Here is a 144,179-nt window from a genome sequence, read left to right as displayed (position 1 = left end):
TCAGTCAGTCAGTCAGAAAACAATCGTTGGACTTTCAGGTTGATCACTTCCATCGGGGAGTGGCTAGAGAGAAAGCATGGGGAGATCAATTATAATCTCACCAAGTTTCTCACCGGCCATGGAGGATACCGTCAATACCTGTACAGGTTTAAATTGGACACCTCACCTAATTGTCTATCACCGAAAAATTTTGTCCGGAGATCCATGATCGCCGGAATCCAGGATAAACTGCGAAAAGCAGAAGAAGTGAGGGAGCCGCGGCTACGAACCCTGCGAGTAGACGGAAGGAGACCTAGCTAAAGTAAGCTAACTCCACCCCATGATATAATACATAAAGGTGGTTCCACGAGGTAGGCGGTAGTTGGGGGTGGTTTCAATGGGTAAAATTCCCACACCCTGGCGTGCCCAGGGCAGAGTCTTTGGAAGATTTCCACCTCCTTAAAAAAAAACAAAGACAGACAGACAGACAGTAAACCGATTTTAATAAGGTTTTGTTTTGTATAAAGTATAAACAGCCAACCTGAAAAATTTGGTGGAAATCCGACAATTGTTAATAAATTTCCAGTCTTGTTGTTCATAGTGTTCTTATTTTTCGCTTTGTTTGATTTCATCTGGTAAACCTTTGTGCATTGCCTCTAAGAATTCTGAGTGAAATGCGAAGTGAAAAATGGTTGTGTTATTACCCCTTATATTTTTTGGTTGGTCCAAAATGGGTATAATAATGTACAAAACCATGCCTGGCAAGAAAGTCGCATTCCTTTCCGATTGTTGAAATTGTCTGTAGATTCTAGTTGAACAATCTACAAGTACCATGTGCATTTATTGATATCTTCAGAGGTTGTCGGAAAGAAAGGAAGCTGAAAAATTAAGGATGTTTGCCTGGCAGATAACAATTATCTCTTGGCATATAATAATTTGGGAATTGAAAGAATGACAAAAAGCATTTAAATAAAATAAATAAATATTAATCAGTGCGTTCATACTTAGGAATGAGTGTCTTCTGGGGCGAGGAATTCAATGACAACTGGCTTTTCCAAATTTTGAGTTACTGCGGAAGGTTCAAATCATCTAAATTGAATGTAGGCTTGAGAGTAATCAAGGGAGCTGTTTTTCTGGTAACTGTTAACAAAAACTGTACTTGCAGGAATGTATAGTTGGAGACCCGAAGATAGATAGTTATCTAACAGATATAGCTGAGGGTCTAAAGTTTTTGGAATTAGACTACATTAGGACATGTCTCACGAGAGTTTGCTGGGTTTCATTGTTTTGGAGCAAACCTTTCCCTCCTAGTTCCTAGAAATGTGATAAGGGATTCGAACAGTAAAACTAATATCTTTTACGTCATGAAATTGTATTTATTGCCATAATCAGTTAGTTCGCCAGTCCATTTCAACCTAATATTTAAGCAGCCTTCTTCTTTTTCCACAAGTCGAATCCGTAAGCTGGGGCAACGTAGGCGGCATGGTATGGGAGGGCACTGTATGAGCTAACAATTGGAGCGCTGTAGGCACTGACAACTGGAGCGCTGTAAACGCTAGCAGCATATGGGTAGGCACCGTAGGCTGAATAGCCGAGTGGAGAAACGTATACTGCTGAAGCAGCTCCGATGAGGGCAAGCAACAAAGCGAAGAATTTCTAGGAAAATGAGAAAAATAGGGATTAAATATTTGACCACAAAATCCCTAAAAATTTGTAAATATCTTTTTACCATTTTGATTTTTGTTTTTAGACTTCTGGATTGGTGGATCCTGAATGATGCTGATCTGTTGAAATCGAACAGTATTTATAGTAGCAAAACGGTGGATTGTGGCCACTGAAGCGACGCATCGTGAACCGGTTGTTCTATATACAATATTACAATTCCAGTATTTTCATTAATAGATATGAATGGTATCGGCATCTCTAGAATTGTGCATATTTTCTATGGACCACATCAAATCTCGCAAAACCAGATAACCTTGATATTGAATATTTTGCATGCAAAGAAAAGAAAAATGGGCTGCGTCTATGAATTTGGAAATATGTTTGGGTGTGAAGACAAGTTCAAGGTAAGAAATTCTTTTTTGACGCGGTCATGTGTATCTATTGAACGTGCAAACGAAAGAAGATTCATCAAAATATATTATACAATTAGCACCGTTAGGCTTTTGGATACGCATGAGTGCATCCAGACAGGAACCTTGATTTCATGGATAGTTAATGCATTTTTGTTAAGGTATTGTCAGACGAGGATAAATTATCGTCTGCATGAGGATCAGATGTTTTATTTTAGATTCAAATCCGCGTATTGACTTTGGTACATTCTTCTCATGCGCCGAGCAGGCAGCCTTTTCTAGAAATAGTATGGGATTTGTAAACAGGATTATTTGAAACTAGGATTATAGTACTTGGTTTAAAGCGAATTATTATTATATATATTGGGGTGGGTCTGCCTAGGTCACCTGTATATAACCTCTTTTATGTAGCATAGGACATGTACCCAATCTTTCTTTTTTTCTCATTGCATTATTTTCGACATTTTATTTCCAACGATATCGTGCTTTAGTTTCACTGTTGTCAAACTTTGTCCTCTGCGGTCATAAACTTGTAGCAGCAGAACAAGCACAAACACAACCTGAAACATCTATGATGCAACCGAGGTCTGACCTAACGGCATAAGATCAACAGGGTGACGCACCACCAGTTCAGTCCTCGTATCATTGGAATGCTCTGAAGTTCGGGTGTTTTGTCGCTTCATGAAGGATCGCAATAATATCCTTACTAAAAGGGATGGTCTCACCGTTTAAATTTTTTTAAATGTATATATACACCTAACATTCTTTCAAAAGGTTTGAAAGTAGTGAGAAGTCCCGCATTCATTTTTGGTTGAACTTTGGTCCTGGGTCGGTGAATATTGATAACATCGCCTGGGGCTAGAGACTTCAACCCTAGCTAGTAAAATCTCGTTTGATAGCGTCATTCCATTCCTCAATTGAAATATTTAAAATCACAAATCTATGGAATGCTAATCTAATTTTAGGCAGTTCTTGTGAAATCAGTAATCTATAGAATATCAATTGGGTTCGCTTGAATCCGGTTCCTACTATACGGATGTGGCGTATTTTGAGAATATTAGAAAGTAAAATGATACCGTAGATACCTAAGATGACATGAAAATATTTTCTGGATTTTTGTTTAAATGATATTTTTTGCTAGTTAATTTTTATTTTTCTGTACACATACGAGTACATATATTATAGAAAATATTTCATAATTTTTCCGAATTCGTGAAGCTCTGAGGGTTGGAAAAATGAACCAGCTACTACCGCAATTTTTCCGAAAATTTTGGGAGCCTTATTCGCCTAAAACCGATTAGCCCGTGTGGGTGCTGATATTGAAACATATTTATTTGTGTTGTTTTGCAATCTTGTCATTTATTTTTTTTACAATTCATGATTCAAAATGGTAGTATTGACGTCTGAAAACTGGACGTTGGGATTTTAAAAGAGTTTGTAATGCTTGGAAAGAAAATAAGGAATGAAAACCATCTTAAATATTATTTATGAAATAGGCATCCTAGATGCATGCAAGCGATACTTATATGGAACCACTAGACCTACAGCGCTAGCGCGGGAAACTTACAATGCGTAGTATCCGTGGTCTTATGACATGTGAATCACTTTTGTTTCTCTGTTGCCTTGAGTCGAACTGGCAAAGAAATTCATTTGACTGTTCACCGAACTTCCTTTTCCCACTATATTGTATTTTCGATCATTTTCGTCACCCAACCCGAAAATATTAAAAATTGACATCCTCTATATCTTTATTTTTAGAAAATCATGTTAACTCCACTCCAAAAATTGAACTAAAATTCATTAACCTTAAAATTTCCCCCAACCTTAAATAATAATACAATTGTAGACATTTGAAAGTAAAAATTACCATCCATTTAGTATTTCATTGCTACGCACATGCCCTGTCTAGGACGCAATTAAATGAATTTTGCCTCAACGGGTCGGCCCAGTCAATTTAAACATATTCATGCGGGTAATGTTGCAGAATTGCCGCATCGTAGGATATTTTGTTGTTGTGCGCGGAAGGTAACATTTTTAATCGACTGTCCCAGAGAAAGAACGGGTTTTTATTTTTTACCCCGGATGACCGATCAATCACTGGATCGATGGAAGAGAGTGTGAGGACAGTTCGAAGTGAAGCTGACGAGGAAAAGAAATCTTTATTTCACTTAGAAAATAAATATGAAATAATTTTTAAATTCAGTGATATTTGTGAAAATTGAAATCGTGCTGGAGGGTATCGCAGTCAAGATAGTTTTTGTGTTTCGAGTTCGCGAAAAGGAACGCTGATCGTATATAGAGGAGATGCTGGGTGTCATTTGACTACCTTTTTGGGAGATTTTTTAATAAAACCTAAACATTTGAAAACCTCGATTATGATGTGAGTACGTTGCGAGGATTGATAGTGAAGATTTTGTGAGGACGCATTCGTATTGTTGTGATTTTTTTGGCACGAAGTAACAGGATTGCTAAATTTAATACATTGTATCGGCAAGTTTATGTCCAATTATATGAATCTAACGATGACTTCTCTCATTTGCATATTTCTTTCGCTCCCACGTCCTCATGCGCGGTGAATTTTATATCCATTGCAGGAGCCTCCCCATAAGCAATGGTCAGTAAAAAGGGCGACCCCAAAAGCTGAATTTCATTTATAACTGAGGCTGCACTTGCTAGTCAAGTTTTCTTTGACCGGATGGTTATTTTGATGATCTCCAACTCTTACGTTCGTTATAGATATTAGCATTCCAATTTCCAAAAGTAGTGAGGAAAAAAGGTTTTATGCCTTCATAAATTTTTCCACCCCCTCCAATATGTTTCAGAGCCCAGGATGTATTTCACGATTTTCTCGAGTGAGTGCCCGTCAGTAACAATGTCCGCCTGCGCCCTAAACCTGGAAGCAGTTAAAAACACCATGCTCCATATTTTCCGCAATCATATCGCATGTCAGGCAATATGGGCAGCGGTCACACGGTTAAGATATTCGCGATGCACTCTGCTTGGAATTGGGTTAGGTCATAGCTAACACCTCCATGGCTTCGTTTAATCCGCTTCGAGACATCTGGGATAATTCTGTAAGTCTAGCGCCGTTTAGGTGAATCGTTCTATCTCTTCTACCACTTTAGTATTGCTTCAGTTCATGTCAATTGTCGACGGTAGGTACTGGGCTTCCCAATTGCATAGTTATAGAGGCGTCAACCTCGTTTGCGTAGATATCGATGGGGACCATGCTTGCTGTCACACATGGTATTTTGTTTGGGGTTGTACGGTAAGCGCACAATGTTCGCAACGTGCTCAATCGGTATTAGGCTGAGATTTTTTTGTTATTTGCTTTTTGCTTCAAAGTTGATGCCCAGACAATCCAACTGCCTAAAGCGAGCTGATAAGTCTCAAAATAAGGAGCCAACGGCTGTGTTTTGGCAAACCTACATTTGGTTACATTTTTGCTAAAAACTGCGAAAGCCTTTGTCACTAAACTCTAAAGATGTCTCTTGAAGTTTAGTTTTTGGTCAATCATGACTGCTTGGTAGGTATTCAAGCTTTCGTTGGGAATCTGAGGTGTATTCGCCAATCCTAAACTATCGTGGTTTTATGGTCTGTGGGTGCCAGTCTTTTAGGCAAGATCTGATTTTTCGAATTGCTTTGTTTGTGGGGGTCCCGAACTCCTTAACATCTTGTGCCGCGATAGTCACTCCAATATTATCTGGGAAGCCAAGAATCGTCACCCCTTTGGGAAGCTGTAAATTCATAATTTCTTTCTACGTTATTATCCAAGAGGATCGAGGTTCGATTCTTGTGGAACTCCTCAGGTTGTTCGATGTATTTTAGGTCTTGCGTCCAAAACTCATTCCTTCTTCCGGAGGCATTCTATGATTATCTTCACCACGAATTTGAGAACGCCTAATTTGGTTCAAACTTAATTTTTTTTTTCTACCTCACAGAATTGAAGGCATTTATCAAATCGAGAGCAACTGTCGCTGCAATTGTCTTTCCTGCATTGATCGTATTGACAGTAGATCTTGCTTTTCGGAAATTAAACTGCCTATTTGAGTTGCACCCTCTCTTTATATGTTTTGCACAAGGCATACAGGCCTATAAAACGAGTCTTATTTGGTTTTGGAATCTTTATTTAGGATGCCGTCTAACCCTGAGGCTTTATTTTCGGTAACATTCTTTGCCGTATCCAGGACTTCTTTTGTGGTTACCTTAGGAATTTTATTATGATCTAGCTGAACAGTGGTTAGATTCGATTCACTTCTTTTTATTTTGCTTCAGTCTTTGTCCCGTTCATAAGCGCGGTCGCCTCGTCGTGATTAGTTGCACCATTTTGTTTTACCAAGAGTCTGATTCACTTTGAACAGAAAATTAAATTTTGGGATCGGCGGAAGGTGTTTACCCTTAATTAACGACGGGATTGCTTTGTATGCACCTCCCCGTAGTTTGGAGACCACTTCTTTGCCGAATTTCGTGTAGTATTCAGTTTTACTCCTCGAAATGACTGCTTGCAGCTCTTTCCTTGCCTTTCTATATCGGTTGTGCTACTCTTCAAATTAAGTCAGCTCCTGCTACGTTGACTGAGTCTCCTGGCTTTAAAGCAGATTTTGCGGCATTCATCAATTTCTGAATTCGACCAGAAGTTGGGTATTTGTTTTTAAATGGAAGCGTCACATGCTTTCTGTAGCAATCTGGGACATCTTCTCTTCTGAATTTTGTGTCCAAGTATTAAAATCGGCTTATTATGGCGTTGTGGCGTGTTGCATTGGCAACAAGTCTTTCTATCATTGATGTAGTGTTGCCACTTTTATCTGATATCGAAACACTACTATGGAGATCTCTATGTTGTTTACTTATGATGACAACATCAATTTTACTTTACTTTACTTTACTGGTTTACGAATCCCTTTACATGCTTGGAGTAGCATAATTTTGTGTTAAATTTAAGGCGCTTCCCAAACATCTCCCCGTACAGGTGGGTGCATTCTTTTTTAACAGAATGTGGTCATGTGGGGTATTGAATGAATTGGCTGAATTTTCAGAATTAGCCTAACTTTCATTATCCGGTGGGAAGTATGGGATTTACGGTCGAAAATGTATGTTCCATAGAGTGTAACAGGGCTCGTTGTCCCCTAAACTATTGCATATAGTCATACATATATATTTAGAAGTACAGTAGTTAGTTATATCAGTGTCACCTCAAAGTGAGCCGCCTTGGGTTTTGAGAGCTCCTATAGATTGTGACGGGTGCGGTGGTCGAGGTAGTTGCATGCCACTTTTTCAATCTGATTACGCGAGTTCGAATCCCGGTCGTCTTACAAATTTGTGTTCGTATACGTGCTTCAGATTTCCTGACTTATTTGTTTAGTGAATTCTTATTTAAACGGCCAATGAATACCCATAATCGCCTCTAAAAACAGTAAAGCTTAAACTTTCTATCATATATGAAGGCATTTCTACCACCTTCTCTGCAAGATTGCGGTACTGCTTGAAGTTTCCGTAAAGATTTCCTTATGACATGCTTTGGAGTTCTTCAGAGTGCTTATGGGCTTACCATATTGTATTTCATTGTAGAGAATCGCATAATGATCGTTAAATAAAAAGGCTTTGTGTGATGGGCCAGGATAAACTATATGCCAGAGTATTATTAGGCGCACTAGTTAACTTGCTTTCTCCTCTCGAAAGGCTTTCGCGGCTTACCAGATTGAGCACCAGCAGACATTCATTCTTCAACTTCAAGAGGAGTTACGAATCATCAGGGAAGAGAAGGATCAACATTAGAGCATAAGCAATCAGAGCAACATCAACATCAGCAGTAAAGGTAAGTGGCTGAACGGCATAACAAGCACCCATTCTTTATTAAGAACACAGTTTTTAATAAACCGAGGCCTCCACCGGGAAGCAGACTCAGCCCACTTTATGTCGGATATCGTAGTTGAATACACTCAACATATTTTAAGCAAACCTTGTGATCAAAAGGGATAAAGCTCTCTACTTAAAGAATCCTACTCTCTCGATTAAATTGGAATCGGGGCTGTTCGCGGCCACCTTCGAATCCACCGAAGAGCTCATTGGAGTTATAAAAATTATGTACATTCTGACTTTTGAAAAGGTAAAGCCAATAGAACAAGTACAGTGCTTTAACTGCCTGAAGTTTGGGCACAAGGGCCTAAATTGTACGATTGTACACAGATGCGTGAAGTGTACTAAACTGTACTACATCCACGCTAGTTATCGCAGGTGTTCATCTACAAAGAGTTGATAGTCATTAGGGAGGTTGCCAAAAATCGAAAAATAACCAACGTCTTCCATATGCAGCAAGCGGTGGCATAACTATCACAAAGCTTGACAGGTCCAGGAGTCTCTTAAGTTCAAGCCGCCCGTAAGATTCTCCCAAAAGCGGTTATTCAACCAGTTCTCAATCCACCAACCAATACTTTTCTCTAATCCGTTGAAGCGTTTACTTCGGCCCCCATCAATGAGCAGAGTCAATCCGATGCTATCAAACTAATTCTCAACCTATGGAAATAAACATGGTAACTTTCAAATCTGTGTCCTTGATCTCACAAGTTCAACGTGTCATTGCCCAAGTGTTGATTGACACTTTGAAAGCAGACATCTGCGTTCCGGAAATCCATCTTAAGTGGAGGAACTATGTTTAATTTACCGGATGTTTGATTGTACAGTATAACGACCACACTGACGCTGTCCTTTTAGTCAGAAAAGGCTATCATTTTGAGGAAGTCATCATCGAGAAGCTGCTCGCCTTTTCCGCTGCAGCGGCAACAGTGAAAACGGCAGATATTAGGCAGATTCTGGTCATCTCCGTCTATATTTCATGCAGCTTCCAAACTGAACAACTGGGCAAAGACATGAAAGTCTTGGGAAATTGTAATGATAATAGTGGGAATAGGGGATCAGGCCGATCATCCTGAGTGGCCGATAACGACCTAGAGGGCAGAGCTATCCCAAAAATCTAAACAAATTGGCAAAATTGACCGTGAAGGTCCGCCCACAAAGATTGAAGCTCTATCAAAGTGCTCGGTCGACACGTTCTTGCACGCCTCTGTGCTAGCCAGGCTCGGGAATATGGTGGGGTCCTTTGAGCGCTTTGATCCCTCACGCTTCATTACTTAAAACAACGTGCCTTTTCCGATGCGTGGGTCCGCACCGGATTTTAAATTCGATTTTACAAGGAATTTCGCGACGGCCTATCGATGGACAAACAGAACGCGAGCTAAATTGGAAAATAGAAGAAAAAAAAAAACCGGCTCGACCGCGCGCGTGGAGCCGTAAGTCTCCGGACCCGAGTGCCGCGATCAAGGAGGGGAAGATCCACGACGGATCACCGTCTCAATTGCCGTCTCTTCCGCCTCAGATCTTGTACGAGGCGCGGCCTCTGAGGTTCCCGCTCTTCCTCGACATCCTCCGGCCAGTTATTCGTTTAGAGGATGTCCCTTCAATAGGAATTCTGCGGGAGTAAGGAGGAACTAAGGGGAGGAAGTCCTCAAACCACCATCACTCTATTCACATTTCATTGTTTATCAAATTCTATAACATTAATCATAACAAACAAAAATGAAAATAAAAATAAACAATTGGTCAAATTCAAAGAAGAAAATAATAAAAAAATGAAAAATAAATAAAAATAAAAAGAAAATAAAAAAAAGAAAATCAAAACAATGACTCACCCAGGTCGTCACGCCGAGCTCGGTTGGCGGCTGGTGTACCAAGTTCTAAAAAACCAAAATTTTATCAGGAATATGATTAAACTATTTATATGCATATATCAATAACACCTAGTGCAAGTTATGCAAGTAGCAGCTTTGGCCGTTGTGCATGCTCTGTGTCCTTTGACGTTACTAGTGATAATATACACGAAATATTTAATGCATAAAAATCTGATCGCTATTTATGTCACAGGACATCATCAATATCTAACGCCCTAATTTTTACTCTTGTGTAATGTGCTTGTGTAATTTTAGATTTATTCTAATTTATATTTCAAATATTTTCCGTTAGAGCACTAACGAAAGAGTAAAATCCACTTAAATATTAATTCTATTAGTTTTCTACTTCCACCTTAATGCAACTTCAAATTAAGCATAAACCTAGGTTTCTTTCACTCACTTTCTTATTTTCTGTTTCTGTTTATAATTTAATTAATTTTTAATATATTATATTTTTTATCGAAACAAAGCACTCCACTTTTCGTGTTCAAAACTTCATTTCCTTTGTCGCTTCGTCTCCTACACTCCAAAAGAAAAGACTCCCTTCTTGCTCTTCCTCCGTTGCTCCTCCAATCTTTCCACTTCCTCTATTTCTTTTCCCCAACTTCTCCAAGTCTTTCACCTTCTTGCTCCTTCAACCTGTCCACCTACTCTCTTTCTTTTCTCCAATCTCTCCAAGTCTTTCCTCTTCTTGCTCCTTCAACCTGTCCACCTCCTCCAACGCCAAATCGAAAAACTCCTAGTTATTTTTCCGCGCACCGTTTCCCTCACCAAGCAACACTCTCCTCGTTCTTTCTTCGTGCACCGCTTCTATTCCGCTACATAGCCTTTCTCACTCGCTAGGCAATGTTGCGGCAACATGCGCATGCGCCTGCGGATGCGGCAAATCATTCGCCTCTTGTCAAGATCAATTCGCTCGAATGCATTCAATAATGTGCAATCTGCGGCGAACATTAAGGCAATTGCACACTATTAAATGCATTCTTTAAGCAAATTAATTAAGAAAGAGCCGAATGAGATTCCGCTCCTGTCGCGCAGCCGCGGTCACTACAAAATCTTAAGTTAAATACTATATTTTTGGTGGTGACTTCAACTCGAGGCACACTTTCTGGGGTGATACGGTAGTGAATAGAAATGGGACAATCCTACTGAAATCGATTCATGACTCTTTGACACCAACCGACCTTGAGATAGTCTTATTGTATTAAGCAACAAAACCTTCTAGTCAATCCTTCCTTGACTACTTTCTTCTTTCCTGTAAAACTCTGCCAGGTATGTGCAACCACTATGCAGTGGAACTTAAACTTTTCTCAACCTTTGCACTACAAAAGCTAGGTATGGCAACTGTCGAATCTTTCGCCCAGAAGAACTTTGATAAACTCAAGTCAGATTTAGCACCAAGGCTGAATTTGAAGAAGCTCGCCACTCGCATCAACTTGCCGGATAAAGAAATCAATGAAGCAATCATTTTGACGCTTACCTGGATCAACAACCTCAGTACTTTAATCCTGGAAATGGCGAATTTCGGTAGTACAGAGCTAATCCGTAAATTAGCAGATATCAAGCCAGGGCCAAATATGTTCCAAGACGTAAATATTCTAATCGGGAAGCACGAATCCCGAAGAGCAGGGAACCTATCAGTAGCGAATCTTTTGAGCGAGAGCTGAGTGTATTTCCGCCACGAGAAGGTCCAACCATCATTGCACTGTTCAATCAATAGTCTAAGAATTCATCTTGAGAAATTTCTAAAAGCTTTCTGAGTTTACCAGAGCCCACCGTCCTAGTGAAAAATCGAACTTTTAACAAGTCAGCTAGGTTATTCTCATCTACCTGAAAATTAGCCAAGATTGTTGTCATTAGGGTGGGTGGCGAACCAGATAATTATAGGCACATTTCCTTACTATCTGACTTGGGAAAATTTTTTGGGAGACTATGGACAACTGAGTTGGACCAGCATTGTGATCTCAATAACATAATTCCTAACCACCAGTTTGGATTCCAGCTCAAATACTCTACCCAGCACGCTCTAAGCTGCGTTAACGATACCGTGGGTATCCGACTAAAAGTCAATAACAACCTTGTGCTGTTGCCCTAGAAAATACCTTTGACTCCATGTGAGTAAACGGACCCATTTATAAATTAATTGAAAATCAGCCTTTTTGAAGTCATTTTAGCGTTGTAAATGAAATTTCCAATCTCTTGCCGATAACAACTGGAGTGCCGCAAAAATCCATCTATGACCCAACCCTCTGTAACATTTTCACGGCATCAATGGCTTCTGACTGAGACGTCAAGTAATCAGAACAATGATGGGTTTCGTCAGGGGGGACGACAGATAATGAAGCAGAAGCTACTGATCATATCCAAATTTGGAACTTTGAACCAAAGTGGATGGGAAACTTTGTTAACCAAGGAATCCAGCCGATCCGGTGAGAAAAATGAAGGCCAAGATTTCAGGAAGGCTAGGATTTACTTCGGATGGTTGCGCCATAGAAGAAGAAGGTTGGTGGGAATCTCACAAGTTTCGGGAGATTTGAGATCAAAGACTTGCTACTGATCGTGACCAAATAAATTTAGCACCGGTCATATCTAAATTCAATTAGTTTCCGAATTGATATTGATTAAAAAAAGTGTTTATTGAACTTTTCTCCATCTAAACCAATTCAATTAACACTCGCAAATTGCACATTTCTTTTCATATTTTGTTATTTATCGTGGCCTTCATGGGCAGGAGTGTCAAATTTCAGTTTATTAACCTGCTAAGTTTCAATAAAATTTTACTCTTGAATAGCTTCTTGTTCACGTTTAAGCCATTATATTTCTAACCAAAATGTTATTATAAAAACAAACAAACTTAGATCTCCATAAATTATGAAAATTAGGAGCTTCGTGAATCTATAAAATCAAAATAAAAATTGAAAGAAGAGCAAACTATGCAAATTGGATATATCATGTTAACGCAACTGTAACATTCGCTCAAAATTAATTCGCAAATATGTAAAATGGTCACAACTAAAGAATTTAAATTCTAAAGGGAATATCTGAATATATTATACATATTTATACATAGATAAGATGTTTTGAGCTTTATAAGGTAGATCATAGTTCGGAAAGCTCGAAGCATTTAATATGAAAAGTTTTAGCGAACGAAGGGGTCAAAAAGATACTAACAGTTTTGCGTTATCCACTATCACGAATGCCTCTTGCCAAGATGGACCAAGCGTTTTTCTCATTCGTAAATGTTTTATGATGGATAATTTCCTCGCTCATTGTCGCAGCAATGAATGTCACATTGCTGCCCCGTACTTTCGGCAGTACTACTCGAGCTCGAGTGTTATTTTTTTAACCAAGCCTGACAGAGCCAATGGTGTAAGTGAAAGCCACATTTATCAATGGAAATCATTTTCTGTCGCATTTGCCAACAACTTCTCGACAACTCGATTCCCTTTTCTATGCTCGATAGTGAGCGCAGCGTTAACCCTATCTAACTCGAAGTGCACAAGCTTGTGGGTGATGCGAAGTTTTGCCCATTCATTGTTGATCATTAACATACTTTTACAACACTCAACCCTTTTAGAGAAAGTTGACCTCTAATTTCCTTGATGGAAATTGATGGCTTTATTTCCACGCACAGTTGAGCTAACACTTCATCAGTTTTACCTGGCGGCAACGACCCCATGTCTCTTCCGCCTGCCTCATATTTGATGTTCCCAGAAGCTGCTGCTTCCTTTATACTCATTTCGTCTTCATACAATTTTATCAGGAAGTCGTTTTTCTGCTTGCTATACGAAATACGTCCTGTTCGAATATTAGGTGAAGACCCGGGTGGACATTGTTGAACATCAATATCTGACGAATTTGAGCTTTGCTGAGGCACTGGACTGTACTATCATATTATTACCAGACAGGCAGACAGACACTGAGTCGATTTTAATAAGGTTACAATCCATGCAAAAAAACGCCAAAATAGGACCGCTTTTCTCCGCTCCCTTTTGTGCCCTTTTTAACCCTCGTTTCATTTGCGTGTTGTTGGCCTTTGTGGGTTGTTTCGCCTCTGCTCAGCTGTCTACCGATGGAATAGAGGCAAGTCCATCAGTAACTGCCGCATACGTACGGATGTCGCCATATTAACCCGGTAGCATATTCCGTCAGCTCGAGGTTCAATTCGCTTCGGCCGGCGTCATAATGGACGCCACTCGCTTCATTCATGCCCTGGTCGGGCTAGTTAAGGAGACAATTGTGCTTGTCCCGAAGTACTCGAAAACTGTTCCTATAAAAGACTAGAGGAGGCTTGTAAAATGTCGACAAAGAGATGCTGCAGTCTTTGTACCTGCATAGGCTTCTGAAAAACACAGAGGCCATCCTGATATGTGACGATTTGGGGTCTCTGGACACTATCACTGTCGAAATTCCCTCGAAGTTGCGAAATGTTTGGTGACACATTAAGCCAGGTGGCTCCGCTGCACCAGACGGTGGAAGTGTTAACAGGCATCATTTCTAAGTAGGTAGAGGCAGTCGGAAAGTGGGATTTGATCACACTCTAGCTCCGCTTCTCAAAATGAGCGACCGGGTAGTTGTTTTCAGGAACTTCGGCAATTACCGAGGCATGTTAATACCGTTGCAGGTTCTCCGAAAAGGCCGTGAAATATATCAATCCCTGCACTTTCTTATAAATGTATCAACCTCTCAACTTTCCCGGAATCATAATTCAACATCGTTGAAACTCGTAGTAGCAAAGCCCTTGCCAATCCGTACGTATCGCCAAAGTCTTAGTTCTTCCCATATTCCGATCAACTCTGTAATCGTCGAAACTTGTTCAGCAAATAACTCGAGGTTTTCGACGAGGATTTTCTTTGCGCTTTGTTACCGCAGACATCAGCATTGCTAGTGGATCTACATAACAGGCATCATTGACGCCATAACTTTCCTTAGGCCATCAGTATGAATCTCATATAGCTTATCTAGTACTCTCTCTATCATTTTTGATGATATTGATATCGGTAGCGATATTTTTCAAACATACCGAAATATCGGTACAACTACTCTCTACTACTCAGACCGCTAAGCATTATATTCAGCACTATAGCAACACTATAGATTTCCCTATATTTTCTAAGGTGCGTAGTTACCCACGCAGAAACTTGCAGTTGCGCTGATAGACCTTCAGACAGTTAATAATCTTCACGACTCTACATGGTCTCCAAATCCAATGGCGACTAGAACCTTGCGGCGACTACAGACATCTAAATGCCTTGATGATTCCATTTCACGAATACCCCATTCAACTATCTATGATTTTGGGCACTCTATTGCAAACCTCTACTTCTATTTCGTTTACTTGGATGATGTTCAGGAGGACGCTCTAGATCGCCATAATAGCCCAAGAGGACCCATCTTGGTCACAGGTCCTGCCAGTCGTTCTTCAGTTCTGTCATTCGTTCAATTTGGCCTTCGGACAGTCAATCGCGAAGAATTTGGTGTAAGTCTCCCGAAGCTGGTACACGGGGAGAGCCTGACACTCCCCAGCGACCCTGTATCCGTGCAACTCAACACCATCGGCTTGTTGCTTCTGCTCAAGGACACCATCACCATCCGCCAGCCACGTGAAAAATGTTGCCAACGTGCCCAGATATTTTGACTTCTGCACGCACATCCTAATTAGGGCGGACGTCCCCCGATGGCCGCTGCAACCACTTTACGAGGGCATATTCAAAGTCCTTGAGCGAGGTCCGCACCATCTTTGAGTTCACCTGGGAGGGACTCTTGCTGGTTCGGCTAAAGACTTCCTTCCAGGAAGAAATCGTACCCAGGGAGAGAGACGTGCGAAGCGTCCACTTTGACTTGCGGTAGGTGAATGAAGGAAGCTGTGTTTTTGGTTCATCACTGAAACGTCCTTGGGTTTCAGCTGGGAGTAGAGTGTTGGAGCTGAGTAAGAAACTTGCGTGCCCAATGCAAGCAACTGCGGATTGCATCAGTCACGTAAGTGAGGCTGGAAGAAAAGTTAAGAAGAGGAAGAGAAAAAAATCCATGGAAATCCTATAAATACTATAAATGTCAATTCCGAGGCAACAGACAATTTCGATCTGAATGTCCTTCTGAATCTCTATGGCCTGAAGTGATTCCCAACTATAATATGAGACTCCGGAAGTTGAGCAGCTAAGACCTATGGGCATAATAACATCCTATATGTAATACCACAATAACTCTGTGTATTTTTGACGGATTATGGCCGCCCTTCAAGAAAATTTTGTTAGGCTTTCTAACCGCGACATGTTGCAGGATTATGACACAGTATTGTTCACATACGGATTGAAAATAGTATGTGAAGTCACTGCGGAAATTTGCCAGTGCATATACTTGTGATACTGGAAACTTATGCCCTGTGAGATGAGGCTTAGGAATCCACTCAAATACCTCCCTGCCTATCGCAAAAGGCAACTAAAAGGGATAGAAATTTGTGAGCTAACAACCTGTAAATTTTGAGACTCTACTGTTACCGAAACGTCAACGTTTGGATAGGGACTGACCTCACGGCAACGACTTTTGGCTATCGAAAACGGATCATGATCGGTTTCTGGGATATGCGCACGTTCCTCAACAATGGTAGCCAGGGTCTTCAGAATGCCCGCTTTCTCCAATTTGAGCGGGCATCCTTGCGGGATTGTCTGGACCTAAGCGAACAAAGACGGTGAGACACTGGAGAGTACTTCTCTGCCTCTGGCCACACTGATGGCAATGGGCTTTTGTACTCTGGAAAGCAGAGTAGTAGCAGACGTGAATCCGGGGTCGGGTTGCTTTTGACGTTTACAGCAAGGCGCTATTTTGACCTGGGAGCTGGATGATGATAGACTTCTAACTGCAAGATTTCGGTCCAGGTTAAGGAGCAAGACAAGTGTACAATGCTACCACCAACGGATAATGTAGTGGAGAGGGATGCTTTCTACGAGCACCTAAAGCCAATTCAAAGGAGGTTTCTTAAAGGTGACATTGTGATCATGACGGGTGATATGATTGCCGAGGTGGGATCTAACAGCACCTTACCCGGACATATGTGGAGAAACACGGTCTTGACGACCGCAACGGTAATCACGGAAGTTTTTTGGATTTCTGGAACATCCACCTCCTCGTCATTAGTGGCACATTGTGCGAGCACAGAGCCTGCCATAAGGTTAGTTGGTTTTCAACTACTGACCCCGTACGAACAATCGAAATGACCACTTTGCGATCAACAGTAAATTTAGGAGTTGTATTTTGGATGTGCGTAACAAAAAAGGCGCTGACATCGGTCTCGAAAAGGATCAACATCTGATGGTCGATTATGTTCCCTTGCATGCTGCGTTCGCCACTTCACGCAGGTTTGGGGAGCTGCAACCCCCTAAGTTAAACATCGACTGCTTGTATGACCCAGCTGTCGCTTGACAGTAGGTGAGCTATCTTGCTGATCAAGCGGCAGATTTTTTCAGTAAAGCGCCAGAGAATATTGATGAGCATTGGGCCGCCATCAAAAATGCGTTAGAAGATCTGGCTGATTGCGGAGTCGTGGAAGCGGAATGATGAACGGAAGAGGTTGAACGCTCCACTGACCCCTAGTGATGGCGGGCGTGACGCGCTCGAACTCTGATAATGAGCGAAATCTCAAGAAGTTTACTGTAGTGTACACCGTGATAAAAGGGAATTTGTTTTTGCGCTGGTCAGGTTATTGGAAGATGCCACAGATCGCAATGATTACAGAACTATATACTGGATCATGGAAGAGCTTGAATGTGGTGGGAAATCCCTCGATGGTCTTGTGAAGGACGTTAAGAGTCGACTTCTCATTCACCACGATGAACAACTGAAAAGGTGGAAGCAACACTTCACCAGGGTCCTTAACTGTACTACATCCGGTGAGTTTCTGCCTCTTGTGGATGAGATCACCGTAACATGCGGATACAGATTGTTTCTTCAAGCAGAAGATAGTTATTTCGGCCATCAATGCAGTCAAACGAAGTAAAGTCGCTGGGCTTGACGGTCTCCCCGCAGAATTAGTTATCGCTGCACTTGCTTTTTCCATTCGTAACCCGTTTTGAGTGGGACAATTGGAGGGATATCTGCGTGCTCCCTGCCGTCGCAAAGATAATAGCTGAAATAATCCTGGAACGCCCCAAAGAACATCTCGAAAGCTCGATCTAGAGGGAGTGGCCTGGGTGCCGTTCCGGATCCTCCTATATCGACCATATCAACATTCCACAGATCATTTTAGAACAGTGCGTGCGTACTGTTCGGACGACGTGGAGGAATTCAATGAACGATGACATCTTTCCTCAAACACCTTGACTGCGCTTATGACATCTATTTGCTCTCTCACCAGGTCATAAACCTTGGTAGCCCACAAATGGAAATCAATACTTCAGCTTGAAGAAGGGAAGACTGTGTTTGTGAGTTTGACAGAAAAGCTTCGGTCATAGGACGTCCCATAAAAATATAACGTTTGTCTAGTCAGTTTGACCACCTGTGTGACTATACAATGAATCAAGGATTCACAGAATCACGAATTCAGATATTACTGCGCTTAATGACCTTCTGCATTACTTCTCTGTGGAACTCCACATTAAATACGCTGCAGCCTGCAGTGCTTTCTAACTACGTGAGTATGAATTCTGAACAGTGAATCCCTATGGCTACAATAACATCCTAGACATAGTACCTCGGGAGTTTTGGGTATTTCCAACGGATTGTGCCACACACAAGCCGACCTTCAAGAGCAACTTTGCTGTGGGCTTGCTAACCAGGGCAGAGTATAAACCCACGACATGTTGCAAGGTTTGGTGAAGAATACTCCGTCTTTAAGGGAGGGTCAAAAATGATCTGTGGAGTCGGTGCGGGAATTTCATCGGATACGTCGTTTGACCGTATGTTCCAAGTGGAGGTACTACCGATACTGGAAGCTTGTCAAGAACAAGAAGATAACAGAGATAATAATGACGTATCAGAAATATATTGGACCGCCTCCATTCAGAACACATTCAGGCACTATTCACTTTTATAGATAGAGTCGTGTCCAGAACTGTACCATTAACTACAAGATTTAATTGAACTTTTGCTAACATTTGACATTTTAGCTTCTTGAAACTAGAGATTTTAAATGCCTAAAAGATGTTTATTTCAAACTTCGCTTAAACAAAGCAATTTCGGGTGCAAAAAAATTGTGATTAACTTATGACCACCCGCATCCATACAATTTTGGTGATAATAATGAAGATAACTATCACCGCTAACTTTTGTGAAAATCAATAATACATGTTTGATATGCCAGTCTGGCGGAATAAATTTAGTCAGTATACAGAATATCTAAAATTTTACCATAACAATAGAGGCTTTTTCTAAAATAGGCTTGCACAAATGCCAAAATCTAGTTTTTTTTTGGGCGCACTCATATCTTTAGCTAGAACTCTCGTTTGAAGGTCAAATGGGAACTTTGCCTTTATCAATTTTCGTTGCTCATTAGCATGCATGCAAATGAGGATGCTCGCGTAGGCTTAAAAACTTGTAAAAGGAGGCATGGCAGTTTATGCTCTAAATTTTTTTGCTAATTAAATCACGATTTGGTTAGAATTTACATTGCGAGCCACAAAACCACTTTCTTTATGCTGATCCGTTTCACCGATTATGGCTTTCAAAAGTCTGCTTTTTCACTAAAAATGGAATTTAGATGCCTATTCGACCTTGAAAGACTACTGAAACTTGATTTGTTGTAATTATCAAAAAAACTAGATTACAATATCCATTTTCCAATGGTATAAATACTATGTTGGTTCTGGTAAGAGCATCATTCAGGATTCGCTTGTCCAGAAGAACATTTAAAAAAACTCACAATGGTAAACTATTATTTGCAAATCAGCCCTAAGGAGACAAATAACATAATGTTGACAATTCACAGAAATTCGTTATCTTGGCCCTCGCTTTGATCGGAGCTGCCTCAGCTGGATTCATCGCTCCATTGACCACTGGTTACTCCTCCCTCTGGAACGCTGATCTTGCTCTTGGTTACGGATATGGTGCTGGATATTACGGACTTGGTGCCGCCGCTTATGCTGCCCCAGCTTTAACTACCTATGCTGCCCCCGCTTACACTACTGCCTACCATGCTCCAGTCTACACCACCGGACTTACTGGATACGTTGCCCCATCCTACGGTCTTGATATCTGGAAGAAGAAGAAGGCCGCTTAAATTGTGAACTCAGAAAATAGGAAAATGAAATAAATTATTGAATCTTAGAAAATATATTTTTTCTTTCTTAAAAAATGTCAAATTGATGAAACCATTTTCGGACGAAAAAAAACGTGCTCATATTTAGCTAATCAGGATATAAGCCGGTTATCTTCGCATTTGCCGATTAGATTTCAGGTGGGCTCAGGTGGGTTTCAGGTTATAACAGGATACAAAAGTAGTTGGTATTTAATTAGAAGTCGGGGGTGGTAAATTAGGTCCGTTGCGTAGATAGGCTGCGGGTGAAAAAAGAACTGGCAAAAAGATACCGGCTTTCCAAGCTATGGTTCTATGCATCAATAAGCTTTGTTTAAATTAAAGATAAGCAGTATGGTAGGTAGGTAGGTATCAGTAGCCGCACCGAGGAGTCCAATTAGCGCTTTGGTATGCCGTTTTGATGCCACAAATTCATAAGACCGTGACTGTTGTTATGGAAGCAAGGAGGCAGAGTTCAACCGGCTTGGACCTTCAGAGCCAGCCCGTAGGATTTACGAACGAAAGCAGCTATTCCACCCTGCAGCAAGAAATCTCTCTGAGGTCCCCAACGAATGGTTTGCCCAGTGTCCGCAGCCTGACTCTAGTCAGAGCTGGGCAATCGCAGAGAAAATGCATGACTGTTTCCCTTCCTTCTCCGCAGCTTCGGCAATGCGAATTGTAGGGTATGCCAAGTCTAGCGGCATGGTCTCCTATGGGCCAGTGCTACGTGCAGACCGCCGTAATCTTGAATGCATTTGCACGGGTTTGGCACAGAACCTCTCGTGATCAGGCTATGTAATAAGCGGGCCAAATTCGCCTTGACTTGGCACAGCTTGTAAGCCTTAGCCATCTCAGGGCCGCGGCTGCTAGGTAGTGCGAATAGATCCGGCCCCCGAGAGCCGCCAGCGGAACATCGACTGTATTCGCCGAAGGACTGCCAAGAGCAGAGCCTTGCCTGGCCCTCAGCCCGCTCATTGCCCTCTATGTTCTTATGCCTGCAAACCCAGAGGAGAGTGACCTTGAGCGTGCCTCCCAGACGGATCAGCGGGTCTATGCACTGCCCCACCAGCCTGAAAGATGTCGTCACTGAGTACAAGGCCTTGATGGCCGCTTGGCTGTCGGTTAGAATGGCTATGTTACGCTTGGGATTCGAATCTCGCTCCATCCATCGACTGATTTCCAATATCGACAGTACTTCCGCATGGAATACACTGATGAAACCTGGGACCGCGCCGACTTCACGGGCCATCTTTGGTCCGTCCGTAAAGAATAGCAGTATATACGTCTCTTCCTCATTCTTTTTCGGAACTTCCAAGGGGTTCTTCCTCTTACTTTATACCTACTTCATTTTTAAAAAGTTTGTGTTTCAGTTTCATTATAAACATACCTAATACTTTTAGGATTAATGAGACCTAAAGCTTTGTTTTTCTGTCCAATAACTTTCTGGTATTTTTAGTTTTCGTTTCTTCTCAGTTTTCGTTCCTGGGGCCATATCTTTCGTATGCTGTCACTTCCTTGTTTGCTTGTAAGTTTTGAGTTCTTATTTCAAAATTTCCTACATGTAATGTGCTCTGAAGAAGGTAGGTGAGGCTGAAGTTGGCGAAAAATACTGGCTTACCCTTCCTTTCCCCGTGAGGGATAATTCGTTACAGCATATCGTGCCTCTTTTGAAAAACAATTCCAGTTATTAGCTTGAATAATAATGAAAATAAAGGAATTCTGGCGTAGCCGGTCTCTAGCCAAGGAATGGATGCAGATGCAGATTACTTATGCGCATTTATCAAATGAGAAGCAAGAAGAATTTAAGGACCCGCACGAATAACCTGTGGGGGTCATACGCCTTTGTGACTGGGTCGGTTTCCCGTAACAGATATTACGAAACTGACAACTCCTCCCCTCCCTTCCGGTTGGTGAATGGGATTCCCTGACTTGAAGGCTCTCAAAGCCGGGAAAACGAAAGGGCTAACCCGAAGTAATATGTCAAACGGTCCCAGGCTAGTTCTCTGATGGCAGGGAGATGTTTAGTTGGTAGTCTGACAGTGTGCTGTTGCGGGAGTCGTAAACGCATTCACCTACCCTACTCAAAAAAAAAAAAAATCAAAATCACGGCATCGAAACCACTAATTGTGGGGTGATCCGACTCTGAGTACGGCGGAAAGTATGAACATGTCTTCACCCCCTGAAGCTGTTTCGCTACAATCTACGGCAGCACGTTCGGGCAAACAGCGGAAGAAATGGGTTGAGCGAATGACCCTCTTTATTATCAACTGCTACCGCAAAAATAACTACTGCAGGGGCGAGTACAATATACCGTCCGTCCCTATACGAAAAATTCGTCGAACCTTTCTTGAAACACGTGCATGTAAGGTTTTAGCTGGTTTTAGACCGGTAATACTTTATTACTCCCAGCGACTGAACCCCGCTTGCCATTAGAGAGCCTGTGCGACTTGAGATAATCGCAGAAGCTTGTGGCAAAGAGTTGAAGGGGGTAGATCAGCGGTATGAACAGTATATTGCTAACCTGCTGGCGAGAGTTTCAGTATTCTCCGAACCATTCACAGTCTCCACTGGGGTTCAGAATGGATTCCAAAAAGTATGTGTTGAATTTTTGGAAATATATACCTTGCATTGATCGGATATTCCCACATGCAATTTCAACAACTTCGAAAATCACAAACCAATGAAGTTACGGCTGTGTGTATTGTATGCTGATATATGAGGATATTAGCTTACACGACCAGAATATTCACTTTGAAGTTATTGATTTCATCGGTGTGACTCATCATGGAAGAACGTTGTTAGCTGTACTGAATTCGGCACTAGTAATACCAGTATGTTGGTGAGAAGTCAAGTATCTTGGGTTTACTGACACTAAATTATTTCCAGTTGACAGTCTGAACACATGCAAGCAGGAATTCTCTGTCAGAGAATGTATGATAGTCTCCTGTGAAGGTCGCAAAGGAGTATTAGGGTGGATTTGGTGGATAGCTTTCTCGCTTAGGGCTCTCGCCACACTATTTCCCGGGCATAAGTTTTGCAGATATTACCAAAAATTCGATTCGAGAACCCATAATCATACAAAGAACTGGAGAGGTCACCAGTATACACGGTGGATTGTCGTATCATGCCATATCAACTCAAGAATCTGTTGTAGGAATTTCCACCATTCCTCATAGCGGGGATTACTTACCTTGTCTCTCAAAAGTACAGTATGTCGCAAGCAGAGGATCGATCAACTGCCTGTCAACTCGCCACAAATTTACAGCATCCATTTTATTACTGGAAAGATCAATGCGCACTTCCCCACCAACAGCATTTTGTCCAACGAACAGAAGAATTTCCGAATAGCATCAAGGGAAAGAGTAACCCCTTATCGACTGGGTGGTTCAGGACAGGTATTTAAAGGGCAACTGACTCTGCTTATTTTCTATACAGAGTTAGTCGATGTCCTAAGTTTGTATCGTATTGATCCGAAACTAACAAAGTTTTTGACGGTAGTCCTTGATCGCGCAACAACCGCCATGCGGTTCGCCTTAGTAAGGAACTCTTTACACCTCGGCTAATGACTCGATATCCCTAACAGCTGCTTGGCGTTTTAGCTTGCCCCATCGCCCAATTTCATAAATATTGCTCTTACAGATTTTCTAGACTGGATTATCTCCTCCCATACGGATTAAGTAACCTGTCCATCCCAAACTGTTAAGCCGGATTTGATCGATAACCAGGCGGTTAAATTTCGATGAACAAACCTTTTAAGGAAGATTTTTCTCTGGAAGGCGGCTAAAAGTCTGAAATTATTCTTGCTAAGAACCTAAGTTTCCAAGAAATGCATGCGGCCTGACAAGTTCATTGTTTATCTCTTAGACCCTATGGTGAGGCGTTTCAAGTGCAACAGTTTTTGTAAGCTGAAAGCTGAAATTTGGTCGTCATCGTCAGTTGGGTTGAGGAAGAATAATGTCTCTCACAGTTAAATTTTGGTTTGTTGTTGATTTGTCTGGACCAATGCCTCTATGGTATAGGAAGATGATTTTCTGGACACATCGGGCCTAGCGAGATAACGTAGAATATGTTATAGATGGTACTTTGCAAAGTGATACTTCTTCAATTGCTTCACTGCGCATTATCTTCCTTTTTGCCTTTTTGCGTATGGGATTGATAATGCCTCATTGGCAGCCACTTCTCGATTCGCTTTCACATACCTTCAGTTTTACCTGATGAAATACATAGTGAAGTTTGTCGCTTTCTTGGCTTCTAGCGATATACTGATTGCCGAGCAGTTCGTCAAACTGCTCACCTCATCCAGAAATATGTGCATATGATCGGAAATCCGATTTCGCTCTTTGTTTCAGTAGGATGAGTTTCGAGTTGTATGAAGCTTCATTCTGTTGAATTGCCGGTGAAACTCCACCTAATGCGGTTGCTCCATGTACTTCTCGAGTTGGCAAACCTGTTGTCTCTCCCAAGCTTCCTTTTTCCGTCTGTGAAGTCGCTTCTCCCCTCGACAGAGTTGATGATAGGTCGCGTTCTTTGTAATTGCAGCATTCTTGGATATGCAAGATTCCTCCGTTTCGTTGTTAGCTTATATTAACGTCGAACCAGTCATTTCGACTTTTTTTGTGACTGAGCACAAGTATGTTTGTGGCCGTACCAATGATAACATTCTTCAAGTGGTTGTGAAGCTTATTTATCGATGCTCCATTTCCGGGAGCTCTCTTAACTGGGGTTACTGGGGCATCCATTTCCCCCTTAGAGGAGTTAGCAAGGACTTTGTTATGGACGGTGCTTTCCATGAGGAGATGCGCAAATCGTTCGTTCGTTTTCCTTGCTGAAACATCGTTGTCTGATACTCCTTTCCTAATTCTGAGTTCCCATCTGCCAACGAAGAAGTGCTAAGTGTGAGCTGACACACTTGATATACTTTCTGACACTGATGACTACCTTAGATGTCTTTTGCAATTAATAAACATCGTTAGTTGTAATATTTAGGTGGAATTTGGCTTACACAAGTGTCGATTCTAGTATTGGTGACCTTTTCATTCAAATCGAGACAGACTTTTATAAATACCTAGGAATTCTACAAAGAACCCATGCCCCATAGTGATTTAAAGGGTTTTCCGCTTTGCGACGTATGAAGCATAAGCCTTCAGAATGTTGTCGTGGACGGAGATACATCTGGAAAACATTCAGCGATTGATACGGACTATTATGTCCGAATTCCAAATGGCAACAGGTGTAGATAACACATCAAACTGTTCTCGGCGTTTTGCAATTACATTTATTTTTCCACAGAGCATGCAACATTTGGAATTTTACTTGCGAAGATGAAAGCAAGTCCGCTCCGTTTGGCGATCAGAAACTGAAGTGCACTGCGCCAGCCTCTTCCTATATGAATTAGTGGAGGTGTTTACACTGCCGGTGCTGCAGTCGGCAGTTCACGTCACGGCTGCGCCGCCACTTCACTCCGCCCTCAGCGGAAACTGCCGGAGTATATCCCGAGGTTCCTCGGGGTGTCGACTTCCGGCGTCATGTGTCGGGGAGTTGGAGTTGGCCGCAGTCTCGAAACTTCACCCTTGAGCAGACGCAGCATGTCGAAGTCGCTTAACCGTGTTTTGTATCTAACACAGGGTCGGCGAGGAACCACAGATTTTCCCCGTACACCATATCCGCGTGGCTGGCATGAACTTCTCTCGGTGGGCTGTGCGAAGAACGAAGAGGACGACGGCCTTTAGCGTCCGGTACCAACATTCTAGTATCAAATGTGGATGGTGTGCAGTGGTCCTACGGCGTTTGAAACCTAGGAGCTTACCAAACTTTGAGAAAAGAGTAGACTGAAACTGCATTTCCTGGTCCGTGATTATTATGGCTGGTACACGAAAGCGCGGGATTCTCGACCGAGGGCTTCGGCACATGATTGCGCTGTAATGTCTGTCAGAGGTATTGTTGTCGATGATTGTGAGGCAATACTGAGTCGAAAATAGGAAACTCCTTGAACATGTATTTGGAGTTTGTCCTCCTCTGCTCTGAAACTCTGCGTCGTCCTTCTGCGCCCTGCGATTGCCGTATAATCGACCGTAGTGGGGACTGTGACTTCCGAGATTCTTGACAAAGCGTCCGTAACGACTTTGTATTTTCGAACCACGTGTTGGATGTCGGAAGTAAACTGGTTGATGAAGCTCAGTTGCCGAAGTTGGCTTTTGTTTAAGCACGAAAGTAAGAGGCTTGTGGTCCGTGAACACAGTGAACAACCTGCCCTCAAGGGAGAAACGGAAATATTTAATAGAGAGGTACACAGCGAGTAGCTGGGCGCCATTGTTACATTGAGCTGGGTTGAGTTATTTCGAAAAGAAGCTCAATGGTTTCCAGGTTTGGTTCACCCGTTGTTGAGGAGTGGCGTCTACCGCTGTGTCTGACGCATCGATGAGTACGTCTAAAAGTGCATTTGTTCGAGAAAATACCAGTCGTATAGAATCACTGAGCTATTTTTTGGTAGTTTCAAATGCCTGAGTGACCACAGTAGACCACGCAACCTTACAGGAGTTTCAGACAGGGACGCCTTGTGGATCGCTTGGTGATGAACAGTCTTGGACACCGTGGTTAGCAAAGGAAGTTTTTGATCACTTCAGCTTTGTTAGTCGGATTCCGTCAGTGGTAATCATGTGGCCGAGAAATTTCACCTGCTTCTGTAGGAGTTTGCATTTTTCACCGTTTAGGACTAGCCAGACCTCAAGAAGATGTTTAAAAATACACTGGTCAGGCGACCAAAACATCATCCATGTAGAAACAGAAATTTAAGTTTCGTAAGACAGAGTAGATGAATCTCTGAAATGTCTGCGCAGCGTTGCATAAGCCAAAAAAGTCCGGAAGGTGTGCAGATAGTTGTTTTCGGTATCTCTTCGGGCGCTACAAGGATTTGGTGATACGCCTTGGCCAGATCTACGGTTGTGAAAATACGGCAGTTCAAAAGGTTGTGTATTCAAACCACGTCGGGGTCACTAAATGTAGGTAAGACTCCAAACTGTTCTCCGCCTTTTGTAATTACATTTATTTTTTCACAGAGCGTGTTGCATTCGAAATTTATAATTTGCAATTACTGTACTGGATCACCTACGAGGACTGGAGCAGGTCCGTTCTGAAGGAAACTGAATGTGCCGGCATTAGTTAAATGCATTGGCGGAGGCTTTTACACTACCGGCGATGCAGTCTGTGGTTCATGTCTCCACTGTGCCGCCACAAGGTGCAGGCAGGTCCATATGGCTTGTGGCTTTGTGGACTGACTCCACATGTTTGATGTATAGATCTTTTAGTCTTTTGAGGGGGATTCAGTAGGATTAGGAATGGAACGAATCTGTTGATTTTTATCTGGCAGCTGGGCAGTGTGATCAATACCCGGATTCCGTGGAATTACGTACAGTATCGTACAGCACGACTTTCAGTTTCTTGGCTTCCCATTTTGATTTAGTTATAAAAGTTACATTATTTTGACCTATTGTGATATAGATTCTTGGCAGAGCTACCTCGTTTTGGAAAGTGATCAATGCTGGCATGCAGACATATTCCCATAAATAATCCAGATTATTAGTAGACAAAATATATGAGGATATGACCTCTTTCCACGAAATTATCTTTTTGGCATATTTTCAGTAACTCCTATGCAACTTGCACCTCCTCCCAGTTGTCTTAAATTAAGTCTCCGATTAAGGGATAAAAAGCTATCGTCCTTTAAATGAACAATATGTCTGCACATTTTTCACACAGTGGCGTTCAAGTAGGCCTTTTGTACCGGCTACCAATATTGTTTGGTTAAGAAGCAATTTTTGAAGCTTCTGAAAAACTTGATAACAAAGTCTTCACGTGATACACGGGACGTCGTATGTTTGATAGATACTCGTACATTTTTTTAATTTCACAGGTGAACTGCCTCAGATCTTAGTTTTAACTCCCAAAAGTTTACTCATCTCTGGCTATGTGATTACATGACTCGCAGCGACCTAATTGCTCGCTTTTCGTTATGCGAAACAACCATGCTTCGCAGACTTACACATAACAAAATTTCTCCATTATCTGCGCGGCTCATTAGGTACAAATGCATTAATGCTGCATAACCGGCGAATTTTATATGCATTTTCTTGCTCCTTTGGGTTTTGCATCCGTCGGCTTGCTACCTCATACGATTTTAAAGTATCTTGGTTTATCAGCTGGCATTTCCCTCCTCCCCTTTGTCGGCTCCTTGCGATTTCTAAACTACTTGAGAGATCTCCTTTTATTATTTGGTCATGCGTTGCGTTTGCTTTTATCTTGATTGTTTTAACCTAATATTTTCTACATTTCTTTGCTTCTTTTATTTCCTGCCTACTAGCTGGCTTTTTAATGGATTCCCTTGTTCTTTTGTCACAAGCTCGCTTGTTAGCATAGCCGGCTTTCATTTTACCATATTGGAATTTCTCGCGGTGCATTCCGGACCAACCCCATTAGATGATTTGCGCGTTTGTTTTTCTTTCTTAATTTTTCTTAATTTTCGCATTTCCATGCTAATTTGATTTGGATTTTATCAATTGCACCCGGAGCTATTTCACCAAAGTCAATGACTCGGGAAGAGAACAAACCAATAGATCTGCGCAGTTACTTGTTAGAGTAAATGTATCATAGCTTTAAAACTCCTTCATATCTTCCAGACAAGGCGAAATAAGATACGTCTCCAATTAGAAAACAAGTCGGGAAACCGGAAGCTAGACGCTTCAGGTATGAAAGGTTTTGTGTATTTCGTTTATAAGGAGATTTGGACGTGCATTTGTCCTATTAGCATGTAGCACGTAAAATATTCATATATTATGTATGTGAAAAAAGCCACTTTCAAGTGATATTGACATTCATAGTCTTGAATTTGCAGAGGAGCGCAGATTTGACCTAGTATAACTTTGTTAGTAATAGTGCGATTTTCACCAAATTTGGCAGGATCATGATCCATACTGTAGCCTACATTGCTGCAAAATTTTGTGATTCTAGGGTGAACTTAAGGGGGGTTTTCCTGTCAATTACTAAAAATTATAGTAATATACTATTATTAACTTTATTTGAACAGGTATCGATATGGAGGGTATTTCGGAGCCTAGGCACCATATAGTGGCAGCCCCCTGATTTTTTCCAGATTTTTCGGTTTGGTAGTTCCTGAGAATGGGTTCGTTAAAAAAATGATCACTTTCAACCCCCCGCACTCCCCACCTTTTCAGCAAAAGTCAAAACTAATACCGGCTTCGAAAAGTACTAACCGAGACCTTTAATTTGATACCCTACATGACTATATTTGATGAAAAAAAAATTTACACCCCCCTTTTGCATGTATGGGGACCCCCCCTTAAATTCATTGTAAGAGGATGTAACTTACTATATGCGTGAGCGTTCACAGTTCCCATCTTTCTACCAAATTTGGTGTCAATCGCTATAACCGTCTCCGAGAAAAAGGCGTGTGACGGACAGACAGACAGACAGACAGACAGACAGAAAGACAGACGGACAGACAGACAGACAGTAAACCGATTTTAATAAGGTTTTGTTTTACAAACAAAACCTTAAAAACCAGCAAAATCTGTAACTAAAGCATCCCGAAAAACTCGATCAGCAATTAAGCTTTGACCATATTAATAGCAGATAGCGAAAACGTGCAACTCTGACGCAAATAAATATATTTTCAAATTAGGAGTTCTATTCAGATACGTCTGTTGATCATTTAAGTATCGAACAGAAGTATGCTATTTTGGATGTGAAATAGGATTACATAACTGGTTGTTTGCAAATAATTGGCTAAGAGAATCAATCTAATTTTGTGTAAGCTTGACGCTTAAAACAGATGTGCCATTAAATGTGGCTGAGTAGGCATACAATAAACACAGCGTGTCCAAATACTTCAGCTGTGGTAAGGAATTATAGATACGCGTGTCATATTAGCTTCAATGATATTAGCTGATATAGAAGAATAACAAACATGCATATTGTCAGAAGATTAACAGAAAATCCTATAATGTGCAACAAGCGGAGAAATAATTCCAGTTTATCCTCAACTTAATCAGCTAGAATACAAGTTTGCATGCCTCTCAAGTGATAATTTATAATGAATTTTGCTTTTCTTACCAATTAGTCAAAAATATTTGATACCAGAACAAAAGATTTAAGCCAGAAACCCGATTTTAGTAGTGATAATATGGTTGTTTTAGCACGAATTCCAGTATTTAAATACCTATGTGAATGATATCTATGAAAGAAGACTATATTAAATTTGAAATTAACTTTTGATTTCTTTTCTTCATCATTAAGCGCTTTGCTGGCTATTTTGTGGCTGTAATCGCATATTGACTACAGTTCTAATGCCTTGGTTGGTTTTGCTTGTTTTCACCTGTGAGTTCCAAATTGGGGGCGTTTTCTAAATAATATTTATCAACTTCTTTGATATAAAATCTGGAGTATTTGCACAAAACCAATATAGTGAGAAAATCATTCTCTGAAATCCGGTTAAATCTGAATAAAGTTACATTTTAAATTTACTTTTTTCAAGAAACGATTATTGTGGTTATTAGCTATACTACTATATTCTGATGTTGTTCATTCTTCACTGAATCAAACCCGGCTTTCATTTTTTGAAGATTTAACGAATAATTCCATTCCGTCATTCGTTGCTTAATTTTCTTTGAATTTTTATTGAACTTTTAACCAACTAAAAGGGCGTGGCAAGCAAATAGGGATTCGAAGGCAACCCATGTTGAAGATGAGAATATTTTTTCAAGGTATGCCCAAATGAATTTGCAAAAAATTAATTGACATTATAATATGTATTCATCATAATTTCATCATTGATCTCTTTAGCTAATGAGATGTTTATTTCAGCTATTTACCATCAACATTGGAGGAAAGTCGAGAACGAATCATTACAAAGAATATGTAGTTATTATTATTCAATTTGACTCCTTGCATGCTTGTTATTTGAGCATGTGTAGTCAATGTCGCTACTGAATTAAATATAATAAGTTGATTATGCGAAAGTATTTCCAGAAGACCAAACCCCAACAACTAAGTGGCCCGCAAATTGTTGCATGCATAGTGCTGCATTAAGGACTATCACAAATTCGCAGGATCCTCTTACAAGATTCCAGTTGATTTTCATTCAGTTAAATAAAATACATGTTTTGAAGTTTACCAAAATTTTATAAATAAATCTTACGCTTCCTGCCAATAACTTTTAAACATTAATTACGAGAACGAAAGATTTGAGCCAGAAACCTGGTTTTGAAAGTTGTGATGTGGGTATTCCAACTCGAATTCCAATATTTAAATATTGATGCGAGGTGTATGCATAAAGCAGACTATGTTAAGTTTGGTCTTAGCTTTCGATTTAATTTTTTTTGGCTGTTAAGCGTGTTTTGCTCTTTGTTGCATTGTGGGTGTGATCGTATATTGGGTACAGTTTGAGCCTGCGGATTAGTTTTGATTGAGTGAGTCCGGATTAGCGTTGATTTTTCTTTGACAAATTAACTAAGTTTGGAATTTTATTTAAGTATATTTATTTTAATTTAAGTCCGAAGTATTTCGACCAAGTCAATAAAGTTCTGGAATTCAGTTAAATACGAATAAAAGAAATATTATGAATTCTTTTTAACCTTTAGCAAATTTGCTTTAAAACGTTTCAGTACTAACTAACTCGTTGCCGTACTATAGTCAACTGCGAGCAGGGTTTCCAAATTGTTTTCAATTTTGACAGTCATTCAAATCCTCCTTCTATCTCAATTATTATTGACGCACCACTTTTAAAACGAAAACAGATGGATTATTATTATTAGAATTGTTACCATGGGAAACGGCTATCAAATTGAATTTTGCTTAAACTTCCAATAGAACCGGAATGCTGCCTGACAACTTGCATACAAATCATGACACATGACCTTTCATAACTAAAGACTCCTCCGAATCTCTAGCCATTCCTCTCCTTACGCCTTCCTTGGTTGAGTTCCTCATTGGTAACCTTGACCCCAATGTCGGACCTGGCCCCGATGGGCTTCCTAATCTTTTCCTCCTTAACTGTAGAAAACACATTTCCTTCCCTCTGTATATAATCTACAACAAAAGTCTAGATGAATGCTACTTTCCCCGTCTCCGGAAAGAGGCCCTTATCATTCCTATCCTCAAAAGCGGAGACCCTTCCATTGTTGTGAACTACCGCCCCATTTCTCTTCTCTGCTCTTGCTCCAAAATCCTAGAAAGACATGTCAACGACTGGTTGACCGCGCACTTCGGTCACCTCATTGTCAAAGAGTAGCATGGTTTCGTGAAATACAGATCAATGGCTTCAAATTTTCTGGTCTTTACCAACTTTGTTGCTAAACGCTTGATTTCACGCCAGGACGTACACGCTATTTATACCGATTTCTCCAAAGCCTTTGACACGGTTGACCGTCACATTCTCCTCTTTAAACTTTCATTGCTAGACTTCCCTCTCTCAGTCATCTCCTGGCTTTCCTCCTATCTCTCATACCGTTCCTGCAAAGTTTCTTTTCATGGTCACTCGTCTGGTTCCTTCTCTCCTTCCTCTGGTGTTCCCCAAGGCTCTACACTTGGCTCCCTACTCTTCCTGTTTTTTATCAATTACCTCGCCTCCATCCTCACCTGTCCGTATTTACTTTACGCAGACGACCTTAAATTGTTTGCCTCTGTTTCGTCTCCGTTGGACTGTGCTCTCTTACAATCCAACCTTGATAATTTAGCCCGTTGGTGTTGAGTCAACAAGCTGACACTGAATGTCAACAAATGCCACTGGATGTGTTATTCCCTTAAACCCTCCCCATCATCACCTCCTTCAAAGACTTGGGTGTAATATTCGACAATAAACTTCGTTTCAATTCCCAATTCATTGAGATCATCAATAGAGCTTCTAAAATATCTGGTTTTATCCTACGTTCCTCCTCCGACTTTATCTCAATCCAGCCCACCTTCACACTCTTCAATTCCCTTGTCAGAAACACCCTTGAATATTGCTGTGTAGTTTGGTCCCCCTACCGCATCCGTGACGGCCGCGCTCTTGAAGCTGTACAACGCAAATTCACCCGGCCCCTCTTTTACAAAAAGAACCTTCCACGGGTTGATTATCCGTCACGACTCCGCACCCTCAATCTCCCCTCCCTACAGCAACGCCGTATCTTCCTTGATATATGTACTCTTTTCGAACTCTGCAATGGTCTGATGGACTGCTCCGCCAACTCGGATATTACTTTCCGTATCGCCTCGTCTCATAACACACGTAATGCGGACATTTTTTATGTACCCTTCGCCGAGCTGGAGATTTACTTTCACTCTCCGATTCCGAGGTTTTGCCGGTCCTACAATGCCCTACAGCTTGGGTCCTTTGACTTTATGTCCCTCTCTAGCTTTAAGCGTAAAATATGCTCCTCCCTCTGAGGACAATATGTAATAAGAAATTTGCTTTCTGTGTGTTGTCCTCATTAAATAAATAAATAAATAAATAAATGACACATTTGGGATAAGTAACAAATAACTATCTGTTTCTGGAGATGTTTCCGAAATTTTAGATATTTTCCGTTGAATCGGGAAGCTTACATGTGTGAATATGACCTTCCGGGCATCCAACCATTCAAGAAAAGGGAAGGTGTATCACTGAACTGGATATATTTGATCATTATTATCTCGCCCTTTTTCGCTGTTTTGAGTGTTCATCCATCGCAGCGTAGAATCTTAACGCTTGTCATGTCCTTGAGGTCCTTGCTTAGCAGCACTCTAATTGCAAAATGCAAATTATGTATTAATGTATAAAGTGAATCATTATTGTAGTAAAAACTTACTTTTTAGTCAGAACTGGCAAACCTAAACACTTGCTGCCATTCTTCTTTGTCACTGAACAGTTTTTATTTTAGATAAACCTATAAAATATTAACATATGTGTTCAAAGGGTAGTATAGGTCCCAGGGCGAAACGTGGATTGGTACGAACGATGGAGCATAAAACCTGGGAAACGCCTACTGAATCAACACCAACAGCTCTACTACCAAACCCTATCTCCACCTCCACGTGGTAACCGCTGCAGACTGAGGAGTATGAAGGCGAGTCTCCCGCGCCTAAAAACGGGAAAAATTGTACTAACTGGTCCTCTAGGTTCATGGATGGGAAGGGGTGACAACTCTACACGGAAAACCGAAGTTATGAAGCCACAACAGGAGCTTCGGACTAGACGGATAACACAACGACTCCCTGCACAGAGATGAAGCTGCCAAGCAGCTAGCGAATACCCTGTACCAATATAGGGAGTGGAGTGGAGTAGGATTCTTAGTAACCCAAGAAATGAAACCTACTGTTATCGGCTTTGAAAACATAAGCGAACGGCTATGCACTCTGCGCTTGTGAGACAAATTCAGAAATATAAGCCTCATTAATGTTTATTCCCCTACAGAGGAGACTGCAGAGTCGGAGAAGGATACCTTCTACGAGGCAATAGAACGAATCTGTAATGCCATTAAATGGGTGGAATGATCAGAGCGATCATCCTAAGTGGCCGACAACGACCTAGAGGGCAGGGCTATCCCAGAAACCTAAAAAAAAAATGGCTAAGTTGACCGTGAAGGTCCGCCCGCAAAGATTGAAGCTCCACCAAAGTGCTCGCTCGACACGTTCTTGCACGTCTCTGTGCTAGCCAGGCTCGGGAATGTGGAGGGGGGGAATGTGAGCACTTTGATCCCCCACGCTTCATTACTACAAAATCAACGTGTCTTTTCCAATGCGTGGGTCCGCACCGGATTCCAAAATGGACAATACTAGGGAATTCGCGACGGCTTATCGAATAGTAACCAACACGCGAACTAAAATAGAAAAATAAAAAAAAAGGCTCGACCGCACGCGTGGAGTCGTAAGTCTCCGGACCTGAGTGCCGCGATTAAGGATGGGAAGATCCACGACGGATCACAGTCCCGATTATTGCCTCTTCCGCCTCAGATCTTGAATGAGGCGCTGCCTCTGACGCTCCCACTCTTCCTTGACACCCTCAGGCTATTTTATCTTTATTTTTGAGGATGTCCCTTGTACAGGTTCTGCGGGAGCAAGGAGGAAAAGAAAGGGAGGAAGTCCTCAAACTACGCAAGAATTACACACAATTCATATTGTATTACGTATTCAAAAAAAACAACAAATAAATAAATATATAATAAAAAAAATGAAAAAATAAAATTAAATTAAAGAAAGGAAAAAAGAAAAAAAAACTAAAAACTAAAAAAAATTTACGCAGGTCGTCATTCCGAACTCGAAGGATGATTCTGTGGTACAAAGAAAGTTCCTAACATTACATTATGAAAATTCTAAAATATAATTTATAGTTGATTAGTTCATTTGTTGCTTTTCTTCCGTTCTTATTTTTCTTTTGCTCAACTAAAAAAAAGAAAACCTTATCGTGTTCGTTGGCTTTTGCATATGCTGTGAAAACAACTCTACCAAATCCGCCCGCAGCGACACCTTCACGCTGCGGGTAAGCCTCCCCGAAAATTTCACATCCACTGGAGCCGCCTCTTCGCCTTTCTTCTGCTGTTTTCTGATGTAGCACTTTATTTCCACGAATGTTAAAATTTTCTATAGTTAATATTAATTTAAACCGCGTCACAGAGACGATAAAGGGTTCGTGCCGTTCACGTCCCTTCAAAATTTCCCCTTAATTCCTCCACTAAACCGTTTCCCCGTCGCGAATTCAATTTCTTTTCTTTTATTTTTTTTTTCTTTCATCTTCAACAATTCCTCAATCACCTGGGGAAAAGAAAAGTCACGTACAACTGTTCATTTCACTGTTTTCACTTTCTTCTCAATCTCCCGCCAAAAAAAAACGGTCCTCCCAATTCACCCGCCAACAGTTCAAAACAGACCCCACATCCCTCTCGTCTTTTTTCCCAGCACCGCTTCGCCTGCCGCTACGTTGCCTTGAACTCTCTCAGTTCATGTTTCGGCAACATGCGCATGCGCCGGCGGATGCGGCAAATCGTTCGCCTCTGTCAAGATTAATTCGCCTGAATGCATTCAATAATGTGCATTCTGCGGCGAACATTAGGGTAATTGCATATTATTAAATGCATTATTTAAGCAAACTAATTAAGAAAGAACCGAATGAGATTCCTCTCGTGTAGCGCAGCCGCGGTCATTACATAGGTTACGGCCACCGTAACACTTAATTCGAATGGATGATGATGATCCCACCCGGAAAATCTATAAGAGCAATATCTGTGGTAGAAAAAGAAGACGAGGCAGACCCTGCCTAAGATGGAGCGATGGTGTAGGTTCGGACGCCAGACAGCTTTGAGGGATATCGAATTGGTAGATCTCGACGCAAAACCGGGATGGCTGAAGTTCCTCATTTAGGCAGGCCTAGACCGGATACCGGGTGTTGCGCCGTTGATGATGATGATGACTGGAGTTTCACCCCAACCATTCACCCTCAATCGAAAATTTTTCTAAAAAATTAATTATTACTATTCAATTTCACTCATTGCTCACTTACTTGCTATTTAAGAATGTATACTTGGAGACCCTTCCTTTCTTCATTTCTCAAAGCAATGCATGCGTAGTACTCCCTCAAGAATTATCACAAATTCGTAGAGTACTCTCAACAGATTTTACAAGATTCCATACAGGTTTTGAAGCTTCTCAAGCTATTATAAATAAATTTTTTGTTCCCTACCAATAATTTTAAAACATTGATTACGAGAACGAAAGATTTAAGCCAGAAACCTGATTTTAAGATAGCGATATGGGTGTTTCAACACAAATTCCAATATTTAAATATTGGTGTGAAGTGTATGTATATATGCAGACTATGTTAAATATAGAACTGACTTTGCTTGTTTTCTTTTTTTTTTAGTGATTAAGCACGTTTTACTGATTGCTGTATTGTGGGTGTGATCGTATATTGACTACAATTTGAGTGTCCGGATTAACTACGATTGGGTGAGTCGCCGGATTAGCTTTAACTTTTTTCGTCCATAATTTCTGATCTTGCTTCCTTTAAAAACCATGTCAATACTGAAATCCACTTATATCTGAATAAAACAAATATATTGAATTTAATTTTTCTTAAACTTTACTAAATTTACTTTAAAACTAAACTAAAGAAATAACTAACTGACTGGGTGACGTGCTATAGTCAGCTGCGAGCAGAGTTATCAAACAGTACTGAATTTTGAGGTCATGTCACCTGAATTCATTTAATTTCTCCTTTTTTCTCAGTAGTTATTGAGGCACCACTTTTTAAACAACAAACAGATTGGACTAAATTACGCAATAACGGAGAAAAAACCTTTCGTGAAAGTTCTTATCGCTAGACCAACCTGTGATAACGCAGGTTTGCATGCGTTCGACAGGGAGTAGATGCGACCTTACAGAAAGTAGCGGATAAAAAATAAAATAAATAATGGAGGACCTTTTCCGTGCCCTAACCATAAACCACTTTTAAATTCAGCCACAATACGTTTTCAACTACAGAAAATTAATAAGGGCAACAGTTGCCGATTTTATTTCTGCTTAATTTTCCGATAGAAGCAGAGACCCGCAAAAAAATTATTTTTTAGTTGGAACTAGCAAAACCTAAACACTTGCCATTAGCAACTTCATTCTCGTCGTGCAGACTTTATTAAAAAACATCGGAAAAATTAACACCTAGTAATATTGATATTTGGGGAACATATTAAATGTTGACTATATGATAGCTGATCGGCCCTTTTGGAATAATAATAATAATGGTCCAGTTATGGATACTAATATCCGCACTTGAAAACTATTCCATTGCGATAGACTTATCATTTGCACAGCATAAGGTGTGACTATCGTGATACTAAAATATTGAACCTTATTTAAAAAGAAGGGATTCTTATTTACCCGTTGGTTGGATAGAGTGCGTCAAGTGCATCTACGTGCTATCGTTTGTGGTAACTTGAAATCCGTTTCAGCTCAGACTTCTTTTTGGAGGATTAGTCCATCATCATCATCAACGGCGCAACAACCGGTATCCGGTCTAGGCCTGCCTAAATAAGGAACTTCAGCCATCCCGGTTTTGCGCCGAGGTCCATCAATTCGATATCCCTAAAATCTGTCTGGCGTCCTGACCTATATATAAACTTTTCGAGTGGGATCATCCTCATACATACGGATTAAGTGACCCGCCCACCATAACCTATTGAACTGGATTTTATCCACAACCAGACGGTCATGGTATCGCTAATAGATTTCGTCGTTATGTAGGCTACGGAATCGTCGACCCTCATGTAGGGGCCAAAAATTCTTCGGAGGATTCTTCTGCCGAATCCGGCCAAGAGTTCGCAATTCTTCTTGCTAGGAACCCAAGTCTCCGAGGAATCCATGAGGACTGGCAAAATCATTGTCTTGTACAGTAAGAGCTTTGACCTTATGGTGAGACTTTTCGAGCGGAACAGTTTTTGTAAACTTAAATAGGTTCTGTTCGCTGCCAACAACAACGCGCGGATCTCATCATCGCAGCTGCTATAAGTTATGATTTTTGATCATAGGTTCGAAATTATCAATAGTCTCAAAGTTCGCACATTGGTCAGGGTCAACCTAGTAGACTTATCAATTTCGTTGAGATACCGAATTCTCTCATGAATATGTACAGTTTTACCTAGGCTATGCTGTCGCAGGCGACTTTAAAGTCGGTGAAAAAATGATGCAACTGATGTCCATATTCCAACAGTTTTTCCATCGCTTGCCGCAGTGGGAAAATCTGATCTGTTGCTGATTTGCCTGGAGTAAAGCCTCTTTGGTATGGATCAATTATGTTCTGGGCGTATAGGGCTATCCGGCATAGTAAGATAGCGGAGAATGTCTTATAGATGGTGTTCTGCTACGTGATACCTCTATAATTACTGCACTGTGTGATATCTCCCTCTTTATGCATGGGACAGATAACGCCCCGATGCCAGTCGTCAGGCAATGAGTCGCTGTCCCATACTTTGAGCATCAGTTGATGAACCGCTTTAGTATAATTGATCGCCTCCATATTTAAACAATTCGGCTGTAATTCTATCGGCTCCTGTTGACTTTTGGCTTTTAAGCCGGCAAATTGCACGAAATGTCTCTCTATGCTTGTTATTGACAGAATTCGTCCGTCGTCTTTAGAGGGCGGCACTTACAACTGGCCGATATTTTGGTTGTTGAGGAGTTGATCAAAATACTCAACCCATCGCTCCAATACGACCATTCAGATTTCCCTCTTTGTATCGGCAAGTTGAACATCGAGGTGTGTAGGGCTTCATCCTGCTGACTTGTTAGTAAAACTTCCGCGCCTGGTGCGGTTGCTGCCTGTACTTTTCCGACTCACAGATCGCTGTGAAATCGCTTCTTCGCTCGACGGAGATCGTGGTAAGTTTTCGTGCGTGCCCGCGTTCTTTGAAAATGCAACATTACTCGGTATGCAGCATTCTTCTATCCGTTGCTAGCTCACATTCATCGGTGAACCAGTCACTCCGACTTTTTCTGTAGCTGGGCCAAATATATTTGTGGCCGTATCGTTCTTCAGGTAATTGTGATGATCATTTGTTAATGCATCATCTCCAGGACATCTGTAACTGCGGTTATTGCGCATTCATTTCCCACTTGACATATAGGTATTACGGAGGGCTGTGTTGTGTATGGCTTCAGCATTTACCCTCATATGATTTTCAGAGGGGATTGTAGGTGGTGTTATAAATCGATCTCGGAGCACTATACCAACGAGGTAGTGATCCGAGCCTATATTGGCCCCCTTATATATTCTTACATTTATCAAGACAGAGAGGTGGCGGCGTTCAATCAGCACGTGGTCAATTTGGTTGAAAGTGGTCCCGTCTGTAGAGGCCCACGTATTTTTGTGGAGCGCTTTCCGCCAAAACCAGGTACTTCCAACAACCATTTCGTGTGATACTGCTAACTGAATAATCCGCAATCCGTTATCGTTGATATTCCTATGTGAGTTATTTGAGTCGACGTAGTGCCTGAATACGGGCTCCGTCCCTACTTGACTGTTGAAATCTTCAAGTATGATTTTGGTATCATACTTGGGAGAGGCTCTGGGGGTCTGCTCAACTGTCTCGTAGAATGTATTCTTCTTCAACCTAGGGCGTGAACATTAATGAAGCTTATATTTCTAAATTTGCCTCGTAAACGCAGAGTGCATAGCCTCTCGCTTATATTATCAAAGCCGATAACAACAGGTTTTATTTTTTGGCTGACTAAGAAACTCCGAGCACATGGTTTGCTGGATGGCCAATGTAATATATGGTGTAGTCACTCTACGCCAGGAAACCGGTCCCTGTCCAGCGCATCACTTGCAATGCTGTTACATCAGTCTTATATTGGGAGAGGGTATTGGCTAGGTGCTCAGCAGCATTTGGTCTGTACAGGAAGCGCACGTTCCATGAAAAAATGCCCAAATCGTTATTCCGTTGACGTTGCCGGGTTCCTCGTTTTAAAATCCATTCTGTTCGAAGCTCCTTCCGTGGCTTCGTAACATCGGTTTTCCGTGTCAGCCCAATCCCACCCTCTAACCTGGAAGACCAGTTGGTACAATTTGTCCCGTTTTTAGTCGCGGGAGACTCGCCTCCATCCTTCTCCGTCTGTAGTTTTTCATGAAGAATGAACACCCAGCGATCAACACGTGGAGGTGGAGATAGGGTTTGGTAATAGAGCTGTTTGTATTGGTTGAGAAGGCGTTTTCCAGGTTTTATGCCCCATCGTGAGTACCAATCCACGTTTCTTCCTGGGACCTATATTACCCTTTGACCACCAATTATGTGATCAGAGTGAGATATGATGGCGCAAGATATCACGCGCTGGAACGAGGTAAAATCTCAGAGGATTTTGAGGTCCAAAAGCGGAGTCCGCCGGGGTTGCATCCTGTCACGGATATTATTTCTTCTTGTTATCGGTGACGTTCTTTATGTTTCCCTGTGCGGAAGACGTGGAGGAATTCAATGGACAATGACATCGTTCCTCGAACGCCTCGACTACCCTGATGACATTTATTTACTCTCTCACCAGGTCATGGACCTTGATCAAATATGCAGGATTTGGAAAGAGAGGTAAGTAGAGTCGGATGGAAGATAAACACCAACCAAGCCAAGGTTCTCAGTCTGACGGGTCTTAATGGGCAGGGCATAGATCAATTTATATATTTGGGAAGAGTGGTTGCTCCCGACGGTGGCACCGAACTAGATGTTGCCCGATGCATTAGCAGTGCTAGATACGCTTTTTCTGCCCCGTCTTAAATCTGAAAACTTGAGATTGTTCTGTGCCTGCGTTCTTTCTGTGTTGCTACATGGGAGTAGCACATGGAAAATGAACTGCACTATTACTCAAAAGCTCCAAGCTATCGTCAATACCGGTTTGTGTCATATCATCGGAGTAGGTTGGGCTGACACTATCTCAAACGAACAACTTGGTCCGTGCACAAGTTTGGCACTCATATGCTATGTGATAGGAAAACGGAAGTGTCAGTGAACCGGTCACACATTAAGAAAGGGCAACAATTGTATTGCGGGCTACGATATACTGTGGAATCCATTCTCCCAAGATGGCCGACGAGTGCGTCGCCTCCATGGCACTTGGCGCAGAATAGTAAAGGAGGAGTACAAGGGTCTCGGAAAGTCGTGAGGGGAGCTAAAGTGCATTTCAGGTAACCGCGAGCAATGGTGCGTTGGTAAAGGAAGAGGTTATGAGCATTCCCAAAGGACTGACGGCAGAGTTACCTCAAGCTTGCATTTGTTTAACCCATTACCCTTCTACTTTGCAATCAGTGACAAATATGAGACTTGTTTTATAAAATGCTGGCCTTTCGTTTGAAATTTCTCACAGTTAAATTTGAGGAAAAACTATTTTATACCCCCTCCTTGTTTTATACTGGAAAGCCTCCCTCTCCTTAAATTGTCTTATCATTTTCTACAGTAATCATGAAATAGTAGTTACTCCCCACTTCAACTTTCAAGGGATACTTAGTAAGAGTGTCAATATCTCAGTCATATGTTTTCCATTTTCCATTTCATTAGAATTTTTTAATTTTCTAAGGTATTAAAACTTTAATTTAAATATTACGTATGTGTCAAGTCGGAACTGGAGAAACTTATCATACATAATATTAAACTTAGTGCTGATACTGATAACTACCTCAGAAACTTTCTGAATACAACCTTAGGGTTTAGCTCTGACATTCGTATTGGTTTTGGTTTTAGGGGCTTAGAATTGAAGCTACTCGGAAACCATGGATCGCATGCTAGGAATACCATTGATTACGAGTGAAAAGATCAAAAGCAATTTCCAAAGTAGATTTGCAAATGCTCGGTAAGCCGAATGCAAGTAAAGATTGAAGTCTGCAGTGAACTCGTAGCTTTTGGAGGCGAATCATCATCATCAACGGCGCAACAACCGGTATCCGGTCTAGGTCTGCCTTAATAAGAAACTCCAGACATTCCGGTTTTGCGCGGAGATCCACCAATTCGATATCCCTAAAAGCTGTCTAGCACCCTGGCCCACGCCATCGCTCCATTTCAGGCAGGGTCTGCCTCGCCTTCTTTTTCTACCATAGATATTGCCCTTATAGACTTTCCGGGTGGGATCATCATCATCCATACGGATTAAGTGACTCGTCCACCGCAACCAGACGGTCATGGTATCGCTCATAGATTTCGTCGATATGTAGGCTACGGAATCGTCCATCCTCATGTAGGGGGCCAAAATTCTCCGAGGAATACATGAGGACTGGCAAGATCATTGTCTTGTACAGTAACAGTTTTGACCGTATGGTAAGACCTTTCGAGCGGAACAGTTTTTGTAAACTGAAATAGGCTCTGTTGGCTGACATTGTGATTTTCGACCCTAGATAGGAGAAATTGTCAACGGTCTCAAAGTTGTATGAATCTACTATCCTTATTCATGCTATTTGACCAGTGCGGTTTGATGTTGTTGGTTGGTTGGTTTTTGGTATTGACGTTGCCACCATATAGTTTGTCTTGCCTTAATTTATGTGCAGCCCAAGATCTCGCGCCTATGGCCGCCTGCTCGATCTGGATGAAGGCGGTTTGTACGTCTCGGGTCGTTTGGAGGGGGAATAAGTCGATGTATTCGTCTTTCCCTTATTGACAAATAAATAATGTTAATTCTGAATGAAAATATACGGTCAATAAGATGAATAATGAACCACTAAAATTGATAGACCATTAGGTTCCTCCAAACTTTTCGGAAACAAAAGGTGTTCATAAGATCATCAGTGGCAGCGCACATAGTCGAAGAAGCCCATCCAATTCATGACCTCCTGCGTCATATAAACCGAACGACAACCTTGAACCTTTGGGAAACTCTAGAAATTTGACAGAAGACGTGATGTGCTTATTAAACACAGATTCAGGTAATTGCTCTTCAAAATTAATAAGACTGGCGACGGTTATTAACAGGTAATTAGGGTAATATTAAAAAAAAAATTTCAAGTAATTTGCGTAATTACTAATTAACTATAAAAGAACCGTATAATCGCAATTGTTTTTAGTAGCTTTGTACTGATGAAGGGGTAAGTTGCCCCGGAAATATATATATCTACACTGACAAATAAAAATTGTAGTTTGGAGGCAGTCGGTTCCAATTTTAGGCTAGACTACAAACAGCAGACAATCTCTAATGCACCACTAGCTTAAAATATGAATTAACATATCAAACTTACTTCTTGGCATTCTAGATAGTTCAAGTGATACATAGAAATGAACATGTGCGATGCGTTGATGAATTTTCTTTCTAAACTGTCATTGACGATATTATTCAACTTTGTTCATTTAATTGACGTCGTCCCAACCTGAAATAATTGCAAAGAAAATATGAAAGCAGGAACAGGATTATATAAATATTAACAATACCGATGTGACTACTACCACTTATCCCCAAAGGATTTAATAGATTAGACATTCCGTATTCAAGCTTACTAAAACTTACACTCAATCAATTTAAGTTTTCGTTTTAGCTTATAAGGACATCTTTGTTTCCTTGTTTTTAGGATTCCACAGATATTTCCATATACTTTAGTTTTTGAATCACACGATTTTCTTTTTTATGACTTTCTTCGTATCATTTTATGTTAACATTAGTCTGGAAGTATAAAAATACGTTATAAATCTTTAATTCACTTCAATTTCTTTATAAGTACCACTTTTTATCCACTTTGAATTTTCCAAATTTTCTAGAAAGATTCAATTTAGTACTAAACTCCGGCAACTGGACCGAAAAAATAATGGGAGGTTAACGCGCTTTTTGCAACCCCTCAAATGAGAAAAATATTGAAAATATAATTTTACTAAACAACTGAAATCAAATTACACCTCGAACCAACCAAAATCAACATCCAATATCTCACGAATTCAAACTTTCTTCACCATGTATCTTTTAACTGTGTTTAATTTAAAACAATTAGGTCAACATGTAATAGCATAAAAGTACCTCGTATGTGATGCTTGCCCGCGAAGAAATTTCATCATAAAATTTCTAGTGGTTTTGGAAAAGCTTGCGAAGTACAAGGCAGTGGGATATCGGTTATGTGAAATGATGCATCGTTCCTATAATTTTCACTTTAATATTTCCAAAATAGCAATAAAAATTAAATTTTTGAGTGATTTCGATTCAACATAGCTTCTCCGGCTCCTTAAAGTGCTTACAATGAAATCCTTCGTAAAGTGCGTGCGAATTAGAAGAATCGCGGAAGTGTGGGTGGTTTCAGTGAAGCTTTAATGCGTTTGGGGAAGTGAAGTGCTTCGTAAGTGGAGTTTCAGGAGTGATTTTGTGATTAGTTTGAATTTGTGCCTCTGTCATTACCCTCTTCTCCGAAGCAGTGAAAAAGGACTCTCTTCCTTTTGTTGTATTACCGAAAATAATAAAATCAAAGAAGGGCAATGTCCTCTGTTGAGATTGAAGATGTAAATTTGTATCTGATTGCATCAGCCAAATTTGGGGTCCCTGAATTTGAATGATGAGCTTTCCAGTCGGATTTTGGTAAGTATTTGGATCAAGCTTTTGAAAATTAAAGTTTTATAGCTTTTGAAAAATTTATGAAAATCTTTTATAAAAGCTTTGTCGAATTAATAAATATTTGCCACAGTTTTCAATAGATTTGCGTAAAGATATATTTAAAAATTAAATTTGATATACTTTTCTATTCAAACATAAAACAAAAATTAGTTTAAGCTATTTCTTTTTGATTCCACTTTGATATTTGCTTTCCTTTTTATTTTTATTCAACAAACGGTTTATGTGATATTTAATTTTTAATATTTAAATCAACTAAAGTCGTTTATTGACAGTACTCAAAGTCGGTAAAGCTTTAGAAAATATTTCTTGAAAGTATCGTTTTCAAGTTCTGTTATCTAAAGTATTTGTGTAGTATCGGAAAATTCTGCTAGAGGGAATATATTCATTCAAACTAACAATAAAGATTGCTAACTGTTCAGTACACAAAAGCACTTGTCAGTTTCTAGTCTAACAGGAAAAAATTAAAACCAATTAAGCATAATCTAAATAAATAAGATATAAGATTTCTGCCGTTTGGTGTATCAAAATGCCCCTATGCTTCAAGAACACATTTTCTTTCCTTACACATATTTCGAAAGTTGTTTCCTTTTCTTTTTGTCAATTTTCTTTTTATCCATTCTTTCCTGTAGGGATCGAATGTCACTATTCGGGTTTCTCATGTATAAATGAATGCAATTATTAATGCTAACATTAAATCCCAGCAAAAAATTATATTTATGAAAGAAAATTTAAACTTGGAGTCATTTTAGGCTAAATGCAAATTTCCACAAACAATAGCTGATTTTACGAAAAAAAGAAATTAAATTTGGGCTCTGTCCATTAAAATCTTTACTAGGGGTGAATTTGGGGGTCGTAAAGTGTTATTCAATTATTTAAGGATTTGGTTGAACAAATCTATAGAGATAATGGAATGGGGTATTGTAAGCGTTACCACAAAACCCCTTACTTCATACAGGTCAAATCAGTCCTTGGCCTCCAGGATAAACTTCCTCCAGCCATCTCGATCCTTCGATCGCGTCTTCTAGTAGGAAAATTTCAACAGCTTTTTACTGGCCTCGTCCAATGAGTCCTCCCACCAAGCGGCGTCCTTCAGGAGACCCTTTGAATACCCTGTTAGGTACACTGCAATTTTCGTAATTCTATCACCACCGATGTTGCTGGGTCGTCATTGAGCTGGTGCAACTCATGGTTGTATCTAATTCGCCAGTCTTACTTCTTCTTCAAATCGGCCGTCTGCCTACACGATAGACTTCTTTCAGCCATCTCAATCCTTCCAGTTGGAAGATTTCAGCAGCTTTTCACTGGTCTCATCCTCTGAGTCCTTTCCTTTTCTTTCCTTTGCGTGGCTTTTCCACTGGGCGGCGTCCTTCAGGTGTGCCTTTGAATACCCTGGTAGGTATTCGCTTGTCATTCATTTGTTCTACGTGACCAGCTCACATTGCAATTTTCTTAGTTTTATCACCACTGATGCCGCTAGGTTGTCATAGAGCTGGTACAACATATGGTTTATATCTAATTCGCCAATTATTTTCATCTTCCACCGGTCCAGAATTCCTCGCAGAACTTTACGTTCGAATATGTCGATGGACTTCTCTTACCCTTGCGTTAGAGTCCACGCTTCACAGTCATGCAGTAGTACAGGTCTTGCAAATTCTGAGCTTATTTTTCCTATCCACCCTTTTACTTTTCATTATCCGTATGACTAGTAATATGATTTGTTGGCCATCATTATTCGTCGCTGAACTTCGTCCTTTTCATTACCATCCTTCGATATGTTTACTCCTAGGTACACAAAGTTGTCCATGCTTTCAAGTCGCCTATTGACAGGTTTTGTCGTATTGGCGCCTGCTTTCCTGATTCGGTCATTAGTTTTGTTTTCTTTTCATTAATTCTTAGGCCACTCCTTCATTTAGTTGTAGAAATACTTCCTTGACGTCTGCAATTGAACGTGCCATAATGTTTATATCGCCATCGAATTCCACTATTTGAGAAGATTTGTAGAGATATGTTGTCATGGTACCTAACTCCAGTTTCTTGGTAAAATATTCGAGGGCTAGGTTGAAAAGCATGGGACTTGTCCATCTCCTTGTTTTAATCGGCAGTTCCTTTCAAGGCATTTCGTTAGCTCACCAAGCATCTTTACATGGGGTTCAGTTTTAGCCATCATCAGCTCGGTCATTCATACTAGTTTTTCTGGTAGGGGAAACCCGCGCATGATACGATGTATTGGTGCTCGTTTGATGCTTTCATATGCTTGAGGGAAGTCGACGAAGGGCTGATGCACATCGATATTGAACTCATAGCACTTTTCCAATAATTGTGACCGTGAAAATTTGGTTCATCGTGGATCGCCCTTTTCAAAAGCCACATTGGTATTCACCAATTAATTGGTCCGTATATGGCTCTCATCTAGCTGGGATGATTTTCTTCAGGATCTTGTAGGACGTGCACAATTAAATGTCTCTGTAGTGGTTACAGATAGGTTTGTCTTCTCCTTTGTGTAGGACAAATTACGCTCTTGTAGTAGTCGTCAAATCATTTTTCATTGGTCCAAATTTTTAAAATAGGTTTATGGAGTAAATTTTACTGGCAATTTCCTCCTCTTTGTAATAGTTTAGTTGGAATACCATCGAATCCCGGGGTCTTGTTTAGTTTTTGGTTACACAGGGTTGCTTTCGACTGGTGTGTTGTTTCCAGGTTCGTCAAAGTCGATGGCGCTTCCACTGGGTTGAGCAGATTCATAAAGTATTACATAAATTTTTTCTTAATGTCGGCGTGGATGTTTCCTTGGTCATCCTTACAGAGAATTGTTTGCGTGCTACAGCCTCGTATGAAGTCGTTCACTGGTTCGCAAATTTTTAAGGTTTTGTGTAAAAGAAAACCTTATTAGAATCGGTTTACTGTCTGTCTGTTTTTCTGAGGGTTACAGCGATTTACACCAAATTTGGTGGAAAGGTGGGAACTTTGAACACTACCTGCATACAGTGAGCTACATCATTCTACGTCGAATTTAAGAGGGGACCCCCATATGTGCAAAAGGATGGTGTACATTTTTCCCCCAAATATAGTCATGTGGGGCATCAACGGGAAGGTCTCGGTTAGTACTTTCCGAAGCCTGTCATAGTTTTGACATTTGTTGGAGAGGTGGGTAGTGCGGGGGGTTGAAGGTGGTCATTACTTTCTCAAACCCATTCTCAGAAACTACCCAGATGGAAAATCGGGGAAAAAGAAGCGGCTGCCACTATATGGTATCTAGGCTCTGAAGTACCCTCGTTGTCGATATCTGTTCCAATAAATATTATTAGTAATTGACTGTAACCCCCCCCCCCCCCCCTCCCTCCACCCCTCCCTTAAGTTCTTCCTAGAATCTCGAAATTACAGCAATAGAGCATGATTTTGCCAAGTTTGGTGAAAATCCCGCCATTACTAACAAAGTTATAATAGGTCAAAATTGCCGTTTCTGTTCAAATTCAAGACTTTGAATGTCAGTATCACGCGAAGTGGATATTCTCACACAATATATGCATTTATTACGTGCTAGGTACTACATGTCGTTGTCAAATTTTAATATTGTGTGATTGTTGTATTTTCACAGTTTTTTCAGCACGTCCAGTTTGCTATTCGCTTAAGCTCGTCATAAGTTTCTTGTCTTCCACTTGTGGGTCGTTCTACGTCGGAGTTCTTATCCCATTGCCGATTTCCTATATCCAAACCCGACGCCACAGGTGTAAAAGTTAACTTTAATGCTGGCTTCTTTTCTGTTATAAATGTAGTATCGCAATGCTCTATATATGCTCTACTAGCATGCAATAAAATGCATTTCGGTAAAGAAGTTCAACCCAGGCAATAGAAGGATTTTCCCAGATCAGGAGTTTGAGAAAACCAAATGGCGCGAAAGATCACGACGAGCCGCTTGTAAACGGTACAAAGGCTGAAGAAAAGGTAGAGGGACTTTTATAAATGGAAGCTGTGAAACTGCTGAATGCGCTCTACAGATCAAGTCAAGCGCTAATTGTTGGCTTTTTATGGGATTAGAGTTGTAAGGTCAGTTTCGTATAGGGAAAACTGGGTGGTTGAAAGGGCTGAATCTTGGAGACTGTGTCTTGTTGACATACGGATGGGGCTGAAAGGTGTTGTTGGACGTTGATTTGGAATTTGTGTTCATCTGGGAACCTAAGAATAAGCTTACATGGATGAGACATATTTAGGAAGCTTGAAAGCGAGTCTAGTATTTCCATACCCAGTCGAAAGCTATTCTGAGGTCTGGGAAGAATAATACCGAGGAGAATGTCCGTTTTAAAGACAATCAGCGCCAACTCAATCAAGGGACTAGAACGTTTGCCGCGATGGAAGTCGAAAAGTTTACAACTGGAGTCGAAATGCGTGTTGGACCGTACGGCGCCGATCAAAGTTTTTGCGAATTAAGAAAGGACTGAGATTGCTTTGAAGCTATGTGGATTAAGACGGTCTTCTTTTTTGTATGGGAGTAATAGTGAGGAAATGGGCGTTGAGGAAGTGGAAAATCGAGGAAAAGATGGTGGAAATGCTGGGACCACAGTATTTTGGGACTATGCATGCAATTTCGTTAGAATCTATCAATTTCTTGCTTTTAGACGCCAAGATCGACGATGTTTGGTTCGGCAAAATGGATTGGGTGGGGCAGAAAAGTGTGATTGATTAAAGTTGAGAAATTGACTTGCGGATTTCGATTTTGAAAAGTTAGTCGCGGGTGTGTAGGGTGCATTGCTATGGTTGGAAAAAGTATTTTGCCCAGATATTCATTTTTTCGAGCAGGGAGGTGGTTTGAGGTAGAACTGGGGTTTGTTGGATCGTTCTCCCTAGGCTGAGGCAAGTTTTTCTAATTTCCCTGAACGGCCTAGGTCCAGCTTGACGTGGGAGAGGCATATGGTGTTAAAGATTATTGGCAGATTGATCTGCGAAGTTTGCGGATTCCTTCAATTAGGTGCGAGAGTATCTTTTTCTAAATAGGAGAATATCTTTTTCTAAATAGTCTTCGCTAGAGAGTCTTTTTACATTTGATGTCGTTGGGGATACAATTGGGGAGGGGATTTCGATCGTTAAGTAGTTGCATACATGGGAAATACCTTTAGTGTGCTGGCAAACTCTTCTCTTCCATGGTGTCGTTGGATACATGGCTATTAGATGGGAGGAGGAGTAGATCAAGTTTGACTTTAAGGATTTCGAAAGAGTGCTGCGTTTGCGGAGTGATAATGATATTGTTATTAAGGCTAACTAATTCAGCTAATTCGAATTTTAATATGAAATGAATTATGATGTAATAATGCATATTGGATCGATCACTATCATCAATGCAACAATATTACGTTATAGAAAATATATTGATTGAGCGTTGGTTTACGTGTATGGGTGAGGAGTTGTATAAATAACTCACGGGGTCAAGTTGGCGTTTCCAGAATTTTCCACGATTACAACAAGATAGAAACCTCATTGAGTATTTCATTTCTTTGATGTGTTTTCAACGCGCCGAATTAAGTACACTTGATAATGATACGCGACGGACTAAAGTGTCAAAGAGCACTCCTCAGATGGATCGCAAATGAGATTCAATAGCAAATTCCACCTGTTATATGACTAACCAGAGGTCACCATCCTTCCATAGACAAAATTTAACGTTTAATATAGTATGGTTTCACGTAATTTAGTTTTGGAACTCAAGCTACTAATTTTTATCTAATTAATAACGCAAGGAGTTAATAGAGTTATAATTTCTTGCCAAATGGTTTCACCTAAGGAATTACATATTTGTTTTTATGTGAGCTCTTAAAATGTCTTTGATGTTCCCTCTTAAGTTCCCGAACTCCCCAGTCACGGTTTGGGATATTTTAAAAAGTTATCTACCTCCCCCAAATACACTCTTTGAAAAGTCTCCACAACCAGGTAATTGGAACTGCAACTGAGCTTGAGACACTTATCTACTGTCAAAAGGGTCCCAGAAAACACTGGTATTTTTATATATTCGTCAGAGACCTAGTTAAGTTTCGGTTTCTACCCTTATATTGGAGGCCTTACAGCTTCATCTTCGATTATGTTGTATAGCTCGAGCTCCGAAAACCAATAGCCACGAGTGGTTTTAAGAAATGGTTTCATATTATGCTGCGTTAAGTCTATGTTACCCCGAATATCAAGTGGTAAATATTTTGAAATATTGACCGCTGTACATACAAAAGAGGGGAGTCCATTTTTGTCACGGTCGAGCTAGGTACAAATGGGACAAATTTTCCATATCAGTAAAATCAATCTGAATCTACTTACCATAATGGAGTATTAAAAAATTATCTGAAGTAGGAGAGGATGAGAAGCACGATTAGAAGCTTTGGGTTGATTTTCTAGAAAGACTTTATTTTTAGGATATTTTGTTCCTTGTTCCTTTTCACAATCAAATATTCGATTGAGGCTTAAGTGCTCCAGTTCTTTTAAAATTAAATTTCTAGTGAAACACATTCAATGCTTAGGCTCTCTTTCTTTAGAAAAGCAAGACCATTTTGGTCAATATGCGGTGGTATCGTTAATGCCTTATGTATTTGTAGTGCGTGTAATTTTTCCTTACTCATTTTATGGCATAAATAAACCAAACAGTTCTTATCGATTATCACAGGTTGTTAAATGGGTAACATCACAACCCAATTGTTTTGCCAAAAAAAAACGAATTCCACCAGTGATATAACAATCCATGTTCACATCCATGAGAGGGTTAAAATCAAGGAAAAAGATAATGACGAGTAAATGATCCAATTAATGAACTCATCAATCAAGCTGTGTATCTAGAAATCTTTAAATGTCCGCACTTATTTACCAGAAACAAACTGCTATATTTGCTATTTCCACTTTTTGATCGATTTCCAATGGTGTCTGATACTTGGCCATGTTCGAAATCTATTGATTATTCAATGCTGAATTAGATTCACCAAGGCCAATAGCTTTAAAGATATTCGATTGAGATGAACATTTTATTATTCACTTGGATTATTATGGATTTTGACAACGTGAATTGATTCCTAGGAATTAGTTTAATTTTCTTAAGTGAAATGTAAAAGAAATGAAAAATGCTCCAGATGGATATTCAAGTATCTTATCTGGATATTATAATTTATTATTAAATATTATTATTTTTTGAAATTAAGTCAGCCTTTTGAATGTTATTTTGGGTGTCTTTATCAAATTTTCTGCAATTTTGTTTCAGTTACATGACCCTGATTGTGTTTATCTTTTTCCAGCCCTGGCATTTGTATTTTTATTATAAATAACTGTATGGAATATTTTCAGGACTTTCTGACAAGGCTATTTCTCCTTAAATTAATCTACACAACAACACGGTGACTTTCATTATACAGTTAGCAACTGAAACTTCTTTTCTTGATGTGTCCTACCTAGAGTCATTTTCTAGTTTGATATTGTCATATAGTAGAATTCTTGACTAGTCTTGATCTTTAATATATAGTAGTGATCCCCAATCTTGAAGATGTTTGATATAAAACAATCGTAACAATTGTGAGGTGGACAAGAACATACTTTTTCAGGGTGCTCGAGTCTTAAAACTTAACGAGGCACTAAGTTGGGCATACGCAAAATAAGCGGAATACGGGGGAATATTAGATAATAATATATGGTGGACTGTTACCTAAGGCTAGCTAATCTCCAGGTGAGCTATCCTTTCATTGACCCATATGCTTTCTAGATACTATGGGAAATATTCTGGAGCAGGTAATCAATAATAGATTGCTTCCGCATATTGAGGGCCAAGGAGGCTTTTCAGATTGGCAGTATGGACTCCGTAAAGCTAGATTAACCATTGATGCCATCTAATTGGTTAATGGTTTCGCAGAAACTACAATTCATGGAAAGGCTAGTACCGGTAATTTAAGTGGTAGTGACCCTGGATTTGAAAAATGCATTCAATTCGGTTTTATGTAGAAGCCCTTGGCAACGATTGGCATTCCCACCCATTTGGTTGCAATTGTGGATAACTACTTGCGAGAACGAAATTTCCAGTATAACACCGATGATGGACGTCAGGAGTACGTTGTCTCTACGGCTGTCCCCTTAGCACTTCTTACTGGACCCACCACTTTGGAATATTATGTACAATGATGTTCTTAATCGTTCGGTTTCGGAGGAGACTGCGATAGTGGGCTACGCCGCAACATTGTACTGGTTGTGGTTGCAAAGCATCTGGAAGATGCCGAGTTGTTGTACACATACATCACTTGGGAATGATGATATGTGCAAAGCTCGGTTTCATGCAGCATGTGGAATAGATTTGCGAAAAGGCATCCACGCCATTATGGCTCTGAAAAAAATGATGCCGAATCTAGGAGATCTTGCGGAAGAGATGATGAATATTTATAACATCAAGCCCATCTCTCCTGTATCGGGAGCGAAAAAGGCCAAAAGGGTGAGATCTATAATTCTATAGATGGCAACAATGATGGGACCACTCAAACAAAGGTCATTTGACACACAGGTTGATCCCTAAGATCAGGGAGTGGCTGGAGACAAAACATGGGGGAGGGGAGGGGGAATTATAATTTCATCCAGTTTCTCACCAGCCATGGTGGATACCGTTAACATCTGCATAGGTTTAGATTGGACTTGATTGTCCAAACTGTGATGGGGTCTTAGAGGACCCAGCGCACTTACCTTCCAATGTCCGAGGTTCATGCAAGAAAGCAGGAACCTAGATGAAACTCTAGGTGAAATATGTATTATCACCAGAAAATTTAGTCCAGAGAATGGTAGTTTGCCAGGAGGATTTTGATGAGATCAACTTCATGATGGCAACGATCTGAGGTAAGCTGCGAGAAGCGGAGGAGGTGAGGAGGAGGGTTAAATAAAGTAAGCTGATTTCGCGCCCTGGGTGAGACCTAACGGTGATTCCATGGGGACGGAGAGGGTGTGCTTTTAGTCTATAAAAATCCCACACACTAGCGTGACCAGGCTAGCATCTTTTGAAGATTTTCACCTTCTTAAAAAAGAGAAACAGACAGAAAAACAGACATTTCGTTTTAATGTTGTCTAGTCTGTGCGGAAGGAAGTCTGCGAGAACCAACAGGTCTGTGAACTCGAAAAAATAGCATGAAGCCTTATACACCACGATGCTTATCCTGCCGAGACAAAGAAGGAAGTTTCATTTCCGACTGAATGGCCATCTTGGAGCGATGGGTTGAGCATTTCGCTCAACAACCAAAATATCAACTAATTGGAGGCCCGCCAAGTGAAGACGATTGACAAATGCCACCACCACCAAGTATGGAAGAAACAGTTCGAGCAGTCCATCGGCTTAAAAACCATAGGTCATCAGGCCTCCTCCCTAAATACGGAGGCGACCAACTACATCAAGCGTTTCATTAACTGATGCTCAAGGTGCGCGACAGAGAATCAATGCCTGGAAACTGGCAACGAGGCATTATCGATCCCATATATAGAAAGGAAGACTCACACAGCGCCGCAATTATAGAGGTATTACGTTGCTGGGTACCATTTATAAGATATTCTCGGCTATCTTGCTAGGCCAGGTGGCCCCATACGCCCAGAACATCATTGACCCTACCAAAGACGCTTTACTCCAAGTAAATCACGATTCAAAAACTGTTGGAATATGGCAGCATCTTTTCATCGAATTTCGAGGCCAGATATGATAGCATAGCTAGGGTGAAACTATACACAGCCATAGGAGAATTCGGTATTCCAACGAAATTGATAACTAGGCTGACCCTGATCAATGTGCGAGGTCAGACAAAAGCAGCAGGATGACTCTCGAGACCATTCAACATCAACAACCGTCTAAGACAAGCGGATGCCCTATCATGCATCCTCTTTAACTTGACCTTCGAGAAAGTGATCCGCGATGCAGAAGTAAATGCGAGACGCACCATCCTCTTCAAGTCCCCCTAACTACTGACCTACGATGACGTCTACCTTCATCCAAATCGAACAGGCCGAGGGAGATCTCGGCCTGCACATTAATGAAGGCAAGAAGAAGTACATGTAGCAACGTCAAGAATGACGAACACCGTATCGCAAGATAGTAAACAAAGATAGTAGACTACAACTTTGAGATCGTTGAAAATTTTTCCTATCTAGGGCGATACAACCGATAACAATTATGACGATGAAATCTGCGCACGGTTGTTGGCGGCTAATAGAGCGTACTTCAGCTTACAAAAACTGTTTCGCTCGAAACGTCTCACCATATGATCAAAGCTCTTACTATACTAGACTATGATCTTGCCACTCTCCCTGTCTTCCTTGGGTTCTGAGCAAGAAAACAGCGAACTCTTGGTCACATTCGAGAGAAGAATCCCTCGAAAAAGTGTTATCCCTCTACATGAGGATGGACGATTCTATAGCCAACGTAACGACGAAATCTATGAGGGATACCACCCCGTCTGGTTATGGATAAAATCTGACTCAACAGGTTGCGGTGGGCGGGTCACTTAATCCATATGGATGAGAATGATCCAGCCCGGAAAGTCTATAAGGGCAATATCCATGGTAGAAATAGAAGACGAGGAAGATCCTGCCTGAGATGGAAAGATGGCGTAGGTGAAGACGCCAGACAGCTTTTAGGGATATCTAATTGGTGGACCTTGGCCCAAAACCGGGGTGTGTGTAGTTCCTTACTAAGGCACGCCTAGACCGGATACCGGTTGTTGCGCCGTTGATGATGATGATGGTGAGTGTTGTTATTACACTGATGTCTGTCTCTACAGCGATACATTTTCGAAGCGTAGTGTAAGCCTGAACACATGCACTGAGTTATTCTTTGAGTTCGAATTTGCCCCTGAGTGCGGGCGTCCAATATTTTTTTTTTAATTAGGTCGTGATGTATTTGGTTGAAAATACAGCCTCCTCCTTCGATTGTGTCTCGAGGTGTCGAACTTATAACCAAATTGTTACTGTTGGCAAAGTCGATCAACTGCTGGTAATTGTCATTATTTGTTTCTCTGCATTATCCTTGCCTCCAACTTCCACTTTAAAATCCTTTTAGTAATTATTTAAGCCATTAAAGGACATCGCATCATATTCCCGATCTAGGGTGCAATAAACTAGGTTCTTGGTACTCAGTTGGCGCATGACAATCACGAAGAATATTGCAGAATTTCATCTTTTGATGAATCGCACGTAGTCTGCCGATGATAGACTTGAAGTTTTTAATGAAATCCTTGAAATAGCCGTGGAGAGTGAGCGTTACCTTCAATTTTTAAAATCTCCGCATAATCGCGTGCCATTTACCGCGCATCCAAACAATTTTGTTTCTCGCATTGCTAGGATCTTGATGTTATCTCCCCTCCCCCTCTCTTAACGCATTTGTTCTGTAGAGTATTCAACAGAATAGCGACTATTCTTCGTCGATATTGTTGCCGTTGTTCTGGTCCTATCCGAGGCTTTTCTTATGGTTTGGTAATTCAAAAGTTTCGTACTGGACAGGCAGCTAGCCCCTGCCCTGCCCCTGGCTTCATTATCATAAATATCATGCTGCCAGCTTTGGACCTTATAATTTAAGGGGGTGAAGCTTTCAGCATCTGCATTTTATATGAGTGTCATGCGAGCACCTGCGGAATTGAGGCACAGAAATATTATCTATGAAATCGCAAATCCAAGTCTAAAAATAGACAGATATTTTACAATCCTAAAGATCTGTCGGGATAGACTGAAATTTCCGGAGAGCTGACCATCTTTGAAGATACTGTGGTGTATGGATGGGCCAAAATATGGGCTAGGGAGGTATTGAGTGATTCTTGAACATCCCATTTAGGTACTCCCAGATTGATGTATTTTCGTATTTTAACTAGCAGCGTATGCGATAAACCTGTGAGTCAGAGATTTTCTCTCTCTCTCTCTCTTCAAAGGAAGCGCACATAAAGTCCATATTCTCAAAAAAAAAATGGCTGACGATTTCGTCCAGGGCAGAGTCCATATTCTCTCTGGCAATCAGGGACTCTTCAAAAAATGGCATTATTTTGAAACTTACAGCAGTTGGCAGAAGTATAAGGGACTGGGAAACTGACTAGACAACTTTTCTAACGATAGTAAACATTGATGAGTTATAGGCATACCAAATCCATGCTACAGGATGGACTGCGGATGAGAATTAGAATTCTGGAGAAGAATAAAATCCAAATGGGGGCAGTAATTGGTTTCATATCTGGTTGCTCACCTCTAAGGAGGTATACACACATGATAGGTGTCTACACTGGAGGCCTAACGAGCAGATTTTGCAATAACGAGGATGAAATAATTTCACACTGCTCCTATTCAGATGATGCAGGTATACTTCCTGAGAATTAAGAAACCCGGAAAGATGCTACTCGAATGTTTTCTAACCCTAGCGAATAGGATACGACTGTCCATTTAAATGAATTTCTGTAGGACGCATGATTGGAGGCTCGAGAAAGAGGGCCATAAAAATCGTCCCTACTTATCAGGACTTTCAAGTGAAGCAGGGCGAGTTGGGATGATTTTTAAAAGTAATATTTTCCTATTATTGCCATCAAAAGAGAAGTTGTTTATTAGAATGGCCCAATTCATGGGCATTTCGTCATTGAATCTTCAGCAACTGTACTCTAAAGGTCATTTGGAAAAATATGACGGGAAGGGGGGTGGAACGAGACCTTTCTAGAGCAGCATTTGTCCGCCGTCTTTAGTTGGTGGGACCTCCAACTCGCTGATATTCTTGCTGTTGAATAATTCATCAAAGGGAGACAAATTTTAAGCTCAGTATTGATCCCGGACCAGCATATATGCTATTATTCTATGCTGCCCGATTAAAAATAAATGATTTTAAAATAATTCGATTTTATTAAATAAACTTAGTATCTAATATCAACTAAGTCATATCTATTTCTACGTTATAACACGTTATGTAAGATATATCTTTGTTTCGAGAATGTAAGTTCTCATTTATCCTATGGAATATCTCCTAACTTACCTATTAATATTGACTTTTTTAGATCAAATCTTCAAGTATTAATAAGATCAGGTACAAGGACCTTCTTTTTGTAAATTGCTCTATAATTTTAATAGGAATAATATTTCATTATTATATGTATCACACCGGATTTCCTACTTCACTGTCTACTGTTTTCTTCTTTCTTGGAAATTTCCGGGAAAGGTATATTGACTCCGGGTAGCTGTTATCCATATCCCATTGTGAGTAGAGTCTTCCAATTGTTCCAGCGCTAGATGTAAGTTGACCTCCCAGTGGTAATGGGTAACTATTTACGAAGGAGTTTGGATTATAGGCTCCAGTCTGAGCAGTGGTAGTTGGACTGGGAACGTAGAGTTCATTCAGATTTATTGCTGGTGAGCGATATGGAGCTGACAAGTATGAATTAATTAGACCCGAAGGCGCATAGGACGAGGTGAGGGGAGCGGGAGTCGCACTCAACAATGAAGAATATTGTGACAGTGCTGAGGTCGAATATTGCGGTAATAGCGAAGAACCTGCCAGCTGGGCCGATTGAATGTTTGAGTAACTCGGAACTGTTGGATTTACTGCTGCGGAATATCCTGGCAAAGGTACGCCGGTTGTAAATCCAGTGGGACTTAATGTCGGAGCAGGCAGTAGAGTATTTACTGTGGGGTTAGCGGGAACATAGTTTGCGATATTGGAAACTAGATTATAATCCGCTGAAGCACTACGAGATATAGGAGTAGTTGCGACTGCCGGTAACGGAGCGTTCGTTGGGGGTTCTGTTGGGAAAGTTACAGGGCCCCGGTTAAGTTGACGCGGAGTAGGTGTTATCTGAACGACAGTTTCAGGGGTAGCAGCTGATATAGGACTGCTTGTTGACGTATCGAAGCCTAGATATGTGGCTATGTCAGCACTAGCATCACGTTTAGCATCAGCTTCCACGACGGTATTCAAATCAAGCGCTGCATTGGATGTAACCAGTGCAGCTGCATCATATAAAGCTCTTATCTCCTTTAGGCTAACTGGTCGATCGCCATATCCAAAGTAGCCTGCTTCGAACGGGGATACAGGCTGGGCGGATACAATTCCAATGCAAGTTACGACGAGTAAAAGCACTCGCTGAAACGGGAAGTTCTTGTTAATATACTGAAAAAGAAAGCTTCATATTTTTTTCATCCAAGGAGTACTCACCATTTTACTACATGAAAGTCACTAGTATACGTTCTTATGAGTTGCGCTTTTCCAGTGTTTCCACTTATATACCTGTATCCCAACACAAAGACGGAATTGTGTCAGCAATCAGCCAACTAGTTGCATCAGCGACCAGCGATGCCGTCAAGGTTTCTGCGACTTCCACTTTCAATCTATTTTATTTCCCTACCTGAAAAAATACTTAGGAAGCAACCCGCATAACTTGAATGTGAAAATGTTCGCAGTTTTCAATGAGATGTACAGTTTCGTACGCTAATAATATCAACGAACAAGTTATTTATTTTTTAATATATTTCGAAGCAAAAGCTGCATATTAGTCGCTCATTGTCTATGATTTGCTAGGAGAAGTGGCGGACTCCAGCAAGCCTTAAAATTAATATGAATTTCATCATTTACAATTCAAATTCAAGTTGTCTGATAGCCTTTTCGCGTGTAATAAAGTGCGTAGTTCGTAAAATGTCTGCAAGGACTAGGTTTTCATCTGGTCCTCAAACTGGACCAACGTTTACCAAGCCCCAAGATAATCGGCAGTTGGTTATCTTGATCTACCCGCTTGTTGGACCTACAATTTAAAACAAAAAAAAAAAAAGAAAATTAAAGAGCAGCCTATAATTTATCAGACGTTAACAAAAGATCTCTTGATTTTATCGTCATCTCCTAAATTAACAATTTATACTCGTTACCATCAAATCAGCATACCTACGTCCACTTCAGCCAGTTTTCTAGCGTCAGAGAAACTTGAATTTTGAATTAATTTAATTTGTCCGGGAATGTTGCATCGATCAGCACTTGATCAACATAAACATTTCATTTGAGATCAGTCGCGAAATCAATTTAATCGTATCTAAAGATGCTAGTGCTCGAAATTATGCCTTTTATGGAAAGCTCGAAAAAAAGCCATGGTAGTCTGACATTTGAGATTTACGGGGTTGAAAAAAGTTGATCAAGAAACAATCAATGAAGAGGATCTGGCTTTGCAAAAATCACTTCCGGATATGGAGACTGGCAGAAAACTAGAGTTCAAAATTGGCTTATTTTTGGCAGGAACTTGATCGCCCAAATCGTATTTTTCGCTGCGGTCATTGGAAGATTAATGGTAAATAGATTACTCCAATTTAACTACTTACTTGTCTGTCCGTTTAATTTTTGGAATCTCCAAAAGAGGCGGACTGCCTTCGGACGAGTAACGATCAGTACTGTTGGCCAGCTCTTTTCGTATGTTTTTTTATTCAAAATTATTTATTTGAATTAAATATGCGCTAGGGTAGGGTTCATAAGGTTCGAAAACTTGAAGATTGCAGCTTTTGATTTGTAGTATCTTTTCGCCGCTAAAACAGATAAATTGGTTTCTACCGGTTGTGATTAGATTCGTGCATAGTTATCAACATATTTAGGAAGCTCTCCTAAGTTTTGAAATTTTGATATTTTTGAAAACTTCTTCATATTGAGCAGTTTGGTGAGAATTAGCATTAAAACAGTATAAAAATACTGAAAATGGAAGATGTAATTCAGTTGTTTTCTGATTTTTAGTTCATGGAACTTATAAAACATTTATTCGCGGCTCGTGTAGTTCGCCAAGCGAAATGCAGACAATCTGTTGAATTTACAAGCTAGTGGTGGCAACATTTCCTGATACTATCGTGCATACAATTTTTAATTTGGACCTCAATTAACATTTTTCATTGCCAAATTGGAGATGATAATTTTGAGTTTCAATATCTTATCAATGAGTTACATTGAAATTTGCATACTCTTCCTATGAATGGATTGAAAATTGATAATCGATGAAGATGTAAACCTTTTCTTCGGACTATACCCCTAAAAGCATCTGAATCAATGAAATATCTTCTTTGGGTGAAAGTTAAATCTACCTTAACTTTCAAGGAATTCTGATTGCCGTTTGGCCCTAGTAATGATTGAAGCTTACTAGACGGACAATCGCTAAATGTAAACTACGACAATTCTTAATCTTGTATCTATGTATAATGTGAACGGAAACCAAAGAAGAAATGAATTTAGGGGCCGTCAACTGCCAATTCGACAAGAGTGCTATCAAATTCACTAGTCAATATATAGATTTAAAGAAGCTAGTGACATCGAAAAACAATTTTTGACAGCGAAAATTGTTTTTCAGTGTGGTTTGGAGACAGAACGAGCAAGAGGAAAAAAGAACTGCTCTTCTTCTTCTTTTTCTTCAGCCTTTGTCCCGTTCACAAGCGGGGTCGGCTCGTCGTGATCGGCTTCGCCATTTGGCTCTATCAAATGCCTGATCTGGGTGCAATCTCGAGGCTTTCAAATCCCCATCCAGCGTATCAAGCCACCGTTGCTTAGGTCTGCCTTTTGGTCGTTTACCATCGACTTCGATGTTCAGACCAATCTTTGCAAGTGAATTCTCGTTTGCACGAATTGCGTGACCATACCATCGAAGACGCCTCTCTCGCAACTTTTCCACGATCGGTGCAACCCCATAACGATCGCGGATATCCTCATTTCGGATGTGATCTAAACGTGTGACGCCACTAGTCCAACGTAGCATCTTCGTCTCCATTACCGCAAGACGCCGTTCATTGTCTTTTATGGTCGGCCAACACTCAGAACCATAGAGAGCGACTGGACGGACAACATTGCGGTAAATTTTAGATTTGAGACGTTCGTTGATACGTCGATCACAAAGGACACCAGTTGTGGAACGCCACTTCATCCAGGTTGCGTTAATGCGTGAAGCAATTTCATAACGCAGCTCTCCATTGGCTGATAGCGTTGACCCGAGGTATTTAAATCGCTCAGATCTGGGCAGATCACTGCCGCTGACAGTGATTGTGCCTGTTTCATGGGGATCGGTCGTCAAAAATTCAGTTTTGTTTAAATTCAATCTGAGACCGTGTTGCATGAGGCGATCATTCCATTTTTGAACAAGTTGCTCGAGATCATTTTTGCTATCAGATGCTAGGAAAACATCATCTGCATAAAGCAGTGTGTAGGGCGCTGGACGTTGGATATCCCGTGTGACGGTGTCCATAACAAGGACAAAGAGGAGTGGTGAGAGGGCACTTCCTTGATGAACTCCAACAGAGACACGAAGCGGTTTTGATACACCCGCCATACTTCGAACTGCTCGAAACTAATTATTAATTAATTAATTTATTTATTAATAATAAAATACTTTATATATAATAATTTAAGTAATAAATTCCAATTATACCTACAAATTCGTCTCCCGAAATGGCCGATGGATTAGTAGTTCGTTGGGTGGATATGCATAACAGGTCCCTCATTGGCAACACAACTTTCCTGAGGTCGTCAAGAAAAATCTCATTCTGCTCACCCTGTGCACCCTTTCTACCGTTTCAAGACGTTGCCAATGTGAAGATGTTGCCAACGCACGTATTCGGGCACTTTTTCAAAAATATCGCAAGTCATTCAGAGTCTGTTAAGCATGATGTTCAGCACCACATCAACATTACTGGCTGCTCATTTTTCTCTAAGGTGCGTCCATTGCAACCGTAGAAGTTTGCAGTTGCGCAGAAAGAGTTCCAAGAACTTCGTAAGCAGTTGTTGGTCTTCGCCATTTCACACGGCCCCTAAACCCAATGGTGAATGGAGACCTTGTGGCGACCTCAGACATCTAAATGGTCAGACCATTCCAGACCGATACCCCATCGCACTGAACCATGATTTTGCGCACACTATCGCAAACTGCCGTGTTTTCTCTACCTTGGACTTAGTTAAAGCATACCATCAGGTCCCTATAGGTTCCAAAGACATTCCGAAAACGCCAATTCGGACATTTCGAGTTTACTAGGATGACTTTTGGACTGTGAAATGCGGCGTAAGCCTTTCACAAGATTCATACACTCTTCCCTGCGAAACCGCAACTTCTGTTTCATATATTTTGATAATGTTCTGGTCGCGGCTTCCTCTGAATCCGTGCATTTAGAGCACTTCGAGTGAATTTTTGAACTTCTCATTGAGGCTGGTCTGTGCTTAACGTTGAAAAGTGCAAATTTCAATAATCGCAGGTGATTCTCCCTCTACCTCATTACTCCTGAAGGCATTCACTCGGAATCAGTCAAAGTGCAATCGATTTCGAGCTTCCCAATTTCTAAAACTACTATGGATCTGAAAAGGTTCTTGGACATGTCAAACTTCTATCGCCGTTTTTTGCTCAAGGCTGCCCAAAATCAATCGATCCTTAATGCCTTCTTGTCTGGGACGAAAACTAATGACTCCCTTTTGATTGTGTTGTTCGCAGAGGCTGCCCAAATGTTTATGACCACTAAAAAACAGTTGGTGGATGCTACATTTCTGATATTCACTCAACAAGATGCATCCCTAGTCGTGTTCGTGGATGTCTCAGACATTGCCGCAGGTGCTGTTCTTTACCAAAAAGTGAATCAAATCTGACAGCCGATGAGCTTCTTTTCCCAACTGCTTAATCCCGCTTAAAGGAACTGCAAAACCTTACATTCGTAAGTCGCTCGCCACCTATTTCGCAATTAAATACTTCCGGCATTTCCTTCAAGGCAAGCCGTTCACATTGCTCACGGACTATACGCCACTCACTTTTGCTTTGAAAGAAAAGCTTCACAAAGCCAACTTCGGCACTTGAGTTTTATCAGCCAGTTCACTTCCGGCATTCAACACTTGTCTGGAAAAGATAACGTCGTTGCTGAAGCTTTGTCACATGTTGCAGAAGTCAAAGTCCCCGCCTCCGTCAATTTTCGATAGACGGAAGACGCTGTTCTTCAGGGCTGCAGGACTAACTCGAAATTCACTTTTAGGGAGTTGCCTATCTTCAGCTCAACAGCAAATGTATACTGCGAGACCTCACACAAAGGACGAGACCCTATATTTCGGTTGATATTCGAAAGGAGGTATTTCACGCCGTTCACGATCTGGTGTACCCAGGCATTCGAACAAAGATTCGGTTAGTCACCACGAAGCATTTCTGGCCGACTATGAACAAGGACATTAAATCTTGGGCGAGACAGTGCGTCATATGTCAGAACTACAAAACTACAAGGCATATGAGGAAAGAGGTAGGTGTGTTTTCTCGTCCCACTAAGCATTTCCAAACAGTCCACTTCGATGACTTCACAATCATCGGTGGGTTTACGCGGTGGTCTGAGGCGATACCAATGAAAGACATTACTCCAAAATCTTGTAAAGAGGCCCTCTGTCGAGAATTAATTCTACGCGTTAGTATGCCGGCCATTATAATCTCCGGCTAGGAATACGGTTTAAGCCCTCTTTTTTCTTAGAATTGGACAAACAACTCGGCTTTAAACGCCACCGGACAATCGCGTACCACCCGCAGTCGAAGGACGCTGAAGGCCGATATAATGATCCAGGACGACCCTTCCTGGTTGCACTTGTCACTCGTTCCACTTGGCCACCGAACAACCAATCGAGAAGAATTTGCTGCAAGTTCCGCAGAGCTGGTATATGGGGCAAACCTGAGACTGTGACCCTAGTCACCCTATTCTCGACATTAGATCGAGACTCAACGATACCGGTCTGTAGAGTTAGCTTAAGGAGGCAATACCAGAGCTGAAGCCGCAACCACCTGTCAACCATGTGAAAATCGTGGCTAAAGTGCCCAGCAATCTCGGATCCTGTACGCACGTCTTAATTAGGACGAATCTATGGCAGCCATCTTATTAGGCCCCTTTAATGTCCTCGAGAGAGGCCGGCACCATTATAGCGGGTCCCCTTGGCTCGACTAAAGCTCTTCCTCCAGAAGGAAAACGTAACCAGGGCGATAGGCGTACGACGCGTCTATTTTGACTTGCGACTGCCGAGTTGAGGAGTCGTCCGTTTGGTTCCTCGCTCAAACCCTCGTTTGGTTTCAGCTGGGAGTGAAGTGCTGTGGGGGAACGAGCACCTTGCGTGTCGGACATACGCAGGTGGCAATCGTGGCGGTCATGATATCGAAAAACAATATTGCGCGGCGAAAATTGTTGAATGGAAATACCAAACTAAGTTTAGACCGGAAAAAGCCATTTGAAGGAATGACTGATGTCACTGAATCATAACAAAGATTTCACAACACATTTCTGTATAAAATTTACCAGTTGCTTTCGCCTTTCGTCGGTGCAAAAACTCTTCGTAGAACGTCACGCTTGATAACGAAGTTAGACTCATTCCACGTTTACTTCAAAGTTCACGCTTTGTAGCCATTTAGTAACACAGGTGTCATTCAAGTTTCCCATATTCGGAGCTTACTTTTGCGGTGGACCTTTTTCATCATCACCAACGGCGCAATTACCGTTATCTGGTTTAGGCCAGCATTAGTAGGAAACTTCGGACATCCCAGTTTTGCAATTAGATCCTGGAACTGGATTTGATCCTTTATCAGAGGGTCGTGATATCGCTATTATATTTCGTCAGGCATTAGGCAATGGTCATTATCTGGTAGGAGACAACAAATTTTTCGATGGGTTTTTCATTCGAACGCGGCTAGAGTTTTGCAATTTTTCTTACCAAGAATCTAAGTTTCCGGGGAATAAATGAGGCCTGGCAAGATCATTGCCATGTCCAGTAAGTGCTTTGACTCAGTGGTGAGACGTTGTACCATTTTTGTGGTCGTTGTCGCTGTTATCGGTTGTGATTTTCGATCTAACATAAGAGAAGTTATTAATAATAATAATAATAATCGTTGGCGCAACAATCCATGTTGGATCAGGGCCTTGAAGTGTGTTAGAGCACTTCATTCAAGACCGTAATGGTACACTAGGAGGCAATGTGGTCAGCATTGCGCTCGCCCGAGATTATTACCCTGATTTGACTCAGGTACTCATTCACAGCTGAGTCGACTGGTGTCCGACGTCAAATCACGATACAAATCCCACTGCCACCAGCGAGATTTGAACCCCGACCTTCCGTACGACAGCCTTGCGCTCTAACCACTCTGCTATCCGGACAAGTTATTAGTGATCTCAAAGTTGCTGTCACCTATCTTTATTGTTTTCATTTGACAATGCTGCTGCTGTTGCTTATGTACTTTGTCTTACATTCATTATTGCGAAACTCAAGAACTCGCGCCGCGATGACGATACATTTTATACCTAAGGTCGTTCTTTCCATAATGTCGACATCATCAGCATAGGGTAGTGGTTGGATGGATTTGAAGAGAATGGAGTTTTCCGCCCCCCAAAATGTAGGGATTGCAAAGGGGATATTTAAATAAAGAAAACTTCCTTGGAAACTTTCAGTCACGTTGCTCCCAGAGCAGAGGTGAGGTAGCGTCTGATGAGTTGCCTCTGCCTTGGACGAAACCATGAGTCAACTTTTTTGGAAAATTTGAGTATTTAACCCGAAAGTCCTTCGAGCGCAAGAGAGGAAGTAAGTTGCTTCCCAAGTGTTCCGGTCCGTCGTCAAGTGGGTGTGGACTGGAATGTCAAAATTATTTTGAATTTTTCCTGGTCTGCGTGCCCCAAACAAATATCAATAGACTCGGCGCCTCAGGAAATAATTATGTGTTTTTAGACGCCCAGAAAGTAGTCTCATTTGCCGAATTATCACATCCGTTAATTATTAATTAGACTGGTTTAGTCTCGCAAGATAGAAAAGAAAACGCGGTGATTGGTTGACGCTTCATGTGACGTCACGGAGCGAGCAATTTAAATCTAATCTACGTAAAAGCACACGGTTAGTGTTTGCCATCTTTTACTTTTAAAGAAGGCAATCGGTTTTCTTCAGAAAAGTGGGTAGTTGTTGCGTGAAAGGACAATCCTTTAATTTACTTTACCATTACGGTAGTAACGGTAACAAGCTATATAACAAATTCTGGCACCTTCACCTAAGCGGCAATAAAAATTACGTATCTGAAAGATTCACAGGCGGAAAAGAAATGAATTTGCAATGGGCGGAATTAGAACCATTGTGCCGTTTAAATATTCTGCGGTATCTCTTCCCTTGTGACTTGATTTGAATTTGAAAAATAGTGACACAAAATTCTAACGCAGTTATATATTATCAATTAAAATTGGAGTTAAAGTTTAAAAATGTTAACTCACATTGAAATGATCTCCAAAATTTAAACTTGACCCCAAAAAAACTAGTTTCCATCCCTCCATCCCTTTCGTAATATTTAAAAAAGCTTTCACAAAGCAAGGCACCAAACAATATTTCACCGTCCTTCTTGATAATTCACGTGCGAAAATAATTTTACCGCTTTGATATTTTGATAAGCAACTGCCAGTTTCCGGTTTAGTGAAGTTTCTTGACGCGATTTATGAAGTCGCACATAATGGCGCGGACTTCACAATGCATTTGAATTTGGTTGAAATTTAAAATACTAATAATTTAAAAAATACAATTGCTTTTCAAAATCAGCCTTTGAGAGTTTTGTTAGATTGCATTATAGAAATGATTTCCGGCGTTTGAGGAAATAAGGCGGGGAGTTTATTGTTTGTATCTCCCTTTATTCAGCTCTATTTTTTGTATTTCCCTCTATTCAGTGAGCCTATTTGCAAGCAAAATAATTATTTAAACGAAAATTTAAAATTATACAAATTAAAATTAAATTTGATCATGTTGTCATTGGCGATATTATACCTTCAAGTAAATCAACTGTAATTACCATCCCGGTGCTGCTCAATTTGTTGAGTTCTTCTTGAAGCTGTCGGTGACTGGTTTCCTTTGGCGATGGGATACGTCTAACTTAGAGTTTTCAATAATTCGGCGGTTCTCTTTTTATCGTTGCTGATAATGACTGTCGTAAGAATCAATATGGTTCTTTAACATCTTCACTGTTTTTATCGAATAATCCTATATACAATGAAAATTAAATTACCTATATCGGAAGGTCGATAATCCTGGCTTTTATGACGTTATCTAGTACGTGCTGATTTCTCTCATTCGCCATTATCGGGTTTCTCTTTGACTCTTCTGATACGACCTGCAGCACTACATTTCCGAAAATCAATCAATATCTATTATGTTTGTTGCTTACACAAGAATATATTATTTGGTTTCTAGACATAATGACATACTGTGGTTTGTGTGTTGTTTGTTTTGTAATGTATACCACTTATGAGCGACTCGGAAGAGGAGCTTGCTAAAATTTTCGTCGTTCAGCATGGAAACCCATCTAGCTACTCTCTTTCGGCTTCTGCTAGGTGGTTTTCATGAATATAGCCTTCAGCAGAGTGACTTATTCTAAACTCTACATAGGTCGCTTCTTTAGAAAGTAAATAAAATGTTTGTTAGTGATACGTATGTCTGTCGGTATGTCTGCTGTGCAAGTCTACAACAGAGGAGACAACTTTTGCACCATGAATTTCGACTGAATGCTCCAGTTCTGCTTATATTGCTGAAAGTGTGATTATCAAGAAGGTAGGTAAAAAAATATTTTAGATTGCAACTTATCCTTTTTTGAGAGTATAATTCACACCATAAAATTTTTCAGGTTCGCGTTCAAAAATAATTTACGTTATGAAACTATAGTGAAGTGTTTTTTGAAGCTTTCGAATGCGGACCATTCAGTTTTGGAGATAAATGTAGTATTTTTTAATATCACTTTATGCATAGAAAGGTGAATTTGGACTACTATATTTCTTAAAGTTTAAAAATTAACAATTCTTTTCATCTTTTAGGTTGAAATAAGAATTATTATACAAGGAGTGAACATTTCAACCTAAAATATTTTCGACTTAGGTTGACTTTTGCTGGCTGAAAACACCGAGAATAATTCCGTAAGTGACTTTCTAAAAGATTTTTTATAAATGTTCTCTGTTTTTGTAGGTATAATTTCAAGATTAAATTGAGATCGGAACTGGATATACCATATCACGTTGTAATCAAATATAAACACACAAATTTTTCGTATCCATCATGTGAACCTCGCAGGACAACGAACTTTAAGCATCATGATTATTGTTATGTAGAGTATAAGAATTTCATTAGTTTTTTTTTTCGATTTATTATAAATGTGCGGAAGTATGTATTAGTCATGGGAGAATCTCTTGACTCTGACGAATTTCAAGTTCAAGTTTTATTATTATCAACCGTTAGATCACTATAAGTGCAAACCTAGAGTCCTTATCCAATTTTTCCGAGCAAAGATCCGCGACATCCCTAATAGGCCCCCCCATTGTTTCCGGTTGATGAGTCCACTACTTTCGCGTATCTACTCTATAGTATGTACCAGCAAGAAGCTCTAAAGATAGAAATTCACCAGAAAATGCAATGACTTGATAGATTGCCGAATGATCAAATAATCATACGAATTGTACGCAGCTAATTAAGGGCTCGACTGGAGTATCCCGTCGATACGCGCTTGCTCCAATAAATTTTTAGGAGTGTGGTCTATGGTTCCCCCTTTGGTTTCCCATTTTAGAGTATAATAAGGAGGACGCCTCCTATTTTTCTGGACGAATTCTCAGGGAAGGAAAGGGAAGGGATCTCCAATTCATATAATAATAAAATTAATATCATGAGAAAAAAAGAAACAAAATAGATTCAAAAAATAATTATAAGATAAAATAAGGGAATCACAAATTCAATAAAAATAAGTTGAAAACCGAAAGTTCAGGTGTGAAGGGTTTTGTGGATCTTTTATTCAGGAATATTTACGTGCTCGATGGTTTCATTTGTACAGAATAATAAATTTGTTAAAGTTAATTTACGTAAAACAGAACAATCTAAAAATTTTTTCAGTCTCCCACTTTACAAACCGATATAAAAACTGAATTGCTAGTTCGTTTGGTAAATGGCTATATTAGGTAATAAAAAATACTGCACCACACGTTTGATAATCTTCTTTACTACTTCGCACTGACAGCGATGATGACCATGGCCGGGATTTTTTTTGGGTAATAGGAATGTTTTTTATCAAACTCTACTAGGATTTCTGTGACATTTCTGGTTAGAAATAATAAAATTGCCATTCCAGCGGTCTTCGTTTTGCTTTTAAAAGGTTTCGGTTGTCGTTCTGCTTAAATAGTCCAATTCGGCTGTGTGAATCTCTCCGATCTTCGTCATCACCAACGGCGCAACAACCGGTATCCGGTCTAGCCCTGCCTTAAAAAGCAAATCCAGACATCCCGGTTTTGCGCCGAGGTTCACCAATTCGACATCCCTAAAAGCTGTCTGGCGTCCTGACATACGCCATCGCTCCATCTTAGGTAGGGTCTGCCTCGTCTTCTTTTTCTATCATAGATATTGCCCTTATAGACTTTTCGGGTGGGATCAACCTCATCCATACGGATTAAGTGACCCTGCCTATTGAGCCGGATTTTATTCACAACCTGACGGCCATGGTATCGCTCATAGATTTCGTCGTTATGTAGGCTACGAAATCATTCATCCTCATGTAGGGGGCCAACAATTTTTCGGACGATTCTTCTTTCGAACGCGACCAAGAGTTCGCAATTTTTCTTGCTAAGAACCCAAGTCGCTGAGGAATACATGAGGACTGGCAAGATCATTATCTTGTACAGTAAGGGCTTTGACCCTATGGTGAGACGTTTCGAGCGGAACAGTTTTTGTAAGCTGAAAGAGGCTCTGTTGCCTGGCAAGAACCGTGCGCGGATTTCATCATCGTAGCTGTTATCGGTTGTAATTTTCGACCCTAGATAGGAGAAATTATCAACGGTCCCAAAGTTGAAGTCTCCTATCTTTATTCGTCCCTTTTGACCAGTGCGATTTTATGTTGTTGGTTGGTTGGTTTTCGGTGCTGACGTTGCCACCATATATTTTGTCTTGTCTTCATTGATGTACAGCCCAAGATCTCGCGCCAATCCCCGCCTGCTCGATCTGGATGAAGACAGTTTGTACGTTTCGGGACGTGCTTCCCATGATATCGATATTGTCAGCATAGGCCAGTAGTTGGGTGGACTTAAAGAGGATCATACCTCTTGCATTCACCTCAGCATCATGGATCTCTTTCTCGAGGGCCAGGTTAAAGAGGACGAGAGGACGCTTGATAGGGCATCCCCTTGTCGTAGACCGTTGTTGATGTTGAATTGTCTTGAGAGTGATCCTGCTGCTTTTATCTGGCCTCGCACATTGGCCAGGGTCAGCCTAATCAGTTTTATCAATTTCGTTGGGATACCGGATTTCATCGTCATAGCTATTATCGGTTGTGGTTTTTGACCCTAGATAGGAGAAACTTTCAACGGTCCCAAAGTTGTAATCTTCTATCTTCATTGTTTTCGGTTGACCAATGCGATTTGATGTTCTTCGTTCTTTTGGTTTTGGTTTTGGCGCTGACGTTGCCACCATATACTTCGTCTTGCTTTCATTAATGTGCAGCCCAAGATCTCGCGCCGCCAGGTCGATCTGCATGAAGGTAGTGTACAGTCTACCGGGTTATTCTTTCCATGATGTCGATATCGTCAGCGTAGATCAGTAGTTGGATGGATTTCAAGAGGATGGTGGCTCCCACATTAACATCGGCATCGCGAATTACTTTCTCCAGGATCAGGTTCAAGAGGACGCATGATAGGGCATCCCCTTGGCTTAGATCGTTGTTGATGTTGAATAGTGCCGAGAGTGATCCTGCTGCTTTTATCTGCTTCGCACATTGGTCAGGATCAACCTAGTCATTCTTACCAATTTCGTTGGGATACCGAATTCTTTCACGGCCATGTACAGTTTTACCCGGGCTATATTGTCATAGGCGGCTTTAAAGTCGATGAATAGATGGTGCAACTGATATCCATCTTCCAACAGTTTTTCCATCGCTGGCCGCACAGCGAAAATCTGATCTGTTGCTGATTTGCCTGGAGTGAAGCCTCTTTGATATGGGCCAATGATGTTCTGGGCGTATGGGGCTATCCGGCCTAGCAAGATAGCGGAGAATATCTTATAGATGGTACTCAGGAACGTGATATCTCCATAATTGCTGCACTGTATGATATCTCCCTTTTTATGTATGAGGCAGATAATTATATATATTATATTATATTTGGTGATGGTAGTATTTGTCCGTCGGCTTCAGTTGGCGGGACATCCAACTCGCCGATGTTCTGGTTGTTCAGCTGTTCATCAAAGTACTCAACCCATCGCTGCCATATGCCCATTCTATCGGAAATTAAATTTCCATCTTTGTTTCGGGAGGATGAGCATCGAGGTGTTTAAGGCTTCATCCTGCTGACTTGTTGGTACTTGCCCAATACTTGCGCGCCTGGTGCGGTTGCTCCCTGTACTTTTAGAGTGCACACCTGTAGTTTCTCCCACTGTTCCTTTCGGAGTAATAAGTCTCCGCGCGTGCCCACGTCCTTTGTGAATGCAGAATTACTCGGTATGCAGCATTCTTCCATTCCGTTGCTAGCTCACATTAATCGTCAAACCAGCCGTTCCGACTCTTTTTGCGAATGGGGCCAAGTATGCTTGTGGCCGTATTTAAGATAACGTTCTTCAGGTGATTGTGAAGATCAGTTGCTGATGTCATTTGTTTATGTTGTTTTTTGATGCTTCATCTCCATTATAAGTGTTGGGAGGGTGTGTTGTGGATGACTTCAGTGTTTACTCTCACGTGATTGTCAGAGGGGATTCTCGGTAGTGTTGTTATTCGAGTTCGGAGCAGCATACCAAAGAGATAGCGATCCGAGTCTATATTGGCCCCCCTTTATGTTCTGACATTCATCAAGGCTGAAAGGTGGCGGCGTTCGATCAGCACGTTGTTAATTTGGTTAAAAGTGGTCCCGTCTGGAGGGACCCATGTCTGTTTGTGGACCGCTTTATTTATTAATCCGCAGTCCACTATCATTTGTATTTTTGTGTAAGCTATGGGAACCAACGTATCGCCTGAACACGGGCTCCATCTGTACGTGTCTGTTAAAATCCCCAAATATGATTTTGATATCATATCTGGGATAGGCTTCGAGGGTTCGTTCTATTGCCTTGAAGAAGGTATCCTTCTCCGACTCTGCAGTCTCCTCTGTAGAGGCGTAAACGTTAATGAGGCTGATATTTCTAAACTTGCCTCGTAGGCGCAGAGTGCATGGCCTTTCACTTATGTTTTCAAAGCCGATAACAGCAGGTTTCATTTTTTTGGCTGACTAAGAAAGCTACTCCGAGCACATGGTTTATTAGATGGCCTCTATAATATATGGTGTAGCGACTCTTCTCCAGCAAACCGGTCCCTGTCCGACGCATTTCCTGTAACGCTGTTACATCAGCTCTAAATTGAGACTGGGTATCGGCTAGCTGGTTGGCAGCTCCATCTCTGTACAGGGAGCACACATTCCATCATTATTCCTTTTCGTTGCCGGGTTTGTCGTTGTAAAATCCATCCAGTCCGAGGTTCGTCTTGTGGCTTCGTAACATTGTTTTTTCCATGTAACCAGGTTTTTTCCGTGTTGTCAGCCCTACCCAACTCCCAACTTGGATGACCAGTTGGTATAATTTGTCTCGTTTTTAGGCGCGGGAAACTCGCCTTCATCCTTCTCCGTCTGCAGTTTTTTGTGAAGAAAGAGCTCCCAAGGGTCACCACGTGGAGGTGGAGATATGATTTGATAGTAGAGCTGGTGGTGTTGGTTCCATTGTGGGTACCAATCCACGTTTCACCCTGGGACCTATACTACCTTTAGACCACACTGCAAAGTTTAGCCTGTCCTAAAGCAGGAAGGTTTGCAGAAGTGTTTTGGGTATTCTGACAGGCCGTAATTTACAAGCTGGTCATATCTTCAGAATAGGAATTCTCCAAGATGATGTTTTTATTTTGTAATTAGGAAGCGGCATCCACGGAACATTTTCTATGTGAGTGCCCCGTCTATGGACGCATCAGACTTTTAGTGCTGATGTGCTACAACTGCAGTGGGTAACATCACATTCACTAACGGAAATCGTGCGATTCAGAAACAAATTCGATATTACAATGGACCGCTAGGGTTTGAGTGCTCAGAGGCTTTGCTTCTCCCCACCTCAAACACACACTATTCATCCGCGAAAAATTGCTGCTACTGTTTAAACGAGCGGTTGGCTTGTCTCTTTGGTGGAATTATGATGGTGTTTTATACCTTGCGCTACTTCGGTTGGTGATGTCTTCCTGATAAGATTTTTTTTATCAAAATATCTTTCGGATAGAAGGATTTTCGATAGTTAAGATATCTTGGGTGCTTTCTCCGCGACTTTAAAACAAAAAACAAAATGGTAATTGGTTTCAGTCGCCAGGCTGACCATGTGTCATCTTTGAACGAATTCCTATTCGGGTAGTTTGTGATAATGACCATTTCCGTCTTTTTCTCTCAAATACTGCCTAATCATTTCGTTAGGTAAACATCCTTTCATCTTCTGGAGAAAAAACCGTGATTTCTATTATACAGAAATTTTCCACAAGGGTAGACCCAAGACTGATATTCTTCCTGGATCCATTTGCCGTTCCATACCAAGAGAAAATTCCTGACAGAATGGAAGACTTCCCCATCTACAATCCTAATTATTAAACTTGCACAGACTGCCTTTGCTTTTGACAATGAGTAAAAACTTGTGGTATTATAGATAAACTTTTTGTATACTTTTGTTTGAGGATCGAGGGAGTGCTGAGTTCGGGTTGATTTGATGATGGGCGGACCAATTGGAAAGCAATTTATTTCCACTTTCCCGTTTTGGGTTGAACGTTCTGGGGGTTTAACGGTGAATACATGCCGTGTAGGCATAATCCTCTTCCGACACGGATTGATTTTGTGACCACAATCAGAGCCCCGCCATGACTGGAGCAGTGGTACTGGTTTATACTCTACTAGTGGATGCAAAGCCTATCTAACACCTCTGCTGCAACTAAAGCACCCGGATTGTACAGCGCAACTCCACGCTTGATCTCCGAGGAGCTCTGCCCGCTATGCAGGCATAACCAAAACCACCATGAAACTCCCACTAGGGGGCCAACCGCAAATAACCGGGCCGAGAATACATCCCCCAGGAATTCTCCTGGAGAATATGCTCTCAGAGGGCCATCCCGGTTCCCATGGTACCAGATAACCTCCGGTGAGGCTTTGTGGCAAGAGCCACTTCAGATGTCCTTTGCAGACTCGGGTCTGATCGCCCTCCTCGAGTACGTGGGGACGGCACTCCCCAACGGGTTAAAATAATACTTCAAAAAGACGACTGACGGTCTCGCCTTGGAGAGAGGCAAATAATCTGATGCTGCCTGACATCTGCCCTGGCCACAAATAGCCAAAGGTTGAAATCGCACACATTAAAGTTTAACACAAAACCTTATTAAAATCGGTTTACTGGCTGTCTGTCTGTCCGTCTGGCTGTCTGTATGTATGCCCGTCACACGCGTTTTTCTCAGAGACGGTTATAGCGATTGGCACCAAATTAGGTAGAAAGATGGGAACTGTGAACGCTCACCCATATAGTGAGTTATACCCTTTTACGTTGAATTTAGGGGAATTTACATGCAAAAGGGGGTGTACACTTTTTTTTCATCAAATATAGTCATATGGGATATTAAATTGAAGGTCTCGGTTAGTACTTTTCGAAGCCGGTCTTAGTTTTGACATTTGTTGAAAAGGTGGGGAGTGCGGGGGGTTGAAAGTGATCATTTCTTTAACGAACCCATTCTCAGAAACTACCCAACCGAAAAATCTGAAAAAAATCAGGGGGCTGCCACTATTTGGTGCCTAGGCTCCGAAATACCCGCCATACCGATACCTGTTCAAATAAAGTTAATAATAGTACGTTACTATAACTTTTAGTAACTAGCAAGAAAATCCCCCCCTAGAATCAATTTTGCTGCAATGTAGGCTACAGCATAGAGCATAATCCTGCTAAATTTGGTAAAAATCGCACTATTACTAACAAATTTATACAGGATGAAAACTGTCGCTCCTCTGCAAATTCAAGACTATGAATGTTAATATCACTTGAAAGTGGATATTTTCACATAATATATGCATATTTTACGTGCTACATTCTAATGGGACAAATGCACACTCAGATCTATTTATAAAAGGAATACACAAAACCTTTCTTACTGAAGCGTCTAGCTTCCGGTTTCCGGACTTGCTTTTTTTTTCTTGGGCAATGTATATAGTTTAGGAACTGTTTACCTGCTCTTGAATATATAACAATTCCGGAAACTGGAAACTGAACGCTTCAGGTACGAAAGGTTTTGTATATTTCTTAGTACGTAGCACGTAATATATGCATATTTTATGCGAGAGTATCCACTTTGGGATGACGTTGACATTCATAGCCTTAAATTTCCAAAGAAGTAGCCCCCTTAAAGAAACGCTCACTTTCAACCCCCCGCAGTCCCCACCTTTCTAACAAATGTCAAAACTAACACCGGCTTCGAAAAGTACCTTTAATTTGATACCCCACATGACTATATTCGGTGAAAAAAAAATTTACACCCCCCTTTTGCATGTATGGGGACCCCTCCTTAAATTCGACGTAGAAGGTTGTAACTTACTGCATGTGCGTGCGTTCGCAGTTTCCATCTTTCCACCAAATTTGGCGTTAACCGTTATAGCCATCTCCGAGAAAAATGCTTGTGACAGACAGCTGCTGGCTTGGCCGAACATGCAATTCACGGAAAGGGTAGTACCAGCAAATATTGCGTGGTAGTAACCCTGGATGTGGAAAATGCATTCAATTCGGCTAATTGGAATCTAATACGGAAACCTTTAGCGAAGGTTGGTATTCGCGCCTATCTCGCTGCTATCGTCGATAGTTATTTAACTGAAAGGAGGCTCTGGTATGACACCGATGTCGGACCCCAGGAGTACGTTGTTTCCGCGGGTGTCCCGCAGGGCTCCGTATTGGGTCCACTACTGTGGAAGATCATGTACAACGATGTACTTAACCTTCCCCTTCCGGAGGAAGCTACTGTGGTGGGTTATGTTGACGACATAGCACTGGTTGTTGTTGCAAAGCATTTCGAAGATGCTGGGTTATACTCAAGCGAGGCAATCAGTACCGTGAAATGCTGGTTAGAGAGCTCTGGCCTGACGCTTTAAATTTATACTTTAAAACAGAAGCGGTCTTCATCACAAAGCGCCGGAAGAGAAATTACGCTTGTGTTAGAATCGGGAATCATATCATCACTTCCAAGTCGACCATCAAATACTGGGGGGGTGGTGATAGACAGGAAGCTAAGCTATAAGCAATACCTGCAGTACGTTTGTGATAAATCATCCACTGCTAGTATGGCTCTGGCGAGGATGATGCCGAACGTGGGAGGGCCACGGCATATCTCTAGGTTGCTTATAGCCAGGGTGATGACCTCAATCATGCTCTATGCGACCCCAGTTTGGAGCGAGACGTTGCGGATATCAGTGAATACTAGCCAACTGAATGCAGTCTACAGGAGGACAGCTCTGACGGTATGCTCTGCCTTCAGGACTGTCTCAGATGATGCAGCGTTCGTCATCTCTGGAATGATGCCCATTGACATCTTGGCAGATGAGATGGCGAATATATACGATGCGAAGCAAATCTCTCCCTTATTGCAGAAGAAGAACGCTGAGAGGGAGAGATCCATAAATAGATGGCAAGAGCGGTGGGAACGCTTGGGAAAGGGTCGGTGGACTTACAGGCTCATTCCTGCCATCAAGGAGTGGTTGGAGAGACGACACGGTGAGATTAATTATAATCTCACCCAGTTTTTCACGGGACATGGAGGATATCTCCAATACCTTCACAGGTTTAATTGGAGACCTCACCTGACTATCCAAATTGTGATGGAGTCCCAGAGGACCCAGAGCATGTATTCTTCCACTGTCCGAGATTTGTGGAAGAAAGGAGGAATCTAGAGGAGACTCTTGGAGAGGTGCTGGTACCAGAGAATCTGGTGCCGAAAATGCTAGCACGTGAAGAGAATTGGGATGCGGTCAACTCCATGATCGCATCTATTCAAGATAAATTGCGAAAGGCAGAGGAAAGGTGAAAAGCGCGGTCACGTGTGCTGCGTATAGAAGAAATGGGATTAAGCTAGAGTGAGGTGACTCCGCCTGTGTTTACTGTGTTTACACAAAACCTTAAAAAGGATTAGAGAAATCGCCAAATAGTTTACACGGCGCCATTTGCTTGTCACAGTTTCATCAATGAAGGAGAAATTAGGCGATTATTTTTTGAGGATGTGCAGCGGTCCTGAAGTATTTTTTGTCCTTATGGCTTGTTCATTGTAACCCTCTTAAGTCATACCCCGCCTTTCTCACTGTGATAATATAAGTGGACAGGTTTCCGGCACATTTGTTCATCTTTCAATCATTGTTATTCCAGTAGTAACATTATCTATTCTAGTGCCATGAATAATGGACCAATAAAACTAACCAAAAATAACAAAATTTAAAGGGTCCATGATAGTAATCTATAATATGAATTGCTGAATATCACACAGCGTTGATGACTCCGGAGATCAAATCTAGTTTAATTCATAGTTTTATTTGGGTATCAAATAAACGTTAAATATGGCTACTGGAAATAGATCTTAATCAAATCAAAGTATTGCAATCCATTTACAAGGTTCCGCTATAAAAACGCTAAGTAATGGTACGACAAATTCATTCATGAATATTTTGGGTTGGGTTTATAATGTAAATCTTGAAGGGATTTCAATACACACATACGAAATCAAAATCCTTGATTTCCAATCAAATTGAAATCAAAACTTCATTTTTCATTTACATATCAATTAATCAAGAATTGCCCACTTGTATCCATAATTGGGTGGAAAAATAATTTGCTTAAAACAATTTGGAAATGTCTTCTGTTTTGTTTTTGTTGGTTATCTATGGATGATCCAATTAAGGGCTTCATTGGGAAATGTATTATAGATTAACTGAATCATCATTCACCAGCAACTCTATTTAAATATAAAAACTAAATTGGACTGAAAGATAGTTTAGAAAAAAATTAAAGTGGTTTAGTCTCAAGGTGGGTAATCTTCTGGTACATGTTTCGGTAGGGAATAACTTAGGGCTACCTCATTGGGGGAACCTTGGCTCTGAGTCGAATTGTGTAAAGTATACATTTGATTTTGGTTAAACCCTTTGCTTGCTTATTTGTATAAATATCGAAAATGTTTCTCGAAAATCATCAATCAGGATTCAATCATCCGACAGATAACTTCTAAAACCAAAATGGTACTTTGAAATTGTTTTCTTTAAATTTTCCAAATAATCATCGTTTCTCTTAAATTTGCAGAAATTCATAATTTTGACTCTCGCCCTCATCGGAGCTGCATCAGCTGGATTAGTTGCTCCACTGAGTGGATTGGGTTGGGGACATGCTGCTGGTTTGGGATGGGGACATAATCTTGGATACGCTGGAGGATTAGGATGGGGACATGCTCTTGCTGCTCCATCTCTTGCTGCTCACGCTATTGCCGCACCAGCTATTGCTGCTCCAGCTATTGCTGCCCATGCTATTGCCGCTCCAGCTATTGCCGCCCATACTATCGCCGCTCCAGCTATTGCTGCCCATGCCCTTGCTGCTCCAGCTATTGCTAGTCATGCTATTGCTGCTCCAGCTATTGCCGCTCACGCTCTTGCCGCTCCAGCTCTTGCTGCCCATGCCTATGCTGCTCCAGCCCTTGCTGCCCATGCCTATGCTGCTCCAGCTATTGCTAGCCATGCTATTGCTGCCCCAGCTATTGCTGCTCCAGCCCTTGGATATGGATGGGGAAGTCACGCTTATGCTGCTCCAGCTTGGGGATATGGTGGTCTCTGGAAGAAGAAGGCCGCTGCCCATTAATATGGCTGTCAAATGTTCGAATAAAAGATGATGACATAGATTGATTGAATTTGATTCCCTCATGCTTAATTTTATGCATTCAAAGCAATTTCTAATAAGCCGTTAATTACTTATTTGTCCCTGGTGTCTGCAACCATTCCCTCATAGTTCTAGATTTTTGACATTGCTTCTAAATATTTTTTCGTTTTCGATGATTAGACTATGCTGGCGGACTTTCTGCACGATGCAGCTTATCATCCGTTTATAGTTATCCTTATCCATGATATATTCTAGGATGATGAGTTCTCTGATATTGTAGATACTGAAGAAACAGTGTTTTCGTGAGTTTCAACCCTTGATATCCTTCGAAATCTGAATTACAATACCTTTATGGATACTGTTATGACTAAGATGAATTGTGATGGTCAAACGACTATCAGGAGTGGCTGAGGATAACCTAGAGCGAAGAGCTATCCCAAAAACCTAAAAAAACAAAAGAAGGTTGGCGAAATCGGCCGTAAAGGTTCGCAAGCAAGTACTTAAGCTCCGTCGTAGTGTTTCGTCGACACGTGTTTGTACGCCGCTGCGCTAGCGAGGCTCGGGAATTATGGGACAGTGTGGGGGGGGGGGGGGTTGGGTGGTGGTGTCCTTCGAATACTCCCGATGATCATTTGACCATCGCAATTCATCTTAGTAATAACAAATGGATGGGGATTTAAAAGCCTCAAGATTGCACCCAGATCAGGCATTCGGCGAAACCGATCACGACAAGCCGACCCCGCTTGTGAACGGGACAAAGGCTGAAGAAAAAGAAGAATAACAAATGGTTACCAACGTGAAGCCCAACATTTTCTAGGTTCAGGTCCCAATATCCTAAGTTCTGGTTACTTGAATCAGTGGAAGATAGGATATTTCGTCCCACAACTTCATTTTGTTGTGTCGGAAAAAGAAAAAAAGTTTTCCAACATTGCTCCCGGCTAGGCTCCACGTGCACTTGACTTCATCTTTCAAGTTTCGGGTTTCACGCCTTTTTCCCGAGAAACAAGTGTTCCTAAACTTCAATTTTCCTTCCCAGCTTGTATTGCAGAGTTTCCTGTCCTTTTCTCGGTAGTATACCAAAAGAGCTGGTCGTTTGTTGTGGTTGGCTTTGAGGCTTAGCGTTTCGTAAGTGGTCGCCTTCCTTCCGGATCTACGGGCCTTTGCAGCTATATGCTGAAAGGTATTGCCATCCGAGCTTCTGACAAGTATCCCATCTCTATGTCAAAACACTATCTATTCTTTGTCGGGATGAAGTGACGGGTGAGATGAACCTTTTATGGAATACGAATGTGGTTGGTTAAATACTGTCCCGTTCCGTCCTCAATGGTTCATTCTCACTTTGTTCTCTAATTTCAAACGAAGAAGATTGAATACTCGCGATCCCTTTTCCTTGATTTTTATTACTTTGCGATGTTGAGCAACTCTATTGGTGTTTCTTCATTGATAAGCACTGTAGGTGAAAACAATTTATGAGGTTGGGATGGCATTTTGGCCATCCATGAGTTTTGCGGAAGTTGCTTACAGAGTGGAAAATTTAAGGTGAGAGGGGTTCTGCTGCCCTGACGTAAGGGAGCTGATTGCTTGGGAATCAATTAGCGACTGTTGGCATCAAGGTTTTAAAATTTAAGATGTTGAGATTCAAGACCGTGACGTGATCGGAATTTTTTAGTGGTTGAAGTTCAAATAATTCCACGCGTGCGGTCGAGCCATACTTGCTTTTTATTTTTCATTTTTAGGTTTAGCTTGCGTGTGTTCGTTTCGTTGGGCTTACGCGAATCGAGTGAATGTTTGATATAATGACACGTGAGGTACCAAAGTGTTTGACGAACCCCCCCCCCCTCCACCATTTCCGAGCCTGGCTAGCACAGAGGTATGCAATTATGTGTCGAAGGAATACTTCGATAGAACTCCAAAATTTGTGGGCGGATCTTCACGGTCAATTTGCCAATTTTTTTTTTTTGGGTTTTTTGAATAGCTCTCTCCTTTTGGTCATCTGCGGCGACTGAGGATGGTCATTTGACGGCATTCATTTTAACTTTACTATGCCTAGTCTCCTGTGAAACATCCGCTCCCGGTGCAGTTAAATCGTTGAGCTCTCTTGCCGTCAATCAGGTTATTGTTCCTTCCTATGGGAATGGCTATAGGCGTAAAGTGTCAAATGTGTTTATAAAAGAACTACACAAAAGCTTTCATACCTAAAGCGTCCAGCTTACGGTTTCCCGACTTGTTCTGTTTTGTTTGTGTGTATATTTCTCACGTTTCTTTCCCTAGCTACTAAAAATTGTTTGACACCTTATTAAAACTTCCCACTGTAATGTTCAACAGGCCTAATCATTGTAGCTTGCCTCTCTGCTGTGGTAAATCCTCCTATTCTCTTTACTTTTTTCTCTTTCATGAATTCTTGCTCCGGATGTCTCAAGTGGTTAGAGCGCTGGGCTGTCATAGCGGAAGGTCGCGGTTCAAATCTCGCTGGGGGCAGAGGAATTTGTTATCGTGACTGGATGTCGGACACCAGTCGACTCAGCTGTGAATGAGTACCTGAGTCAAATCAGGGTAATAATCTCGGGCGAGCGCAATGCTGACCACATTGCCTCCCACAGTGTACTGTGGTGTACCGTTTCGGTCTTGAATGAAGTGCTCTAACACACTTCAAGGCCCTGATCCAATATGGATTGTTGCGCCAACGATTATTATTATTATTATGAATTCTTGCTCAGCTCTTTAGCTTAACTTCATCAGAAACCTCTTGATTCATAACCTTTTCTTCTATCAACCCCGTATGTCACCTCGTATTGGATGCGTAGTTTTACCGATCCATCTCGCCTCCTACATATGTATGATACAAGTCGAAGTTGAACTATCGTAAAGCTGATTATAATTTTGCTTTAGCGCAAATCGATTGGGATCGAAATTGGCTGGCATTTAAGTTTTGTTTACAACAGAGATTTGAAAGTGCGTTTCCGGGAATAAGCAGTAAGAAAGATTTTTCTGCCTTCTGATATTGCCCTTATTGACTTTCAAGGCTGAATCATCCTCATCCATACGAACTGGGTGACCTGGTTCCCGCAACCTGTTGAGACGGATTTTATGCACAATCAGATGGTCGTGGTGTCGCTCATAAATTTTATCGTTATAGAGGCTTCGGAATCGTCGATTCTCATATAGGCGGTCAAAAACTCTTCGGAGGATTCTTCTCTCGAACGTGGCCAAGAGTTCGCAATTTTTCTTACTAAGAATTCAGGTCTCCGAGGAATACATGAGGACTGACAAGATCACAGTAAGAACTTTGACCCTATGGTGGGACGTTTCGAGCCAAACAGTTATTGTAAGCTGAAATAGGCTCAATTGGCAAACAACAACCGTTCGCGGTTTTCATCGTCATAGCTGTTATCGGTTATGATTTTCTACCTTAGATAGGTGAAATTTTTAACCGTCCAACAGTTGTAGTCTCCTATCTTTATCGACATTGCCTCGTATAGAGTACTGTAATCCTGTAGTGTACCGTTACGTTCTGAAATGAAATGCTCTAACCCACTTGAAGGCCCTGATCCAAGTGAATTGTTGCGCCAACGATCATTAGTATTATTATGAGCTCCATTAAAATGTGCGGATGTACCAACCTCCTCTGTCAAAGAAGCCTTGACGATGATGATGCTACCTTTTACAGAACAAAAATGTAGATTACCATTACCAGTACAGTACCACTCGCTTGTTGTAAAGAGAATCGGGCAATGATGATTTACTAATTATGTCCATATTAAGCTGAAAATAACTACGCCGACTATTTAGCTATGTGGAGTAATAATCAATCCGACGATGCCTGGCCCAATCACGTTCGAACTTTTGTCACGAGCTATATGGCCCACCTACCTCTCTATCTAAAGCAGCAGGTTTACATCGATCGGAGTTCGCCCAAATATTGAAAAATAGTTGAACCTACGCTAGGAACTTGTGGTATATCTGTCTACTAACTGCAGATAAGATTTCAGAGCCGAAGACTGAAGTGGACTAAACCGCAATCATGAGCATGGGGCGCACCTATTAGAAACCGACCCCGACGTTGGGCTGATTCCTACCAGCAAGTAGTGGCAGGGAGACAACATGGGGAAACTATTTATAATTTTGCACAGAATCTAACGGCACATGGGGGATATCGCCAGTACCTGTACAGGTTCAAATTGGAAAATTGGTCCAATTATCCAAATTGTGAGGGAGTCTCCGAGAATCTAGAGTGAAAAGTGGAAGAGAATAAGGCAAGGTTACGAATGTCGCGCATAACAAAGGGTAAAAGGGTTGGGGAGAAGTAACTTCTTTATATATGGGACTTCAATATTTCACTCCAATGTCAATTATTCTCGTTAATTATGACGTCAGCATCTTATTTGCATGGTTTTGGATGCAGTAAATTCGCGCAAAATTTATAAGTTTGAGCTGTTATACCTTTGGCACCAATGGCTGACTTTCTATGAAACTATCCTGGTGGGGATCCCTGGATGAATTTAAAGGGAATTTTCCAGTCAATTTCTAAAAGTGGGTAATATACTACCAGTAAGTTTTTTGAGTAGACATCGGAATGGGATATATGGGTTGGTTAGTTTCTAAAAATGTGTCCTGTCTCACTTTAAGTGTGTACATTTTGACTCCTTACTCGCGCACTTTACAATTCACGTCAAAACTAGTATGAAATTCGGAAAAATTAAGACCTTTCATTGTTGTTTTACATCCTCCTTTACATGTATGGAGACTCCTCCTTTAAACTGCACTTAAATTTATATCATTCACTGTATGCGTGGGATTTATTAGTTCCCATTTATGCACCAAATTTCGTCTGGATCGGTTTGTAGTTTTGGAGTGTGTGACAGATAGACAAACAGACAGTGAATCGATTTTAATAAGGTTTTGCCTGACACAAAACCTGAAAAATATTAATTGCATGCTTCACATAACGGATTATTTGTTGGCTTTTGCGGGGGTATCAAAATTCGAGTATTTTTCAGTTGAATCTCTTTATATAGTTTGTATGGTGGTATAGACACTTTTTTTAGGCATAGTAGACACTTTGATGTGATCTCTATACTGATGGTAGCTTATTCCTTCTAGATATTTACTTACTACTATTATCAAGGTTAAAACAGTCTTCAGTCAGTCCTCTTTTTTGAAGTAAGCAGCCTGAATATTTGCAGAAACAAAGGGAAGTAGGGTCAAGTAAAAGGAGCTTTGGGGATCTCATGGATAAATTTGTGCAGAAGGACTAGGCGATACTTGCTTAAACTAAAGTCTATCAACGTCTCATTAGAGTAGTAGAACGATGTATCTAAAGTATCCGAATTACGATAGGTGAAAACTGTTCAATGCTGTTGCTTGAAAAGGTTTCTGCAGGGCTAGTATCCTAATAGCTTCCACATTTTATAATAATAATAATAATAATAATAATAATCGTTGGCGCAACAATCCATGTTGGATCAGGGCCTTGAAGTGTGTTAGAGCACTTCATTCAAGACCGCAACGGTACACTAGGAGGCAATGTGGTCAGCAGTGCGCTCGCCCGAGATTATTACCCTGATTTGACTCAGGTACTCATTCACAGCTGAGTCGACTGGTATCCGACGTCAAATCACGATACAAATTCCACTGCCACCAGTGAGATTTGAACCGCGACCTTCCGTACGACAGCCTTGCGCTCTAACCACTCAGCTATCCGGACACTTTTTGCTTTCTATAAATGGAACCTTCAAGTACACTGTCCTAGATTCCAATCAATATCAGACCATAAATACAATAAATACATTTTAAAATGAAAGACTTATCGGTGCTTTATCGGTTCGATTTGTATTTGTACTTTCAATAAAAAATAATTTAGTGAGCGGCCTTCTTCTTCCAGAGACCACCATATCCCCAAGCTGGAGCGGCATAAGCGTGGCTTCCCCACCCGTATCCATGGGATACAACTGGAGCAGCGACAGCGTGTCCAGCGATAGCTGGGGCAGCATAAGCATGAGCGGCGATAGCTGGGGCAGCGACAGCGTGGCTGACAACTGGAGCAGCAACAGCATGAGCAGCAATAGCTGGGGCAGCATAAGCAGCAACAGCTGGGGCAGCAACGGCGTGGCTTACAACTGGGGCAGCGACGGCATGGCTAACAACTGGAGCAGAGTAGGCAGCATGTCCCCATCCCAATCCACCGGCATAACCGACTCCATGTCCCCATCCCAAACCACCGGCATAACCGAGTCCATTTCCCCATCCGTATCCATGGGCGACTGGAGCAACGTATCCGGCTGAAGCGGCGCCGATGAGAGCAAGAGCCAAAACTAAGAATTTCTGCAAAATCAAATCCGAATATTACAAATCCTTCCTTTGATATAAATGTGATCCTTTTGAACTCACCATGATGCTGTTTGGTGTTGTCTTCTGGATAAATAAACCCTGACTAATGCTTTTCTGAAAAATCCATCCGGTATTTATACAATCAAAGATAGTGGCAAAAGTTGATACCGATTTGAAACCATTCACATAATTTATTAGATTTGGAGCATCTTCGAGGCCACAGTGAGTGTTATGTTGCTAATCCATTCATTGTAGATTTTACTAAATATATCAAAAAGCTGACCGCCTATCCGTGTAGTTACAATTAATCGTTGTGCGTTAGAAACTTCTTCCCACCCCGTATTTACTATAATGTTTGAATAAGTTCTACTATGAAGTGGTGTACAAACTGGAAAGGTTACTATCACTCACAAAATAATAACATGTCGCTGAAACCAATGAGGCTTGAAAGTAAACCTGTTTCTTCCAATGGAAAATTATAGCTTCCGTTCTATAAAATTTTAAGCCTATTCGTGCTCATCATATTTCACCAAATATAATGACATGGATCTTCTATTTAAGATGCAAGCTTGGACGATAAGGATCACGATAAGCTTTTCAGATTTTTCATAACAGTCTCAACTCGAATGAATACATTTTCTAAAATAAAACAGTAATTTTGCAGATATATTTGCAAACAAGTTGTGCAAAGTGCTTTTATTCGAAGTTCATTTTAAAAATTCATGTTATCTAGTCTGCACCTCGTCTTGGTTCAAAAATTTCTTTTCGAGAATGCTAAACAGATGGCGACTACGTGGCGTGAACTGTATCGATTTCTCAGCCCCTGTTAATAGGCCTGACAAAGTTTGGAAGCCTGGCAAAAAATATGATTTATCAATAATTTTCTAAAAGATACGCCCATTTGTTGGTAGAAACTTAAGGTCACTTACAAACCGTAAAGAGAATTTTGGGGATACTGAATGACAAGACGTCGCCATTTGTTTTCCTGCTTAAGCCTAGACGCCAAAGCAAACGAAATTAACAATTATGTCCTTGATAACATCTCCATTTCGCAATTAGAACAGACCTTCGAATATTGGACGAACTACTTTCGGGAATTCTTGACTTTTACAAATAACTTAAGTCCATAAGATTGAAAACCTCAATGAGTCTGTGTCGTTGATTTCTGTGAATACTACTCTTAGTCGTCGTTAATTCATGACAATCTTAATCACGTGGTGATCAGTTAAAAACAAAGACCTAGTGGAGTAATTCGTGCAACACCATCATGTTTACTCTGGTTTTTAGTTAGTAATAAAACACTGTGGCATGAATTCCACAGCGCTTTTTCCTACACTCCAAAAGGTTTGGTGTTTTATCTTGGCCACAAGGATAAGATCCTGCTACTTACTGCCATGATTTAACTCTAACGTTCTGCGTACTTCGCCTTAGGGATCACATAGAAATCTGAGGATCAGTAGTAGGGTTCCCAGAAATGTTTTTAGGTAGGTGTTCTACGAAAAGATCTCCGGCTTTCGCCGAGCAGATGCACTGATGCGGTTATAGTTCTTCCAATAAGACGTTGTCATTGTTGGAGACGTGGATATTTTGGTTGTAGTTGTTATAACGAAGTAGAGGATGTAGAGACCTATATAACGGAGCAAAGAGAGCGGTGAGGTCCCAACTGGAAAAGTCCAGGCTATCCCTGGTATGAGTAGAAAACGCAAGTGCTCTTCATCGTCAAGTGCACAGTATATCTACCATAATGGACAGTACCTACACTAAATGGACCGAACTTACGAATATATGGGAAAAGCTTATCCATACACATCATAGGCCCTAAACATTTAGTGTTTATGATGACTAAGTTTCCCCAATATATTCGCAAACCCGCTCCATTTAGTGTGGGTACTGCCTATTAGATAAACTGACCAAGTGGATAAAGAAGGACTCTGTCAAAGTGAAAGTTGGAGAACATACCGCAGGCTATTAAATGCCTAATGATTGAGGCTAAAATAAAGCCCGCCATCCACTTACAATTCGGCCTGTCAGTTAAGGCCCGCATTTGGCCGGAGGCTGGTAAGTGGATGGGATTCGGTCGGGCCGTTTTGATTGTTCAGCGGCCGGTGATTGAATGAAAACGATTCGACCATCAGGTCGGATATATTTGTTTAGGATGTGAACGAGGATTTCAAGTTTGTTTAGACTGAGAGCGAGAATTTTAGGGTCATCTTTATCGCTAATGAACATTTGTGATAAATGCTCACGCACATAATTATCTCAAATTTGCATTTCAACGTCTTTTACTTCCAGAGTTGAACTAATGATATTGCCACTTGCCGGTACGCGGATGGTGCATTCGGTTCAACTGGTGGGCGGGTACATTCCGGCGTAACCGGCAAACCGATCTGAACATGGACTTCAACTTAAGGAAGAACCTATAGCATGCGTGTCAAAAGCGCCTGCCGTCATGGTGTCATTTAAAAAAGTATTACCGACTATTGGTGGGATGGGGCAGAGTCGCGGATTGCTCATAGCTAGAATGCTGCAATCCAGTTTGTAGTCGGGGCCGCCTATAAACTTGCAAGAAGGGAACTAGGTGAGTTTCGTTTACCGCCTGAAGGTCAAGAATGTTTCTATTGCTTCTAAAACCACGTCAGATAAGGCTATGGTGGCAGTGGCGGGCATTATCTCAAAAAACATCCCTCGGCGAGAAATGAGTGATTTATACCATGCAATGCGTATGAGTGTACAGCACGCAGAAACGCTGTATGGCCACAGTTTTACTATTGTTGACAACACAGATGGATCGACACACAAGCTCATTTCAAACATAAGGGAATGCTTTGAGCGGGGGCACTAAGAGACTGACATACTACTCATCTCCTTATCACGATGGCTACTATAGATAGCATATGAATATGGTTCCGTCCAGAACATATGAGTGCTCATTGCTCAGGATTCGCGAACGAAAGAAGAGAGACATGTTGAAGTCGAAGGGAAATAGCCTGCACATGCGTCCGCAATTATGAAGATATTAAACTAGTTACTAAAGAAGGCAAAAGGATTAAGGCTGAAAGAGTTTGAGGCACGAAGGCTTAAAAGCAAATTCACCTCGTGAAGGAATGCATCAATGGGAGTTCCCGGGTTGAGGCTGGATGCACCCTTTGTAAGAATAGTTTTGGTATTGATGTGTAATACTCAGTAATCTTTATCCACTAATTGGACTAATTGGTCAAACTGTGTGAAGTAGACGTTTCTCATGGAAGTTTGACCTGTAATCCTCCATCCTTTAAAGACTGACGTTGATCCGAAAAAATCAATAGTACGATGGTATTTCATCCTCGGCAAGTGATGGAGATCAAACAAAACACTTTTACACCAAAGCAATAAAGAAAAAGATATCCTAGAATTGGCAGTAGACTAAGATTAGAAAGCCTTATTACCCCTTTTATGGTAAAAGGGGTAATAAGATAACGATACATTTTGATTAAATACTAAATCCTATACTCGATGGTAGAAAAGCGATCAATAGTACGTACATCCGTCTACTTGCAAACCCCTTAGTGAATCCGATGAACGTGGACTCATAGATTTACATTTGAGAAGACACATTTTGGTCTAACCATCGAAAGTTACTAATGGCCGCATGATGTTCATACGCCTTCTGGCATTATGACCGTGAAAGCCTCCATCGATGATCCAATAAATTGGAGATATATGTATATAATTTAGAAAAATTGCCGAAAACTTTGGAATCAGTTCTGATGTTATGCGGTATTTACAGTCTTAAGGAAAAACATCATATCAAGTTAGATGGTATAGAGTGGCAGTAGTTTCAGTGCTGATTAGATCTAGTGAAACGATCAGGATGTAAATGCCAGCACATGATGTTGAGGAGACGAACAAGACTTTCGCCGTTATATTGCATGGTATTCGCCACCTGACGATATGGCACCTCAACTCTGGAAAGCGAAGAGTTAGAACCCACGACTGTAGCCCAATGAATTGGGGAATGTCGAAGACTATCTGACTGGCAAGGAAACACAACCGTTCCAATATGGAAAAAGAAAGGTATGGAGGTTGAATGGATTTTTCACAACCGTATTCGCGAAATCGGTCAAATAACCATAAATAAAGCCAGGTTTATCAAGAACTAGGGAACTACTGACGCAATACTCGCTGCATGGTCTACCATGGAAAAACACCGTGAGAAACATCGACTTCCTTATATTGTATTTTTGAGTCTTGAAAAATCGTTTGGCCGTGTGCCACTAATCTGGCATCCTCTATGACAGCACCTAGCACCAGAGGAACGAGCGCTGGGTTAAATTGTTTTACCGCGATCTGAAAAGTAAACTTCGAAGTGTGACGGGTGTATCAATACCGCTTCGTGTCTCTGTTGGTGTTCATCAAGGAAGCGCCTTCTCATCTATCCTCCTTTCTTGTTATAGACACTGCCAGACGGGACATCCAACGTCCAGCGCCCTATACACCGCTTTATGGAGATGGTGCTTTCCCGGCGTGCCATAGGAAAAATGATCCTGACCAATTTGTCCGAAAATGGAATGGTTGTCTCATTCAATACGGTCTCCGATTGAATACGAATAAAACTGAATTTTCGACGACCGATCCCCACGAAAGAGGGTGTCAACGACAGTGACCTGCCCAGGATAAAGTGACTTAAATATCTCGGACAATGGAGAATTGGGTTATGAAATTTTTTCATGCATTAACGCGACCCAAATGAAGTCACGGTCCATAACTGGTATTATTTATGATCGGCCTATCACCGAACGTCTTATGTCGAAAATTTACCACGGTGTTGTCCACCTTCTCGCACTCTATGGTTCTGAGTGTTGGCCAACTATGAAAGACATTGAATGGCGTCTCACGGTAGTGACGATTAGGTTGTTTTGTCTATCAGTGACGTAACAAGCCATGATTACGTTCAAAATGAGAATATTCGCGGTCGATATGGGGTTGCATCAATCGTCGGAAAATTGCGAATTCACTTGTCAAGATTGGTCTGAACATCTAAGTCGATGGGAAACTATCAAAAGTTTTGCCAAAATAATGGTGGCTTGATACCCTGGATGGTGATTTGAAAACCTCGCGGCTGTATCAACATCAGGACTTTGATAGAACGAAATAGCATATCCGACCTCGCTTCTGAACGCGACACAGGCTAAAGAAAAGGAAGAAACTTCATGGTATTCACCGTGAAAACTGTTCTGAAAAGGGGAGGGAAGGACTCCAATAGTCACTCAACCAAAAAGGTGATTTAGACTCCTGTTGATAGGTAAACATTTTATAAAGGATCTCGAGGCTTCTTCTGCGGCATTCTTATAGTAATTCAATAGTATGGATAGCCTAGCGGTGCTTCCAACGGGCCCCTATTGGTATTCTTACTCTCTATGAAAGATCTTGAGGCTTCTACAATAATGTGTGGCTTCAACTGAAAAATTTTGTATCTATGGGTCTGGTTAATTTTCTGGATGGAATTTCATGATTGATTTGATCTCTTTTTGGCATCTGCTAATTTTATTTTAATTTCACTTTCGCAGCTAACAATATTCATTTTAGTTGTTTAATTTTGTTAATTTTCAATGGTTAATACTATCGAAATAGGCTTCATTATAGTTGATGAAGTAAATAATAAATAATAATCGTTGGCGCAACAATCCATATTGGATCAGGGCCTTGAAGTGTGTTAGATCACTTCATTCAAGACCGTAACGGTACACTACAGTACACTGTAGGAGGCAATGTGGTCAGCATTGCGCTCGCCCGAGATTATTACCCTGTTTTGACCCAGGTACTCATTCACAGCTGAGTCGACTGGTGTCCGACGGCAAGTCACGATACAAATCCCACTGCCACGAGTGAGATTTGAACCGCGTCCCTCCGTACGACAGCCCAATGCTCTAACCACTGAGCTATCCGGACACAGTTAATGAAGTAGCTGATCGATAATTTCATCATCACCAGACAACCGGTATCCGGTCAAGGACTGCCTTAATAATAAACTCCAGACATACCGGTTTTGCGCCGAGATCCACCAATTCGATATTCCTAACAGCTGTCAGGTGTCCTGGTCTACGGCATCTCTCCATCTGAGGCAGGGACTGTCCCATATTCTTTTTCTACCATAGATATTATCTATTATATTATTCTTCTCTCGAACACGACTAAGAGTTCGCTATTTGTCTTCGTAAGAACCCAAGCCTCCATGGAATTCATGAGGACAGGTTCTCGATTTGGAAGAAGGCAGTTTGTACATCTCTGGTTGTTCTTCCCGTGTTGTCCATATCGACAGCATAGGCCAATAATTGGGTGGACCTAAAGAGGATGATTCTTCCTGCATTTACCTCAGCATGGTAGATAACTTTTTGGGGGGTGAAGTTAAAGCAGCGAGGCCAGATAAAAGCAGCAGGATCACTATCGAGACCATTTGACATCAACAACGGTCTAAACAGTGATCCTTGATGCTGAGGTAAATGAAAAGGGCACGATTTTCTTTAAGTCCACCCAACTACTGGCCTATGCTGACGATAACGACATCATGAGAAGAATGACCTGAGACGAATATCCAGATCGACCAGGTGACGTGAGATCTTGGGTTCAACATCAATGAAGGCAGGTCAAAATATATGGTGGCAATCTCAGCACCAAGAACCAACCAACAACATTAAATCGCACTGGTGAAACGGGAAGAATAAACATTGGAGACGACAGCTTTGAGACCGCTGAAAATTTCTCCTATCTAGGATCGAAAATTATTTCAGTTTACAAAACTATTCCGCTCGTCTCACCACAGGGTCAAAGCTTTTACTGTACAAGAAATGATCTTGCAGCCCTCATGCATTCCTCGGAGACTTGGGTTCTTTGCAAGAAAAATTGCGAACTCTTGGCCGCCTTCGGGAGAAGAATTCTCCGAAGAATTTTTGGCCTCTACATGAGGATGGACGATTCCGTAGCCTATATAACGACGAAATCTATGAGTCATACCATGACCGTTAGGTTGTGGATAAAATCCAGCTCAATAGGTTGCGGTGGACGGGTCATTTAATCTGTATGGATGAGGATGATCCAGCCCGGAAAGTCTATAAGGGCAATATCTATGGTAGAAAAAGAAGATGCAGCAGACCCTGCGTTAGATGGAACTTTGGGAGGTATGGTACGGTAAATAAGCAAAATTCTACACTTTTATGCTATAAGAACTACTCAATGGAACTTATATTAAGACTATAAGCACACGAGTTAACTTTATTATAAAAATGATAACAGGATTGGGATTTTACAGAGTGTGAGAATAATAGCGAGATATCAAATTAGGAACTTGGCGCGCTCGACGAATTGATGTGCTCGATCTCGGTGTAGTAGTAAAACTGAACTCATTTCAACATTTTTAAGTCCCTTTATACAGTTCAATTTCATGTGTACTGTAAGTGTCTGTTATTCATGGATGCTGATGCATGTGTTTGGAGAAAAATGTAAAATAAGAACCCGGTGTATAATATTGTTTAAATATGTCTCGAGCAAGTTCCCGTAAAACAATAGATTCGAAAGTGTATGCATATGTTGTATGAGGAAGCTCGATAAAAATAAAATGATTGCTTTTGAGAAACCAGTCTATGAATAAATATGGCGATAATTAGATTTATTTTTTGGTGTGTACAGTGTTCGTATTTTATGTTTAATGTAGTTTTGATACATTTTATTTGTTGTATACTTTTGTGGCGTGGACGCTACAGAACGATAGCATAGGCCAGGACGATGGACAGGATATCAAATTGGTGGACGTCGGTGCAAAACCGTGATGTCTGGAGTTCCTTATTAAGGCAGGGCTAGACGAGATACCGATTGTTGTGTGGTTGATAATGATGAGGTTAGAAAGTTTCCCATGCTTTCATCTTTTTCTAGGGAGAAATTTAGAAATGTGGAGGCTTTCATATGGGCCCAACTTTCACACTTCACTTTACATTTTTTCACGATTTCTGCGTTATCTCATACAAATTGTGTTTTTGTTCTATCATGCGTTTGAATAGTGTGACGTCATGAGTTGGTTGTTGTTCCTTTCATCTGATTTGATCTTTTTTATATGGTCCATTCCCTGGATGTGGACCGAACGTTTGGTTTGTACTATGTAAACTGTTCCATAGTCTGAACAGGAAACCTTGTATGCAACACTCTTTTCGGTGATTTCTTCTTTATCCTTAATGGATTATACTCGAGCTCTTAACAAGTAATGCCTGCTAGTTGCAGCATCTTTGAATCCCGATTTTTAGCGCCAATTTTTGATGTTATACGTTAAGTTAGAGTAAGGTAATGGTACCCATTCTTCCCCAGATTCTTCATTCTCCTTTTTGAGGTATGTAGAGAGTTGTTGTGTCGAAATTTGGTGAATCTTTTTTTTAATCCGCTTCACAATTACTGTATCCATTTTCTTTGCTGCATCGAGGATGTACTTTATTTCTTTTTGCTTCTTCTTCTCGGCATTGTGACCATCCATTACTTGCAGCCATCTTGAAATATAAACCGTGATTTGGGGAATATGTGGTTCATTGGTTGGTTTCTTGTAAATTACGATTTCAAAATGTCCACCTTTTCGGTCCATTTTGAAATCCAGGAAAGGTTTTTTCTATTTCCATTTCAATGGTGAATTCTATGTTTTAATGTGCCTCTTTAAGTTTTTCGGGAACGTTCCTTGTATATTTTTTTTGACAATTACAATCGTCTAGAATCTGAGGAGCGTGCCAGCGTTCATGAGTTTATATCTAGGCTCTCCAGAAATAATTCCCCCCGGAACTATTTTGCAAAATGCATCTGTACTCATTCATTCTTCGTATACATCAAAAGAGTCTAGTATTTCATTATTTTGTATCCCCCGACTTCGTTCAGTCTCATTCTTTGTAGAAGATAGGCCACTCCAGACTCTAATTCATGCTTCTTTTATCTGTCACTATTTGTAACCAGCTATCGTGCCTAGATATTTTTTGGTCGCCCAGATTATGATTGCTCCTGTCTTACTTTTCTTTCAAGGAGATTTATTAGGTTCCTGCTGAACTAGTGGTGATGTCACGGCTATAATGTCATTTTCAAGGAACTTCTCTTGGACTATAGCAAGTTTCTGATAGAAAGTGCAGCTCCTCTATATCAGAAGCCTCTACTAGTCAATAGAACGAGTGCTCCTTGCACTGGATTAGAACTTCGCAGTAAATATTCTGGTTAAAACGAGCTCTCAAGTTATAAGTAAATCACTTCTCGCGTTTGCTTCCTACATAGTGGATAATTTGCCTTTCATATATATAATGCATTTAAAATAATGTCATAATGTTGAAACTACCTTATTGAATCGTCTACCTTACTGAATCGAGATCCCGCTTGCAAAGTTTCATTACGAATTTCCAGAAAATAATTGGTATGCTCGCCTGAAATTTCTTGTATTTTTCTAACGTCTGTGGCATTGTTTAAATTTTCAACAATGTTGTCCAGAACTACATCAGACTAACGCGGAGTCTACTAAATATTTTAGATATTTCCCATGATTCGTAAGCTGTAGTGCGATAGCAACCATTCAATTCAAAAATATCATATTAGTACTGACCTGCAACAACAATTGACTACCAACAAATTCAGGCATGATTGGCAAAAACATAGCGTATCTATAAAGTTGTCCTATTTCTGGGTCTAATTTTTCATTGCCTATTTTCTTTGCTTCTGATTCGAAAGTGCTCCATTATGACCTTGCATCTGAGTCATTCTGTGCTTCCTATAAAGCTGTATGTTGTTTGCCTGTTTTCCTTCATAGTGAAATGTAATTTCTTTGTAAATTTTCAAATCAAGATATCTAGATGATGCTGCTGATGATGATCAGGATTTTAAAAATTCATAACGTCGGCCCACAATAACGAGTTTTTAGTCTTTTGAAAAACGATAACGCTTGGCTCTCGATGTTTCTAAATTAAGTCAAGAGCTCCTTAGTCAGAACCTAATGTTTCCCTAAACAAATTATTTGTGGTAACCAAAAACATTCTAAGGAGACAAAAAAATTGATTACTAATGGATATATCTGATGAATATTTACTATCAATGAATTGCCAACATGATGCCTACCATGGCCTCGAAATCAATCTAAATTCGGCCTATTATGTCGTGATTTTGAATTTAAATTTTTCGGCCAATCACATTATATAAATACCGCATAAGATGCTGAACTAATCATTAGTCAGGGTTTATTTATCCAGAAGACAACACCAAACAGCATCATGGTGAGTAAAAAAGGATTACATTGTTATCGAAGGATCTGAACTAAGGGGATTTGAATTTGCAGAAATTCTTAGTTTTGGCTCTTGCTCTTATCGGCGCTGCTTCAGCCGGATACGTTGCTCCAGTCGCCCATGGATACGGATGGGGAAATGGACTCGGTTATGCCGGTGGTTTGGGATGGGGACATGGAGTCGGTTATGCCGGTGGATTGGGATGGGGACATGCTGCCTACTCTGCTCCAGTTGTTAGCCATGCCGTCGCTGCCCCAGTTGTAAGCCACGCCGTTGCTGCTCCAGCTGTTGCTGCTTATGCTGCCCCAGCTATCGCTGCTCATGCTGTTGCTGCTCCAGTCGTCAGCCACGCTGTCGCTGCCCCAGCTATTGCTGCTCATGCTTATGCTGCCCCAGCTATTGCTGGACACGCTGTTGCTGCTCCAGTTGTATCCCACGGATACGGATGGGGAAGCCACGCCTACGCCGCCCCAGCCTGGGGATATGGTGGTCTCTGGAAGAAGAAGGCCGCTCACTAAATTCTTGGACTGACTATGAAAATAAACGATTTGATAATTTAACTTATTTGGTTTTACTTAAAATTAACGATTTTTGGATCAACCAATGCTCCTTGCTTTGAAAGCTCATCCCTTTTTCTACCTCGACTGAATTGAAGTTAACACAGAAAAGTTGTCAGATTGCCATGTAATTCTAGGGTCATTTTGTCTCGCTTGTCGTATACCAGGTTATTCGCATCTAGAGCAAAAAGAAATGATAGCAGAGGGCACCATTCTGCTAACCATGTGTGCCTTGATCATACATACTTTGAGAAGGAGGTCGCTGAAGACTTAAGGATCCACGGCATCTCCAGCGTAATATCTGCAAAACACTTTGTTACAATGGGAGCGAAGCAGGGCAACTCCAACTCCATTAAGTTCAACATCTCTCCGTAGTCTTTACAATAATCGGCTTTGAGTGGATGAAAAACAAATATGAATCACAATGCAAAAACTGTAAGTGAGTTACACAAGCGAGCGGAGCTGTTAGCTTCAATAAGTTCGCGTCAACTGTGATGACACGTGCCGCAAATAGCTAGTTCATCAAAGTTATATGGGGGCAACAGTCGAAAATGGATTGCCCTATACCTGATCGACATGACCCCGAAGACCAACTCTACGTGATTGTCGAAAATTCGTTCACTCAGTGGTCACCGAAAACTCAACTCAAATCGAACAATCTATCTTCAGCCCTTGACTTAGGCAGACATCACAGAATTCGGCAAGTTTGCTAAGCAGTCACCATAATTTATTTACAGGGGCCACTTTAATGCTAGATCGTCTTCCTTCCCAGAACGAGCGCCAGGTCCATCACTAACTTACCACATATCCCGATGCATAAAGCATGCCAAATTTCGCACGTCCTACTGTTAATGTAATGAAACCTATTTCAAATAATTTAACCTTTTTTTTGGAACCATCCCTATTATTAGCAATTGCGATGGGACCACCCTAGATATTAGCTACCGGATTGAGCTAGCTGCCTATCAACGTTAACACCGTCTGATTTAAGCAACGTCAATAAACTCTCACATATAGACCACCTACTTCGTCAGTACTATTTAGTAAATTAGGAGGTATGCGACAAACTAGTGCTGATACGCACCTCAACTTTCACAACCTAATTTCTCCTTAGAAGACATTCTTCAGGAAATATAATAGAATACCACTTCCTAAAGATCTAAATGCATCATCCGTGATCCGTGAATATCCGAATTGCAATTACCCACCTACGGAATCGGTTGATCAATGTTAATTTAAATGCCAATATTTACGGGAAACTTGAACCTCCGGGTTGTGACCGATGATGAAGGGAAAGCATCGTTTGGAGCATCTGCGGCTAAAGGCAAACTAAAGCGGCAGCGGTCTTCTGACGATCCCAACTTTTCGGTTCAAATGGCTACAAAGAAGGCCCGGCCGGCAACCGTTAAATCTTCATTTGCAGCCAAGGCTATCGGAGCCTATTGGTGGGTGCTATATCACGACACAAATCCTTCCAGTTACAATACCGAGCAGTGTGAATAGATGAGGAGGAAACTCCTCCTAGCTGTAATGACTGCATCCTTGGAAGGGATTACACTATGCTTTGAGTCGGCAGGGGGCATCCGTAAAATATTACGGATAAACTTTGCCGACGAAAGCACGAACCTGTACTGCTTCTATTTCGATGATGTGTGGGAGGGTGCGCGACGGACCCTGAAGCGGGTTTTCGAGCTACTATCGTTTTGAAAGTGCTTTTCCTGGCTTCTGGAATAGTAGCGTAATGACCCTGAGGATCTGGAACAACTTTAAGTCCAGAATAACTTCAACACTTCCACCCGGATGCCATTAGGTAGCAAAGCAAGGGGAAGAGCCAATAGACAGGGAACTGTACTCACTATTGCGGTTCCTGAATCGTATATTAAGTAGATTCGGGAGCCAACGGTTTACCGGCTCCAATACATTACAGCTGTCGGATCCTAAAACTATCGAAGAGACGTGCTGCCCACGGCATTTTCATCTGAACCATAGATGAGGTGCTATATATCTCTCTTTCTTATCAATCGTCAGATCAATAGCTTCAAGATATGTATATGTATGTACCTCGTAAAAGAACCGTGGGTTATTGATAGGGAAATTAAGGGCTTAAACTTCCAACATGCTGACTTATACCGTTGAAAGTGATAGACCGCGCTCATGCATGGTGGTTTCAAAAGACCTCCAAGCTATCTTGGTATGTGATGGCGACACCACAATGATCAAATTGATCATAAAAAGCCAAGAGGGAGATAAGAAGATTCTATGGCGCTCCGCTCATTTCCCTTATGACGTAAGCAAAGTTCCCAGCGGAACATTCATCAGAGTTTACCAATATGTCAAAAGTAAAGGCATGGGAATTATAGCAGAATGTGATGTTGACGCTCACCATATATACTAGGGAAGTTCCAAGACCGAGACAACTGGAGTATCTGGTAGTAACCGAATAGCGGATCCTCAACTTTTTTCAACGAAGTCAGGTAAGAGGTCATCGAGATCACGGTGGCATCTCCTGACATTGCGGCTCTTGTCGGAGAGTGGAAAGTATCACACTCTCGGATTATAGATGCATTCATTTCGTAATGGGTATGGATCCATCTCTACCCACACCATATCTAAATCCACGTAAGACAAATTGGGCGGCGTATAGAACAGAACGGAGCGCATGAGTTACGACCCCTAAGAGACGCATAAAATTCATTGTTGGAATTGAGAAAACAACCCAGATTATCACAGCCAACATAGGAGAACCTTTTGAAGAGAGCTGTCCACTCATGATGCCAAAGAAGGGTAAAACACCATGGTGGAACTCGAATTTGACGAACCAGAGAAGAATGACAAGGGTGCTCCCCAAACAAGCTCTAAAGTCTAATTCAGCCGCTTGCAGGGTTTGGTGCAAGGAGGCTGAAAGGTCGGCATCACGGAGAAGCTATCCCGAAGAGAGTAATTCTCTTGAGTCAACCTCAAAGCGGTTGAGCTATCTACGTTTACAGAGCGGGAGGTATATAGAAAAGGATGAGGAAACGACAAACCATTTACTTGAAGTGTACTTCCCAGGCAGCATCCAAAATCTCATGTCGAAGCCGACAGACACATTCAGCCCTCAACCGGAAGATTGGACTCTGGCATGCGGGTCCGGATTGCGTTGTTTCGGCTCTGGTAAAAGAAAGCATGGATGCCCTCGGTGTACACATTCGGAATATATACCTCGCTTGCCTAGCACACACTTATATTTAAACCAGCTGGCGTGATGTGAAGGTAATATTTATTTCCAAAGCAGGGACACAGATGGAAAAAAGCTTCCGACCAGATGGAAAAAAGCTTCCGATCAGTCTAACTTCCTTTCTGCTAAAAGGACTGGAAAGGCTTGTGGATCAGTTCTTAAAGGCTACATATATCCCTAAATGGCCACTTCACTGTAGGCAACACGCCTACCAGAAAGGCAAATCAAAGTATTTATGGACATCAAAGGCGATTTCTAACATGGCAAGACAGCATGAAATTGATCCTCTGTCAGTCAGTTGGATCCTACACATGCTAGAGTGGATAGACGTAGGCAATTGCGTCTGTGGATAGACAATTGCCCACGGGTCATGGAAAACGGTTCGGGCGCAGAGGTATTCTCGGGAAGTCAGCTTATGGAGCTGACCTCTCGGAAAAATGAAAACCATATTCCAGGCGGAGATATATGCTGTTTTACTGGCAGCAGAAGAATCTTTGCGGCAAAAATCGAGAAGTCGCATCATTTGAATCTGTTCCGACAGTCGGGCAGTGTTATCACTAGACAGCAATGACATATCAAGCCAGTTGGGGTGAATTTCTCATCAGGTGCTGCTGACACTTGGCTTACTGAACGAAACATTGCTAATGTGGGTGCGATTCAAACATCACCGGTAAAGAGGAAGCTGACAGACTGGCTCGCCAAATTTCTGAATCCACAATGGCGGGGGAAGAACTAGCTTTTTGCATCCGGCCATCTACTGTTAATTCTACTCTGAACGGGGGAAGTGGCAAGGATTCACACAGCCGAATTGAGAGGTTAGAACTTCCGTCAGCAGGCGAAAATTTTTATGGAAGGACCCGGCACCGCTAGAGCGACATTTTTGTTGTCCCTTGAGAAGTAGGACATGAAAACCCTAATAGGGCTTTTAACGGGACACTGCCCTTGAACTACTACATGGAAAAAATTGGAGTGGTGGTATTGGCTATATGCAACCAATGTCAGGAGGAAGAATAGACGGATGTGCACTTTGCTACCCGACCTCATTCGATCTCAAACGAAGTCACTTTAGTAAGGTTTTCTTCAATGAAAAGTCTGCGCATTTTCTGTCTTTGGAGAATGTTCTCAGATCCGCGAAAGTTTGCGTACGCCGTCTGCGAGAGGTCGATTCGACCGCTGATCATTTTCGGTTTTACCTTCTAGACCGACATGTCTCTAGATGGAGAGATGCAGTCTAAAGGTAAGCAGATTCTCCGTTACTGTAATGGCGCATTGGTTAGGTATGCAGTGAAGCCCTTTGTGAGGTGTTGGTCGCACCCAGTCGATATCCCTCCTCTTAAACAAATAGCCAACGCTTTTCCTAACCCATATTCTCCACCTCAATTCCTATCTAATCCTTTTCATTCACTTCTTCTCAATTGCAATCCTTACAAACTGACAAGAAGGGTTAGAAACTTTCGTCCAGGTACCACATAACATTATCTCAAAATGAAGCACTATTCCTTTAAGTTTAAAAGAGGTTGGCCAAAGTGTAGGAACATGCGGAAGCGAGGCTATGCAGAGGTTTTGAAATACCGTTAGTTAGTTAGCATAGTTTAGTGGAGGGAGCTACAGCTCCAAGCACATCCCCGCAGATCGCCCATTCATTGGCCTCTCGTCGAGGTCGTTCGCAGGCTTTCGCAAATCAGAGAACATTCTCCAAGGACATAGAATTTGCTCGCTGAAGAAAACCTTAACTCGGATACCATAATACCTAAAGTAACAAAGGATGGACTGCAGATATTTATGACGTTTTGGGTGATTGAAAACCTCAGGGTCATGTCAGTATGTCCAGGAAAGCCCTTAGGCTCGGTTTGAAATCGAAGCACGATGTACTTACGCGTTGTTCAAGGCTTGCTTTTTAGATAGGATTTTTCTTGCATTATCACAATGCTAGAGGTTAGCGTTGCTGCCTAATGTTTATTGAACCATCAACTATAGAACCATATACTTACTTTTGGAAAAAATGCTGGTGAAGTATGATAGAAATTTTAAAAATTTTTCCTAGCCTTGAAGGGGGTAGGCTGTTCGCCATCAAAAGTTTGGGAGGCTTATCAGATCGGAAAATTCACTTCTGCAGAACCAGATCAACTATCTGTGCCATCAAATTACTTACTGGCTTGTTGGACAATTCAATATGTAGAAGGGATCGTGCGACTCAGTAATCTGCTGCTGTTTAGGATGGTCCAAATGCTTTCAATTTGGCTAAATAGAGGTTGCTAGGATTATTCCTGCGGACTGCTTATGCACCTAGTTATCTATTTTCACTATTCGACAGTGATTTTACAAAAAAGAGGGTTAGAGTAGAAGCGAACGACGCAGAGGGTGTGATCCTTATTCTTCTTTTACCTTCCAAGTTATTAACGAACGATGCTAGTGCTCTTATTTTCCATTTTGACTTTCTCCACGTGAGTTTTTCAATAATCGACCGCCGGTTGGAAGCCGTTTTTCACTCTGGTGTCGATTCCTAAATCGGTACTAAGGGGCACGGCGAACAGTGGTGGATCATTGCATGGAAAGAGGTCATTTTATGTGAATGGGAGGGGGGAATTTTCCGGAATCGTTCGTTGCGTGCGTGTAGGCTTTCTAAAGATATCAAAAGAGATCTCCTTTTTCTCTCTAATGATCCTCAAATTTAGAAATATTGCCCTCAATCTCCATTGTGAATGTCGGGTTCTGATGTATCTTATTCAGGACTTCCTTCTCTTTGTCTTCATGGAGAATGGTGAAAATGTCATCTACATATCTTTACCTTATCTTTTGGTGCAGGCCTTTGGAATGTTGATCATTCTCAGTCTTGCCCATGAATATGTCACTCAAACAGGATGAGAGGGACTTCCCCATTGTTACCCCTCTGGTTCTTTTGTAGAACTTCCTTCTGAATGTCAGACAGCTATCCGCCATGAATGTCCCTGCAAGTTTCATAAGCATCCGTATTTCTAAATAAATAACCTATCCCATTTTAGAAAGAAATCAACTGTTTTTTATTTGTTTAGATTCTAGGAGAAAGCGTGGATTATTCACTAAAGTTGTTTCCAAAAAGGATGTTAAAGAAAAGGTTAGAACTGTGGGGTTATTCTGACATACAGAATAACTCGAAAGAGACTTAACATTATTCTGTCATTCGGGAAATATTAATCGCTAAAGGTATAATTTTTCCAGTAAGGATTAGGGCTCCTTCCTAGATTCGTAATAGGTCAGGTCTAGGTGATTTATTTGGAGCTTGGACCTGGAGTTGGATACTTGATTCACTTAAATGGTTTACTTATGGGAGAGGAAGGAATCAACTAAAATGCTTTCTTGTTGCCAACTCCTTAATATTTCAATTTGAAGATTTGCTCTCTGTGTAGTTTCAAACCGCGCGAGGTTGTATGTATGTTTATATCAGTTGGAGTCAACCACAGCCTCAAAAGATACTAGCCTACTCTTATCCCTTGTAACGAAACATATTTTCCTTCTAACTTTTTTCAATTAAACATTTAATTTGATGGGTGTGTTAAATACCGGAAAGTTATGTAAATCAGGGTTTTAAAAATTCACAATCTTTAACGCAATAACAAAGTTTGGTTCCGCTTTTGGGAAATGATTATGAATTCTAATCATTTTTCTAAATTAAGCCGAAAGCTCCTCAGCGAGAACTAGATGTTCATCAAAGATAAAACGTCTTGCTGTAATCAAAATTATTCTATGGGAACAAAAAATTGGTAACTATTGGAGATATCTGATAAATATTTACTATTAATGAATTGCCAACATGATGCCTACTATGACCTCGAAATCAATCTAAATTCGGCCTATTATGTCGTGATTTTGAATTTAAATTTTTCGGCCAATCTGATTATATAAATACCGTATAAGATGCTGAACTAATCATTAGTCAGGGTTTATTTATCCAGAAGACAACACCAAACAGCATCATGGTGAGTAACAAAGGATTACATTGTCATCGAAGGATCTGAACTATGGGGATTTGAATTTGCAGAAATTCTTAGTTTTGGCTCTTGCTCTTATCGGCGCCGCTTCAGCCGGATACGTCGCTCCAGTCGCCCATGGATACGGATGGGGAAATGGACTCGGTTATGCCGGTGGTTTGGGATGGGGACATGGAGTCGGTTATGCCGGTGGATTGGGATGGGGACATGCTGCCTACTCTGCTCCAGTTGTTAGCCATGCCGTCGCTGCTCCAGTTGTAAGCCACGCCGTTGCTGCTCCAGCTGTTGCTGCTTATTCTGCCCCAGCTATTGCTGCTCATGCTGTTGCTGCTCCAGTCGTCAGCCACGCTGTTGCTGCCCCAGCTATTGCCGCTCATGCCTATGCTGCCCCAGCTATTGCTGGACACGCTATCGCTGCTCCAGTTGTATCCCACGGATACGGATGGGGAAGCCATGCCTACGCCGCTCCAGCTTGGGGATATGGTGGTCTCTGGAAGAAGAAGGCTGCTCACTAAATTCTTGGACTGACTATGCAAATAAACGACTTGATAATTTAACTTAATTAGTTTTACTTAAAATTAGATACATCGAATATCTAATACATGGATAACGTCAGAATATTTCTCAGAGGCAAAATTTTATATCAGAAATGGTTATATCCGTAAAAGCAGCTTGCTCTTGAATGGCCTTTGATTGCTTTGACAAAAATCAGAAAGACCCAGTATTTTCTGAAATCTATGACAGTGATTTCAGTCAGAGTAACTTCTCGAAGAATAACAGTTTTTGTTTTATCTGATTTACACTAGCAAGTCTCTAGAGGGACGGTTTATGTTTCCTTCTTTGTGTCTCGTCTCCAGAGTGCTTTAGATGTGTTGGAATGTATGGCTCATGGCGGATGTAGACCTCTACTACTTACGCGACTTTCATTACTTCCAAATACTACTACGGATACTATATACTAAACAATACATTCTAGATTATAACCAGTTTACCAAGCAATCACCGCAGCTAATAAGTATTTCGAATACGATGATTATTCTACTGCCATCCGTTCATGTAATCAGAATTATCGGGTTATATAATAGCGCTACAAGTTCTCATTCTTTAATTTTAACCTATTTCGCCCATTGGTCTCCAACAATTGATCATTACCCAACTTTTATTACTTGCTAACGTCAGCAAATTCCTCGAGGTTACTATCGCCTTAATCGAAGCTCCCTCAGAATTTTTGTATGCAGTTTCTCTCAGGCACACTGCTGATAAGGGCTAATCAAAGACGTTAACGGATACCTCGGGTATAAGCTTGTTACCAAAAAACTCGGTGCCTATCGGTCAACAACAACAACCCACGTCAACAAGACAATAAGCTATGTAAATGGAGCCTTCGAATTATTTCATCTGTTCTCCGCTACAAGTGCTCAAAGGTGGTGAGAAGGCATGCGGGACAGCAACTGAATCAACACCAAGTGGTCAAGGAGAGCCTCCAATTGGAAGCTTTCATAAAGGCTGTATGCATATTGACTTTACGATCGTGTTGCAGTAAACGAATGCTCCAAGACCTTGGGCAATCAGGGGCTCATCTGAAGTGGTTTTAGCCATCCCAGAGGTTATCTGGTACCACGGAAATCGGGATAGCTTTCTGTGTTCATATGTCTCAGGAAAATTCTAGGGATATATGTTCTCGGTCCGGTTATTTGCGGTTGGCCACCTTGTAAAAGTTACATGGGGGTTGTGATATTCGATGCTTAAAGGTGGAGTTGCGTTTACACCTTAGGTGACGTACTTCTTGGTTGGGTAGAGACTTTAAACACGTCTTGCATCCACCAGTATGAATGATGAAACTGCACTCAATATATATAAACTGGCATCATTGGGCTTGTCACAGCGGTGCTTTGAATGTATTCACCAAATCAATCCGTACCTTAAGACGACCGTGGTGTTGGCTCGATACTCTCGCGAATCCATAAGGACGTATTATTATTATTGTTCTGTTAAGGAAAAGTCGCACCGCGGCCTTGAAGAACTATTGTGCCCCTTTTATTGGTTATAGTGTACCTGTTGATGATAGTATTTCAAGCAGGCCTGTAACCGTTAGGAACTTTAGTATGTTCCCCACTTCCAGAAGTTTCAGCTTTGCATCTGGTATTAAGTGTTCTCCCAGATGTACCGACCTACTTGGCGCAAGTGCCGGACGCTGTCCCAGGACGTGCATAGAGGTTTCGTCCTCCTCCTCACAGAACCTGCAGGCAGTGTCCATAGATATCCCTAGCTTCCATAGGTGATAGTTCAGTCGACAATGACCGATTCGGAGGTTCTTTTGGGTGAGGTTCAAGCAATCCTTTGTAGGACGTAACGATACAATCAGTTTATTTCAACAAATGTAAAGATGTTCTGCTATAAACAGAGCAATTTAGTTGCTGATTACTGCATCCACATCTCTCTAGATGAAATGATTTCGTCTCAAGGAGGAAGATCATCAATTTTGCTTGCTGCATTCCCCGCCTTTCTATTAATTGTCAAAACTAAGACTCGCGTTGCAAAGTACTAATCGAGACTTTTCATTTGATGTCCATGATGACTATATTCAGTGAAAAAAATATACACCCCCCATTTATATGCATGACGACCCCCCTTAAAATCTACGTTCACAGTTTCCACCTTTCCATCAAATTTTGTGTCAATCGGTATACTCATTTCTGTTTTGTTTTGAGTATAATACTGACATTTAGTGACGATTATGGATTAGTAGATTTATTCACACATTCACACATTATTGGATTATAAATAATCTCAATCTCTCGGCGCGGCAGACTCGCCTTCATCCTTCTCCATCTGCAGCTTTTCGTTACGAAAGAGCTCCTAGTGGTCACCACGTGGAAGTGGAGATAGGGTTTGGTAGTAGAGCTGTTGGTGTTGGTTCAGTAGGCATCTCCCAGGTTTTATGCCCGATCGTGGGTACCAATCCACGTTTCGCCCTGGGACCTATACTACCCTTTGACCACTAAGATGCTGCTAGGAAGATGCTCAAGTTATATTATCCAGATATCTTTAGTTGTGTTAATAATTACCACAATAATATATTTGCGACAGGTTTGGACACAAGGAAACATAGGGCTCTGAAAATATACCCAATAAAGCCCTTAATTTGGAAGCTAAATCGAGGCTAGATATATTTGTAGAAATGTTCAAGGCGTTTTTGACATGTTGCATCTTTCCTGCATTATGGAAGCGCCAACGCTTACTGAACTATCGCCATATATTAGTATTCATATCTCAATACCGAGTGTGCCGGTTCATGTAACAAGTATTGGATTGTAATTTAAACAGAATCTGACAAGGGTATCAATTTTCCCCTAAGGACTTCCAGCAAAGGAAGAGGGCAAGGCTCAATAATTTACGGAAGTGAATTTCCTAAGAGTGCGGATTCATACACACAAAATCGCGATAAACAACCACAGTATTAGGTAGCAAAAGTGATTGGAATGCAGTCAGAGTAAAGTGAACCTAATTTATTAGCAGATCCAAGTTGAGATCAAGAAAATTAACAAAGTTTGAACTGAAGAAGGAAACAGTGATTGGTGACAAGACACCAGGCAAAATGAGTTCGTCCGCAGCGGAGGGCGTATTCAAAACAATGACGGGCGAAAAGCGTCGTGGTATCCCCCAAACTGAGGCATTCGAGGTCGAGTACGAATTGCAATGAATTGTTTCAATGGACAATGAGTCCAAGTCATTATGAGATTTCGCCAAAACTCTAAAAAATTAATTTACGACTGTCAAAAAGAGATAACGCTGATGGAGAATCAACACTCGGGTGAAGAGGCACTTTTAAAAATTACAAAAGCCTCAGAAGGACCTAATCCGGGGACCATCGTCTCTCTTGAAGTAACGATTAAACAGACATTAAAAGGACCCAACCCTAAACCGATATCAGTGACATAACAACAACCCAAAATTATGGATCAAGAACCCTGTGTAAAGTTTCCAGCAAAAGCAAGCCATTTTAGGCGAATAAAAGTAATGAAGTAAGCTGGAGAATCTCTGGCTGAAACTAATGAAGCAAAACATTTTCTGAGCCTCTCCCGACAATTATCTAATTAGGAACCGGAAAGAAAGAAAGAAAATTCTGGCGAAGGACAAAAATAAGTTCATCGCATACACACTTTTTTCTAAGAAGACAATCAGTCTCACCCTTCGAGGCCTTTTGTCCTGTAAAATTAAAAACGCAAGGAAAGTCATCAGCGTTAAGCCTTTTGTCACAACCTGGCCAGAAACAAAGAATATTCAATTGGACATCTGGCTAACCACATTTGATTGAAATATTAAAGCCATCGAACATGCCAACCCAAGAACTTTCAGCGTGTAAATCATGCGGCAACCAATTGCCACTTAACCTGCCGCTGCGTGAAATGTGACCAGGTTCAAGAAAGTGCCAAAGTGCGTCAGTTGCGGGAGAAACGATTATCCCGTCAAATACCGAAACTGCCCAAGTTAGGGTCGTGGCGAGAAGAAATGTACAAAAACCACTCAAACGAGCCGTCTGTGTCCATCAAAGGCGTTGTGCGAAGCAGCGTCATACCATTCGTCCGGTCCCACCCAGCAAACACCATAAACGCGATAGTTGGTATCCTGACGTCTATCGAACGACGGTATGATCATCAAGTTGAACGTCAACTCCACCATCGGCCGAGCACTTCTATATCGGCTGACACAAGGTTGCATTATATATACAAAACTAGCTTTCACCACAATCTAATCCTCGCTCTATTGGTGGTGGTCCCGAATTCCGCCACAGCTTTTAAGGATGTGTGTCACCAAGGATCTCGAAGGCTTTTCAGATCAACAATTTACTTTCGCAGAATCAGGACAACTACCTATGGGCAGTATGAGTAAATACTATAATATTTTGGGTGTGCTTTAAGTTCGGCAAAATGGAGGCTAGAGATTCTTGTCTACCGCTTATGCACTCAATTAGTATACCTACAACCAGGTACGACAATGATTTGGGGGAATGAGGGTTAAGTACGAGTTGACGACTTGAGAACTTGATTCACTTAATTAATTCACTTGTATGCGAGTTCGATGGTTCCAAATTATTTACGGAGGAATCCACTAAAATGTTTGCTTAGCGTGAACAGCTGCTTTTTGCCAGCTTTTTAATTTGAAGATTCGCTTTCTGTGGGGGTTTAAACCATACTGAAAAGCGTGTGTTCCATGAAGGATCAAATCAAATACCAATCAATAATAACATTAATGAGGTTGTGTAATATAATAATATGCATGTATATATATTTTTTTGGAGTAAGGTAGGTGAATTCATTTACACACAGAGTGCTGGACTCCAGCAACGGTACGTCGTCGGACTATTAACTAAACACCTCCCCATCATCGGAAAGCTAGCCTGGAACCGTTTGTCAAATTACTTTGGGTTCATTTTGGCAAGAGAGTTGCCACTCGTCTAGGGACCGGTGCCGTTCTTCACAAACAACCACCTCCGTTGGCTGTTCTCCATTGCGCTTGTATATGGCTTGAAGCTCTTTAGCAAGAAAAGCAATGGGGATCATTCCCGCGATCACGATCACGGCCGGCTCAGAGATAGTGCGGTACGCAGACGCCACCCGCAAAGTTCCAAGTCTTTGTACATGCGCGATATGCTTACGATACATCTCCTCGCCAACAGCATCAGCCCATACCTCTGCGCCATAGAGCAGGACAGATTGTGTTGAACGTCGTTGACGTCGCCTGCTAGACGTAAGACCCCCAAAATTTACATTAGCGTATCAGCCCGATATACTTTACCGCTGGCTTTGACTCGATTATCGACTCGCCGAACAATATGGGACACAGGGTCGGAATTCTCTTTTTAGTCAGGATGAATACTTTCGTTTTTTCCAGTGCAAGGTTGAAACCATGATTAGTCCTCCATCCAAATAGCCGTCGCATCAACACGCCGAGTCTGCTTTGCGCCTGTTCGACAATGCGTCCAGCAACAAGCGCCGTGACATCATCTGCATGACCGACCAGGCGCGACTCCTCTAGCATGTCGATTTTAAGTAGACTATCATAGGTAGCGTTCCAGAGGTTCGGCCCTAGGATGGATCCCTGTGCCACCCCTGACGTGACCTCCATCCTCCTCTGACCTTCTAGTGTTTCATAGAGTAGGAAGCAGTCAGATAGTCCCTCAATATCCGTAAGAGATAGTTCGACACGTGGGAAGTATTATCTAGTGTGCCTAGAATGTCTTTCCATCTTACGGAAATAAAGGCGTTTCTGACGTCAAGCATTACGAGGCGCACTACCCGTTGACGACTTGGAAGACAGCATAAACTGTGGATTTCCCTGCTCTAAAACTGAACTGCCGTGGAGATAAATCTTCAGCGAGTCTACTTCTGATGAGCTTTTTGGGCACTTTTCGGATTTTTCGGGTTACCAGCCTGTGGTTGTGTCTCCACGGGTCTCCATTCACCTCGTCGACCAAATCCGGCCAACAGCGAGCTTCGCTCTTATTTGTTACGCTGCGGAGTCTCCTTTTAGCTGATTTATATTCCCACATTATGGTACATGCCTCCTCCCGGTCGCTTAGACGTTGTGTTAAGCGGCGGTCTCTGTGACACTCCTTCCGGAACTCTGCAATTTCAACCGTCCACCAATATATAGAAGGTTTGGCAAGTATCGTTGCCCTGCTGGGCATAACTGTCAGCTGCAGGGCTACCATCCCGAGGAGTACCCGCGGCTCCGCCTCTTCCAAGAGTTTCGACAAATCTCCCGGTGTCCACTTTCGCAATGTTCCATGTATAGAATGAACGGCGGGGTGGCGCACACCGAGAGTTTGTGTCCACCACTTCGAAAGCAATGTATTGGTGGTCGCTTGCCGAGAAGTCTTCCAGAACTCGCCACCCCTCCACTAGCGGCACCAGTGACTCCAACGCGCTGGTTACATCCAGAATGCTTTCCTAGCAGCCTGGTCACCGGAACGTTAGGGTGTTATCCCTGAGTACCGAATTCAGACAAAGCCGTCCCCTCGGCCTTGGGTTGCATGCATATATACATATATATATCACCTTGTACATAAACACATGGACATACATTTATGTGAATCAATTGCCTCAGAAGGCGGATACTTGGATGGTCTTCTTCTTTGCAGTGAAGCATATGCTATGTTCCGCGTAAATTCAGTGAGATTTTTAGTGATGGGTGTGTTAAATACGGGGAAGTTATGTAAACTCAAAATTTTTGTTCCGCTTTTGGAAAATGAGTATGAATTCTTATCATTTTTCTAAATTAAGTCGAAAGTTTCTCAGCGAGAACTAAATCAACTAAATCATCATCAAAGATAAAACGTCTCGCTGTAATCAAAACTATTCTATGGGAGCAAAAAATTGATAACTATTGGAGATATCTGATAAATATTTACTATCAATGAATTGCCAACATGATGCCTACTATGACCTCGAAATCAATCTAAATTCGGCCTATTATGTCGTGATTTTGAATTTAAATTTTTCGGCGAATCTGATTATATAAATACCGCATAAAATGCTGAACTAATCATTAGTCAGGGTTTATTTATCCAGAAGACAACACCAAACAGCATCATGGTGAGTTGAGAAGGATCAAATTGATATCAAAAGGATTTGTAATAATCGAATTTGAATTTGCAGAAATTCTTAGTTTTGGCTCTTGCTCTCATCGGCGCCGCTTCAGCCGGATACGTTGCTCCAGTCGCCCATGGATACGGATGGGGAAATGGACTCGGTTATGCCGGTGGTTTGGGATGGGGACATGGAGTCGGTTATGCTGGTGGATGGGGACATGGAGTAGGTTACGCTGGTGGATGGGGACATGCTGTAGCTGCCCCAGCTGTTGCTGCCTACTCTGCTCCAGTTGTTAGCCATGCTGTCGCTGCTCCAGTTGTAAGCCACGCCGTTGCTGCTCCAGCTGTTGCTGCTTATGCTGGTCATGCTGTTGCTGCTCCAGTCGTCAGCCACGCTGTTGCTGCCCCAGCTATTGCCGCTCATGCTTATGCTGCCCCAGCTATTGCTGGACACGCTGTCGCTGCTCCAGTTGTATCCCACGGATACGGATGGGGAAGCCATGCCTACGCCGCCCCAGCCTGGGGATATGGTGGTCTCTGGAAGAAGAAGGCTGCTCATTAAAATGTTGGACTGATTTTGTTAAAATAAAATTGAATAATTTAAAAAAAGAAGTTTTACTTAGTTACTAAGTTATACCAGCTTTTTGGTCAAATTGGTTTGACGAGGATGTCCGTGCTTCACCCTGTAAGAACGTCCCCTGTCTTCGCAAAAATCGAAATTACGGTTTGTTTCTATCTTCGTTTTTAAAGAGGGTGGTTAAGACTGTTGATTTGGATCCTAGCAGTTATTGCGTTGCCGAGCGCATTGCGGACTTTTTTTTTCTTAAATCTTTCCAATTTTATTTCACAACTTAAGGATCCATCTTGGTAGAAATCTCAAATGCATCGAAAGTAAGAAATGTGAACTAGGAAGCCGTATATGATGGACGGTTTACTAGCCTTGAACTGGCTAGGAAAAAAACAATCGAGCGCGTGTTGATAAGCCATTCATTTTAGTGACCCTAGTGTAATTTTGAAGGCTGTGTAGGAATATACATTTTGTTTAAATTCGTGCCTGTCTATCTACCCGTCTTTCATATGCATTCTTCTTAGAAACAGCTGCATATATTGATGTGTATTTTTTTCTTCAAATGTAGTCATGTGGAATACCAAATGAGAGTATGATCTTCGCGTTGATATTAAACTAGTGGGGGAAAAGGGTCGAAAATGGCCAAATTAAATGGAAAAGGACTAATTCTCAGAAATTACTCAACTGTTGATGATCATAAAGTACAGACTTCAAGATTCATCTCCTCTCTCGAACACGACACCGTCAATGTATTACCCATCAATGCAGGTAGGAAGACAGCCACTTCCTGAATAAGTGATAGCTGTGGTTCTTACGTAAAACGGCCACAACTTTTTCAATCAGTATAGTTATTTGTCCGAAGTTTACGATGTGAAGGATAAATGCAATATTTTTAGTGAAATTTATATATTAAAGGAAATATGCCCCGTGTCTATTAAATTTTCCAAATGTCATCACACAAGACAGCATAGAATATACTATCAATTGCCAGGCCGGGTAGTGCAGAAAAAACCCAAGTGGGTCTCAGCTCATATTAATGAATAATGCCGAAACGTGCAACCTCCATCCCATCACTAATAATTTTTTTCAGCTTTGGGAAACAGGTATACTAGAATGAAAACAAATTACTTGCTGAATTGTAGCCAGCTTCGGCGGCGCAAGTCAAAACAGGAACGGCGATAGGAAAGTCGTAGGCATTTTGGTCACCTATCTCAACGCAACAATCGGTATCCGGTCTAGGCCAGACTTCCCGGTTTTGCGCTGAGGTCCATCAATTCGGTATCCCTAAAAACTCTCTGACATCTTCACCTACACCATGGCTCCATCTTAGGCAGGGTCTGTCTCGTCTTCTTTTTCTACCATAGATGCTGCTTTTATATTATTATTTTCCGAGTTATCACAATCTCGGCAGATGCCGGATTTTACCTAATACTAGCACTAAGTGCCAAGCATTTAGGCTCGGACGATCCTACCTACTTAAAAACTAAAGGGGCACTGGTGGTGGTGGCCGGTGGTAGGTCAGTGGGAGAATCCGTCGAGTACTCCCCGCAACATCGAGCACGTATGCAGAATGGTGTACTTCTGCATGGTTTGAACCAGACTGTGCGAAAGTCCCAGGACATCAAGGGAAGCCGTGAGGGATTTAGGTACAATACCTGTAGCTGACAATATTATGGGAACTACAACCACCCGCTCGAGACGCCAAATCTCTTTGATTTCCCGAGCCAATGGCTCATAGTTCACCTTCTTCTCCACGTATTTCCGTTCAATGTTGCTATTATGGGGGATAGCAACATCAATAATATACGCGGAGCGACCTGTCTTGTCAACTAACAGTACGTCAGGCTTACAGGCATGCTGTAAGCAGAACTATCAAGTATTGCTTGCGGCTCATATCGGTAAACCGGACATGTTCCCGTGATGAGCCCATGCTTGTATGCAAGGTTTTGACGGATAACCTTACATGCAGCATTATGTCTGGTGATGTATTGCACCGGTGCCATAACAGTACAGCCAGAAATGAGATGGTCCAACGTCTCTAACGCTGAACCACACATTCTGCACTGGTCGTTCTCCACCCGTTCTTTCATGATGAGCTTTTTATAAGCTCGGGTAGCGACCACGCCATCCTGAATGGCACACATGAACCCCTCCGTCTCAGCAAAGAGCTCCCCAGCATACAGCCATCTGTTCGACAGATGCAAATCGACAAATGGCTGCCAAAGACAATTCACGTGTTTACCGTGCATTGCCTTCGACTTCCATTCATCGATCCGCTCTTGGTCCGACTTCACCCCACTCAGAGGATTGAAGGATCGATCCTTCAAGTTAAGTGGAGTCAGTCCACAGTCTGCCTTACAGACAGCCGCATGCAAGGGGCTCGCCTGCTCTTTACTGTAAAAATAAGCGCGCAGCGAGTCGACTTGGCGATGATGTTGTGCCGCCACGTCAACCACGCCCCTACCTCCGATGTCACGAGGCAGGTTCATCCGCTCCACGGCAGACTTTGGGTGATGCATTCGGAATTTGGACATAGTTGTCCGTATCCGCCGCTGGACGTTTTCCAGGTCGGTCTTCGTCCACGGCAATATTCCGAATGCATAAGCCAGTGAAGGGATAGCGAATACATTCAACGCGCTTATTTTATTCTTCCCCGAGAGATGCGATTTCAGCACCAGCTTTACACGTCGCAGGAATTCGGACAGCAGAGCTTCCTTCAGATCACCAACTCGAACATGGGTTCCTTGTAGAATTCCTAGGTACTTGTAGAAGTCTGTCTCGGTCATAGCTTCGATGTGGAGGTCACCAATGCTATGTCCGGCATGCGGCTCGTGATGACCTTTGCGAATGGCTTGGATTCAACATTTGTCTAATCCAAACTCCATCCGAATATCACGGCTGAACATGTCTATTATTCGCAACAGACTTCTAAGATGGTTGTCAGTACCAGCATACAGCTTGATGTCATCTAGGTACATCAAGTGTGTCAGTTCGCACTTAGCACGTAGGCCATATTTTATTGCAAAACCATGCCCTCTAGCATCATTCAGTAGCCATGAAAGGGGGTTCAGTGCCATACAAAACCAAAGAGGACTCAATGAATCCCCCTGGAAAATGCCCCTCCGAATACGGATGGGCTCTGAGGTATTAGCACCTTCAGATGTACGGACTGACAAGGTGGTATGCCACCCTTCCATGACTGTCGCCAAAAACTTTATTAGTTTCGGATCAATGCGATACACATGTAGGATGTCGATTAGCCAGGTATGCGGAACGCTATCAAAAGCCTTGGCATAATCGATATAGCAACTGAAGAGGTTTCTTTGGCCTCTAGTTGCTTGTCCTACAACTACCGAGTCGATAATGAGTTGCTCTTTGCAACCCCTTGACCCAACTCGGCAGCCCTTCTGCTCCTCGGACAGAATGTTGTTGGTCTCGAGGTGCGCATTGATCCTTCCACTAATAATGGACGTGATGAATTTGTAGAGGGTTGGTAAGCAAGTGATCGGTCTTGTGTCTGCGGGGTCCTGCACCGTGTCCTTCTTAGGGATAAGGTAGGTAATTCCCGCAGTGAGGAAAGGTGGAAATTCCTCCGGCCGACTCATGACCTCATTTATACTGCGTGCCAACCGACTGTGTACGCTGGTAAATTTCTTATACCAGAAATTCTGCACCCGATCCAGACCTGGGCCCCTCCAGTTCTTCGAGATGTTTATAGCTCGTCGAACTTCCTCTTCGGTAACATCCGCGAAATTCATGCCAGGTGTATTGGCATGGCGGGTGCCTTCGGCGATGATCCACTCAGCATGCTCAGCATGCTCGGCAGGTAACCCCCAAAGTCCACCCCAATACTCTTTCGCTTCCGTCACCGAGAACTGTATTGTCTGGGCGCTCTGTTGGGATTCGTTGAGAGATCTGAAAAAGCTCCGCTGGTTCCTCGCGTATGTTGCATTCTGGACACGTCTGGAATAACTTTCGCCATACCGTCGTAACCGACTGCATATGACAGAAAGTTTCTGTTTTAGTGTGTCCAGAATTTCAACTACGGGTGTCTCACAGGGGATGGCATAGTTCCGGTAAACCCTCTGCACTTTATTTCTCACCCGTCGGCTGGCATTGCCAGTGCTGATCTGAATCAGTCTAGCAATGTCCTGCCTTAGTGAGTTCCGCCGACGTTCCAGACGAATTTTCCATGGTGGATCTCTTTTGTCACTCAAACCAATAACACGAAAGCGAATCTTCTGACCGTGCAATCTGATAGCCACAACTGCACCACAATACACAAGTGATTGTAGTTGCAGCAGTAACATATCAGCACACAGTCGAGATGCAATCTCACCATTGATTTGAGATAGAATTCCCGGAGTTGCTGGAGATGCATAGAGCCTGGGAATACCTGGTCTATGCAAAGGATCCATATCCGAGAATTCTATACACGCTCTTTGGAATTCGTCCCGAACTTCAGCGGAAACCTCAGCTGGACGGTGGAGAAGAGTGCTTCGGCGAGTACTGAACCTGTTGCCTGCAGTGCGGCGTGGTGTTGTTGATGCCGCCGCCTCTGCCCCCATCGACTCTCGGTCACCAGTTTCCCCGATGACTTCAAGTCGAACACGTTCCCTGATGGTGGCCGGGATTGTGTCACTGCGAGTGATGAAGCGGTACTGGTCTGCGACTCGCTGCACAGTCACGTGCGCGAATTGCGGGAAACGCTCGACGAATCTCTGGTGCAACAAGGGGCGGTAAGATGTTGTACCCGCCCCCGCCGTTATTTCGTAGTAGGAGCGGATGATGAAGAGGTTCATTTCTTCAGTCCATTTCATCCGCTTCCTACGCGAACCTGCTGAAGTGGTCGCCACAGATTGTGGCGAAACAGCTGCAGCAGGCGGAGCTGTGCTCCTGGTCGTCGTGGCGCCTAGACGTCGAACCGCCCCACGACTAGCGGTTTCGACGCCGTGCTGTCCATTACGAGAGCCCGACCCAGTCACCAAGTCAGACGACTCCCGCCGGTTATCCGTACCGGACCTTAAATTTCTCCTTCTTCTCATTTTTTGGTGGTGCATTTTATCCCTAGCTGCCAGGTGTGTAAATAGCTTCCTTAGTGAGTAATCTGCAAGACTGCAAAGTTCCTGCACTTTCCTCACCTACCCCCTGAGACGCTGCGGTGGCGTACAGCCATTCAGACTGAAGCTATCCATCCCTCCTCCTTTCACAACCGGGCTTGGGACCGGCTTCGGCGGAGTTATTATTATTATATTATTATATTCTTATCCGTGCGGATTAAGTGACCCACCCACCGTAACCTATTGACCCGGATTTTATCCACAACCTGACGGTCATGGTATCGCTCATCGATTTCGTCGTTATGTAGGCTACGGAATTGTGCATCCTCATGTAGGGCCAAAAATTCGTTGGAGGATTCTTCCCTCGAACGCGGTCAGGAGTTCGAAATTTTTCTTGCTAAGAACCCAAGTCTCCGAGGAATACATGAGGAATGGAAAGATCATTGTCTTGTACACTGAGAGCTTTGACTCTATGGTGAGACGTTTCGAGCGAAACAGTTTTTGTAAGCTGAAATAGGCTCTGTTAGCTGCCAACAACCATCATCGTAACAGTTATCGGTTGTGATTTTCGACCTTAGGTATGAGAAATTAGCAACGGTCTCAAAGTTGTATCTTAATTATTTTCGTTTGGCCAGTGCGATTTGATGTTGTTGGTTGGTTGGTTCTTGTCTTGACATTGCCACCATATATTTCGTCTTTCCTTCATTAATGTGCAGCCCAAGATCTCCCGCCATTTACCGCCTCGATGATCTGGATGAAAGCAATTTGTACATCCCGGGTCATTCCTCCCATGATGTCGATATCATCTGCATAGGCCAGTAGTGGGATGGGCTTAAAGGGGATGATGGCTCTTGCATTTACTTCAGCATCACGGATCACTTTTTCCAGGCTCGGGTTAAACAGGATGCATTATAAGCCATCCCGTTCTCTTTGATCGTAGTTCATGTTGAATGGTGTCGAGAGTGATGCTGCTTCTTTCATCTGGCCTCGCACATTGGTGAGGGTCAGCCTAGTCCGTTGGGATACCAAATTCTTTCATTTACCGTGGCTATGCTGTCATACGCGGCTTTAAAGTTAACGAATAGATGGTGAAACTGATATCCATCTTCCAACAGTTTTTCCATCGCTTGCCGCACAGAGAAAATCTGATCTGTTGCAGATTTGCCTGGAGTGAAGCCTTTTTGGTATGGACCAATGATGTTCTGGGCGTATGGGACTATCCGGTCTAGCAAGATAGAGGAAAATATCTTATAGATGGTACTGAGCAACCTAATACCTCTATAATTGCTGGACTACATGATATCCCCCTTTTTATGTATGAGACAGATAATGCCTCGTTGCCAGTCGTCAGGCATTGATTCGCTGTCCCATACTTTGAGCATCAGTTGATGATCCACTTGGTGTAATTGGTCGCCTCGATATTCAACCAATTCGGTTAATGTAATTCCATCGGCTTCAGGCGACTTATGACTTTTAAGCCGATGAATTGCACGGACTGTTTCCCCTATACTTGGTGGCAGCAGTATTTGTCCGTCATCTTCAGTTGGCGGGACCTGCAACTCGGAGATGTTCTGGTTGTTTAGTAGTTCATCAAAGTACTCAACCCATCGCTCTAATATGCCCATTCTGTCGAAAATCAGATTTTCCTATTTGTCTCGGCAGGATGAGCATCGAAGTGTATAAGGCTTCATCCTGCTGACTTGTCGGTAAAACTTTTGCGCCTGGTGCGGTTGCTCTCTGTACTTTTCTAGTTCACATACTTGTTGTTTCTCCCAGACTTCCTTTTCCGTCTGTGAAGTCGCTTCTCTGCTCGACGGAGTTCGTGCTAAGTCTCTGCGCCTGCTAGGTATCTAACGCTATCAGGAATTTTGAACGAAGGAGGAGCATCGGTGACGAAGGCGGGGGAAGTAAGTTCGGAGGAACTGTAAGGCATTTTAGAAATAACGGCATTTAGGTGAAGCTTATTAATTTTGAGATCGCTTTTACCCCACGAGTGTGCCACCCGATATACAAGAGTTATCTTTCAGGCTGCGAGGAGTTAAAATGGTTGAATCCTTTCAGTTATTGAAGATAATTATAATATGCACCAAGTAATCAGGAGCGTGGCCAAAGCTATCAGTATATTATGCGTGAAGAAATTAGAGAAAGTAACAAGAGAAGCTCGAAAGGATCCCAGACAAGCAGCAAGTGCATAAGAAACAAGAAGTGTGTTACTCTCTTTGAGAAAAGGAAGTAAAAGATATTCCAAATACCAAATAATAATGATTAGAAGGGGAAAGTGGCAGTGTATAGGTCACACATTACGCATTGTTGGCTACGCCATTCACTTATGCATTATCACAGGATAACCGGCGCGTGGGTCGCCGCAGGAAAACATGGTGCAGAATAGTAAAGTAAGGGTGTAAGCCTCTCGATAAGTCCAGAAGGTAGTTGAAACACATTCCAGTAGACTGTCTACGATGGCACGTATGAGTGGTTGAGCGCCATGTCCCATTTGGGGATATATGACACCTACATACATATGTGTATGAATATTTATTTGATTGGCATTCCCGTGAGTTGGCAGAAATACTTTCTTTTCTTTTCAATAATGTACTCTATTATGCCATAGTAAACACCGTTGTACTACTGCGAACTAAAGGGAGAAACATACTATAGTTGTACTATTTAGAGACTATTAGATGTCCGGTAATAATATCCGTGGTAACAAAGCAGTAACTGTTGGATACTTAAATCGGGTTGAAATCTAACCGACTGCCGGGCGTTGGCAGGATATCCTATAAAGCCCTGTTAAGCCGAGGACAGACATATTTGTCCAGCTGTTCGAGGCATGCTCGAAGGATGCGATCTTTCCTGCGGTGTGAAAACGCCAAAGGCTAGTACTGCTATATATGTAATCTTTGCTGAATCATCGTTGCATATATGTATTTTAGGATTGTTTAGTAAATTTGTATTCAAGGTCCCAAAGAAGGTGCGGCACTAAATTCACTGAAAGAGATAACCTTCGGCGTAACTTTTTTAAATCAAGACGGTAATGTGATGGGTGTGTCAAATACCGGGAAGTTTCGTGAATCAGGATTTTGAAAATTCACACTCTTTACCTCAATTAAAAGTTTGGTTCCGCTTTTGGAAAATTATAATGAATTCTAATCATTTTTCCAAATTAATCGAACAGTTTCTTCGTGAGAACTTAATGTCCGTCCCAAGAGAAAATGACTCGCTATAATCAAGACTATTTTATGGGAGCAAAAAATTGGTAACAATTGGAGATATCGGATGAATGTTTACAATCAATGAATCGCCAACATAATGTCTACTATGACCTCGAAATCAATCTAAATTTTGCATATTACGAGTCGATTTTGAATTCGAAATTTTCGACTAATCTGATCATATAAATACGGCATTAGATAGTGAACTAATCATCAGTCAGGGTTCATTTATCCAGAAGACAATACCAACCAGCATCATGGTGAGTTGAAAAGGATCGCATGTCAAAGGATTTGTAACATTGGGGTTTGATTTTACAGAAATTCTTAGTTTTGGCTCTTGCTCTCATCGGCGCCGCTTCAGCCGGATACGTTGCTCCAGTCGCCCATGGATACGGATGGGGAAATGGACTCGGTTATGCCGGTGGTTTGGGATGGGGACATGGAGTCGGTTATGCTGGTGGATGGGGACATGGAGTAGGTTATGCTGGTGGATGGGGACATGCTGTAGCTGCCCCAGCTGTTGCTGCCTACTCTGCTCCAGTTGTTAGCCATGCTCTCGCTGCTCCCGTTGTAAGCCACGCCGTTGCTGCTCCAGCTGTTGCTGCTTATGCTGGTCATGCTGTTGCTGCTCCAGTCGTCAGCCACGCTGTTGCTGCCCCAGCTATTGCCGCTCATGCCTATGCTGCCCCAGCTATTGCTGGCCATGCTATCGCTGCTCCAGTCGTTTCCCACGGATACGGATGGGGAAGCCACGCTTACGCCGCCCCAGCCTGGGGACATGATGGTCTCTGGAAGAAGAAGGCTGCTCATTAAATTGTTGGACTGATTTTGTTAAAATAAAATTGTATAATTTAAAACAATCCAGTTGTATTTAAATTGTTCACGTTGCATATGTTGGTACGATTAACATATATGTATATATTGCGGACATCGTACCGACTAACGTTGGGTGCGTGTCTTTTTCATGAGTAAGAGGTTAAGCTCGATGTATCTCAGTGCCTTGTTGGTAAGAAGGGTGGTCTGGAATTTGAGAGAACAGTGCGTCCATAGTAACCCAAAGCTATTTCACTCGACATTAGACGGGGAATGCAATATGTTAGGGAGTAATGAAAGTAAGAAACCAGGATAGTAACCTGACACATTGATTGCTTTGAAGTCACCGACCGGAGCAGGAATCGTAAGGGGGGCGTCTACTAGTTTGGCAGCTAAGGTATGCAAGGGCCAAAAGAGATTGGAGAAAGAATATTAAATGACATTACACATGGGGCGTTGCCCACAAGATCATAATGAACAGGTTATGTGGATAAATATCACCTCAAGTAGTGTGCCTTCGGTGCTTCGGTCTTACACAATGATCCAACAGGATGTTTTGTGGGTTACTTGAGGAGGAACTGCGGGAGAAGTTCTGATCGATTGGAGGTAATTTGAACGGGATCTCGAACAAAGGACCGAAGGTGGCTACCATTGTCAGTGTGATTCATCAATATATTTGAATCCTCCATGGTAGGTGACGTGCTTATCACTCAACGAGAGAGTTGGATTCTGATGTCGACGTTTTAAGATCACCTGGTGTGCCTTTTTCATATTATCCTGTTTTTCTTTTAATAATTGTGGATAAGGTATTGGGAGAGACAGTACATAACAGGCTACTTTTGTTCATCGACAGTAAAGGTTTCGGTGAACTTTCTTTATGATAGATACGTTTGGAATGGTTAAGCAGCTAGTTTGTGAGGCATTGGCCATTGGTGTGAGGCATTGCCCATTGGTGTCAAAGTGCCTTCGATTGGGCTAGACGTAGTCGGCTCAAAGATATTTTGGTTGATCGAAATTTCGGTCATTCGATATTTGGAGCAATTATTCGTGACAAGCTGAGCTCCAAAGTTGGACTATGTTAAAGAAATAGCAAATTGTAGTTCTTGTTTAGCAAAGATGATGCTTAGTAGAGGAGTAGGAAAAATATAGCTGAACCAACAACCGATTCTAAGGTCGACTACGAATCAGAGGGCTTCAGGAACTGGATAAAGTCCAGACTACTCGCCCCCTGCCTGCGACGTCGTACTTCAAGGTGGTCCTGGGGTGATGTGAGGAAAGGGGGTTGGTTTTAGTGGGAATGAATCATACATTCTGCTGCCTGAATAACGTTTTGAAATTTCCACCTCCTCCTATGCAAAGATTTTTGCATATATCAATCAGGAACCGATGATAGTAAGCCGCCTTTTAAGTTTAGGACTCGATGCGGCAAGTGTTTCTCGACTGAAAACTCTACAACATTAGACATTTTAACGTGGACAAAGTTATCTTCGTAACGCCCAAAGATCAAGAAGAAATATAATAATATTATCGTTACATTCGGCATTTGTTAACCGCTCACGCGGTTTCAATTTGTGGGAATCATTTCGCAGTTATGTTTTCTGGACAACCCAAAAATAATAGTTTCTTTTGAAGGTTCTTATAATGTGATCACTCTTTTTTATCGGAAAAGAAGCTAAAAACACAAATTTAATGAATTTTGCCTCTAGAAATTCATTGACTAAACGGGGCACTGTTAATCAGTCTTTATAATTCACAGCAACTAATGGAAGTAATTTTAGTTTTGGGAGCTAGCTGGAAAGGAACAGGTTTTCTTTTTAAATTTAATTATCAGTCACCATGTCAAGGTAGACGAAATTTTCTATCGTGTCTTTTCTCCTTCTTCTCTTTCTTATGCTTTTGTCCCGTTCGCAAGTGAGGTTAGATCGTCGTGACCGGTTTCGCCATTTTATTTTATCAAAAGCCTCATCTGGATCCAATCGCAATGGTTTCAAATCCCCATCCAGCCATCGTTGTTTTGGCAGGTCTTTTAGTTGCTTACCATCGACTTCGATGTTCAGACCAATTTTGGCAAGTGAGTTCTCTCTCGCGATTTTTCCATGAATAGTTGAACCCCACATCGATCGCGGATATCCCCATTTTGGATGTGATCAAAACGTGTCGCGCCACTAGTCCAACGCAATATCTTTGCCTCCCTCACCGCAAGACGTCATTCATGGCTTTGCGTAGTCGGCCAACACTCAGAACCATAGAGAATGACAAGACGGATGACATTGCGGTAAATTTTAGATTTGAGATGCTCATTGACATGTCAATCACAAAGAACACCAATAGTGGAGCGAGGCTTCATCCATTTTGCGTTAATGCGTGAAACAATTTCACAACGCGATTCTTTATTGACTGATAGTACTGACCTCAGACATATTTAAATTCAACAATTTCTTGAGTTGATAATTTCTTGTTATGCAAAGGATATTATTCAACTGTCAAGCTTCCAAAGTACCATTTGTAAATGACAGAGAGTCATGGCTCCAATTCGTGCTTACCTTTCATCATCATCATCATCAATAGCGCAACAACAACAATTGGACCTAGACCTGCCCTAGTAAGGAACTCCAGACAATCCGTTTTTGCGCCGAAATCAACCAATTTGATATCCCTAAAAGCTGTCTGACATCCTGCCGTATACCGTCGCACCATCTCAGGCAGCGTCTACCTCGTCTCCTTTTTCGGCCATAGATATTGCCCCCCACACACGGATTAAGTCACACGCCCGCCGCAACCTGCCATCCAGACGGTCATGATAGTGTTTATAGGTTTCATCCTTATTAAGGCTCATTCAGGGGGCCAAACATTTCTCTCACTGGAACGCACCCAAGAGTTCACAATTTTTCTTGCTAAGAACTTAGGCCTTCGAGCAATATATGAGGACTAATACAATAAGAGCTTTGACCCTATGGGGGAGATTATTCGAGCGAAATCATTTTTGTAAGCTAAAATAGACTCTGTTTGTAGCCATTAACCGTGCTGTGATCTTGTTGCTTTTATCTGGCCTCGCACATTGGTCGGGACCAGCCCAGTCCTACCAATTTCGTTGAGATACCGTGTTCTGCCATGGCCGTGTACAGTTTTACCCTGGCTCTACTGTCATAGTCGATGAAAAGATGGTGGAACTGATGGCTATATTCCAACAGCTTATCCATCTCTTATCGTAGAGGGAAAATCTGATCTGACCTGAAGTGATACCTGTTTGGTATGGATTGGTGATGTTCTGGGCGCATGGGGATATCCAGCCTAGCAAGATAGCGAAGAGTATCTTATAGATGGTGCTTAGTAATGGGATGCCTTTATAACTGATGCTGTGATATCTTCCTTTTTATGTAGAAGTCATATAATGGGTTGTGACCAATCGTCAGACATTGATTCCCTGTCTCATACCTTGAGCATAGGTTGATGAATCACTTAGTGTAGTTGGTATCCTTCATATTTAACCAGTTCCTGACGACTTATGATTTTTAAGCTGATGGATTGTATAGACTGTTTCTTCTATATTTGGTGGTGGTGGTATTTATCCGTCACCTTCAGTTGGCGGGAGCCTTCAATTCGTCCATATTCTGGCTGTTATGCAGATCATCAAAATACTCAATCCATCGTTTCAATACACCTATTTTGTCGAAAATCAAATTTGCCTCGTAGTCCCAGCGAGATAAGCATCGAGGTGTATAAGGCTTTATCCTGCTGACTTGTTGGTAGAACTTCTGCACTTGATGTGATTGCTCCCTGTACTTTTTGAGTTAACAGTCCTTTTAGTTCTCCAGTCTTGCTTCTGCCGTCTGTGAAGTCGCTTCTCCGCTCAACGGAGTCCATTGCGTTCCCCCGTTCTTCGAGAATGTAACATTACTCGGTATGCAGCATTCTTCCGATCTGTTGCTAGCTTACATTCATTGTCGAACCAGCCATTCCGACTTTTCTTGCCACTGGGGCCTAATATCTATGTGGCCGTATTAATGATAACGTTCTTCTCGATAACTTTTGTAGGCTGCGGTTATTTCGGCATCCATTTCCCTCTTATAGGTGTTACGGAAGGCTGTCTTGTGGATGGCTTCCGTGTTAGCCCTCACCTGATTGTCAGAGGGCATTGTCGTTGGTGTTGTTTTTCGTGCCCGGAGCACCACGCCAATGATGGCGATCTAAGTCTATATTGCCCCCCCCCCCGCTATATGTTCTGACATTCATAAAGGCTTGAGGGGTGGCGGTGTTCAATCGACACATGCTCAATTTGCTTGAAATTGGTCTCATCTGGAGAGGCCCACGTTTATTTGCGGCCATCCACATGGTTGGATAGCCGCTATAATATATGGCGTATCAGCTCTTCTACAGGAAACCGGTCCCTGTCCAGCGCATCTCTTGCAATGCTGTTACATCAGCCTTATATTAGGACAGAGTAAGTTAAGCTAGCTGCTTAACATCACTTGGTCTGTCCAGGGACGCATGTTCTACGAGAAAATGCGCAAACTTTCCGTTTTCGTTGTGGGTTAGTCGCTGCAAAATCCCTCCACTTCGAGGCTCTTGTTGTGGTTTCGTGACAGGTTATTTTCCGTGTAGCGTTGTCAGCCTTACGCAACCCCCAGCCTGGAGGACCAGCTGGTATAATTTGTCCCGTTTTTAGACGCATGAGGCTCGTCTTTATCCTTCTTCGTCTGCGGCTCTTCGTTAAGAAAGAAGTCCCAGCGATCATCACGCGGAGTTGGAGATAGGGTTTGGTAGTAGAGCTATTGGTGTTATTTCAGCAGGCATTTTCCAGGTTTTATGCTCGATCGCGGGTACTAATCCACGTTTCCCCTCGCGACCTATACTACACTTCGACCACCAATCTTTCTTGTGTGCTGAATTATGTTCGTTACATTAAGGATTCAAATTCAAATAATAATATTATTTCATTTATTCTCCATTTGAATAAAAATACAAACATCTAAGGGCATGAGTTTCGAAAGTATTTTTAGAAAACGGAAGCATATTTTGTCATGTTGTCGGTTCGAATATCACTTGATAATGAACACAAATGTGATCAGTGATAATCACCAGAAACTTAAAAGGCAGGTACTTCGCTGCTTCTATTCTTAGCAGTGAAACATAACTTTTCTGTAAGTTTTACGTCAATATTTTAATATGATGTGTCTGCGTTAAATGCCAAAAAGTCATTTCAATTAGGATTCTAAAAATTCATAATTCCCACCCGAAAACAACGAGTTTTGGGGAGCATTTGAAAAATATTTATAATTGGCTCTCGGTCTTTCTAAATTAAGTCAACCTTTCCTCAGTGAGAACTTAATGCTTATCTTTAACAAACAACTCGCTGTAATCAAAACTCTGCAGAGACAAAAAATTGGTGGCTATTGAAGATATCCGATAAATATTTACAATCAGTGAATCGGCAACATGATGCCTACTGTGACCTCGAAATCAATCTAAATTTTGCATATTATGAGCTGCTTTTGAATTTGAAATTTTCGGTTAATCTGATCATATAAATACGGCATTAGATAGTGAACTAATCATCAGTCAGGGTTCATTTATCCAGAAGATAACACCAAACAGCATCATGGTGAGTTGAAAAGGATCACAAGGATATCGCAGCATTTGTAATGTTGGGATTTGAATTTACAGAAATTCTTAGTTTTGGCTCTTGCTCTCATCGGCGCCGCTTCAGCCGGATATGTTGCTCCAGTCGCCCATGGATACGGATGGGGAAATGGACTCGGTTATGCCGGTGGTTTGGGATGGGGACATGGAGTCGGTTATGCTGGTGGATGGGGACATGGAGTAGGTTATGCTGGAGGATGGGGACATGCTGTAGCTGCCCCAGCTGTTGCTGCCTACTCTGCTCCAGTTGTTAGCCATGCTGTCGCTGCTCCCGTCGTAAGCCACGCCGTTGCTGCTCCAGCTGTTGCTGCTTATGCTGGTCATGCTGTTGCTGCTCCAGTCGTCAGCCACGCTGTTGCTGCTCCAGCTATTGCTGCTCATGCTTATGCTGCCCCAGCTATTGCTGGCCATGCTATCGCTGCCCCAGTTGTTTCCCACGGATACGGATGGGGAAGCCACGCTTATGCCGCCCCAGCCTGGGGATATGGTGGTCTCTGGAAGAAGAAGGCTGCTCATTAAATTGTTGGACTGACTTTGTTAATAAAGAATTATATAATTTAAAATAATCAGTTTTGTTAAAATTGCTTGCGTTATATATGTTTACATAACTCTACGAGCTTTTGAGAGGACTAAAGAGTATATTAGCATAGACAGCTTTATCAAAGGCGACTACCGGTTGTAGCCTTAATCATAAAGTGGTCCGAAGGGTTAGCTCATTGATGATTATAAGCTAGCAGTAGAGCGGAAGAATGTTGGATACGCGGCAAAGTATCAATCTTTGTTAACGCAAGCAACTCTGTCGAGCTGGAAAATGATTTCACAGTTAAAGAAACCAAGCCTGGAAAATTCAACAGAGTTGTGAGCACAACAAAAACAATAAGCAATCGCAGCAGCTCCGGAAGTCTGAGGGGATGTTCATCCTGCTGAGTCAAAAAGGAATTTTAATTTCCGATCGTATGGCATATCGGGACGATCGATTGACTATTCTAATAAATAGCTCAACAACCAGAATAGTGGCGAGTTAGAGATCCCACCAACTGAAGGCGAAAGATAAATGTGCTATTTGTTGGGTTAGAGAGGAGGAGGGGAAGAGGGCGTTAAAATAAAATTTTTTTCCAAAAACCGATATGCGAAATTTATAGTAGAAAAAGAATACGTGGCGTACCCTACTACAGATGGGGCGATGGGGTAGGCCAGGACGTCAGATAGCTCCTATTGATATTGATGATGAAGACATTCTGAAGCCCATTCTAGATGGGGGTAAATAAATTTGGCCGAATATGTGATTTTACGTATTACATTCTACGGTGTCCAGCATAAAGTGTTGGACGCAGGGAGAATGGATATTGATGGAAAAGGACTGCTCCACTGGACTTCATCCACCGGGTATGAAATAATCATTTCACTTGTTCCTAATCGTCGATCGATTCACTACTACTCGGTAGTTGATGTAAGTTTTGGACTGACAAGAGGACGGCGAAAGAGAGCAAGGTAGACAAGCTTTTTATTGTCTGTGCAATGAGACAGTAAGAAGCGTGAACTTGAGTAGAGTAGAAAAGCAACCGTGATCACGAACGACTGGAAGAAGGACAATACCAAAGAGGGATTGATAGGCATCCTTTTAGGATTGACGAAAAACTCAGCTCATAATGAAATATTCAAGAGTAACGAAAACTCAAAAATATGGATCATGAGGGTCTAATGGAAAGTTCCCTTCTAGAAGTAATAGTGGGGAGTGTTTGAAGAGTCAGGGGTCGATTTTAGAGTCTATAAATTGCATACGCTGCTTCTCTGGGCAGTGCATTTCGCACCATCTCTGAATAAATCTGAATAAAACAGTTATTGAAGACCAACCTCATGAAAACGGCAATATCACTATTAGTGGCGGAGATATACCTGCAACTAATCGATTTATGTACCTTAGATGAAGACTATCAGCATTCAAGGTATGAAGGAAATGGCATTCCTCAAGTGCCGATCGCATCAATGTACGTTCGTTCACCTTGTTGCTCTCTATAGTTCATAGCATTAGCCGACTCCCAAAAACAATGAACGGAGCCTGGTGGTAAGGAGATGAAAATCGTCAAGTATGTCAGTCGTATAATACGGTTGTATTCATGGTCAAAGGGTAGTCCCCAGCAGCTAGCCGACACCCATTTCCAATATAACAGCGTTACAAGAGATGCGGTGGACAGGGGTTAGTTTTCTGAAGAATAGCCATTACAGCATATATTGTAGTGGCCATTCAGTAAACTATATGCTTGGAGTAGGTTTCGTAGTCAGCCAAACAGTGAAACCTGCTACTATCGCCTTTGAGAACATAACCGGAAGGCGGAGGCGATGCATTCTGCACTTGCGAGGAAGGAAATAGAAGCTTCAAACGTTCACACTACTACAGAGGAAAGAAGGGTATCTTCTACAGGGCACTAGAGGCGAACCTTGAAACCCTGCCCTGACTATGATATGAAAATAATATTTGGAGAATTTAGAAAGACTGCTGACTGAATAACAGTTTGCAATTTCCTAAGAAGTGGTTGTTGGAAGTACGTGGTTTGCGCGAAAAGCAGTCTACAAACGCAGATGGGCTCTCCAGAAGTGACCGCTTTAAACCAAATTGACCACGTGTTGATTGAGTACCGCCACCTATTAGCCGTAATGAATATCAGAATATATTGATGACCCAATATAGACTCGGATCACTACCTTGTTGGCTTTGTACTCGAGGTATGAATTACAACACCGCCTAAAATCCCCTCTAAAAATCAGATGATAGTGAATACTGAAGCCACAACGCAGCCTTCCGCAACATGAAAGAAACAGTCGCTGCAATTCATCGGTTTAAAAGCCATAATTCGCCAACCTAATTGGCAAAATATGGAGGTAACCATTTTCACCAAGCGGTTCGTCAACTGAAGCTCAATATATGGGACAACTGAGAACGAGTCCAATACATAAAAGGGAAATATAACGGAGTGCATTCTTTTTAATCTGGTCCTGGAAAATGTGTTTCGCGATGGTAATGTAATTGCGAGAGGCGCCGTCTTTTTCAAGTCCACCAAACTACTGGCTTATGCTGGCGATATTGAAATTATGGGGAGAACAACCGGAACAGGTAGGGCGATAAATGAAGGTAAGATGAAGTGCAAACCAAAGACCAATAAAGATATGAAACTATAACCTTGAGACCGTAGATAATGTCTAATATCTCGGGTCAAAAATCAGAACTGATAACAGTTGCGACGATGAAATCCGCGCACGGTTGTTGACTGTTTTGGTTTAAATGTCTCACCATCGGGTCAAAACTTTACCTGTACAAGCCAATGATCTTGCTAGTCCCGATGATTTTCTCGGAGACTTTTGGTTTCAGCAAAAAAAATTGCAAGCTTTTAATTGTATTTGAGGAACTAATTCCCTAAAGAAATTTGGCCTTCTATTATACATGAGCAATACCACGACTATCTGCTTGTAGATAAAATCCTGCAAAATAAGTTGCGATGGGCCGGTCACCTAAACCGTATGGGTGAGGATGATCAAGCTCGGAAAATTAATGAGGGTATGGCCTCAGATGGAGCGATGACGTAAATCAGGACGCCAAACAGCTTTTAGGTATATCGAATTGGTAGACCTCGGCGTCAGACCGAGATGTCTGGAGTTTCTTACAAAGGCAGGCCTAAAATAAATACCGGTTATTGCGTCGTTTATGATGATGATCGTGGATTGATATCGAGTTTTGTCTATTGTGAAAACGCTAAGAGGGGGCGTCTTCAATAATGTGATCGTAGAATTTTCGTTAACGAGAATTAGCTAGTTAAAATTTGTCGCAAAATCAAAGTCGAACGACTAAAAGCCAGATGGCTAAAATTATAGTTTCATACAGTAAATGATGATATCATACCGTCTCAATTGCATCAATATTAGGCCTGTGACCAGAAGAGTATTGAATTCCGTCTTGCTGAACTGCCCTAGCTATTGAGTTCTCTATTTTATGATTTGCGACTTCCATTATCGCAGGCTTATCATCCACCATTACTGTCTTTCAGTTTTATTCCATTTTTCTATCAATCTTAAGTCCTATAATTGACCTTGATCTTGACAATCTAACCATGAATGCCAGGCTCTTTTTTGCAAAAGGCAGCTGTTTGCTTGCATCGGGGTTCCCGGTTTATAGTAAACTCATGGCAAATTGCAAACAACTGGGATGGAGAAAAGATAAAAGATAATGCACCAGCGATTCAATTCCCATCTAAGTATAAAGTATAAATAATTGCATTATTCAATCAAGTGAGGCTTCACAGTCATTCCGCAAAGCCAACCTTAAAAGTATGCTTGAAATTTTGCCTTTCCTACAATACTGCTCTATAGCAAGTACTGTAGCTTCACTGTGGGTGAGTAAGCATGCACATGGAATATTGATATGGATATTTTTTGCCTTATCCTCTATGCTGACATGCAACACAAAAGATCGCATTGGGTTTAGAAAAATGAAGACCGTATAAGACGAAATCCGAAGTGAGACTCACTTTCCTAGGTTAAAATAACTCTTGTAATCCCACAAAACTACAATTTATTTAAAGCGTGTTCATCAGCGGTGCAGTTAGAATATCTTACGTAGGCCAAAAACGCCTACATACCCCAAGCAATCATCATAGGTATTTGGGCATTTCTGGTTGAAGGAAGTAGGAAATCGCAAGCACCTTGCGGCAATCAGTACAAGTATTCCCGGTGTCAATGGTGTGCTCCAAGTATATTCAATTTCAGGGCCGTGTGCTTCACACAAAGAGCCACTTTGCTGAAAGACAGCAAGCAATTTTTGTTTTTCATTTAATAACTTCCTATTATCTACACAATGCGGTTATAGTTAGTTCGAAGCAGCGGTTTCCAGCTCTTGCCCAAAAACACCACTCAAACCACACTAACCAACATCCGCTAGTCTCAAACGGGTTTCTAACTCGTCAAAAACAAGCGTTAGGATTGCATTTAGCAATATGCAGCATGATATAGAATTATGAGTAAAAACAACAACAAAGGAGAATATATGTTTATTTGAAAAATATTAACCTTGCAATTTTTAAGTGAATTTCAGGGCTTTCTGGGGAGTTGAAAAGTGATAATGTTTTGTAGATAAATTCGTGAAAATAGAAATTTTTGAACTACTATTGTCAAATGTGTGGATGTCGGGATGGTAAAAATGGAGTTGCAAGACGAGAAATGGAAGTGTTGAAGTAGGGAGGTGAATGGAAATATGCTGCATACAAAGAAATGAATCCCTCATTCGCTCGTCATTTAAACAAGGAGACCTAAAAGAGGTAAATGCAGAGATGCCACGGCTTCTACATAACAGCTAATCCTCATTAAAACGAGTCAGAATGTGGAAGACTATGACAAGTTGTGAGTATGAGAAGGCCGACACTCTCTTCTGGTAGAAATGCGGGCACATCGAATAACTGCGTATAAATTCAAAATCATTCCAAATTTCGATTTGAAATTTTCAGAGAATATCCTGCCCGTTTATTATATGGTAGATATCAAAATGTTTACATGAAAAACAAAATTCTGAGTTTTCTGAACCGATTACCGGCATCTCCCCCCTTATGTGATTGTATTTTGACATTTCTAGTAAAATCATTCAAGTTTCTGGCTTAACTCTTTTGTTTCAGGCACAATACAAACATATTTTTTTGGTTATAGTTATTTGATTTATTTTTGAATCGTTTATTTTCTCGAAATGGATAACAAATTTTATGTTGTAATTCCTTAAATTGTGTTATATTATTTTTTAAATAGTTTTCAAAATAAGAAAAATTTAAAACAAGTTGCTCGCTTAAGTCTTTTGTTTGGTTCATGAATAGTGTCTCCTATTTATGTATACACGCAAGATTTCTTCACCCTAACACTTAGGCGTTGATGTTCTGAGAAGGATACCTGCTGTTAAAAAATGTCTGTGGTGGCACATTTGCAGTTTTAACATTAATTTGAATAATACATATCTTCCTGATAATTACACTGGAGATGATTGTTTGGAAATATATAGCCTGAATTGGATACTTTAGTATGTTTGTAGCTAATTTACATGCGGAAGACTCATCGCATCGTCCTTTTAAACAGCTGGGGCTTCGTTATAAAAATGTTGCTCCACCCATATCCAGTTATGAGATCTAGAACTGACCCATATTTTGAAGATGTTCAAAATGGTGTATATATGTATCTGTTGCGTTTGCTATACATTGCTAAAAATTTCGTTCGAAACGAGACTCCTTTAGACCGTGCTGTGAGGAACTAGCAGGCGAAGAGCTCAAAAGGGATGAGTCGGCCAAGTTGGGCTCTCTTAGAAAACCCGACAATATTTTCACGAGTTCCAGACTGGATTTAGTACAGACACTCCTGGAAGTACACCACCAGGGAGAACGGGTAAGTGAAGTGGCAGAGGGAGAGTTGACGGTTCTTCCGACCCCTTCAATACGCAACTGCTGCAAAGGGAACTGGAATACTGCGAAAGCTGTTGTTACTTATGAAAAGGTGAGAGCTCCCACACGGCTCTTTGAACATTTCAAAGCACGTGGCATGGATGGCTTCTATCCGGCAATGCTAAAGGAGGGTATGGAGCACTTACAGTAACCTCTAAGAAATATTTTTCGAGGATCTGTTGCTTCCTCTTAGCAAAAGGTTAAGGCAGTCTTCATACCGAAACCTGAGAAAGATGACTATTATAATCCAAAGAACTTCAGACAAATCAGGTTTACTTCATTCTTGATGAAAGGTTTGGAGAGACTTGTGGTGTTGCAATGGTTTTTCAAGCCGAAGTTTATGCGATCCTAAGGGCGGAAAACTGGGTGATTAACGAGTGGTTGAAGTGCAGGCACATCGCAATCTGCAATGACAGCCAAGCTGCATTGAGGGCGTTGAGTAGTCCTTTAATCACCTCAAAAATTGGTCAGGTATGCAGAAACCATTTGAACTTTATCTCTAGATTCAATACGGTGGAGCTACTCAGGGTACCTGGTCATTGTGGCGTAGAGGGAAATGAAATCTCGGATGCTTTAGCGGAAGAGGAGTCAAATCTCCCCTATGCAGGGACCGGAAACAGCAGTTGGAGTATCAGAAGCATTTGCTAAGTCTGTCTTCAAAACTGGGAACAAGCTTCCCGCAATGACAGGTGTCAGAGCCTAAATGCTCTAAACACACCAAACTTTTCCTGCCAGAACCGAACATGGGTACCGCAAAGTTTATTCTGGCGAAAAGCAGAGTACTTGCAGGAATATTGTCGGCAGGAGCGGGAGGTATTAGACATAACACTGGTCTCTAATGAACGGGCTAGTCAAGAATTGGAGGGTGTCGAGCCATCTATGTCTGATCACAGAATAATCAGATTCGACATTGAGGGTAACTCCGAAATAAAAAGAATAATAAGCAGTCTCAGGAGAACGGATTTAGAATCCTATGCATCGCCCCTTAGCAACAACATTGCTCACCAGCAAGGGGGGCAAGGGGTGACATCAAGAGTGAACTAGAAACTAGAACTAGAAATAGTGCTGGAAAACCTCAACACATTCGTCATTTACGCAATCAACAAGCGATGTTCCATAGTGGAACAGGAACTTAGCCAGAATGAGAACAGAGGTACGAAAACTCTTCAACCGGGCAAGCCAAACCAGAGGCTGATGGAGGTACAAAAACGCACTGACTGCGTATAGCAACGCGATCAGGGAAGCGAAACGGAACAGCTTCAGGGAATTCTGTAAACGGATCGAACAAATCACAGAAGCAGGCTTTACAAGGCTGTATCCAAAAACGGGGCAATATCCTCTGTCTGTTTGAAGTAGGAAGATGGGACATTTACCGAGAATAAGGAGGACAGAGTACACTTGCTTCTCAGAACTGATTTCTCGGGGTCCTACCTTACGGTGGCAGGCGACAACATGCCGCCTGACACCTCAACAACGAATAACAGAGGAAGAAAGGAGAACTGGAAATTAGCAAAAGAGGTATGCTCAGAAACTAGGGTAAGGTGGTCAGTGGGGACTTTCAAATTACTGAAATCACCCGGAGTAGATGGTATTTTCCCATCACTAATCCAGTGAGGCCTAGAGAAATCATCGTAGATTCTCTCCTGATGGTGTAGCATATCCCTGGGATATATACCAAGGGCATGCAGACTGGGAAAAGTGGTTTTTATTATGAAAGCGGTTAAAAAGAATACTTTTCATCGTAAATCTTTCAGATCAATTTGCTTAACATCGTTGGTACCCAAAACGGTGGGGAAGGCCATACACAACTATATAAGAGCCGGGGCACAATAGTTCTTTAAGGACGTGATGCGATTTTTCCTTAACAGAATAATATTAGAACTCTGTCCAGATAGCTGAGTGGTTAGAGCAAAAAGCTGTCGAACATTCAAATCCCACAGGGGTCAGTGGGATTTTATCGTGATTTAACGTCGGATACCAGTTGACTCAGCTGTGAATGAGTTCCTGAGTCAAATCAGGATAATAATCTCAGTCGAACGTAATGCTGACCACATTGCCTCCTACAGGGTATTGTAATCTGGTTTTGTATAGTTACAGTGTTCAATGAAGCGCTCTAACGCATTTCAAGTCCCTGATCCAATTGGATTGTTGCGCCAACGATTATGATTAATATATTAGAAATAATGTTCTAAAACGTAATCCCCTACATCAGTCAACAAGCTTACAAGCAGAACGGTCAACTGAAACTCTCTCTGTATCAGCTGATGGATGTACTACGGGATGCCAAAGTAGCAAATAGCACTGGGTGCGTTTTTGGATATCGAAGGAGCATTCGACAACATATCGCACACACGTCATAAATACTTTCCGAGAAGCTACGAGAGCTCTGCTGACTTGTAGGTCCACAGCAGGAAAAAAGAATGTAGTTGTCGAAGGAAGATTGATATTCCTTCTAGGTGGTATCCTGAATTATTGATACCAAGGTATAACACCGAGGTTTAAGGTAACAAGACAAACTGAGTGAGCGTGGCTGGGACATACGCCTTAAACCATCAATTGATTACTTGGTATACGGACCGATCCCTCACAGCAGAGGGAGTGGGTGCCAGTGTCATTGGTCCAAGGAAAATGTACTACAATATGTAAGCATACTAGCATATTCCAAGCGGAAATACATGCAATAGACAGATATGCTTCCCTTAATCTCCAAAGAAACTACAGGGGACAAAACATTGCTATTCTGAATGATAGCCAAGCAGCGATCAAGGCACTGACGTCCAACCACGTGAAGTCTAAACTGGTATGGGAATGCCTTGAGAAACGGAATACGCTCGGCTTGCTCAATAAGGTGTGGATACTAGTGGGTCCATGTAATGTTGGCTTGGAAAGCAATAAGGCAGCGGACGAACTAACCAAGAAGGGACCAGAGACGCCTTTACACAGACCAGAATCCTTCTGTGGAATCGGAAACTATGCTATTAAAAAATGAAGAGGAACAGTTGAGGGAACTGCACCGGGTGTGTCTATCAGGAATGGACCAGTCCAGAGTGTTTATTGGGGAATACGATCCCAAGCGCACAAAGTGCTGTTTGAACCTCACCAAAAAGAACCAGCGAATCATAGTGGGAACTCTCACTGGTTACTGTCGGCTAAGCTATCATCAAGGGATGGTAGAGATATCTACGGACACTGCCTGTAGGTTCTGTGCGGGGTGTAAAGAAAACTCTATACACGTTTTGGGCACTTGTGCAAACTATGTCGAGGCATCTGGGAGAACATTTAATACCAGATGCAAAGTAGGGAATATACTGAAATTCCTGACGGTTATAGGTTTGCTTAACATACCATGATAAGTAGGTGCACTATAACCAGCAAAATGGGCAAAATAGTTCTTTAAGGACGCGGTGCGATTTCCCCTTAACAGAATAGGAGCTTTTGACCAAAAAATCTTAGTGAAAATGCCTATTTTGCGAAAAATTGCAGAACATCAACGCAGGCCGATTGTGGACTGTTTGAGAATTGCTGCATGTACATATCCTCAAGAGTGTCCGTTATAGTATGCCTAGTCGTGAGATTAACTTGCGCAGTTGGCAAACCATAGTAGCAGGCAGATAAAGATCTATCTCTGTAACTTGTTTTTCAGCCTCATAATGACTTACATAGTCATATATGCACCTCTATCATCCCGTTTTTCGTTATAAAATGCTCTGGTAATAGCTATAGGCTTTCACAGATAAATTTTCTGGGCAGTTAAGAGCGCAAAGATATCCTGGTCACCTAAGGGAGGCCTAAACTGATTAAAAAAAATTTTTCGGAAAGAGGATCATTTCATTTGATCCCTAGACTGTTAGTAGTCTCTATACACTAATCTATTGTTGTGCCCCTGGAAAAGGTATCCCTAATATCAGTTGGGTGTTGAAACGCCAAGGCAGGGTGAAAGCCCCAAGCCTAAAATCTGAATCTAAGGGGGTATAAGACTGGTGGGGGGTTTACTTTTTCGTGATCTAGTTCATATCGCAGTCGCAGTTTGGTCTTATATTCCTGATTGCAACACACTAGGGTGATCCATGACGGCAAATATTTCTGCGAAGCTGAAGTTAGAAGTGGGTGGTCTTGTACGATCTTTATTTGTCTGTTAACGAAGAACTTAGTGGTCATGATTCATTTGGATGGTGTCCTCTCCATTTGAAAATCGTAAAGGCACACTAGCGATGTCTTTTCTTCCCTTATGAATTGTGCCACTTTCAATACAGCAGACACCTTGGCTGCATCTAAAGACCAAACATAGCCTCATCTTTAAAGAAAAGTTCCTTCCGGGTTGAAATACCTCCCACATTGGTAGTGCGGTAGCGTAAATAGTTACGTAACGTGTTTTAATAAGATATTAGTCTGTGTCTACAAATAACTGATCTCTAACGATCATGAGGAATCAGGATTCCAAAAATTCACATATGCCAGAATGAGTAACAGGTTTTCCTTCTAATTTATGATCTTGAACGACGATTGCGGTTTTCTAAATTTGTCCACAAATGTTTCTTTTTTTAAGTGGGAAGTGAATGCTAACGCATAATCAAACAACACGAAAGCGAATGCAAAAAGATGATAGTGCGTTGAATGGATCTGATAAATATTTACGAAAAATGAATGAATCGATAGAATACTGACCTCGAAGTTGAATCAAACTGGAAAAATTATGCATCGGCTTCGAATTAGCTGCAGATTTTTCGGTAAATCTATTTTATATAAATACTGCATTTGATTTAGATAAAGCATCAGTCAGGGTTCACTTATCCAGAAGACAGCACCAATCAGCATAATGGTGAGTAAAAATGATTGTTTTTAAAGTGCAGTATCTGAAACATAAAAATCTGATTTTGCAGAAATTCTTAGTTTTGGCTCTTGCTCTCATCGGCGCCGCTTCAGCCGGATACGTAGCTCCAGTCGCCCATGGATACGGATGGGGAAATGGTGTCGGTTACGCCGGTGGTTTGGGATGGGGACATGGAGTCGGTTATGCTGGTGGATGGGGACATGCTGTAGCTGCCCCAGCTGTTGCTGCCTACTCTGCTCCAGTTGTTAGCCATGCCGTCGCTGCTCCCGTTGTAAGCCACGCCGTTGCTGCCCCAGCTGTTGCTGCTTACTCTGCTCCAGTTGTTAGCCACGCTGTTGCTGCCCCAGCTATCGTTGGTGCCTATGCTGGTCATGCTATTGCTGGTCATGGTATTGCTGGTCATGCTATTGCTGACCCAATTGTTTCCCACGGATACGGATGGGGAAGTCATGCTTATGCCGCTCCAGCTTGGGGATATGATGCTCTCTGGAAGAAGAAGAAGGCTGCCGCTCACTAAAGTGTTACCTAATGACTGACGCAATAAAAGACAAATAACTTTAACCAATTTGTTTCAATCTCCTGGTATAATTTTGGTGTTCACTATCTGTCAATTTTAATTCATATTCAAAGTTAACAGTGTACTGGTGTACAGCTTCCACAGGGGGCCTAAAATCCGGTCTCAAAAGAAAAGGATCGGCCGTTCTAGTCTGATTGACTGAAAGAGTACAAAACTACAGCTAGTACTATTGGTAGGGTAGGCACCAAAATGCATCCGCAGTTCGGACGATCAATGCAGGCGCTGTCCTCACGTATTAGAAGAGGGCAATCAGCCCCCTCCCCTTGCTTCGAAGCCGCACCGGAGGTTATCTGGTACCATGGGAACCGGGACGGTCCTCTGAGAATATGAATTTCAAGCGTGCTCCTGGACAATGTGGTCTCGGCCCAGTTATTAGCGGTTGGCCTCCTTGTGTGAGTTTCATGGTGGTTGTGGTTGCGCCCATATCTCAGGCAGTGCTCCTTGTGAACTCAAGCGTGAAGTTGTGCTGTATAACTCGGGATCACAGTCTTTAGTTGCGGCAAAGGTGTTAGACAGACTTTGCACCCACTGGTATAAGTGCTGAACCTGCACTTAGGATAAACCAGTGCCGCTGTGAGAATTATGGGGAAGCTCTTATTGTGGTCTCTATATCAGTCCGTGTCCGCAGAGGACCGTGAGATTATATCTGCAAGGCAGATACTCACGTTAAATGCCCAGGACTTTCATGAAGCATTATTTAACCCGGAAAGGATTCATTTTAGGAAGGTTTTCATTTGTAGAGCAATATTAGACGGCAGGGTTTTTATAAAGTGACTCAAGACTCAATTGACAGACCGCACTGGTCAAATCAAATTGATTATCCGTTTATAAGTAATTGGGTAAGGAGTTGTCTTTCTGGTATATAAGCATTCGAACTCTGCAAAGTTAATAACGAATGGGCTTCAGTTTATAAGCTAAACGTGAAATATTTAACTCATCTTTGCTACTTTAATAATGGAAAATTGAAAATGTGTTTTGCTGCAATTCCTAAAACACTTTCACAAATATCACATGGGTGTGAATCATATTGGTGGCTGCTTCCGCCTGGTTCAGGCTCAAGTCGGTCGAAGCAGAACAATTTTGCTTCTGTATGCGAACTAAGGATTTTTTCAATTTCAAAACCAAAATAACACAACTGCAACTTAATTAAGACTGGTTCTTAGGTTCCCCTTTCTTAGAGAGGATGAAACTTTGGGATTCAAGTTCCCCCGTCTCAGTTTAAGTTCAAAGTGGTCGAACGTAACTCTTAGCGTTTTTCAGGATTTCAGGTGAAAACTTTGTCTGGTTTCATCAAATGGCTGGAAATAGTCAATGATGGATTGACCAACGCATGAGGTTCACTTTATTCCATCTCTACAATGCAACAAAAGGCCGCTTTCTGAGGCTAAACTTACATTAGGGCAGTGCAAAGTTAGGCGTGTGAGACCAGTGCCGCGTGGTTGAAACGATATTCAGCTCCAAAAAATAAGTTTAAGAGCACCTAACTGTTACTATTCATTATTTCGATATGGAGCAAGTTTCATCAAAAATTAAAAGAGGGACGAAGACGGCTATAGTTTCATACCAGGGCAGAGGCAACTCATCAGACGCACCTCTGCCTTGAAGAAGCGTGACCGGAGGGGCTCGCTGGTATCGAATTATGAAAGGGAGCGTATAACACCTGAGGGCTGCTTTGGTCACCCTGTTTCCAGGGCAGAGGTGAGGTAGCCTCTGACGAGTTTCCTCTGGCCTGGTACGAAACTGCAGCCGTCTTCGACCCTCTTTTAGTTTTTGAACTTTGGAAGTTAAAGCCAAAAAGAGGAGTCCGTGGACCATAGAGAGTGGAAACAAGTTGTTCTCCATTTGGTCCGGTGAAGTGAATGTCCTCAATCCCTAAACAAAAAAGTTTCATTAACATTTTTAAATGCACTTCTTCGCTTTACCAGCTCTCTTGTTTAATATTTTTTAGACCCGTGGTAACTGCAGAATGCGTGAACTTCAGTTGCATCGTTATGTTTCTGTTTTGGGTATCTTCCATGAGAATGGTCTTTTATATGCTTCATTCTGTGAACGAAGTTTCTTATTCTCGGTCATCAGATCGGAGTTCCCTTTCGTTCTAATCACAGAACAAGGGAGATAAAAGAAGTGGTTGTTCCAGTTTCTAATCACTAAACTTTGGGGATTCGTAATTCAGATTAGTTTTGATGGTATTCCAAACTCAATTATTATTTTAATTAATACATTTTCCCCATCTCGTTGGAACTCTAGAAAGATTTTGAATTTGTATTGGCAAAATAAATGAAATTGACCGTGAAGGTCCGTTCGTAAACTTTGAAGTTTCATCGAATTGTTACGGCGATACGTACTTCCACGCCTGTGTGATAGTTAGATTCTGGAATGTTGGGGGAGGGGGGGGGAGAGGTTTCCTAAGAGCACTTCGACCCCTTCATGTATCTTTGCGAGTGCTTGGGTCCGCACCGGATATTACAGTGGCCGACGAGTGGGTCGCACTAGAAGCATAGCGCATAGAACAGTAGAGGAGGAGTATAGATTCTCGCGATGCTACGTGAATGAGATAGGCGTGGTGTGGCCATTGGGAGGTATACGCAACCATATATCAACCTTCAACAGAATTTTGCCAGATCCAGTCAGGAACCGGTTTCCATGTTAAGAGAGCGCGCGTTGCAAGAGCTGTGGGTTCAGATGCTTCCTCATCTCTTCTTTGCGAGCATCGTGACTGTGACAGTTCGAATTACCTTAATTTTGAGGGATAGGTTACCGATGCTATTTTCGGTACAGTCTTCTCTTCTCCAGTGGCAATTGATCTGAAAGAAGCTCTGCTGTCCGAATTCCTGCGACGTGTAAAGCTGGTGCTGAAATCGCATCTCTCGGGGAAGAATAAAATAAGCGCGTTGAATGTATTCGCCATCCCTTCACTGGCTTATGCATTCGGAATATTGCCGTGGACGAAGACCGATCTGGAAAACGTCCAGCGGCGGATACGGACAACTATGTCCAAATTCCGAATGCATCACCCAAAGTCTACCGTGGAGCGCATGAACCTGCCTCGTGACATCGGAGGTAGGGGCGTGGTTGACGTGGCGGCACAACATCATCGCAAGTCGACTCGCTGCGCGCTTATTTTTACAGCAAAGAGCAGGGGAGTCCCTTGCATGCGGCTGTCTGTAAGGCAGACTGTGGACTGACTCCACTTAACTTGAAGGGTCGATCCTTCAATCCTCTGAGTGGGGTGAAGTCGCACCAAGAGCGGATCGATGAATGGAAGTCGAAGGCAATGCACGGTAAACACGTGAATTGTCTTTGGCAGCCATTTGTCGATTTGCATCTGTCGAACAGATGGCTGTGTGCTGGGGAGCTCTTTGCTGAGACGGAGGGGTTCATGTGTGCCATTCAGGATGGCGTGGTCGCTACCCGAGCTTATAAAAAGCTCATCATGAAAGAACGGGTGGAGAATGACCAGTGCAGAATGCGTGGTTCGGCGTTAGAGACGTTGGACCATCTCATTTCTGGCTGTACTGTTATGGCACCGGTGCAATACATCACCAGGCATAATGCTGTATGTAAGGTTATCCATCAAAACCTTGCATACAAGCATGGGCTGATCACGGGGACATGTCTGGTTTACCGATATGAGCCGCAAGCAATACTTGATAGTTCTGCTTACAGCATGCCTGTAAGCCTGACGTACTGTTAGTTGACAAGACGGGTCGCTCCGCGTATATTATTGATGTTGCTATCCCCCATAATAGCAACATTGAACGGAAATACGTGGAGAAGAAGGTGAACTATGAGCCATTGGCTCGGGAAATCAAAGAAATTTGGCGTCTCGAGCGGGTGGTTGTAGTTCCCATAATATTGTCAGCTACAGGTATTGTACCTAAATCCCTGACGGCTTCTCTTGATGTCCTGGGACTTTCGCACAGTCTGGTTCAAACCATGCAGAAGTACACCATTCTCCATACGTGCTCGATGTTGCGGGGAGTGCTCGACGGATTCTCCCACTGACCTACCACCGGCCACCACCACCAGTGCCTCTTTTAGTTTTTAAGTAGGTAGGATCGTCCGAGCCTAAATGCTTGGCACTTAGTGCTAGTATTAGGTAAAATCCGGCATCTGCCGAGATTGTGATAACTCGGAAAATAATAATCGTTGGCATAACAATCCGATTAGATCAGGGCCTTGATGTGTGTTAGAACACTTCATTCAAGACCGTGAGGGTATACTACAGTACACTGTAGAAAGCAATGTGGTCAGCATTGCGCTCGCCCGCGATTGTTTCCCTGCTTTGACTCTGGTACTTACTCACAGCCTTGTGCTTTAACCACTCAGCTCTCCGGACACATGATTGACAATTGGTTAGAACTTTGGAGACAAATGACAACCATGATTCAGGCGAACTTTGCCACATACAGCCGCCTTCTTGAGTGATATCATTTATTGTGCAAGGATGACAGTTAACCGGCATTAGACCTCCTAAGGATTATCTGGCAGAGGTGTGGTTTGAAGTCAAGGTTGTTTGTTAGCTTATGAAAACGTTTTTTTTTTTATTCGAGAAAAGAGATAGCTTGTTGTGATATAGTTCTTTATGATTGGAGGAATACGCTTAGCCAAGTGAGGTGTTTGGTTGGCCAAGTAGGGTAGCTTTAACTTTATGCCAGAAAAAATTTCGGCGGAGAAAAGTAGGGGATAAAAAGTCGGAAAATTGGAATCTGGACGCTTCAGGTATGAAAGTTTTTGTGTGTTTCTTCCCACTTTTCCTACAAAATTGGTCGAAATTAAGACCCGCTTCGGAAAGTAATTTTAGTTCAGCTTCCGGAGAAAACAAGTAAATGCGTTTTATAATTCTCTCAGAAAAGAGTAATGTAATGATTATGCTAGAACGAGGCACCTGAACAAATTGGAGATTGAAAACGTGATAGATAAACTTTGGTAATATTTATTTAAACCACAATAGCAATTTAGCAATAAACACAAAAATTTAACTTTTCAATAAGATTTCTGAATTTGTATTCCAAATTGGATCTTTGCACCGATGTGATGTTTACGCCGCCACGGTTGGAAACAGAAGAGACCGGCTTATTTCCATGCGGTCCTTACTGTCCCAACCAACGGCATTTTTCCACCGCTAATTCTCCACTCCCCCGGTGCGTTTTGAAAATGAGCGAGTGGAGAGTT

General features: G+C 41.7%; 7 protein-coding genes and 2 long non-coding RNA genes across 11 annotated transcripts; 6 read left to right on the top strand and 3 right to left on the bottom strand.

Moving 5' to 3' along the window:
* Window positions 1-33,499: 33,499 nt before the first annotated feature.
* On the bottom strand, window positions 33,500-44,420 carry LOC119649496. 2 transcript variants are annotated; one of them, XR_005249140.1, is made up of 6 exons: window positions 44,383-44,420; window positions 44,200-44,312; window positions 43,913-44,141; window positions 43,723-43,851; window positions 33,842-33,919; window positions 33,500-33,776 (listed from the first exon to the last, which is right to left on the bottom strand). It is a non-coding gene; the product is annotated as an uncharacterized LOC119649496 (long non-coding RNA). The 2 variants fall into 2 exon arrangements; XR_005249139.1 differs by having other exon boundaries at window positions 44,200-44,414.
* Window positions 44,421-57,894: 13,474 nt separating this feature from the next.
* LOC119649482 (COPII coat assembly protein sec16-like) lies at window positions 57,895-60,457 on the bottom strand. 2 transcript variants are annotated; one of them, XM_038051651.1, is made up of 4 exons: window positions 60,369-60,455; window positions 59,941-60,314; window positions 59,221-59,803; window positions 57,895-59,148 (listed from the first exon to the last, which is right to left on the bottom strand). In XM_038051651.1, exons 3-4 carry the CDS (start codon window positions 59,221-59,223, stop codon window positions 58,165-58,167), a joined length of 987 nt encoding a protein of 328 aa, XP_037907579.1. In that variant the 5' UTR covers window positions 59,224-59,803; window positions 59,941-60,314; window positions 60,369-60,455; the 3' UTR covers window positions 57,895-58,164. The 2 variants fall into 2 exon arrangements, with proteins under 2 accessions (XP_037907579.1, XP_037907578.1); XM_038051650.1 differs by lacking the exon at window positions 59,941-60,314 and having other exon boundaries at window positions 60,369-60,457.
* An 88-nt stretch (window positions 60,458-60,545) lies between these two features.
* Window positions 60,546-69,628, top strand: LOC119649497. Its single transcript, XR_005249141.1, has 4 exons — window positions 60,546-60,697; window positions 68,455-68,580; window positions 68,654-68,779; window positions 68,841-69,628. It is a non-coding gene; the product is annotated as an uncharacterized LOC119649497 (long non-coding RNA).
* A 9,540-nt stretch (window positions 69,629-79,168) lies between these two features.
* Window positions 79,169-79,936, top strand: LOC119649483 (cuticle protein 21.3-like). Its single transcript, XM_038051652.1, has 2 exons — window positions 79,169-79,286; window positions 79,348-79,936. The coding sequence occupies exons 1-2, from the start codon at window positions 79,284-79,286 to the stop codon at window positions 79,894-79,896; spliced, it is 552 nt and encodes a 183-aa protein (XP_037907580.1). The 5' UTR covers window positions 79,169-79,283; the 3' UTR covers window positions 79,897-79,936.
* Window positions 79,937-85,724: 5,788 nt separating this feature from the next.
* LOC119647721 lies at window positions 85,725-94,840 on the bottom strand. Its single transcript, XM_038048814.1, has 3 exons — window positions 94,658-94,840; window positions 86,302-86,478; window positions 85,725-86,235 (listed from the first exon to the last, which is right to left on the bottom strand). The coding sequence occupies exons 1-3, from the start codon at window positions 94,838-94,840 to the stop codon at window positions 85,771-85,773; spliced, it is 825 nt and encodes a 274-aa protein (XP_037904742.1). The 3' UTR covers window positions 85,725-85,770.
* A 1,575-nt stretch (window positions 94,841-96,415) lies between these two features.
* Window positions 96,416-97,063, top strand: LOC119649486 (cuticle protein 16.5-like). The gene is made up of 2 exons (XM_038051656.1): window positions 96,416-96,494; window positions 96,557-97,063. The coding sequence occupies exons 1-2, from the start codon at window positions 96,492-96,494 to the stop codon at window positions 97,019-97,021; spliced, it is 468 nt and encodes a 155-aa protein (XP_037907584.1). The 5' UTR covers window positions 96,416-96,491; the 3' UTR covers window positions 97,022-97,063.
* A 7,054-nt stretch (window positions 97,064-104,117) lies between these two features.
* Window positions 104,118-104,802, top strand: LOC119649485 (cuticle protein 16.5-like). The gene is made up of 2 exons (XM_038051655.1): window positions 104,118-104,233; window positions 104,296-104,802. Exons 1-2 carry the CDS (start codon window positions 104,231-104,233, stop codon window positions 104,758-104,760), a joined length of 468 nt encoding a protein of 155 aa, XP_037907583.1. The 5' UTR covers window positions 104,118-104,230; the 3' UTR covers window positions 104,761-104,802.
* A 6,944-nt stretch (window positions 104,803-111,746) lies between these two features.
* Window positions 111,747-138,988, top strand: LOC119647720 (fibroin heavy chain-like). Its single transcript, XM_038048813.1, has 7 exons — window positions 111,747-111,843; window positions 111,907-112,399; window positions 120,878-120,939; window positions 120,998-121,483; window positions 127,157-127,558; window positions 138,392-138,415; window positions 138,477-138,988. Exons 1-7 carry the CDS (start codon window positions 111,841-111,843, stop codon window positions 138,942-138,944), a joined length of 1,938 nt encoding a protein of 645 aa, XP_037904741.1. The 5' UTR covers window positions 111,747-111,840; the 3' UTR covers window positions 138,945-138,988.
* On the top strand, window positions 126,955-127,716 carry LOC119649484 (cuticle protein 63-like). Its single transcript, XM_038051653.1, has 2 exons — window positions 126,955-127,094; window positions 127,157-127,716. The coding sequence occupies exons 1-2, from the start codon at window positions 127,092-127,094 to the stop codon at window positions 127,649-127,651; spliced, it is 498 nt and encodes a 165-aa protein (XP_037907581.1). The 5' UTR covers window positions 126,955-127,091; the 3' UTR covers window positions 127,652-127,716.
* Window positions 138,989-144,179: the final 5,191 nt, after the last annotated feature.

The sequence above is a fragment of the Hermetia illucens genome, chromosome 2 (assembly GCF_905115235.1).
Source record: "Hermetia illucens chromosome 2, iHerIll2.2.curated.20191125, whole genome shotgun sequence".
In the NCBI taxonomy this organism is placed as follows: Eukaryota; Metazoa; Arthropoda; class Insecta; order Diptera; family Stratiomyidae; genus Hermetia; species Hermetia illucens.
Note: the sequence above shows the minus strand (reverse complement) of the source record. Positions and strands in the feature narration are given on the sequence as shown.

Coding starts and splice junctions, on each gene's coding strand:
- LOC119647720 (XM_038048813.1), top strand. Junction 112,400..120,877: donor GAAGAAGAAGGCTGCTCATT/AAAATGTTGGAC, acceptor ATACGGCATTAG/ATAGTGAACTAATCATCAGT. Junction 120,940..120,997: donor CAATACCAACCAGCATCATG/GTGAGTTGAAAA, acceptor TTGATTTTACAG/AAATTCTTAGTTTTGGCTCT.
- LOC119647721 (XM_038048814.1), bottom strand. CDS start 94,840: ATGGACCGAAAAGGTGGACATTTTGAAATCGTAATTTACAAGAAACCA. Junction 86,479..94,657: donor CAGCAAAGAAAATGGATACA/GTAATTGTGAAG, acceptor TGAATGGATTAG/CAACATAACACTCACTGTGG. Junction 86,236..86,301: donor CAACACCAAACAGCATCATG/GTGAGTTCAAAA, acceptor TTGATTTTGCAG/AAATTCTTAGTTTTGGCTCT.